This window comes from Nycticebus coucang, chromosome 21 (genome assembly GCF_027406575.1).
Source record: "Nycticebus coucang isolate mNycCou1 chromosome 21, mNycCou1.pri, whole genome shotgun sequence".
NCBI lineage: Eukaryota > Metazoa > Chordata > Mammalia > Primates > Lorisidae > Nycticebus > Nycticebus coucang.
The window spans coordinates 1,204,842-1,349,020 of NC_069800.1; the positions used below are offsets into that span (position 1 = coordinate 1,204,842).

The 144,179-nt window shown below is 38.8% G+C and overlaps 1 protein-coding gene and 2 pseudogenes across 1 annotated transcript; 2 read left to right on the forward strand and 1 right to left on the reverse strand.

Moving 5' to 3' along the window:
• The first annotated feature begins 988 nt into the window (after positions 1–988).
• LOC128574166 (N-acetylated-alpha-linked acidic dipeptidase 2-like) lies at positions 989–58,597 on the forward strand. Its single transcript, XM_053574832.1, has 13 exons — positions 989–1,032; positions 12,190–12,288; positions 13,835–13,920; positions 14,476–14,595; positions 19,475–19,557; positions 30,827–30,890; positions 31,975–32,042; positions 36,442–36,533; positions 37,849–37,939; positions 39,695–39,959; positions 44,653–44,734; positions 46,743–46,835; positions 58,238–58,597. The coding sequence occupies exons 1-13, from the start codon at positions 989–991 to the stop codon at positions 58,425–58,427; spliced, it is 1,377 nt and encodes a 458-aa protein (XP_053430807.1). The 3' UTR covers positions 58,428–58,597.
• A 6,590-nt stretch (positions 58,598–65,187) lies between these two features.
• Positions 65,188–81,902, reverse strand: LOC128574167 (cysteine and histidine-rich domain-containing protein 1-like; annotated as a pseudogene).
• A 13,431-nt stretch (positions 81,903–95,333) lies between these two features.
• On the forward strand, positions 95,334–96,898 carry LOC128574052 (poly(A) polymerase alpha-like; annotated as a pseudogene).
• The last annotated feature ends 47,281 nt before the right edge of the window (positions 96,899–144,179 follow it).

Consider the following 144,179-nt stretch of genomic DNA (forward strand, 5'->3'; position numbering starts at 1 on the left):
TGGGTTTGAACCCACCACCTCTGGTATATGGGACCGGCACTCTACTCCTGTGAGCCAAGTTTGAACCCACCACCCTCTGTATATGGGGACGGCGCCCTACTCACGGAGCCACAGGTGCCGCCCCAGCTGTCACTATCTTAAGGGATTTAAAAATGGTTTTATTTCGAGCAATATTGAGTCAGCACTTTCCACGAATATGGGCAGCCCTGCAAAGAACTGCTCTTCATTTAGATAAATACTGTGGAAAGCTCCCTGTGTGGCAGGCACTGTGCTGAGAACCTGGTGCCCGGGGAGTGGGGGAAAAGCCAGGCCTGGATGAATAACATAGGAGAAAATGAAAGAACATCCTCAGGGCGGCGCCTGTGGCTCAGTCGGTAAGGCGCTGGCCCCATTTCAAACCCAGCCCCGGCCAAACTGCAACCAAAAAATAGCCGGGCGTTGTGGCGGGCGCCTGTAGTCCCAGCTACTCGGGAGGCTGAGGCAGGAGAATCGCTGAAGCCCAGGAGTTGGAGGTTGCTGTGAGCTGTGTGAGGCCACGGCACTCTACCGAGGGCCATAAAGTGAGACTCTGTCTCTACAAAAAAAAAATAAAAAAAAGAACATCCTCAAATAAAACTGTTTTAGCCAGCTCAAAGTCACATTACATATCAGAATTTTAATGTTTTCTGCATTTAATATGAACATATTTTTTATTAAACTCACGGTGATCTACTTGTTGGGTAATGGCTTTTAGGGGTGGGGAGCTACAGTTTTTTTTTTTTTGGCCGGGGCAGGGTTTGAACCCGCCACCTCCAGCATATGGGACCGGCGCCCTACTGCTTGAGCCACAGGCACCGCTCAGGGGAGCTATAGTTTTATAAAAAGTCAAAAGTGATTATGTGTCTATATATGTATATTTTTTCCGTCAGGCTGGTTTAGTAAGCCTCTCAGAGAAACAGCCACGTCAGCGCGCTATCATCAAAGCATACGGTGGAAATTGGTATCTGAAATGAAAGCTGAAATGAAAGCTGAAAACACTAAATCATTTCTTCGGTAAGTTGATTTTGTCTATTTGATCTTTAAAAATAGTGTTTAAAAGATTGCAGAGTGAAAAGTGTATTATAACTGCTTTTTCTTTATGTGAAAGTATGTATTATTAATTGGTGATGGTTTAAAATGTCTATTCCAATATTACAGAAGGAGGTCTGTCTTTCTTAACTTCACCTACCAGAAAAGTATCTTGTTGGCTTATTGAGAGATGTTTCAATTTCACATAACTCTGGGGCTGCAACTGAATGTTATTCTTTGTTCCTCATCCCTGGGTTTAATCAGCAGTTTTATATAGACATCATATTATCTCAGGAAGAGTTAGATGCTTGGTAACTCAATGGTTTTAGGGGAAAAGAGATTGAAGTTACAGTTTCTGTCTGCCCAAAGTTAAACTTTTATTCCATATTGCAAATGTAAATCTATTGTTTACAAATAGGACAAAATGAAAGCAAAAAGATCAGTTTTACAGATCCTTCAGCTTCTAAGCATGAAAAAAGAGTGAATTCAGGGGAATGACTGAACTTCTTAAGGTCAATGACCATAGCATTTATTTCTTTGTTTAGACTCTTTCAAAAGGTAGCTAAAAAAATCAGCTTGTGGAAACATTATTTACATAAAGTAAGTTGCATCCCTATAGAGCCTACAATTGATAGTATTGAGTACATGTGATATTTTTTCTTTTTTTTTTTTTTTTTTTGTAGAGACAGAGTTTCACTCCATGGCCCTCGGTAGAGTGCCGTGGCCTCACACAGCTCACAGCAATCTCCAGCTCCTGGGCTTAAGCGATTCTCCTGCCTCAGCCTCCCGAGTAGCCGGGACTACAGGCACCCGCCACAACGCCCGGCTATTTTTTGGTTGCAGTTTGGCCGGGGCCGGGTTCGAACCCACCACCCTCAGTATACGGGGCCGGCGCCCTACCGACTGAGCCACAGGCACCGCCCCTACATGTGATATATTTTTTTTTTTTGGTTGGGGCTGGGTTTGAACCCGCCACCGATGTGATATTTTTTCATTCTTGTGATATTTCACTTTGAAGAATGGTCTCCAGTACATGTGATATTTTTTCATTCTTGTGATATTTCACTTTGAAGAATGGTCTCCAGTCCCTTATAGGTTGTTTCAAAAGGTACACTAGATCACCATTTTTTTTTTCTGGCTGTGTAGTGCTCTGTGGTATACATGTATCCCATTTTATTAATCCATTTACATATTATAAACCCCTTTAAATGATTTTTGAAAACTAATGAAGGTGTATGCTATACCAAATAAATCTCCTCCTCAATCATGATACAAAAAAATTCCATAATTTTCTTTATTTTCGAGACAGAGTCTCACTATGTCACCCTTGGTACGAGTGCTGTGGTGTCATAGTTCACAGCAACTTCAAACTCTTGGGCTCAAGCAGTTCTCTTGCCTCAGTCTCCCAAGTAGTTTGGGACTACAGGAGCCTGCCACAATGCCTGGCTATTTTTTGTTTTAGCTTGCCTGAGCCAGGTTCAAACCCAGCAGCCCCAGTGCATGTGGCATGTACCCTAACTACTGAACTATGGGTGTCGAGTCTCTATCATGCTCTTTGTGGTTTATTCCTTATTTCTCTCCTGGCCCTAGGCAATCACAGATTATTTTTATGTCACTTGAGATTCATTTGCATTTTTTGCAAATGAAATTATATAAAATGCAATTTTATATAAATGGAATAATATGCACTCTTTGTATCTGACTTTATGATTTTGAGATTCATACAATTCTCTGCATGTGTCAATTCATTACTTTTTAAAAATTATTTAAAGAGGTTTACAATACATGAGTAGATAAATAAAATGGGGTATATGTATACTATAGGATACTACTCAGCCATAAAAAAAAATGGTGATCTAGGCTTGACACTTGTGGCTTAAGCGGCTAAGGCGCCAGCCACATACACCTGAGCTGGTGGGTTTGAATCCAGCCCGGGCCCGCCAAACCACAATGATGGCTGCAACCAAAAAATAGCCAGTGTTGTGGCAGGCGCCTGTAGTCCCAGCTATTTGGGAGGCAGAGTCAGGAGAATCACTTGAGCCCAGGAGTTTGAGGTTGCTGTGAGCTGTGATGCTACAGCACTCTACCCAGGGTGACAGCTTGAGGCTCTGTCTCAAAAAAAAAAAAAAAAAAAAAACAGTGATCTAATATGTCTTTTGTTGTTACCTGTAAGGAACTAGAGACCATTCTTCTAAGTGAAATATCACAAGAATGAAAAAACACCACATGTACTCAATACTAAATTGGAACTAGTTGATAAATACTGTGTGCGCATACAGAAATAAAACTCAACGGAAACCAAGTAGCTGGAGGAAGGGGGTGTGTAAATTCACACCTAACTGGTATAGTGCACACTTTCTGGGGAAAGGGCACACTTGTAACTTTGTCTTAAAATGTATAAAAGCAAATTATTTAAGTAAAACATGTAACATCCTCAAGAAAACCCCAAAATATTGCAATAAAAAATAATAATAACTTTAAGAGGCTTATTCTGAGCTGAGTTTGTGTAACACGTGGTCCAGAAGACATGGCCTTAAGAGGTCCTGAGAAAATGTGCCCCATTAATTAATTTTTATTTTGAGTAGGATTCCATTGTATAGATATACTACAATACATAGTTGAGGCACATTTGAATTGTTGCCTGGTTTTTACTATTGTGAATAAAGCTGCTATGAGTCCATACAAGTCTTTGTATGGATAAATGTTTTTATTTCTCTGGAAATTGCTGGGTTGTATGATAAGCATACGTTTAACTGTTTAAGAAAACAACAAAGAAAATTCAGAAGTGGTGGGCGGCGCCTGTGGCTCAGTTGGTAGGGCGCCAGCCCCATATACCGAGGGTGGCGGGTTCAAACCCAGCCCCGGCTGAATTGCAACCAAAAAATAGCTCGGCATTGTGGCGGGCGCCTGTAGTCCCAGCTACTTGGGAGGCTGAGGCAAGAGAATCGCTTAAGCCCAGGAGTTGGAGGTTGCTGTGAGCTGTGTCATGCCATGGCACTCTACCGAGGGCCATAAAGTGAGACTCCATCTCTACAAAAAAAAAAATACAAAAGAAAATTCAGAAGTGGTTATACCATTTAGCATTCCTACCTGTCATGTGTGAGGGTTTCTCCTCACCTGTTTTGACATTATCACTATGTTTAATTTTACCCATTCCAATAGATATAGTGATATCTCTTTGTGGATTTATTTATTTATTTAAGAGGCAAGGTCTCGCTAGAGTGCAGTGGCATAATCACAGCTCGCTGCAAACTTGAGCTCTTGGGCTCAAGCCATCCCCCTGCTTTGGCCTCCCAAAGTGCAGGGATTACAGCATGAGCTGCCGTGCCTGGCCTCACTGTGTTTTAATTTGCATCCCCCCAGTGCTGATATTAACCGTCTTTTCTTCTGCTTATTCACCATCTATATACCTTCTTGTCATTTGCAACATGAGTGGAATTGTAGGACATTATGTTAAGTGAAATAATCCAGGAAAGACAGATAAATATTGCATATTCTCATTCGTATGTGACAGCTAAAAAAAAAAAATTGATCTCTTGGAGGTAAAGTAGAATGATGGCTACCAGGTTGGAAGAAGTAGTGATGGTGGAGATAAAGAGTGGTTGTTTAATACATACAAAAATACAGTTAGATATAAGAGATAAGCACAATTGGGTAACTATCACTAATGATTTATTACGTATTTCAAAATAATGATAGGAATGGATTTTGAATATTCCCAACCCAAAGAAATGATAAATGTTTGAGGCGTTGAACATCCTAGTTACTCAGATTTGGTCATTACACATTGTTTTCTCATATCAAAACATCATATGTATCCCATAAATGTGTATAACTAGTTTGTATCTATAAAAATTTTAAAATGACTTTAAAAAACACCATTGATGACTTTGGCCTATTTTCTATTTGGATATATATATATATATATTTTTTTTTTTGGAAGATCAAAGTTTATTTACTACCTGCATACAAAAAAACATATTGCACATCAAACAACCAAAAATCAAAAAAAAAAAAAAAAAGAAAGAAAAGAAAAAAGGGAGAGGAAGGGAAAGAAAGAAAAGAAAAAGATACTCTACCAAAGACTAACATGGAGTTTATACAGAACAAACCTTCTGGAAATTGATCTTTTCAGTAGTTCAGTGGATATATATTTTTAAATTAAGTTTTGAGAATACTTCGTATACAGTTAACCCTAAACAACATGGGAGTTAGGGGCACTGTTGCCCAGTGCAGTCGAAACTCCACGTATAACTTTACACTTCCCGAAAACTTAACTATAATAGCTTACTATTGACTGGAAGCCTTAACAATGACAATGTTGATTAACATACATTTTATACGCTCTATATATAATTCCTATATTATTACAATAAAGTAAGCTAGAGAAAAGAAAACATTATTAAGAAAATTATAAGGAAGAGGAAATACATTACTATTCATTCAGGAGAAGTGGACCATCGTAAAGGTGTTCATCCTTGTTGTCTTTGAGTAGGCTGAGGAGGAGGAAGAGGGGTGGTCTGCAGTTCTGATGGAAAATGCAGGTCTGATCTTAACCTCAACTGTATTTGCACAAAATAGTAGAGCTAGCACAGCCTTTCTTGCTTTAATCCTGAGGCTCACTTCTCTTCCTGACTAATATCTGTTGTGGCTTTTTTCCCCCCAAATAGGGCACTTTCATCTTCATTTAAAATCTTTAGGCTGATGTCCTTCTCCTCAGGTGGCAGAGGCAGAGCGTGTGGAAGGGGAGGCGGGAGAAGTGGAACACTTGGTCTAACTTTAAGAAAAACGTCATAATCTCTGTCTGAGGTTTTCCTTTTTCATTTCTCTAATAATGTTTCTATACCGTACCAATTCTCCCTCCATTTGCCTTAGTTTCCATGCTTGTATCAGATGTGTGAGGAGGTCTGTGTTGTAGAAGTCAAAGGCAGGCTTGAGCACTCAGAGCTCTCCCACCAGACAAGCTGATGCCCCTTTGTCTCCTGGCTCTGCCGCTTCCCATCCTGCCTCATTGTCTGGCACTGACTGAAAGGCGCTCAGCTCCATGACATCATCCTCTGTTAATCCCTCTACTGTAGTGTAGACTTAGCTCTGAAATTTCTTCAAGATCCATTTCTTCTTTCCTTTTTTTTGTCAGCACATTGTATTTTTTAAAATTTATTTATTTATTTATTTTTTATTCTTGGGGACTCATTGAGGGTTCGAGATCCATTTCTTGTAACACTTCAACTGCCACCTTTTCTGCCATGTCTACAATTCCCTTTGCTATTTTCTTTCTTTCTTTTTTTTTTTTTTTTTGCAGTTTCTGGCCGGGGCTGGTTTTGAACCCGCCATCTCCGGCATATGGGGCCAGTGCCCTACCCCTTTGAGCCAAAGGTGCCGCCCTCCTTTATGATTTTCTTTTCTTTTTCTTTCTTTTTTGAGACAGAGACTCACTGTGTCGCCCTCAGTTGAGAGCTGTTGCATCACAGCTCACAGCAACCTCAAACTCTTGGGCTTAAGTGATTGTCTTGCCTCAGCCTCCCAAGTAGCTCGGACTACAGGCGCCTGCCACAATGCCCGGCTACTTCTTGGTTGTAGTTGTCATTGTTGTTTGGTAGGCCCAGGCTGGATTCAAACCCCCCAGCTCTGGTGCATGTGGCTGGCATCCTAGCCGCTGAGCTACAGGTGCCAAGCCCCTTCACGATTCTCTTGATTGGCTCTGTTGTAAATCCTGTGGAGTCAGGCACAACATCTGGGCATAATTTTCTCAGGCAGGAATTCATATGTCAGGCTTGACGGCTTTCAGGCCCTTTTCTATAACAGCAATAGCATCCCAAGTTCCATCAGAGTTCTATAGCACTGACAGTCCTTTCCACAGAGTACTGTGTGTAATGAGCCTTAAAGGTTTTTACAGCCCCCGGCTGAATTAGAGACATTGTGTTTGGGGGCAAGGAGAACACTTTGATGCCTTCAGTATTGAACTCGCAGGGTTCTGGGTGACCAGGGGCATTGTCCAATATCAAAAGAATTTTTTTTTTCTTTTTTTTGTAGAGACAGAGTTTCACTTTATTGCCCTTGGTAGAGTGCCGTGGCGTCACACAGCTCACAGCAACCTCCAACTCCTGGGCTTAGGCAATTCTCCTGCTCCAGCCTCCCAAGTAGCTGGGACTAACAGGCGCCTGCCACAACGCCTGGCTATTTTTTTGTTGCAGTTTGGCCGGGGCTGGGCTTGAACCCGCCACCCTCAGTATGTGGGGCCGGCGCCCTGCTCACTGAGCTACAGGCACTGCCCATATCAAAAGAACTTTAAAAGGCCATCCCTTACTGGCAAGGCAGGGAGGGATGAAGCATCAATGGAACCAATCTAGAAAAAGAGTTCTTGTCTAGACATTCTTGCTGTATAACCAAAAGAGCAGCAGCTGGTGTTTATCTTTTCCCTTTTCAAGGCTTAAGAGTCACTAGCTTAGTAGGAAAATGCAGTTCTGATCTTAACCTCAACTGTATTTGCACAAAATAGAAGAGCTAGCACAGCTTTTCTTGCCTTAAATCCTTGGGCTCACTTCTCTTCTTGATTAATATCTGTTGTGGCTTTTTCCCCCCAAATAGGACACTTTCATCTTCATTAAAAACCTGTTAGGCTGATGTCCTTTCTCCTCAGTGATTTTCTTTTTTTTTTTTTTTTTTGTAGAGACAGAGTCTCACTTTATGGCCCTCGGTAAAGTGTTGTGGCATCACAGCTCACAGCAACCTCCAACTCTTGGGCTTAAGCGATTATCTTGCCTCAGCCTCCCGAGTAGCTGGGACTACAGGCGCCCGCCACAACGCCCGGCTATTTTTTGGTTGCAGTTTGGCCGGGGCCGGGTTTGAACCCGCCACCCTCGGTATATGGGGCCGGCGCCTTACCGACTGAGCCACAGGCGCCACCCATCAGTGATTTTCTTAATGGGTCTGGGGACTTGTCTGCTGCCTCTTGGTTGATAGAAGCTACTTTTTTTTTTTTCTTTTGAGACAGAGTCTAACTTGGTCACCCTTGATAGAGTGCTGTACCATCAAAGCTCACAGCAAACCTCAAACTCTTGGGCTCAAGTGATTCTCTTGTCTCGGCCTCCCAAGTAGCTGGGACTACAGGCGCCCACCACAACTCCCAGCTATTTTTTAGAGATGGGTTCTCACTCTGGCTCAGGCTGGTCTCCATCCTGTGAGCTCAGGCAATCCACCCACCTTGGCCTCCCAGAGTGCTAGGATTACAGGCATGAGCCCCTGAATCTAGCCTAGTAGCTACTTCTTCTGTTTTGATAGTTTTTAAGCCAAACCTTTCCAAAATTATCAAACTATTTTTTTATTTTATTTTTTATTTTTTTTGTAGAGACAGAGCGGTATACGGGGCCGGCGCCTTACCGACTGAGCCACAGGCGCCGCCCGAAACACTATTGTATTTCTACAGGAAATTCATTGATCTTGTATCCTGCAAGCTTGTTAGACTTAACAGTTAGTCCTGGTAGGTTTTTGTAGATTCTGAGAGTTTTTACATGGATGATCATGCCACTTACAAATAAGGACATTTTATTTCTTTGTTTCTAATCTGGATATGTTTTATTACCTTTTCTTGCCCTCTTGTATTGGCTAGAACTTCCCATACAATCTTGGACAGAAATTGTTAGAGCAGACATCTTTGCTTTTTTCCATTTTCAGAAAGCATCAACTCATTCTCTGTTAAATATTATGCTAGTTCTAGGTTTTTTACAGATTCTTTTCCTATCACTAAGAAAGATTACTTCTATCCTAAAGTGGTGAGAGTTCATCTAGAAAGTATATTGCATTTTGCTTTTTTGTGTGTATACTAAGAAAATCATGTTATTTTTTACTTTTGTTAAATAATGGTAATTTGAGTTTTAAACCAACCCTGCTATCCTGAGATAAAATTTACTTAGAATTTATTATGCTGTTGAATTTTTGGTGAATTTTTCTTAACATCTCTATGTTCATAAGGGATCTTGGTCTCTATTTATTTTCTTGTGTGGTGAATTTTTCTTAATATCTCTATGTTCATAAGGGATCTTGGTCTCTATATTTATTTTCTTGTGATATTTTTGATATCAGAGTAATGCTGGCCTCTTCGAATGAGTTGGAAACTATTCTTTTTCATCTTTCCGCCAGATTTTGTATGGGATGAGTTCAATTTTGTCTATATGTTTGGTAGAATTACCTTGGAATCCAGCTGAGCCTGAAATTGTGTTTGTAGGATTGTTTTTCGTGACAAATTGAATTTCTTTAATAGATATATGGCTTTGCAGATTACCTGTTTATTCTTGAGCGAGCTTTGATAGTTTCTGTGTTCTGAGGATTTTCTCCCCTTCATAGAAATTATTGACTTTATGGGCATAGAGGTGTTCATAATATTTTCTTATTCTTTGTTTTCAGACACTAAAGCAATATTCTCTCCTTTATTCCTAATATTGGAAATTTATGAGCTGTCTTACTAGAGACAAACATTTATTAGTTTTATTGATCTTTACAAAGAACCAGCTTTGGGTTTCATTGATTTTTCTCTGTTATTTATTTATGTTTCTTCCCATTTCTTAGATTTGTGTTTTGTTCTTTTTTATGTCCTTTCTCCTGCACATTTGGCCTTCATTCATTGTTTTTCTAATTTGAAGTTAGACTTCAAAGTCATTTGTTTGAAACCTTTCTCTTTTTTCCTAAGACAGGTGATTTAGTGCTATTATTCTTTCTCTAAGCACTGCCCTAACTGCTTCATACAACTTTTAATATATTGTATTTTATATTTTGTTAGCGCCAAATATTTTCTAATTTTCCTCTTCATTTCTACTTTTACCCATGGTTTATTTTTAAGTATATTATTTAGTTTTCAAATACTTGGAGATTTTCTAGTTGTCTTTCTAATATTGATTTCTGATTTAATTCTACTGTAGCCAAAGAACATACTTTGTATGATTTTTACATTTTTTTGGTCTCTTTATAAAGGTCCAAACAAAACCATTTACATTTATTAAGATGTGTTTTATGACCCAGAATATGGTCTATCTTACACATTCTATATACACCTGAAACAATGTGTATTCTGTTTTGAGGTGGAGCATTCTATAACTGGAAACATAAAGTAAATTAGGTCAAATTAATTTCTAATCATATTATTAAAATTTTTGTTACAACAGTCAATTATCTTATAAAATAATTTAAATAATAAATCTTATGGAAAAGGTATTGTTTTGTATATTTTGTCATTTTAAAATTGTTTCAAGTATGAATTTAAATTTAGTCCCTTTTACTTTATCTTGACTGAAATCCAAAGCTCCAGGGAAGTTATGAGTCTGGAAGTATCTTCAGACTTTCCTTACAGAGAATATTTATTACATTATTATTTGAATAAGATGTTTATCTTTTATTCCAAACATCTTATATATTCCTTTTGAGGTTTTTTTCCCCAATTATTTATAGTTTCAGAATCTTAGACACATTACCTAGCCATCTTATTAAGGAAACTTCTTTAAGAAGGATTCAAGATACCTCTGAGGAAATAAAATATTCTTGTAAAATTCAAGATAATTATACAAAATGTCAAAACAAATTTGGGAATCTATAATTTCTATGAGAAATTTAACTTTAAAATGTAAATGATTTAATTCTTTTTTTTTTTTTTACTTTTAGCAGTTTTTGGCAGGGGCTGGGTTTGAACCCGCCACCTCCGGCATATGAAGCTGGCACCCTACTCCTTTGAGCCACAGGCACCGCCCTAAATGATTTAATTCTTACTGTTGAATCAGCTAAGCCATATTCTATGATTGTTTGTCTTTTGGGGAATGTTTAATTTGGGTATAATTGTAAATGTATGTTAAACATGCAACAGTAATACAAAAAATTCTTTTATACCCCTTGTTCAGATTCTTTAATTATTTTCTTTTTATGCACTTGATTTTTGCAGAGTACACCTTTAGACTTAACATTGAAGAAGGAGTGGGAATCCCCAAAATACCTGTACAACCCATTGGATATAATGATGTGGAAATATTATTACGGTATTGTTTACTAGTTGGATATAAAATTAAGATATTAAGATATTTTGGATTGAGGTATCCATTTTCTGATCTAAAACCAACAATATCTGAAGGCTAATTATTTAAAAAGTGAAGTTTTATATCAATGTAATACCTGAAGTTGGAAAAACAAAACATACTGTCTTTTTATTATGTAAGAGAAAAGTAGTCTGTTTACTGCCTAAAATGTGGGAGTACATGGCTCACCTCCTGGGGGCGGGACACAACTATAACAGGGACTGTACCTAACAAATGCAAACACTGTAACCTAATTCTTTATATCCTCAAATTAACCTGAATTTAAAAAAATAAAAAATAATAGGAAAACATTGCTCTGTTTGCTACAAATGAAAATTCTCAAAATATGAAACTATGTCTGAAAATAAAAATGAATACAAATTTGAGATTTTTCAAGTAGTTGGATTTTCATAGATATTAATTCCATATTTATATTTGATATGAAGTTTAAAAATAATGCCCACCACATACTAGATGAATGGCCTTGGACCAGTTGCTTAATCTTTTTCTGATTCAGTTTCCTTGTCTATAAAATGAGAACAGTAATTTTTCCTCCATGGTAGCATTACTGTAAGATCATATATGTATTTTGCAGTGTCTAGAATATGATAAATTGTGTTTGCTTTTATTATATTTTTATATTTTAAATGTTTGCATTAGCACAACTTAATAATTGCTTGTGAGTGCCTATTATGTAATCAGCAGCTTCTTTACAAGTTTCTTATCCTTGGCAGTCATTGAGTGTCAGGATTTTTGGACCCAGTGCTTTCCCACATAAATAACTAGGTCAAAGGTGAGGAGGCAGATGCTTCCCATTTGCCCTCACTATTTTATTTTTTCTCCTTATCTCTTATCACTAACACATTACATATGTGGTATTTTACTTATTTATTTCCATTATGGCTATCTCACTGGAATGTAAGCTCTCCAACGGAAGTTTTCGATAGTACCTAAACCTAGCACTTAGTAAATATGCAATATTTCTTAGGTATATGAAAGAAATATTATTTTATCGTCAAATTTTATTATTTCTTCTTGAAAGTTGTCATACTCAACCTTTATCTGTCATTTTATTTTCTTTTGACAGCCATTTGGGAGGAACTGCTCCACCAGATGACAGCTGGAAGGGAAGTCTTAATGTGAGTTATAATATTGGGCCTGGCTTTACCGGGGGTGATTCTTTCAGGTAATTTTGCATTGCTTTCCTAGCCTGCAAAAGCTTTCAGAATCTGAGCAGAGAGCACATGTTTATTTTTATGTTTAGGTTAGCATCAATTTTTTTCCATCATTCTTCATTTGTTATGTTTTTCTTTTCTTCATTTTATTTAATGACATATGAGATCAACAAATTTGGGCTTCTTAACCTAAGATATTTTCAGGAAGACATGCTAAACAATATTTTGGTCTTTCTAATATTCTTATCTCTTGGAAGCAAAAATAAATTCCTCATTTAATGCCTTAAAATAAAAAAAGAAAAACACTCATATATCCTAACATAATTGATGCTATTAAAAAAAAAAAGATTAAAAAACTCTCATCCATTGATTAGTTTTCCTTTGAAGTACTGTTATTGAATATTGCGAGTGTATTAAATTTGCACTCAGAAGTGGTATACTTTTGTCTGGGGGCCAGAATCTCCTTTTAACAATATGCAGGTTTTGACAACATATTAGTTCTTCCATTTAAAAAAATAACCACAAACTAGAAACAAGTGGGGTACCCTCATTCCTAGGATAAATATTTAGTTTGTTCTTCTTTCAAAATATGGCAATTTTCTCATGTCATTTTGGATTAATTAAATGTTAATGTCACTTTTGTTCTGTCTTGCTGAGCTTGATTAAATTTTCCCTTGTTTTCTAATTTGGTTAACTGTAATTTATAAATGAATATTTACAAGTATAGCTCAGACCAGAATCAACATTGAAGGTCTGGAAATGTCTCATTATGTAGTTGTGTGTTGTAGCAGGAGCTTCCCAAATTCTCATTTAGCAATATATCATGTTTGTTATAAGTAGGACTCAGTCAGCTCTTTAACAATGAACTTATATGCCACTTCCATAGTCATTAAGAAAGTTACAAAATAGCAGGATTTAATATAAATACAAAGAAAAATATTCAAATAATGTTTATATTTTTGCCTTTATTGCATAATCAGATATCTTCCCTTTTTTTTGTAATTAAGGAAGGTGTATTGAGAATTTTTAGAATAAACTAAGACTTTTTTTTTTTAATTGCAGTTTGGCTGGGGTCGGGTTCGAACCTGCCACCCTTGGTATCTGGGGCCAGTGCCCTACTCACTGAGCCACCGGCGCTGCCCAAACTAAGACATTTTTAATAAAGGAATATTTTGAATTTTTAATAAATAATAGTATATCTATAAGTGACTTTAAGAGGCATGTTTAGGAACTTAGGAATAAATGACATGATGTCTGAAACTTACTTGCTGATGGTTCAACAGTAAGCCCAGGAGCTGGAGGTTGCTGTGAAGTGTGATGCCACAGCACTCTACCGAGGGCGATAAAATGAAACTCTGTCTCTAAAAAAAAAAAAAAATAAGAATAAAAAAAAAATTACTGAACTTAAGTGGTCAATATATGAGAACCCGATCTTCCATTTTACATTTTTTCATAATAAACTTTCGTTATGAAAACAGCTTTTCATAATAAAACAATGGAAGAAAACGTCAGCCATAATGCTCTATACTGACTAGTTTATTCTTTTTGAAATTCTAGGAAGGTTAGAATGCATGTGCATAACACCAATAAAATCACAAGGATTTACAATGTAATTGGAACTATCCGAGGATCTGTGGAACCTGGTGAGTCAGTGATTTTTTTTTTTTAGCATGTTGTTTTTACAAGGATTAAAAAGGGGGAGGCTGAGGCAGGTGGATTGCTTGAGCTTAGGAGTTCAAGACCAGCCTGAGCAAGAGCAAGACCCCGTCTCTACTAAAAATAGAAAAACTGGCCAAGCATTGTGGCAGGCACCTTTAGTCCCAGCTATTTGGAAACTGAGACAAGAAGATCACTTCAGCCCTAGAGTTTGTTGTTGCTGTGAGCTATTAGACCATGGCACTATGCCCAGGGCAACAGAGTGAGACTCTGTCTCAAAAAAAAAAAAAGATGATAAATTTCAAGTCAATGATTTTTTTTCTTGATTGATTTGAAACTACTAAATTTAGGAGAAAATTGTACAACTCTAAAAGAAAACATTATAGTGATTTTCTATGAAGGAAATTTAAACAAGAACTTCTTATGGAGATTTTTTTCTAGAGAGGAGACTTAAGCAAGAGAAAGTTGAATTTGAAAACATAAACTACAAACATTTATTATATATTTAAAGTTGTAGTTATTTTGAACATATTCCTTTCCAGACAGGTATGTTATTCTGGGAGGTCACAGGGACTCCTGGGTATTTGGAGCTATTGACCCAACCAGTGGGGCTGCTGTTTTGCAAGAAATTGCCCAGAGTTTTGGAAAACTGATGAGTAGAGGTAATTAACTTTTCTTTCCTAGGTGATAACAAAAAATATGACTTTCTTTTTTTTTTTTTTTTTTTATTGTTGGGGATTCATTGAGGGTACAATAAGCCAGTTACACTGATTGCAATTGTTAGGTAAAGTCCCTCTTGCAATCATGTCTTGCCCCCATAAAGTGTGACACACACTAAGGCCCCACCCTCCTCCCTCCATCCCTCTTTCTGCTTCCCCCCCCATAAACTTAATTGTCATTAATTGTCCTCATATCAAAATTGAGTACATAGGATTCATGCTTCTCCATTTTTGTGATGCTTTACTAAGAATAATGTCTTCCACTTCCATCCAGGTTAATACGAAGGATGTAAAGTCTCTATATTTTTTAATAGCTGAATAGTATTCCATGGTATACATATACCACAGCTTGTTAATCCATTCCTGTGTTGGTGGGCATTTAGGCTGTTTCCACATTTTGGCAATGGTAAATTGAGCTGCAATAAACAGTCTAGTACAAGTGTCCTTATGATAAAAGGATTTCTTTCCTTCTGGGTAGATGCCCAGTAATGGGATTGCAGGATCGAATGGGAGGTCTAGGTTGAGTGCTTTGAGGTTTCTCCATACTTCCTTCCAGAAAGGTTGTACTAGTTTGCAGTCCCACCATCAGTGTAAAAGTGTTCCCTTCTCTCCACATCCACACCAGCATCTGCAGTTTTGAGATTTTGTGATGTGGGCCATTCTCACTGGGGTTAGATGATATCTCGGGGTTGTTTTGATTTGCATTTCTCTAATATATAGAGATGATGAACATTTTTTCACGTGTTTGTTAGCCATTCGTCTGTCATCTTTAGAGAAAGTTCTATTCATGTCTCTTGCCCATTGATATAAGGGATTGTTGGCTTTTTTCATGTGGATTAATTTGAGTTCTCTATAGATCCTGGTTATCAAGCTTTTGTCTGATTGAAAATATGCAAATATCCTTTCCCATTGTGTAGGTTGTCTCTTTGCTTTGGTTATTGTCTCCTTAGCTGTACAGAAGCTTTTCAGTTTAATGAAGTCCCATTTGTTTATTTTTGTTGTTGTTGCAATTGCCATGGCAGTCTTCTTCATGAAGTCTTCCCCCAGGCCAAGATCTTCCAGTGTTTTTCCTATGCTTTCTTTGAGGATTTTTATTGTTTCATGCCTTAAATTTAAGACCTTTATCCATCTTGAATCAATTTTTGTGAGTGGGGAAAGGTGTGGGTCCAGTTTCAGTCTTTTACATGTAGACATCCAGTTCTCCCAACACCATTTATTGAATAGGGAGTCTTTCCCTCAAGGTATGTTCCTGTTTGGTTTATCAAAGATTAGGTGGTTGTAAGATGTTAGTTTCATTTCTTGGTGTTCAATTCGATTCCAAGTGTCTATGTCTCTGTTTTTGTGCCAGTACCATGCTGTCTTGACCACTATGGCTTTGTAGTACAGACTAAAATCTGGTATGCTGATGCCCCCAGCTTTATTTTTGTTACTAAGAACTGCCTTAGCTATACGGGGTTTTTTCCGGTTCCATACAAAACGCAGAATCATTTTTTCCAAATCTTGAAAGTACGATGTAGGTACTTTGATAGGAATGGCATTGAATAGGTAGATAGCTTTGGGAAGTATAGACATTTTAACAATGTTGATTCTTCCCATCCATGAGCATGGTATGTTCTTCCATTTGTTAATATCCTCTGCTATTTCCTTTCTGAGGATTTCATAGTTTTCTTTATAGAGGTCCTTCACCTCCTTCGTTAGGTATATTCCTAGGTAATTCATTTTCTTTGAAACTATGGTGAAGGGAGTTGTGTCCTTAATTAGCTTCTCATCTTGACTGTTATTGGTGTATACAAAGGCTACTGACTTGTGGACGTTGATTTTATATCCTGAAACATTACTGTATTTTTTGATGACTTCTAGGAGTCTTGTGGTTGAGTCTTTGGGGTTCTCTAAGTATAAGATCATGTCGTCAGCAAAGAGGGAGAGTTTGACCTCCTCTGCTCCCATTTGGATTCCCTTTATTTCCTTGTCTTGCCTAATTGTATTGGCTAGAACTTCCAGCACTACGTTGAATAGTAAAGGTGACAGAGGACAACCTTGTCTGGTTCCAGTTCTAAGATGAAAAGCTTTCAGTTTTACTCCATTCAGTAAAATATTGGCTGTGGGTTTGTCATAGATAGCTTCAATCAGTTTTAGAAATGTGCCACCTATGCCTATACTCTTCAGAGTTCTAATTGGAAAAGGATGCTGGATTTTATCAAATGCTTTTTCTGCATCATATTGAGAGGATCATGTGATCTTTATTTTTGCCTCTGTTAATATGGTGGATAACGTTTATAGACTTGCGTATGTTAAACCAGCCTTGCATCCCTGGGATGAAGCCTACTTGATCATGATGAATGACTTTTTTGATGATAAGCTGTAATCTATTGGCTAGGATTTTGTTGAGAATTTTTGCGTCTATGTTCATGAGTGAGATTGGTCTGAAATTCTCCTTTTTGCTTGGGTCTTTTCCTGGTTTTGGTATCAGGGTGATGTTTGCTTCATAGAATGTGTTGGGGAAGATTCCTTCTTCCTCAGTTTTTTGGAATAATTTCTGCAGTACAGGAATAAGCTCTTCCTTGAAGGTTTGATAGAATTCTGGAGTGAAGCCATCTGGACCAGGGCATTTTTTGGTTGGAAGCTTTTTTATTGTTTCTTTGATCTCAGTGCTTGAAATTGGTCTGTTCAGGAGGTCTATTTCATCCTGGCTAAGTCTAGGGAGAGGGTGTGATTAAAAATATTGATCCATTTCCTTCACATTGTCAAATTTCTGGGCATAGAGTTTCTGATAGTATTCAGAGATGATCTCTTGTATCTCTGTGGGATCAGTTGTTATTTCCCCTTTATCATTTCTGATTGAGGTTACTAGAGATTTTACTTTTCTATTCCTCGTTAGTCTGGCCAATGGTTTATCTATTTTATTTATTTTTTCAAAAAACCAACTCCTTGTTTCATTAATTTTCTGAATGATTCTTTTGTTTTCAATTTCATTGATCTCTGATTTGATTTTGGATATTTCTTTTCTTCTACTGAGTTTAGGCTTAGATTGTTCTTCTTTTTCCAATTCCATAAGATATCTTTTTTTTTTTTTTTTTTTTTTTTGTAGAGACAGAGTCTCACTTTATCACCCTTGGTAGAGTGCCGTGGCGTCACACAGCTCACAGCAACCTCCAACTCCTAGGCTTAGGTGATTCTCTTGCCTCAGCCTCCCAAGTAGCTGGGATTACAGGCGCCCGCCACAACGCCCGGCTATTTTTTTGTTGCAGTTTGGCCGGGGCCGGGTTTGAACCCACCACCCTCGGCATGTGGGGCCGGCGCCCTACCCGCTGAGCCACAGGCGCCGCCCTCCATAAGATATCTTGTGAGATTGTTGATGTGCTCTCTTTCTGTTTTTCAAATGTAGGCATCTAAAGCGATGAATTTTCCTCTCAAAACTGCTTTTGCAGTATCCCACAGGTTTTGGTAGCTTGTGTCTTCATTGTTGTTATGCTCAAGGAAGTTAATGATTTCCTGTTTTATTTCTTCCTTCACCCATCTGTTATTCAACAGAAGATTGTTTAATTTCCATGCCTTTGGGTGGGCTTGAGCATTTTTGTTAGAGTTGAGTTCCACCTTTAGTGCCTTATGGTCTGAAAAGATACAAGGTAAAATTTCAATTCTTTTGATTCTGTTGATATTTGTTTTGTGTCCCAGGATATGATCAATTTTGGAGAATGTTCCATGGGGTGATGAGAAGAATGTATATTCTTTAACTTTGGGGTGGAGTGTTCTATATGCGTCTATCAAGCATAGTTGTTCTAGGGTCTCATTTAAATCTCTTATATCTTTATTTAATTTCTGTTTAGAGGATCTGTCCAGCTCTGTAAGAGGTGTGTTAAAGTCCCCTGTTATGATGGTGTTATCAGATATCATATTGCTCAGACTGAGTAAGGTCTGCTTCAAGAATCTGGGAGCATTTAAATTGGGTGCATAAATATTTAGAATGGAAATGTCTTCTTGTTGTAGTTTTCCCTTGACCAATATAAAGTGACCATCTTTGTCTTTTTTGACTTTAGTTGCTTTAAATCCACATGTATCTGAAAATAAGATTGCAACTCCTCTTTTCTTCTGAATTCCATTTGCCTGAAAAATTGTCTTCCAACCCTTGACTCAGAGCTTTAATTTGTCTTTTGAAGCCAGGTGTGTTTCTTGCAGACAGCAAATAGATGGCCTGTGTTTTTTAATCCAGTCAGCCAATCTATGTCTCTTCAGTGGGGAATTCAAGCCATTAACATTTATTGAGATAATTGATAAGTGTGGTAGTATTCTATTCGTCTTATTTGGTGAGAGTCTGTTGCTTAGTTTTATCTTTTGCATCAGTTTGGAGGTTAGGTTCTGTCCTTTGATTTCTGAGTTCTTACTTTGCTGCTGATCCATTGTGGTGGTCAGTGTGCAGAACAGGTTGAAGTATTTCCTGTAGAGCTGGTCTTGTTGTGGCGAATTTCCTCAATGTTTGTATATCCGTAAATGATTTGATTTCTCCGTCAATTTTGAAGCTTAGCTTAGCAGGGTACAGAATTCTGGGCTGAAAATTGTTCTGTTTAAGTAGATTAAAGGTAGATTACCATTGTCTTCTTGCTTGGAAAGTTTCATTAGAGAAGTCTGCGGTAACTCTGATGGATTTGCCCCTGTAGGTCAACTGGCGCTTACTCCTGGCAGCTTGCAGAATCTTTTCTTTTGTCTTGACTTTGGACAGGTTCATCACAATGTGTCTTGGAGAAGCTCGGAAAATATGACTTTCTTAATATCTTTTTGTTTTTAGACAGTTGTACCTAACCATATATGTTAACAATGATTATAGGCTGGAGACCCAGAAGAACTATCATTTTTGCCAGCTGGGATGCAGATGAATTTGGACTTTTGGGTTCCACAGAGTGGGCTGAGGTAAATAAGACAGAGAAGGCTCTTGCTATTTTTGTGTCAACAGATAACAAATGAATATGGATCTCAGGATGATCACAAATAGATTCCATTACCTAATACGATTTTAATTTGGAAAATGACTCAAGAAAATTTAAGCAAGTTTGTTTTTATTTTCCTGCTAGTTTGGCATAAATGAATAATCTATTATTATTAGGCTACAAACAAATTTATTTGTTCTTGTCAAAGTGTTTTAGTTTCTCTCTGTATTTGTTTTGTGAAAAATTAGTAAAATCAGTAAGCTCACAAAATAATAAGATTAGCAAACTGTTTTTTACAAGTGATTTCATTTATCTAAAAACTGAACCAAATCTTTGAAGTGAATTTTTAAATTTTTGAACTTTCCTTGGAGTTCTTCCAACTGAGGAAGAGAAAACATACTGTGTTCTATTAACATAGCTATGCTTTGATTATAATTTCACATTTATAGATGGTATATTTTCCCATTCACAAGATAGATGCTTAATTGTTAAGTATAAGATGATAATTTTGTAAATTGAATTACTTTAGTGAATAGATCTGCTTTATACTTGGAGTTGATTTGTTTATTTTTATTTATTTTTTTCCTTTCATTAAGCCATATACACATAGATCATGAATACATTTATGCTTTTGTGGGGTACAATGTGTTGATTGTTTTATACAATTTGGAATGGTTACATCAACTAATTAAAATAACCTTCACCTCGTTTACTTAATTATTGCATTAAGACATTTATGTTCTATACTGCATAGATTTGACTTTTACCCTTACAATATGCTCAATAGGTGTGGTCCCACCGTTTACCCTCCCTCTATTAAACCTCCCCCCTTCCCTTCCATCCTCCTCTACTTCTCTCTTTCATCCTGGAAAAGTTCACATAGACCACAGCATCCTATAGTTGTGATCTATCTTTCATAAGAAAATGTAATTATAAATAATTACATTCATGGGTTGATGGGCACTTGGGCTTCTTCCATGACTGGCAATTATGAATTGAGCCACAGTGAACAATCTGGTGCAAATATCTTTGTTGCAAAGTGATTTTTGGTCTTTTGGATATGTACCGTAGTACAGGAATTGCAGGATCTACTTTTAGATCCCTGAGTGTTTTCCAAACTTCTTTTCAAAAGTAACGTTATTAGTTTGCATTCCCACCAGCAGTGCAGAAGTGTCCCTTTTTCTCTACATCCATGCCAACATCCATAGTTTGGGGATTTTGTTATGTGAGCCACTCTTACTGGAGTTAGATGATATCTCAAAGTGGTTTTGATTTGCATTTCTTTGATGATTAAAGGTGATGAGCATTTTTTCATGTATCTGTAGGCCATGCACCTATATTCTTCAGAGAAGCTTCTGTTCAAGTTTCTTGCCCACAATGAAATGGGATCACTGGTTCTTTTCTTAATAATAAATTTGAGTTCTCTGTGGATTCTGGTTATCAAACCTCTTTCAGAAACGTAACCTGCAAATGTCCTCTCCCATTCTGAGGGCCGTCTGTTTGCTTTACTCACTGTGTGTCCATGGTTGTGCAGAAGCTTTTTAGTTTGATCAGATCCCAGTAATGTATTTTTGGTGTTGCTTCAATTGCCCAGGGGTCCTCCTCATAAAATATTCTCCCAGGCCAATTTCTTCAAGTTTTTCCCCTGCAGTCTCTCCAAGAATGTTTATCGTTTCATGTCTTAAATTTAAGTCTTTTATCCAGTGAGAGTCAACTATTTTTTATTTATTTTTATTTATTTATTTATTTATTTTTTATTAAATCATAGCTGTGTACATTAATGCGATCATGGGGCACCATACACTGGTTTTATAGACTGTTTGATACATTTTCATCACACTGGTTAACATGGCCTTCCTGGAGAGTTAATTTTTGTTAGAGGTGAAAGGTGTGGGTCCAGTTTCAGTCTTCTACAAGTCGCCAGCCAGTTTAACCAGTACCATTTGTTAAATAGGGAATCTTTCCCCCAATTTATATTTTTGATGGGCTCAAATGGTGGTTAAGTGTCTAGGTTCATCTCTTGGTTCTCAATTCTGTTCCATACATCTGCCTCTCTATTTTTGTGCCAGTACCATGCTTTTTTTTCCACTATAGATTATAGTATAGTCTGAAGTCTCATAGTTTGATTCCTCCTGATTTGTTTTTATTTCTGAGTAATGTCTTGGCTACTAGAGGTTGTTTCTGTTTTCATATAAAATGAAGTACTAATTTTTCCAGATCTTTAAAGTATGGCAGAGATGCTTTAATAGGGATCACATTAAATCTGTAGATTGCTTTAGGTAGTATAGACATTTTAAAAATGTTGATTCTTCCCAGCCGTGAGCATGGTATGTTTTTCCATTTGTTGACATCTTCAGCTATTTCTTTTCTCAGAGTTTCATAGTTCTCTTTATAGAAATCTTTTATGTCCTTTGTTAAGTACACTCCCAGATATTTCATCTACTTTGGCACTATTGTAAAGGGAATAGGGTCCTTCCTTGATTATTTTTTCCCCTTGACTATTGTTAGTATATATAAATGCTACTGATTTGTGAGTATTGATTTTATATCCTGAGATGCTGCTGTATTCCTTGATCACTTCTAAGAGTTTTATAGTTGAGTCTCTGGGGTTTTCTAGGTATACAATCATGTCATCTGTGAAGAGTGAAAGTTTGATCTCCTCTCCCTATCCTATCCCTAGGATACCCTATATCACCTTTTCTTCCCTAATTTATATGGCTAAGACTTATATTACAATGCTAAAAAGCAGTGGAGACAATGGGCAGCCTTGCCTGGTTCCTGATCTGAGTGGAAATGTTTTCAATTTTACTCCATTCAATACGATATTGGCTGTGGGTTTGCTGTAGATGGCATCTATCAGTTTAAGAAATGTCCCTTCTATACTAAATTTCTTAAGTGTTCTGATCATGAAAGGATGCTGGATATTATCGAAAGCTTTTTCTGCATTAATTGAGAGAATCATGGCTTTTGTTTTTTATTTTGTTATGTGATTAATTATATTTATAGATTTATGTATATTGAACCAACCTTGAGACCCTGGGATAAAACCCACTTGGTCATAGTGTATAATTTGTTTGATATGTTGCTGGAATCTGTTTGCTAGGATCTTATTGAATATTTTTGCATCAATATTCATTAGAGATATTGGTCTATAATTTTCCTTTCTTGTTGGGTCTTTTTCTGGTTTGAGGATCAAGGTGATGTTTGCTTCATAGAATGTGTTGGGAAGTATTCCCTCTTTTTCTATGTTTTGGAAAAGGTTAAATAATATAGGTACTAGTTCCTCTTTAAAGGTTTCATAGAATTCTGTTGTGAAGCCATCTGGTCCCAGATTTTTCTTTTTGGGGAGATTTTGTATAGTTGATGCTATTTCAGAACTTGATACAGTCCTGTTCAGCATTTCCACTTCTTTCTGGCTAAGTCTAGGAAGGTGGTATGCTTCCAAGTATTGGCCTTTTTCCTTCAGATTTTCATATTAATGAGAATAGAGGTTTTTGTAATATTCATTAAGGGTTTTTTGAATTTCTGAGGAGTCTGTTGTTATTTCATCTTTGTCATTTCTGATTCATGAAATTAGAGATTTAACTCTTATTTCTGGTTAGATTAGCCAAAGGTTTATCTATTTTATTGATCTTTTCAAAAAACCAACTTTTTGATTTTTTGATCTGTTGTATAATTCTTTAATTTTCAATTTCATTTAATTCTCTAATTTTGGTTCTTTCTTTTTTCTGCTGGGTTTGGGGTTGGAATGTTCTTCCTTTTCCTGTTGCTTGAGATGTCCCATTAAGTTGTTAACTTCCTCTCTTTCCTTTCTCTTGAGGAAGGCTTGCAATGCTATACATTTTCCTCTTAGGACTGCCTTTGCAGTATCCCACAGGTTCTGGTAATTCATGTCTTTATTATTGTTTTATTCCCAAACTTTGGTAATTTCCTTTTTAATCTCCTCTATTATCCAGCTGTCATTCAGCATAAGGTTATTTATTTTCCATGTCTTTGTGTCAGTATGCTGATTTCTGTTGTTACTGAGTTCAACTTTTATTCCATGATGGTCTGAGAAGATACAAGGAATAATTTCTATTCTGAGGTTAGACTTGTGACCTAAGATGTGATCAATTTTGGAGGATGTTCCATAGGCTGATGAGAAGAATGTTTATTCAGTTTTGTAGGATGAAATGTTCTGTAGGTATTTGTTAAATCCAGTCTAAAAATTCTTTGTTTAGTTTCTTATTGGAGGATCTGTCCAACACTGCCAAAGGGGTGTTAAAATCTCTGACTATTATGGTGCTAAAGGAAATCAAGTTGCTCATGTCTGTTAGGGTCTCTCTTATAAATTGAGGAGCATTCTGGTTGGGTGCGTAAAGGTTAATAATTGAAATCTCATCATCTTGAGTGTTTCCTTAAGAAATAGGAAGTGACCATTCTTATCTTTCCTTACTTTTGTTGGTTTAAAGCCTGTTGTATCTGCGATTAAAATTGCAACACCTGCTTTTTCTGATTTCCATTTACCTGAATTATAGCTAACTGTCCATTCACCCTGAGTCTACATTTATCCTGTAAGGTAAGATGCAGGCCCCATTAGCAAAGGGTATGCCTGAGGTGATTCCTGCCCTGGCGGGGCCTGGAGGGGACTCAGACTAGAATACGCCTGCACAGAGGCTGCAAACTCCCAAGGCAGAGTTGATTTAGAATTGTTGCTTTTGTGAGTACAAGATGCACCTGATCCCCAGTGAAGCATAGCCGGGACAAGAGGGGTCAAGGCAGTGGCATCAGCCAGGGCGGTGCAGGAACTGAGAACCCTTTTTGATCTCTAATCACGTGGCCCAACAAAGAGTGCAGCGGAGACAGAGATGCCAGCTCCATGAGAATTTGCATGGCGGTGGTGGCACAGGGTGTGCCGAGACACAACTTCTGTGAACTCAAATCTCGCCTGGCCCATGGTAAAACACAGCCAGGACAGAAACACAAATTCTGCAAGATTATAAGTGGCAGCAGTATCAGCCCAGGGCAGTGCTGTAGGTGTTTGTTAAATCCAATTGCTGAGTGACACTCTCCAGCTTCCTTTGAGCACTTGAGGTAGTCAGGCTTCAGCTCCCCATGCTGGCTGGTGGCAGAGTGTGGCAGCCTGGCCGACGAGACATTGATCTACCTATGACACTGGCAGGCGCAAACCCCTGGTGCATTTGCGTGTGGAGTCAGCACAGACTTGTAGCAGCCCTCGCCTTGCCCGTACCTCTCTGGAAATTGCCCAAGAGTCTGGACTCCGGGGGACAGGCTTCCAGACTTTGGGGTGGTAGCAGAGGGGAGTGCTGGGAGATCAGAACTGCAGGCAGAGTATATGTTTAGTTGGAGAATGCCAAGGCACACAAGTGGGTTCTCTCTGGGGAAGGAGTTCCAGTTTTTAGCAGGTCTCTCCCATGGGATAAAATAGGAGGGCATCTGAACTCTGCTCTGCTTTCTACTTTGTAGAAAGTACATTGTGAGCTTTTCTCATGGGGGAGGGGTTTCCCATCCACTTGGAGATGTGTTTTGTAGCTATTGGTTATTTGCTTGGGGTCGCAGCTCACCTCAGCAGGGGTGATGTGCCCTCTTCAGTATCTCTCTTGGCTCAGCTCCAAACCATCAGCTTACTTGACAAGCTTCTGTCCGTCAACTCTCCTTCTGGACGGGAGCCTCTGTGGAAAGTTGGTTCCAGTCAGCCATCTTGCCTCTCCCTGAGGTGATTTTTCTTTTCCTTCAGATATGATTGATTGTCACTAGTTCTTCTTTAAATGTCTCTCCTAGGCCCTTTTTCTTTCATCTTTTGCCTTTAGCCTGTCTGTTGAGTAATTTCTAAGTTCTTAAACTTATAGGTAAACTCATACATTTTATACAGGTCAGTATACTATGTAACTACTTCCTTCCTCTCCACTGCCGTTACTTTTTATTACTGATAAATCCAGGTTTTATTGAGTTGTTTTAAAATATGGCATATTAGGCTCGGGGCCTATGGCTCAAGCGGCTAAGGCACCAGCCACATACACCTGAGCTGGCGGGTTCGAATCCAGCCTGGGCCCACCAAACAACAATGATGGCTGCAACCAAAAAATAGCCAGGTGTTGTGGCGGGCGCCTGTGGTCCCAGCTACTTGAGAGGCTGAGGCAAGACAATCACATAAGCCCAGGAGTTGGAGGTTGTTGTGAGCTGTGATGCTACGGCACTCTACACAGGGGGACAGCTTGAGGCTCTATCTCAAAAAGAAAAAGATATATATATATGGCATACTGACATGCCATTGTGTTTAATTTCAAAAATGCTTTTCATCCTAGCACTCTGAGAGGCCAAGGCAGGTGGATTGCCTGAGCTCAGGAGTTCCAGATTAGCCTTAGAAAGTGTGAGACCTCATCTCTAAAAACAGCCAAGCCTTGTGGCGGGTACCTGTAGACCCAGCTACTCTGAAGGCTGAGGCAAGAGAATCGCTTGAGCCCAAGAGTTTGAGGTTGCTGTGAGCTACGACGCCACTACCGAGGGCGACTGTGTCTCAAAAAAAAAAAGAAAAAAAACAAAGCTTCCTTCTGACTCAGTTCCTTTTTTTTTTTTTTTATAGAGACAGAGTCTCACTTTATGGCCCTCAGTAGAGTGCCGTGGCCTCACACAGCTCACAGCAACCTCCAACTCCTGGGCTTAAGCGATTCTCTTGCCTCAGCCTCCCGAGCAGCTGGGACTACAGGCGCCCGCCACAACGCCCAGCTATTTTTTGGTTTGCAGTTCAGCTGGGGCTGGGTTTGAACCCGTCACCCTCGGTATATGGGGCCGGCGCCCTACCGACTGAGCCACAGGCACCGCCCTATTTTTTTTTTTAATTTTAAATTTCAAGTGCATAAAAGATTAGGTTACATTGTTTGCGTTTCTTAGGTAGAGTCCCTATTGTAGTTGTGCCCCTGTGCTGCTTTTAATTTCAACAGATTTGAGGGATGCAAGTGGTTTTTTTGTTACGTGGATGAATTGTGAAGTCATGAAGTTAGAGCTTTTGGTGTACCCATCACCTGAGTAGTGTACCTTGTACCTGATGCCTCATCCTCCTCCCAGCCTTCCTGATCTCAAGTTTCAAAAATCTCTTGTGCTACACTCTGTGTGACCATATACATCTCATTCAACTCCCTTTCTTTTTTTTTCTTTTTTTTTTTTTTTTTGTAGAGACAGAGTCTCACTGTACCGCCCTCGGGTAGAGTGCCGTGGTGTCACACGGCTCACAGCAACCTCTAACTCTTGGGCTTATGTGATTCTCTTGCCTCAGCCTCCCAAGCAGCTGGGACCACAGGCACCCGCCACAACGCCCGGCTATTTTTTTTTTTGTTGCAGTTGGGCTGGGGCTGGGTTTGAACCCGCCACCCTCGGCATATGGGGCCAGCGCCCTACTCACTGAGCCACAGGCGCCGCCCTCAACTCCCTTTCATAAGTAAGTACAAGTGGTCTTTGTTTTTCCATTCCTGAGATACCTAATATTCCACTTAGGATAATGGTTTCCAATTCCATCCAAGTTGTTGCAAGAAATGTTATTTCATTCCTTTTTTATGGCTCACTTGTACTGAGTATGTAAATATACATCCATATGCATGCATCACATTTTCTTTTTTTTTTTTGTAGAGACAGAGTCTCACTTTATGGCCCTCGGTAGAGTGCCGTGACCTCACACAGCTCACAGCAACCTCCAACTCCTGGGCTTAAGCGATTCTCTTGCCTCAGCCTCCTGAGTAGCTGGGACTACAGGCGAGCATCACATTTTCTTTATCCACTTACCAGTTGGTGGACACTTAGATTGATTCCATATCTTTGTAATTGTGAATTGTGCTACAATAAACACACAAGTGCACGTGTCTTTTTGACACAATGACTTCTTTTCCTTTGGGTAGATACCCAGTACTGGGACTGCTGAATCAAATAGTAGGTCTACTTTCAGTTCTTTGAGAAATCTCCATTTCCAAATTTACATTTGCAACAACAGTGGATAAGCATTCCCTTTTCATCTCATATAAGCCAACATTTGCTGCTTTTTTTTTTGTGCCTTTTTCATTTTTTAATAGTAATTCTGACATGGATAAGGCAGTATCTCATTATTTTATTTTAATAATTTGTATTTCCATGATAATTAGTGATAATGAACATTTTTTTGTATTTTCATTGGCCATTTTTATATCATCTTTTAAAAAGTGTTTGTGTCTTTTGCCCACTTTTTCTGTTCAGGTTATTTGGTATTTCCTGCTGATTTGTTTGAGTTTCTTGTAGATTCTGACGTTAGTCCTTTGTTTGTTGCACAGTTTGTGAATATTTTCTCACATTTTGTAGATTGTGTTGATTTTTTTCATTTGCAGTATAGAATCTTTTTGGTTTAATTAAGTTTATTTACTTTTGTTTTTGTTGTATTGCTTTTGGAGCTCAGTCATAAATTCTTTGCCTTGGCCAATATCCAGAAGAGTTTTCCTGAAATTTTCTTCTAGAATTTCTATGGTATCAGGTCTTACATATAAGTCTTTAATCCATCTTGAGTTAAATTTTGTGTATGGCGAGAGATAGGGATCCAGTTTCATTCTTGTGCACATGGTTTTCCAGTTACTTTCTAATCAGTTGTTTGTAGGTATATGGTTTTATGTCTGGGTTCTCCATTCTGTTGCATTGATCTATGTATCTACTTTTATACCGGGACCATACTGTGTTGGTTACTATAGCCTTGTAGTATAATTTGAAGTCAGATAATGTGATGCCTTCAGATTTATTCTTTTTGCTTAGGTTTTCTTTGGCTAATTGGGCCTTTTTAAATGCCATATGAAATTTAGGATTTTTTCAAATTCTGTAAACAATGATCTTGGTATTTTTTTTCTTTTTTTTTTTTTTTTTGTGGTCAGGGCTAGGCTTGAACCCACCACCTCTGGCATATGGGGCTGGTGCCCTACCCTTTTGAGCCACAGGCACCACCCATGATGTTGGTATTTTGATGGGCATAATATTGAACCTGTAAATCATTTTGGACAATAAGAACATTTTTACATATTGATTCTTCCAATCCATGGGCATGAAATGTTTTTCCATCCATGTCAAACAATTTATGTCACCAGTGTTTTGTAGTTCTTTTTGTGGAGATGTTTTACCTCCTTGGTTAAGTGTATTACTGAGTATTTTATTTTATTTTATATAGCTATTTTAAATGGTATTGAGTTCTTGATTTGATTTTGAGTTTGGCTGTTATTAGTATATAGAAATGCTCCTGATTTGTGTACGTTAATTTTGATTCCATTTATATTGCAAATTTTTATTACTACAGTTATATTATGAATATGCATTTTAAAAGTAGAATATTAATTTAGTTGAATCAAATTTCACTTTTAGGTCACTTTTTTTTTCCTGCTTCTATATTCGTTGAAGGTCATTTACTTTAGAAATATATAATTTCTTGTGATACATAAATAGATGTGTCTTTTTTTAATTTCAGCAGGTTAAAGGTAAAAGAAATCTAAGATACAAAATGATAAATATACTTTGGTTTAACTTGTATACATGTGCCTTAAAAGACAATTTTAATATTCTTTCCAGTTTTGTACCAGATTCTTGGTCATATTCAGCAGCATACTTCTCTCCTTTAAATACACATAAGAAATAATTTTTATTTCTACTGTAAACCTATTATAATGGAAACTCTGGTTTTATATTTATAACGGAGGCAACTATCATCTGGACTGTGCAGGCAAGTGTAAAGAGTTGACAGTTTTTATTTGTGCCATAACTATACGCAGCTTTAAATAAGTTTACTATAAGATGTTCTCGTAAGGTAATTAGCTAGCAGGGGTCCTCAAACTTTTTAAACAGGGGGCCAGTTCATTGTCCCTCAGACTATTGGAGGGCCGGATTAAAGTTTAAGAAAAAAACAAAACTGAACAAATTCCTATGCACACTGCACATATCTTATTTTGAAGTAAAAAAACAAAACGGGAACAAATACAATCACACCGCCGCATGTGGCCCATGGGCCGTAGTTTGAGGACCCCTGAGAGAGGTGAAAGACTCCATCAGCACGTTCCCCTGTGTGTGACTACACTGGTCTCCCTCTATTTTATCTTTCTTGCCTCTGCGTAGTGTGTGCGCATGAGTGTGTGAGAGTCTTATTTTTGTCTTAACTATCCTTCCTTTTCTCCCTCTAACTTTTTCGGACTTCCTCTCCTTTTTTCATTCTTTTTTTTTTTTTTAAGATTTATTTATTTATTTTTTAATTGTTGGGGATTCTTTGAGGGTACAAATGTTACACTGATAGCATTTGCTAGGTAAAGTCCCTCTCTTTTACACTTGTGCCTTGCCCTCAAAAGGTGTGTCGTACACCAAGACCCCACCCCCTCCCTCCTTCCCTCTCTCTGCTCTTCCTTTCCCCACTTCCTTTCCCCACCCTTTTTTTATTCTTTAATTTCTCTACATATATATCTATATCCACATCTATATCTATATTTATAAATATAGAAAAAAGTGAAAAATATAACTTTTTCATATATGCATATTCACTCTCAGTGGATCTCAAAATTTAAGTATGTAATAATTAGTTGCCAGTGTTACTTATTAGGAAATAATTGACTTCTGGTCCTTACTTTGGGCAATTCTGATTCAGAAGATCTAGGGTAGAGTTCCAGAATCCTAGAGCCATAGCCCTGCATATTCTGATGCAGAGAATCAAGGAACCGTTCTTTTTTTTTTTTTTTTTTTTTTTTTTGTAGAGACAGAGTCTCACTTTACCGCCCTCGGTAGAGTGCCGTGGCCTCACACAGCTCACAGCAACCTCCAACTCCTGGGCCTAAGCGATTCTCTTGCCTCAGCCTCCCGAGTAGCTGGGACTACAGGCGCACGCCACAACGCCCGGCCATTTTTTGGTTGCAGTTTGGCCGGGGCCGGGTTTGAACCCGCCACCCTCGGTATATGGGGCCGGAGCCTTACCGACTGAGCCACAGGCGCCGCCCTAAGGAACCGTTCTTTAAAAATATTTTTTTCTTTAGGGATGTCTACTATTGCTATGAACAGTAGCTACTAATTCATAATGTTCTTCATTCTTGTTTTAATTGCATTAATGTTGTCAGTCAATCGATAATCAGTATTTTCTCAGAAATTATGCTCAGAGGCAGGCATAGGTGTTTAATTCGTAAAGGTATTTGTAAACTACTCTTTCATAAAATTAACTTGCTTATCTTATTTACATTTTCACAATTGTAAATATGAATTAAGTAACTTTGCTTCAAAAATAGGAGAATGCCAAAACACTCCAGGAGAGAAGCATTGCTTATATCAACTCAGATTCATCTATAGAAGGTAAGTTTTATTTCAGATAATTTTTATTTATTGCTGAGCAGTATATCACCCTTTAAGCCTAGAAATTTCAACTTGTTAATAACCTTCCCTAATTTGTGGTCTTACTTTTAGCAGGTGACAGAACATAGTTGACTCATGAATAACGAGTCAAAACAAAATCATTAATATATTATTTACTTGTATGAGAGCTTTTCTGAAGAGATAACCTTAATAACACCTTCATTTTCCATTTTTACCACAAAGAAAATAATTATTAATATGAATCCATCCGTAGGATTCATGACTAAGCTATTGGTCCTAATTTTCTTGGTGGATGTGGTATTTACCATTTTCCTTTATTAGACTACTACTTAAAACTCTAGTATTAACCACGTTTTTTTTTATGTAGATATTAAAGGAATTTGGCTGCACTATTTCTATACAAAATTTTATACAGAAATATTTCCTGTTATTTATCATAACAAATTTGTAGTAAACACAAATAAAAACTTCCTTTTGGATCCGACAGATAAGATTCACGTCTCTCGATTTTTATTGCATCGTCGTTACTTTAGATGCCTGTTGGAGCAGACTTGCTGGAGACTGACATGCTGTTGTCTAATGTCTTGATACACTACATATGTTATTGAGTTGAATTAAAAAAATAAGAAATGAATGCTGCAGCCTTACCATTTCCTTGGCCAAATCCCCCTAAGAAATGCTGCCACAAAGATGACTCCTATAATTTCTGTGGAAGGTGCTGCTTAACAACCAAAGTCCACCTAGACCTTCTTCTGTCCAAAATATGTGCTTCAGCCTGTCTTCCTCCTAAGGAATGATTTCCACTCTGTTTTATTCCATGAGAATACTGCCTGTGATTTGAGGACAATTATCTCTTGTTTAAATTTAGAAAATAGGGTGGTGCCTGTGGCTCAAAGGAGTAGGGCGCCGACCCCATATACCGGAGGTGGTGGGTTCAAACCCAGCCCTGGCCAAAAGCTGAAAAAAACAAACAAACACACTAAAATTAGAAAATAAAGTTAAGAGGTAAACATAGAGGGAATTGTATTGAGAAATATGAAATAATATTCTTTGTGTCTTTCAGGCAATTATACTCTAAGAGTTGACTGTACACCCCTTCTTCACCAATTGGTATATAAACTGACAAAAGAGGTACATACGGACATTTGTTGTCATGTGTTTGCTGATGAATGTATACATTTCTCCTAAATTTGTGGTGATTATTTGTAATGACATCACATGTAAATGACAAGTCAAAATGAAAATCTTTAATATACTATTTACTGTTTACTTACATGATGTAACTATGAAGATAGTATCATCAGTCTCTTTTTTCTTATATTCTTATTAATAATTGTATACATAGTTATGATATATCAGGTTTATAATATTTATCTGGCAGAGGCATTTTGATATACCAGAAAGAACACTGAGCTGGAAGGCAAAGCTGGGGGTTCAAAAACTGCCTTTGCTACTTGGATTTATTCATTCATTCAACAAATACTGAGTTGTTACTATGTGGCAGGCCTTATAAAATGAATTCCAGCATGAACAATGATAGAAGGACAGGGTCATTAAATTCAAAGACTTGGCAAGCTAGAGAGAACACAGACTTGTACATGAGGAATTCTAGTTCACCAGAAGATTTGATATGACATAGTAAGGGCAATGGAGAACAGTTATGGAATAAAGAAGGCTGGGGGGAGTTAGGAACCATGGAAGATGTTTTCAGAATAATGAATGCTTATAATAGTAATCAGCTACCTTTAAAGAAAGGCTGTAGAGGTAAGGGAGTCTCATTCTAAGCAGAGGACACAGTACTTCAGAAGATGTAGAGGGATGAAAAGAACATTTTCCCTGATCTGTAGGTAGCTAAGTACGGCCTATAGAAAAGGTGGTGATGGAAAGGTGGTAAGAAATAAGTCATAAGAAATAGGCCAAGAAGTTCAGAAATCTGGTCATGGAGAAATTATTAAAAAATTTCTAACAAGTTTGCTCATTATATATGTCCATGTAGTGAATAAGTAGCAAGCCTAAAGATATCATAGAAATAATTTTGCACACTTATTGATGACACATAAATTTCATAAATATTAAATTAATTTTAGAAATAAAAAAAATACTGTGAAAGCTAACACTCTGAATCTCTAAAAATTACATAATATCTGTATCCTTCATTTAAATACAGTAGAACCTCTGTAAGTTGACCACACAAGGGAGTGTAACAAACTGGTCAACATAAGGAGGTGGCCCACTTAAGGAAGTTGGCCTGCTGTACTGATATGTACATGTGGTGCATGTCTGGTCTGTGAAAATCAGGTCATCTTAAAGAGGTGGTCAGTATAGGGAGCTGGTCAAGTATGGAGGCTCTGCTGTAGTCCTCTGCCATAAAATTTACTTACAGAAATGTTTGCTTTGAGCTCAGCTTTAGGTGACATTGGGAAGTAGGTATCACTTTTCTCTAGATACTATCTCCTAATCTCTTTTAATCTTGCCCCTCCCTTTTTACTGTTGTTTTTGAAAACGAGAGTCCTTTCATTATCCTCATTCCCACTCTCTCACCATTGTGGGTAACTGATGTCCTTAGTCCTTTGATCAGAATGTCCCATAGAAACATCTCATCTACAAACAGGCTTAAATAAAATCCTTATTGGGACAGCCCTTTTCAGAATAGGAGCTTATGGTTTGTGCTGTGCTGGAGAGATGGCTCTTCTACCTTTGATATCAGAAACAATAGGAATTTGGGAGCTAATGAGGGAGTGGTTTATGTCTATGCCCCTTCTTACAAAGGTGAATGCCTACCTACTGCCATATCAAGACCACGTAGACGAAGAGGACATTTGTTTACCATCCTACGTACTGATCATTACAGTTTTGTCACCCTGTAGAGTGTGTTGGCACAAACAGTCAAACCATGCTGGTGACATGATGGTAGGGTAAGGGGAGGGAGAGGACTGAGCTAACAGAGAGGAGGGGCTGCCTGATGGAGCACGAAATGGGACAATGTGTTGATAAGTCAGAAGAGGGCTAGCAGTTCTGGCAATGCATGAGGTAAAGCAGGTGGGACTGATCAGGCCAGGGGCAGGAATGCACCTGCCATTGTAGCTACTTGGGAGGCTGATGCAGGAGGATAGCTTGAGCCCAGCAGTTCAAGGCATAGAGAGACACTCTCTCTTTTAACTGATCTAAATTGTGTGGGACAGAGTACTGATTAGCACTTCTTTAAGATAGTATGATTTCAGAAAAAGGAAAGGATTTTGATGGGAATTCAACCCCCAAAAGATGTCAGAAATGGCATAGAATTTCTCAGCAATTGCAATTTGACAGAAGCAGAGTAGCCCTCTCTGGCTGGCTGGAAATGAGCAGGACACGGCTATTGCTGCAACATGCTGGGGGAAATGGTTCTGTGGAGTACCATGGCTGTTATTTTTTTTTTTTTGTGATTTTTTTTTTTTTGGCCGGGGCTGGGTTTGAACCCGCCACCTCTGGCATATGGGACCGGCGCCCTACTCCTTGAGCCACAGGCGCCGCCCCTACCACGGCTGTTTTAAGCTGAGGACTTTGTATGCGGTGAGGAAGTACCCTCTCCTCCAGACTGAGCTAAGCACAAGTCACCACTCCCAGCCTCACCTTTAGTCTGTGAATCACCACTGTTACCTTCTACTGGATAGAATGGTAAGGGCCTGTGTCAACACAGAGCTTTTGTGCATCAAAGTAGAGATGGTATGAAATTGAAATAATTTCAATTCAATTGGGTAAATGTTCAAAAACACGTGACAGTACCTAACATCTTTATTAAAGTCTCTTAAATTTCATTGCCATTTTCTCAGGAAGGCTTTTTCTGTTGACACATCTATCTTACATCTCCTATCCACATTTCTTTACAACACTTTATTCTTTTTTTTTTTTAATTGCTTAGCATAACTCTGTATTAATATTTGTTTGGTAGATATATATATATATATATAGATATAGATATAGATATAGATATATCTCCAATTAGATTTGATTGTGAAGTCCAAGGGGTAGAAACTGTTTTTCATTTTTCCATTTATACTATTTCCCCATCTTTACTGAGTTCAGCACTAAGTAAATATCTGTAGAAAAAAAAATTGTTATGAATAGTGACACAGAAAAAGGAATAACAAAACTCTATCTAAAGACCAGAGAAGATATTAGAGGGGATTATATTTAGATTAAGGTAGATGTTAGTATTCTCATTTTTACAGATGAGAAAACTAAGGTCTAAAGAGGGGGAATGAGACACCAAGTTAGAATGTTTTCAGAGTTACATAAGTTGGGTCTGCCTTGGGTTTATTTTGGGACACAGAAGAGTTATAAACAAAAAGTATATAGCTGATAATGTAGTAATCTAGATCTAAAATAGGATTTAGACTCTGCAGTTCATGATGTTTCCAGCACATGACCCTGTTTCTTCTTAGAGTAGAGAAAGACAAGGCAAGTCTAAGTTTGTAAATGTAAATATGTTTTGCCTTCATTCAGAGTACATTTACATTGATACTAAGTACATTTACATTTATACAATGTGTATATTTATACATGTACAGGAGTGCTTAAAATTCACAGAAGAAATGTGAGGTTATGTAGAGGTGTTTTAAATCCATAAAATTCTAACTTTGTTTAAACATAATTAGACATTGTAAAATAGTAGTCCTTCCACCAACTCCCACTTGCCCTGCAAAACTAGGACTTACATTAATAATTTCAATTATTAATTTGAAATTATTTGAAAAATTTCCTTATTAAATTATGAATTTAAGCAGCTGAGCTTGAAATTGAATTAATTTCAAGCTCCGCTGCTTAATCTAGATTGCCTCTATTGCCCCGAGGCTTCTCTGTAGGTCTCTTTGGGCAAAATAATTTACTAAAATAGATATTACATGTTAAGTTTTCCCAATGTCTTCCCACTAAAAGAAATCCAAGCTGCCAAACATTAAAGTGATGACATTTGTAAAAAATTTGAAACTCTTATTAAAAATTTTACCTAAACAGCAAAAAAAACACATTTTTTTACCAAAATAAGCAGGAAATTACATCTTAGGTTTATGGCGAAGTTACTAACAGGTAGACATCACAAATTAACAAGAACTGGGGCTAGCCCATTGCAGTGGCACGCACCTGTAGTCCTAGCTACTCAGCAGGCTGAGACAGGAGGATTACTTGAGCCCAGGAGTTCAAGGTTAGCCTGTGTAACATGCAAGACTCTGTCTCTAAGAAATGAAAATAAAGAATTTGGGATAGATTCTTTCTTTCCATTTGCCAAAAATACTTTTTTTTTTTTTTTTTTTTTTGTAGAGACAGAGTCTCACTGTACCGCCCTCGGGTAGAGTACCCTGGCCTCACACAGCTCACAGCAACCTCTAACTCTTGGGCTTACGTGATCAAAAATACATTTTCTATAAATGAACATGATATATATATGCACATATAGAGAGAAATATAAGTTGATGGCAAATAATATATGATTTTATTTTGGTATGAATGTGGTTGCTTCTGCCTGTAATTCCCAGTATTCGGTTTATCTGTCTAGATCTCTAGCCCTGATGATGGCTTTGCGGGTAAATCACTTTATGAAAGCTGGTTAGAGAAAGACCCTTCACCTGAAAATAAAAATCTTCCTAGGTAAAGTATTCGTGTGCATCTTTTTTTACCAGGGAATAAATTATAACTTCTTCTCCCTTTGTTTCTCCAAATATGCAATTCTCAGGCATTGCCTCAATAACATGAGTAAATAAAAAAATAATAAAGGATTTCTCTGTCTAGCCTTTGTCTTGGTGACTGGCCAGCACAGCTAAATCTTTCAGCTTGTGATAGAACACAGATAGATGTAGTTTTCCAAGTTTTTTAATCAAAAATTTTGCTACGTTATTAACTATTATTTGATATATAGGAAATGTAAATGAATTTTGTGTATAGACTTGAGTCCTATCCCCAAGATATATCATTATGTGTATGCAAATATTCAAAATCTGAAAAAATTCTGAAATCTGAATCAGTTTTGGTCCTAAGCACTTTGAATGGGGGATACTCAAGCTGTACCAGCAGATGATGGTAGCAGCTTATAGCTTTATTCCATATTCCAAATCAGTCTCTTGAAAATTTGCATGTTTCTATTATAAAATGATAATTCAACAAAAATAGTAGTACAAAAAAGGATTTTAAGAACATCGAAGTTCTCACTCTGGGTGGCCAAGGAGGGTGGATTGGTTGAGCTCAGGAGTTTGAGACCCCCCTGAGCAAGAGCTAGACCCTGTCTTTACCATTAAAAAGAAAAAAAGAAAGAAAAACTTGCCAGGTATTATGGCTGGTACCTGTAGTTCCAGCTACTTGGAAGGCTGATGCAAGAGGATTGCTTAAGCCCAAAGGTTTGAGGTTGCTGTGAGCTGTGACACCACGGCACTGTACTGAGGGTGACAGAGTGAGACTCTGTCTCAAAAATAAACAACCCCCCCCATTGAAGTTCTCAATTTCTTTTCTTTTCTTTTTTTTTTTGAGACAGAGTCTCACTTTCTCACCCTTAGTAGAGTACTGTGGTGTCACAGCCCACAGCAACCTCAAACTCTTGGGCTTAAGCCATTCTCTTGCCTCAGCCTCCCAAGTAAGCTGGGATGACAGGTGCCCACCACAACGCCCGGCTGTTTTTTTTTTTTTTTTTTGTTCTAGTTGTCGTCGTTTGGCAGGCCCAGGCCGGGTTTGAACCCACCAGCTCCTGTGTATGTGGCCGGCGCCCTCGCCACTGAGCTACAGGCGCCAAGCCATTCAATTCAGATTTATGGGTTTATTGCAATTTTTTTCAGCAGATGATAGAAAGTGTCTCGAGGGTTGTTAAACTTAATTCTTAGAAGTGTACATATAATCCTGTGCTATTTTTCACATTTATTTAGCTTTGTATAATTTATTTCACTCTGTGTGTGTGTGTACTATATTTTACATCTAGAATCAATAAGCTGGGATCTGGAAGTGATTTTGAAGCTTATTTTCAGAGACTTGGAATTGCTTCAGGCAGAGCCCGTTACACTAAGAATAAGGTAAACCATTTTATTATTTTGGAAATACAGCATTTCATCCACATTCCTTTGGTGAGAACTCTGTCTCTGAATCATTTGGCTCCTGACATCTGGTGGACATGTGACCCGGGAAGAGTTCCAGGGATAGAGTTAGACCACATGTCTCTTCGAAGATAGACTAGGATATAATTTGAATTATTTTGTGAATATTTCCTTATCAGAGATATTCAATGAAATGACAGTTCACAGAGTAATGCCAGACACTTAGCTGGTTATCGGTACTAAGTAGTTCATATCCTTTTCCTGATGCAGGATTTGCCAGAAAAATCTCATTTCTCTAGACTAATCTTGCAGGCGATGAAGTAAGTGTTCTTCCTGAGGAAAAGTGCGATTGGAGGACATATTTCAGTCGAGGGGAACTAGACTAGGAGTCTTGATTGTAAGCACCTCGTCCATCTTCTAGTCCTGACTGTCATCTAAGGCAAGGCCTCTTTAGTTAGGCAATAAAGCAAGTTTCTTTTTTAAACTTGATCCTCTTTTGTGTTCTGCACTGACTGGTTTGTACTATTGTCGCACAAATATCCTGAGTGGATATGCAAGTACTTGTAATATAACCAACATACACGCTTGTCAATGTAATAAGTTGTTTCATAAACCAAACTGCAGATTACATTAGTAGAGACAGGTTTGTCATACATTTTAATCAATTTTTAAATCTCAGTTCCAATACACCAACATATTGCTTATTCATGTTAATATAAATGTAAGTAATGTGACATTATATATATATACACACACACACATATCACTAACAAATTTGACTATTCAGAATATAAAAAAGAAAGAAAATTAATTCCAAAGTAACCAAAATATGTGTATAAATGCTGTATAATAACATTCATTAAACTTAATACATAAAAGGTGTGTTTTAAATCATTTTCAAGGCCTGTTCACTTTTATACTTTGTTATCAATTTGAACAAAATTATCTGTTTTGAAAACCATTCCAGATTAGCAGCAGACAATTAGATGAAAGGAAAGGGATTGATACAGGGCATGCTTTTAGTGATACTAAAAAGCAAGAATAATGACTCTGTAACAAGGTAGTGGATGGTAAAAACTGAAATTAGAATAAGCAGACTTAAGAGTTTAGGGTGGCGCCTGTGGCTCAAGGGGTAGGGTGCCGGTCCCATATGCCAGAGGTGGCGGGTTCAAGCCCAGCCCTGGCCAAAAACCAAAAAAAAAAAGAGTTTAGAATGTATTTACATAGGATACTACTATGTAATAATTCACATTCATAATTTTAGCTCCTAATTATATAGTATAGGTTAAATGGCATTTGACTATACACTGTGTGGGAAGTAAGGTACTTAAATAAATTATCCTTTGACTACATAGTTAGCTGCCCAGATCTTTTATTACTATGCAACAAGTATCCATTAGCTGACAGATAATTTTGAATTGTTCTGAGGTACAGTTTGAATATGTATTTTCTAATCTGAGTTACTGAAAATACAATAAGAAAACTTTTCAAGGAGCAGCATTTTGAATGAACGTTACATGAATTATCAAATAATCGTAAAATTTTAAAGCAGTGAATATTTGGTTGTAGTATTTTAATTAGATTTTAATTTTTTGCTTCATTGTGATAAAACTCAGTGTGCTGTATGTTTGTATTTTTTCTATAGTTATTTTTGTGATTACATGAAATATTCTATTTTGAATATCTAATGTTTGTTTATGCTTGGCCCTCTCCATTTTTTTTTTTTTTTTTTAGAAAACAGATAAGTACAGCAGCTACCCAGTATACCACACCATTTATGAGACATTTGAACTGGTAGAGAATTTTTATGACCCCACATTTAAAAAACAGCTTTCTGTGGCTCAGTTACGAGGAGCATTGGTGTATGAACTTGCAGACTCTACGATCATTCCTTTCAATATTAAAGACTATGCAAAAGCTTTGCAGAACTATGCAACAAGTATCTACAACTTATCCAGGAAACATGACCAGCAAATGAGAGACTATGGCGTATCATTTGGTAAGAAATGGTTGGACAGGTATTTTACAGTCTTTAAGATAGAACTTTAAGATATTATCTGTTATTACAAACAATACATACTGCTTCATACTACAGTATATCTCTTTCTCACTAATTCTGACTTCTAGACAAAAACTTTTAAACAAACTCTTATTAAAGAATCTGATTTAATCTGATCTGTGTAAGATGAATGCATTATGACCATATGATTGCTACAAACATTGGGATGGTAAACATTTTTACCTATATTATTGTCTCCAAGAACATTTTTACTGTTATAGAAACAATAACAGAAGAATGCAGCATTATTACAAAAAGATTGAAAAGTAGAGAAAACCACCAATTCTATTACAGACGTGTTTTTAATTATTACCACTATCAGGGCGGCGCCTGTGGCTCAGTGAGTAGGGCACCGGCCCCATATACCGAGGGTGGTGGGTTCAAACCCAGCCCCGCCAAACTGCAACAAAAAAAAAAATAGCCGGGCGTTGTGGTGGTGGCCTGTAGTCCCAGCTGCTCAGGAGGCTGAGGCAAGAGAATCACATAAGCCCAAGAGCTGGAAGTTGCTGTGAGCAGTGTGACGCCACGGCACTCTACCAAGGGCAGTAAAGTGAGACTCTGTCTCTACAAAAAAAAAAAAAAAAAATTATTACCACTATCAGTATTATTACTGCATACATCTTCTGGCATTTTATCTGCATGAAGTATTTTCTACATAGTTATAAGCTTTCTTCCCCTTATAACTGGTCAGTGGTGGTTGTTCGACAGAGTAGAGATGAAATAATAATGTCTGTCGTACAGGAGCTCTGAACATTGTGCTTGGAAACAGTTTGCCTGGTTCAGATACTGGCTCAACCATATGGTCACTGTGTGAGCTTGGAAAAGTTACTTAATTTCTTTCTTTTTTTTTTTTTTTTTTTTGTAGAGACAGAGTCTCACTTTATGCCCCTCGGTAGAGTGCCGTGGCCTCACACAGCTCACAGCAACCTCCAACTCCCGGGCCCAAGTGATTCTCTTGCCTCAGCCTCCCGAGTAGCTGGGACTACAGGCGCCCGCCACAACGCCCGGCTTTTTTTGGTTGCAATTTGGCCGGGGCAGGGTTCGAACCCACCACCCTCGGTATGTGGGGCTGGCGCCCTACCGACTGAGCCACAGGCGCCGCCCTACTTAATTTCTTTATGTGTCAGTTTTCATATGAGTAAAATGGTGGAGAAAAGAAAGAATATAACACGTGCCAAAGATTATTCTGGAGATTAAGTGTGCAGTATATAGGAGTAGGGGTGGCTGGTACTTAGTGCTCCATACATGTTACCTGTTATTACTATTTTATTGTAACTCTTTTCTTTTATTCTGGGGGCACATATTCTTAGCATATATTGCAAATATCATATATGTGCTGAATGTCTACTGCGTACCAAATACTCTGTTTTTCCTGGGCAAAATAAGGATGTGTAAGGCATAGCCATAGTCCTGAAAAAACTTGAAGTCTTGGCTCGGCGCCTGTGGCTCAAGTGGCTAAGGCGCCAGCCACATACACCTGAGCTGGCAGGTTTGAATCCAGCCCAGGCCTGCCAAACAATAATGACGGCTGCAACCAAAAAATAGCCAGGCATTATGGCGGGTGCCTGGAATCCCAACTACTGGGGAAGCTGAGGCAGGAGAATTGCTTGAGCCCAGGAGTTGGAGTTTGCTGTGAGCTGTGATCCACAGCACTCTACCCAGGGTGACAGCTTGAGGCTCTGTCTAAAAAAAAAAAAAAAAACTTGAAGTCTCAGGTGGGGCAGGAGAAGAATGCAAAAGCCAGGCTATTAGGGGTACATAGAGGGCACTATCATAGGAGCCCAGAAAAGAGGTGTGGGGTGATGACCGTTGACTATTATCCATAAAGGGTTAGTAATCTTTAGGAAGTTATGAAGAACAGCAGGTACTACTATAATCTAGAAAATAAAACGAAGAAAGTAAAATATAGGATTGTGTTTACATAATCAGAGTATCTCTGCAAAGATTGGGGATATGGTGAAAGATGAAATGGGAGAAATAAGCACGACCTTTATAGATTTGTAGCTATCCGTCATCCAGACGTCATCCTGAACATCCCGACTTGTTTGGGGAATTACCTCTTACTAGTTTGTAGAGGTCAGGATGCACTCAACAGACTGAAACTACACAGTTATTGTAGAAGAGCTTTTTGATAAAAGTTGATTCCTCTAACCATTGTCTTCCCCTAAGGTTTGACCTGTTAATGCCTTTCTCTGCTATATTTTCAAAATCTCTGTTATCATTGGTAACTAATCACCAAATTATATATTCTCATATCTTTCCTATCTTTTATTTTTTCTTTCTTTAAGCAGTCATAGGAAGAAATCTTTTCTATCTGAACAACAGGATTTCTTCTACCTGATGTGTTCTGCTTCCTTCACAATCAAAGTTCTTCATTTAGTGCCAGGAAAAATTTGTTCCTGAGAGAATGTATGAATGTACGATTGGAGGAATGCAGGTATGATTGAAGCAGTGAATGAAGGGATACGTAATCTACACTACTGCTTTATCATTCTTTACTTCCTACCAACCAATCCACTGTGCTGTCTTTTTTTTTTTTTTGTCATCCTCAGTAGAGTGCTGTGGCGTCACAGCTCACAGCAACCTCCAGCTCTTAGGCTAGGGCGATTCTCTTGCCTCAGCCTCCTGAGTACCTGGGACTACAGGTGCCCGCCACAGTGCCTGGCTATTTTTGTTGCAGTTGCCACTGCTGTTTTAGCTGGCTGGGGCCCGGTTAGAAACCGTCACCCTTGGTATATGGGGCCGGCGCCCTACCCACTGAGCCACAGGTGCCACCCAAAAGGCAGTTAGTGGTTATTATTATTTTGCAGGGGCTTTTTTTGGCTGGGGCTGGGTTTGAACCCACCACCTCTGGTATATGGGTCCAGCACCCTACTTCTTTGAGCCAAAGGCGCCGCCTCCACTGTGCTGTCTTACGTCCCTACTTCTGTGGAGAAAATGCTCTTGCCATAGCTGTTATTGACCAGTGTCACTAAATCCCAGGGACAAATTTCAGTTCCTAGCTATCTTGATTTAAATTCAATCTTTAATTCTCTCCTCTTAGATTTTATTGTACTCATTATTAGATTATTTGATTTGAACAAGGTTTAAAAAATGACAGGTAATGTCAATAGCCGGGTGTTGTGGCGGGCGCCTGTGGTCCCAGCTGCTCGGGAGGCTGAGGCAAGAGAATCGCGTAAGCCCAAGAGTTAGAGGTTGCTGTGAGCCGTGTGACGCCACGGCACTCTACCCGAGGGCGGTACAGTGAGATTCTGTCTCTACAAAAAAAAAAAAAAAAAAAAAATGACAGGTGATGTCATTTAAAATGTCATTTTGGGGGGGGGGGCGGTGGCACCTGTGGCTCAATGGAGTAGGGTGCCGGCCCCATATGCTGGAGGTGGTGGGTTCAAACCCAGCCCTGGCCAAAAAATGCAAAAACAAACAAAAAAAAAGTCATTTTAAAAATGATTTAGGACTTCAGGAATATCTAGGACTAAAATACCCTGGTCTTTTGTACTGAATGTGCTTAGACTAAATGTTTCCTTCACTACCTGTGTCATGTAATAGAAATCCTATATCTGGAGCTTTAAGTGCTTTATCAGGAAATTGAATACTGTATCTTCTAGTTGCTTGCATCACAGGATTGATGCAAACAACAAAACAATAGTGTATGTTAAAGTTTTTTTAGAAAAAATATGGAAAACAGTAAGTAGGCCATTGTCATGAAAAATACAGTAGATTGTCGGCCCTCTGAATCTATGGGTTCTCCATCTGTATATTCAACCAGCTGTGGTTCAAAAAATTGGCAGGAATTCCACAATCTCAAAAAGCAAAACCTGAATTTGCCGTGTTTTGAGTACTATGTTAAATCCACACAAATGAAGTATGAGTGGGTATTGTATTGGATATTTATTATCAGTAACCTAGAGATGATTTAAAACATACGGGAGGATGTGCATAAGATATAGGCAAATATTAATGCTGCATGTTTAGGAACTCGGGCATCTGTGGATTTTGATACCTATTGGGGTGGGGGTCCTGGAACCAGTCCCCAAAAGATACCTAGAGACACTGAGCACCTAATTACCATCCTCAGAAACTTAGTCAACTAAAGGAAGGTTTGACCAGGCCAAAGCTTGTCTTCTTTCCCCGAGTTTGTCACATGTTGGATATATTGGTTTGTCACGTGTTTTCATTTGAACAAGACCTTAAATGCACTCTTTGAAAACAAAAATTGTTATTGTTTGATTCTGTAATAATTACAGAATCGTAGTTCATATTTATTCATAGTTGTATCCAGTATCCAGTATTAAGTATACAGTAGTTATCCCAATAAATATGTATTGAATAAATGTATAAATAAAGGCTTTCTGGTGAAGTATGAGTTAAGGAATTACTTATGTTCTAGATTTCTTAAAGATATTTTCTTAAGAGGAAATTTTACCCATTTTTAATTTTTATATAATATTTCTCTGTTGTAATATTTAAAAAAAAATTTTTTTCATGGATCTCCAAGAAAGCATAGTAGAGAAATACCATTTCAGCATCTATTCAGTCTTACAAACCCAGAGTGAGGAGAGCAAGAAAGTAAACCTCTGAAACATAAGCACTCGTGTGTACTAATTTCTCTTCTACTTTTCCATTTTTAAAAAAGACTCCTTATTTTCTGCTGTGAAAAACTTCTCAGAGGCTGCTTCAGATTTTCATAGAAGACTTACACAAGTTGATCTTAATAAGTAAGTTTCAAATGCCTACTGTTTGAAAAGCAATCTTGTGACTAGAATGAACTGTTTTCACTCAGATAAGCATTCACCTCTAAATCATTGCTATTCCATTGAAAGTCTGCAGACCACTAGCAGCAGCAGCACCTGGGATCTTGTTAGAAAAGCAGAATATCAGACCCCACCCAGACATATTGAATTAGAATTTTGCAGTTTAGCAACATTAAAGCTTGAGGAACGTGGCTCTGAATGGTGGACTAAAATCTCATCCCAAGACGAGGGCCAAAGAGACTGTCTTTAGAGACTGTTGGCTGATGAGAATTTTGTCTATAGCTGGTAATGTAAGTTTAAGTGTATTTGTAACACATTTCACTACAGCCCCTTGTCTGCAACGCATATGCATCATTTTAGAAATTATTCTTTTCGTTGTGGCATGGTGGCTCATGCCTATGATTCCAGGCATTGGGAAGCTGAGGTGGGAAGATCACTTGAGGCCAAGAGTTTGAGACCAGCCTGGGCAAAATACCAGGACTCTATCTCTACAAAATATTAAAAAATTAGCTGGGTCTGATGGCACGTGCCTGGGGTCTCACCTGTTTGGAGTTGGAGATTGCACTGAGCTTTGTGGCACACACTTAGCCTGGGCGATGGAGCAAGACCCTGTTGTCTTTTTTTTTTTTTTTTTTTTTTTAGTAAATCAATAATGTGATTTTTATTTTTATTTTTATTTTTTTTTAATTTTTTTATTAAATCATAACTGTATATAATGATATGATTATGGGGCATCATACACTCACTACATAAACCATTTGACACATTTTTATCACAGTGGTTAACATAGCCTTTCTGGCGTTATCTCAGTTACTGTGCCAAAACAAAATATATACTTTTTTTTTTTTTTTTTTTTGTGGTTTTTGGCCCGGGCTGGGTTTGAACCCGCCACCTCCGGCATATGGGACCAGCGCCCTACTCCTTGAGCCACAGGCGCCGCCCGACCCTGTTGTCTTAACACTGAAAAAAACAAAAGAGAAAACTTCTTTTTTCATTGATGCATTTTTGCATTTCACTTAATATCTTACCACTTTTAAGTTCAGAATAGTTTAAAAGGTATATTCAAAGTAAGACATTATGTAACAAGCATAAATTGTTTCAGTCCATGTCACATTTTTTCAGACTTAATCAGTATTATTGACATATTGCCAGAAGGCTGAATAAGTCAGCATTGAGGGGCTTCGTTCTCCCTGAGATGATAGCAGAGCCCAGGGAACTTGTTCAGCATCCCAAAAAGAAAGTCTGAGTGTGAAAGGAACTCCCTGTCGGCTGTGTGCAGCTGCCTCCCACCCTTCTGACCGACACCATTTACTCTTTACTGCCCAGCTTTATCTGCTCCATTCTTCCACAGAACTGAAAAGCTTATCAGGAACAACGCTCTGTCTCCCTTTCCAAGAGGTCTGGATATCCTCCTAGAAAGAAATAAAAAATGGCTTTCAGTTCTTTTTTATCAGTCTATGATCTAGAAAAATGAAACAAACTGTTTCCCAGTGGGTCTCTCTGTTTATTAAAAATATAGGCTGACCCTGCTGTTATTGGAGCTTATCATGTAAAGCTTAATTATGTTAACATATGTTTTGTTAAAAATCTATTAATCTATTGATTTTAGATGTTTATTTTCTCATGGCTTGTCTTTAATATTGTTTTAAAATGGTTTTCTTGGGGCTCGGCGCTTGTAGCTCAAGTGGTTAGGGTGCCAGCCACATACACTGGAGCTGGTGGGTTCAAATCCAGCCCGAGCCTGCCAAACAATGACAACTACAACCAAAAAATAGCTGGGCATTGTGGCAGGTGCCTATAGTCCCAGCTCCTTGGAAGGTTAAGGCAAGAGAATTGCTTAGGCCCAAGAGTTTGAGGTTGCTGTGAGCTGTGACGCCATAGCACTCTACCCAGGGTGACAGCTTGAGACTCTCTGAAAAAAAAAATGGGTTTCATGGTAAAGATTATAATTATGTACATCTTGTTCTCTAAGTCCCATTGCAGTGAGAGTCATGAACGACCAATTGATGCTGATGGAAAGAGCGTTCATTGATCCCCTTGGTTTACCCGGGAGGCAGTTCTACAGGTAAGGAGACAACAGATGTCCCACTAAAGCAGTGATTCTCAACAGGTGTGCTGTGAACAATTTTAAAGCTCATTAATTAATAATTTTTGAAAGAAGTTCAAATCACAGTAAGTATATTCTTTTTTTACTCTTTTTTTTTTTTTTAACCAACATAAGTATGCCACAGAAGTTTAACTATATGTTCAAGTGTGCTATGAGGTAAAAAAGGTTGAAAAGCTGTACTAAAGAGTACATGTCAGCTGGGGATGGTGGCTCACAACTGTAATCCTAGCACTTGGGGAGGCTGAGACTGGAGGATTGCTTGAGCTCAGGAGTTTAAGACGAGCCTGAACAAAAGTAAGACTCCACCTGCCCCGCCCCCCATCTCTACTAAAAATAGAAAAGCTAGCCAGGCATTGTGACGGGTGCCTGTAAGTCTCAGCTACGCTACTCGTGAGACTGAGGCAAGACGACTGCTTGAGCCCAAAGGTTTGAAGTTGCCGTGAGTGCCAGGGCACTCTACCAACAGTGGGGGGAGGAGGAGAAATATATATATATATACACACACACACACACATGTATATACATATACATGTATACACATCACTATGACCAAAAACAGCATTCCTAAAGTCATCTTTAAACTAATGTCACTAGATGACTGGAAGGTGAATGTGTTTACTGTAGGGAATATAAGTAAGATTATGCATCTAATAATAGTATAATGCATGAATTAGAAGAATAAATTTTGTAACCTGAGACTGCTGTATTCCTTGATCACTTCTAAGAGTTTTGTAGTAGAATCCCTTTATTGCAGCCCAATTCACAATTGCTAAGTCATGGAAAAAGCCCAAATGCCCATCGATCCACAAATGGATTAATAAATTGTGGTATATGTACACCATGGAATATTACACAGCTTTAAAGAAAGATGGAGACTTTACCTCTTTCCTGTTTACATGGATGGAGCTGGAACATATTCTTCTTAGTAAAGTATCTCAAGAATGGAAGAAAAGGTATCCAATGTACTCAGCCCTACTATGAAACTAATTTATGGCTTTCATAGGAAAGCTATAACCCAGTTATAACCTAAGAATATGGAGAAAGGGACGGGAGTGGGGGGAGGTTGGGCAGAAGGAGGGTGATTGCTGGGATTACACCTGCGGTGCATCTTACAAGGGTACATGTGAAACTTAGTGAATGCAGAATGTAAATGTCTTAACACAGTAACTAAGAAAATGCCAGGAATGCTATGTTAACCAGTGTGATGAAAATGTGTCGAACTGTTTATAAAACCAGTGCATGGTGCCTCATGATCGCATTAATGTACACAGCTATGATCTAATACTAATAAAAATAAATAAATAAATAAAAATAAATAAAAAGAAGAATAAATTTTATATTGTTTATTGCTTTGCTGTGGGTGAATATGGTAATCGATAGTTGAAAATGAATTCTTTCTAACAAAATCTTCAAGCTGTAGAATCTTAAAGGGGATCATACAGCTTATCTAGCTCAACCTTCCACATCAATCCCTTCTGTACATTCTCAGATAAGTAGCTATTCAGTCTCTGAATTTCCCGGTGATGGAAAGCTTGCTGCCTCCTGAGGAAGCCCCTTCCATTTTAGGGGAAGTCTAATTATTAGAACGTTTTCTTCACAAGGATCTGAAATCTATTTTCCTTTAATTTTCTCCCTTGGTTCTGCTCTTTGGGGTCAAACAGAATAAGTCTTGCTCTATTTCTATATAATCTTGTAGATTTTTGAAGGTGTATGTCCTATTTTACCTAAAGAAATATAAATGGTTCCTGACTTAAAAATGATTTGCCTTATAGCTCGGGCCAGCTAAACAACAATGACAACTACAACCAAAAAATAGCCAGGTGTTGTGGCAGGCACCTGTAGTCCCAGCTACTTGGGAGGCTGAGGCAAGAGAATCACTTAAGCTCAAGAGTTGGAGGTTGCTGTGAGATGTGACTCAACAGTACTCTACCCAGGGTGACATAGCGAGATTCCATGTCAAAAAAAGGAAAAAAAAATGGTTTGCCTTTCAACTTTTCAACTTCATGGTGATGCAAAAGTAACATGCATTAAGTAGAAATTGTACTTTGAGTATACAATTATTCTTTTTTTTTTCACTTTCAGTAAAGTATTCAATAAATTACAAGATAGTTAGCATTTTATTATAAAATAGGCTTTGTGTCTAATGATTTTGCCCAACTGTAGGCTAATGTGTTTTGAGCACATTTAAGGTAAGCTAGGCTAAGCAGTGATCTTCAGTAGGTTAGGTGTATAAAATGCATTTTTGGTTAATGATATTTTCAATTTATGTCAGAACATAACCTCCTTGTTAAAGTGAAAGGCATCTGTATCTTGTTTTATTTCTGTGTGTTGGCTGCATGCCTCTATTTTCTCAAGATCCTTCTTAAACTATGTTCTTTAAGGTAGAAGTTAGAAATATCCCAGCATTTAAAGTCAGAAAGTCTTTGTTTTAGTTCATTAACAAACGTATGATTTAGAGCAAGTCACTTCTTAGGTTATCCCATCTGAATTAAGATGATGATAATTTGCTACTTTACAAAGCTATCTATCATCAAATATCATGCAAAAAGTTCTCTATGTCATCTTTCTTATAAATGTTAGTGATCAGCATTAATGTTTAAATAATTATAAGCACAGGTTTTTAGACCCTAGCTCTGACACATCCTACGTGTGACCAGGGAAAATCACGTCTTTAAGCTTCAGATTCATTAGTTGTTAAGTGGAGATTATAATTGCTATTACCCCATAGGCTCAGAGATGGAAGATTTATCTCAGAAAGAAATGCTCTCAGAAAACAGCAACTATTTTTATACATTATAAGTAAGAACATAGACAGATCTTTCTTCATTGATACTATAGGGGTGAAGGGAAATGGGCCCTTTTCTCCAAAAGTTCATTGAAAGATCAACTAACAATTAAGGCAGGTTAATCAGAGAATGCATTTATTTACCATGCATATGGGGAGAAGTCACAGTGATAACCCAATTTTCCAATGGAGTTCAGATATCTTTATGCCTTTTAGAAGGGAGAGAGGAAATTGAGGGGTATAGGAGGATAAAAGGTTTCTAGGTAGGAAAAATGGATATGGGAAAAAAATTGACTTGTGAACCAACCTGGGAGGCAGCTATTTATGACTTAAATGATTTGGGCCAGGTCTGCTTACACTCTTGACCTTCATTCCTAAAATATAGGCAGGTAACAGAAAGAGGGAGTGGGAGTCAGTTGTCCACGTGGTTCTTCCCATCGGTCAGGTCAGGCCAGTGCGTGCAGATAGAAGGAAGGCCCCTCCAGGGATTCTTCAGCACCAATGGCCTTCAATTCAAAGTATTCCTTATACCAGGGAGTCATTTTTGGGGGTGAAATTTCCTGTGTTCTTTCAGTAGAAATGAAATAGCAACCATCAGTTCAGTATTAATATAAACCAGACAAAAAAGTGAAAGAAATACCTACAATGTTAGTCCTCTCTGAAGTGTTACTGTTTTATTTATAAATTTTATTCATAAACTATGATGTAATTATAAAAAATTCAGTCTATAGAAGCATCTGTAATAAAAAGGGACAGTGCCACTTCTACATCCCACACCTAGTTCTGTTACTCTCCTGAAAGAACATGAAGGTTTAGTGATTCAGGCCTGGCACAGTGGGGCATGCCTTTGGGAGGCAGAGGCAGGAGAACCTTTGAAGCCAACAAGATCAGGAACAGCCTGAGCAACATCTTGAGACCCCATCTCTTAAAAAAATTAGAGAAAGTTTAATATGAAATTTTTTTTTAATTTTTTTGTTGTTAAATCATAGCTGTGTACATTAGTGCAATCAAGGGGTACAATGTGCTGGTTTCATATACAATCTGAAGTATTCTCATCAAACTGTTCAACGTAGCCTTCATGGCATTTTCTTAGTTATTGTATGTAGACATTTATATTCTGCCTTTAGTAAGTTTCACCTGTACCCATTCTAAGATGCCCCGTAGATGTGGCCCCACCCATTACCCTCCCTCCACCCTAACCTCCCCCCTCCCTTCCCCTTCCTTGACCCTTTCCTCATAGTCCTGTGCTATAGTTGGGTTATAGCCTTCATGTGAAAGCTATAATTTAGCTTCATAGTAGGGCTGAGTACATTGGATACTTTTTCTTCCATTCCTGAGATACTTTGCTAAGAAGAATATGTTCCAGCTCCATCCATGTAAACATGAAAGAGGTAAAGTCTCCATCTTTCTTTAAGGCTGCATAGTATTCCATGGTATACATGTACCACAATTTGCTAGTCCATTCGTGGGTCGATGGGCACTTGGGCTTCTTCCATGACTTAGCAATTATGAATTGGGCTGCAATAAACATTCTGATACAGATGTCTTTGTTATATTGTTATTTTTGGTCTTGTGGATATAAACCTAGTTAAAGGAATTAAAGGATCAATTGGCAGGTCTATTTTTAGGTCTCTATTCTCCAAACATCCTTCTAGGAGGAACGTATTAGTGTGCATTCCCACCAGCAATTTAGAAGTGTGCCCTTTTCTCCACATCCACGCCAGCGTCTCTGGTTTTGGGATTTTATTAGGTGGGCTACTCTTCCTGGGGTTAGGTTGATATCTCAAAGTAGTTTTGATTTGCATTTCTTAGTATGAAAATTTTAATGCACTTATATGTGTGTGTATATACAAGGTCATACATTTAAGTTTGTGAACTCATTTTAGAAAAAGTGTTACACATCTCATTGCAGAATATCCATATGGTCATCTTTGAAGTACTCTCTGTTGGGTACAAGATAGAAATGGGGTGATAGACCACAGAAAGCAGTAGAGGCCGGTATGGGGACCAAAGTGGAGTTTATTAATGAAAAGAACAGAAGTGGGGACTAAACTAGAGTTGCCCCCACCCAGTTCCAGGCATTTTTATCAAGCTTATCAGTATAGCAACAATGTGGGTGTGGGGAACTCTTGGAGGGGCCACCCTTCGTAGAGGGGCCACGCCTCACAGGAGCCCGAGTACAAAGTCCTTGTTCCAACATTACAGGAACTCTTGTTTCAAAACATTCCCCAAACTCGGGGGTTGGCCATTGTTCTGCCCACTCCGCTGAATGGCTTACCTCATTAAAATGGGCATGCTAAGGGGTATCTAGGGTGTGAGGATCCCTCTGCCACATTCCCCTTGGCCATCTGGGGACAGTAGTCATATTCAGCAATGAGGTACGTAGCACTTATTCTAGGATGAGTTCACAAACTTAATTGTCAACCTCATATACACACATACATTTAATATGTATACACATTTATATAGTCGAGGATCACTTAAGGCCAAAAGTTCAAGATCAGTCTGGGCAACATAGCAAGACTCGTCTCCACAAAAAAGAAATATTAGCCAGACACAGTGGCTGACACCTGTATTCTCAGCTACTGAGAAGGCTGAGGCAGGAGAATTGCTTAAGCCCAGGGGTTAGAGATTGCATTGAGTTATGATCACACCACTGCACTCCTGCCTGGGCAACAGAGCAAGAACTTGTCTCTAAAAAAATAATTATGTAAATTAGAAAAAAATTTAAAGTATAAGAAGGATATGCATAGAATATATGCAAATGCTTATATAAGGGACTTGAGCATCTGTGGACTTCAGTATCCACAGAGATTCTTGGACCTAATCACTCACAGATACTGAGGGATGACTGTATGTATTTCTCTATGTGTATATGTTTATATATACACTTACATATGAAACATTTATATCATATATATTTGCATTTAAATGTACACATTTATACATTCATATATATTCACATTTTTTATATGTCTATAAGTACATTTATATATATATAAGTGGGACAGTATTTTACAATTTGCTTTTTTCCTTAAGAATGTATCTTAGAGATATTTCCATTATCAATATATAATATATGTACACGTTTATTTGTACAAGTAGTTTTACCTCTTTCTTCTAATCTGCTACATGGTGTTCCATTCCATGTTTTACATCTATAATTTTAACTACTCCTTACTGACTTTTTTTGTGTTTGTTTTTTTGCAGTTTTTGGCCGGGGCTGGGTTTGAACCCTCCACCTCCAGCATATGGGGCCGGCACCCTACTCCTTTGAGCCACAGGCCCCACCCTCTAAGAAGTTTACTGACTTTTTAATTAGTTTTATTCCCTCAGTTACTTACTGTTATAATAAGTACTGAAATAAAACATCCTTATGTCCTTCTTGAACATTTGTTAGTATCTGTATAGTCAGGACCTTGGGTCAGGATTTTGGCGTCAAAGGATAAGCACACTTAAGAATTTGAGTAGGTTACTGTCTAACTATTCTCCAAAAAGACTGTACCATAGTTTTTAGAATACATTTTGTACTGTTAGCTGAACATTAAGATTATATATTCATTTTTGAGACAAGCTCTTGCTCTGTGCTCAGTCTGGTGTAGAACTCCTAGGCTTAAGCATTCCTCCTGTCTCAGCCTTTTGAGTGGCTGGGAGGACAGATTACAGGCGTGAGCCACTGCAAAATGCAGTTCATATTGCTACGTTTCAGACTAGTGCAGTCAAATGAAATTAAATTTCCCTTCATGACTATAAGGATCACTTTATGACCTGAATATGTAACAGACTTCATACTTACTTTTTTCAATAACGTGTTAGAGAAATGTAGCCATATTATCAATAACCTCTAAGAGAAATGTAGCTATGATGTGTGGGTCATTACAAAATCTTGAGATACACAAAAATGAAGAAGTATAAAATCCAGACAGATGGAAACAAATGAAGCCTTCCCAGCAACACCAGCAAGCCCAAACAAGTTGAAACTTGCACCAGTGAATCAGAACGTATCCTTTTCACTGTGTTCTGTGAAGTGAAATAATGGACCATAACATAGTCTGTCTCAAAACGTTCATAATGACCCATATACCACCCAGAATTTCTCATTTGTTTTAAATAATAATTTCATTTTGAAGTTTTTTTCCTTATCGGTAATGTAGATCAGGTTAAAAGTAATCTTGTAAAATCTGAGTGAGAATCAAAAGCTTCACTATGTGTAATGAATCCATGCCACTTTTTAACACCTGGTATTTCATGAACCTCAAAGAGGTGATTACAAGGTTTATAGTAGCATAAAATTATAGATTAAGGGCAGCGCCTGTGGCTCAGAGGAGTGGGGCGCTGGCCCCATATACTAGAGGTGGAGGGTTCGAACCCAGCCCCAGCCAAAAACTGCAAAAAAATAAAAATTATACATTACACATCTCTTATATGTATTTCTTAAAATCACAGTTTTCTGAGATTCAGTAATGAATGAATCAGGAAAAATTGTACCTAAATTTAAGTGAAATGTTTTTAATGTGGAATATATGAAATATTCATCTTGAAATTCAGAACTGTAAGCTAAATGTTCCTGGGAGAATAAAGAGCATGTCTCTTAGTCCATTCTTGCTGCTGTAACAAAATACCAGAGACTGGGTAATTTATAAAGAACAAAAATTTATTTTCTCACAGTTCTAGAGACTGAGTTTAAGGTCATGGTACCAGCAAACTCACTGTTTGTTGAGGACTTCCCTCCCCTGTAGGCACCATCTTCTCAGAGGGTCCTCACTCTGCAGAAAATGTGTAAGGGCCAGCTGCCTTCAGACTGTTTCTCTCTCTCTATATATATAATTATATATATAGTTCATATATATATGTATACTATATATGTTATTATGTTACATAATCTTTTTTTTTTTTTTTTTGCAGTTTTGGCTGGGGCCAGGGTTGAACTCACCACCCCTGGTATATGGGGCCAGCGCCCTTGTCCTTGAGCCCACAGGCGCTGCCCTCTCTTGTCTTTTTTTCTCTGAGGAAATTTCATGTAAATTGTTCTGTATGGTAGGCATGCTGACCTCTCAAAGGTGTCTGTTGTCTAATTCTTGGAACCTGACTATGTGAGGTTACCTGGCAAAGAGGAATTCAGGTAGCAGATAGAATTAGCGTCACTAATTGGCTGACTTCAGAGACAGTTCTCTCGATTACACAGGTGTAACCCCTGTGTAACCACAAAGATTCTTAAGTCCTCCTGCAGCAGAGGAGAAAGTGATGCCAGGCGACTCAGACCAGCTGCTGTTTGTTTTGGAGATGTGGGAATGTGGGTGGCCTCTAGATGCTGGAAAAAGCAAGGACAGGGATTTGCTAGAGAGCCTCCAGGAGGGAAGTGGCGCTGCTAATACCTTGATTTTAGCTCAGTGAGACTTGAGTCAGACTCCTAACCTATAGAACTTTAAGATAATAAAATTGTGGGCTTTTTAAAAGTCACTGAGTTTGTGGTAATACATCACAGTAGCAACAAAAAACTAACAGTCTGGAATGTAGTCTTGAGAACATCAAAAGAAATAAAGTATGCAGAATTATTTAAAAACTGCAAAGCACTTTATTATGAAGTTTTAACATTTGCATTATTATAACTGATCAGTGAATAATTACTATGTATTGAGGGAAAAGTTGAGGAAAAGGAAGACTAAGAAATGTGGACTGTTGTCTGTATTCTGCTGTAGTATTTCTTGAACTAGTTAAAGATGCAGAAACGTTTATTGGAAGACTGATAAATTGTATCATGATCCACCTGAAACCTTGAGAGCTAGACCAGAGTCTGAATGGTGAAGGGGCTAGAATGTTTGAGTCCAGCATTCATGAAAAGGTATTTGAGTTGTGTAAGCATTACAGATTGGCTAACTGCCTGCTTCTTATCTGAGAGACCCAAGGAAAGGATTTAGCTTCAGAGGAATAGCTAGGAAGTATCAAACTATCTTGAATGATTTCCATCCATCATTCGACTCTCATGACAATTACAATTACTATTACTACCCTGTTTTTAATATGAAGAAACAGGTCCAGAGAGGTTAAATGATAAGTGCTGGAGGTTGCTGTGAGCTGTGATGCTACAGCACTCTACCCAGGGCAACAGCTTGAGACTCTGACAGTCTTCTGATTTAAAACATGGGCAGTCTCACTCTACAATCTCAGTTAGTTACTACTCCAGGCAGAAGCTATTTCAGTTCCTTAGACATCTGAGACAAGTTTTAAAAAAGAGGTAATTTGCCAAAAGCACCAGAGGGGTTAGATGCTAGGTTGATGATTCAGCTTGATTCTTTTTGTTAGTAACTTTTAAATTATATTCTCCCTTTACAATACTCCAGCAGAGGGTAAGTATGCTAAGGAATACCAATGACTTTTTTTCTGTAATCTCATTCATATCAGTGTTTGTAAACAGCTTAGCATAGATACTGATTTTTATAAGAAAGCTCCATTTGGGGTCAGTAAAATTTAAAAGGTGAGAGTAATAAACCCTTATGTGCCTCAGAGTATATAAGTGATTAGCATTATAAATTTCTTCAATCATTAACACAAAGAGCCCTATATTGTTTCATACAGATTTACATTTTGAATAAGCTCTAGGACTTGATTGGTTAATTCCTGATAAATGTTTAATAAAATATATTGCTTTCTTTTTTTTTTTTTTGTAGAGACAGAGTTTCACTTTATCGCCCTTGGTAGAGTGCCATGGCGTCACACAGCTCACAGTAACCTCCAACTCCTGGGCTTAGGCGATTCTCCTGCCTCAGCCTCCCGAGTAACTGGGACTACAGGTGCCCGCCACAACGCCCGGCTATTTTTTCGTTGCAGTTTGGCCGGGGCCGGGTTTGAACTGGCCACCCTTGGTATATGGGGCCGGCACCCTGTTCTTGAAAGCAAAATTCCACACATTTATTGCAGAAAGAAGGAGTTTGATCTCTTGAGCTACTTACGTGAAGTAGGAAAACAATTATAAAACTTTCCTTCTTGGATTGGCACCTGTCGCTCAAGCGGCGAGGGTGCCAGCCACATACACCAGAGCTGGTGGGTTCTAATACAGCCTGGGGCCCACCAAACAACAATGACAACTACAACCAAAAAATAGCCGGGCGTTGTGGCAGGTGCCTGTAATCCCAGCTACTTGTTTTTTTTTTTTGTTTGTTTGTTTTTGTTTGTTTTTTGAGGTTTTTGGCTGGGGCTGAGTTTGAACTGCCACCTCCAGTATATGGGGCCGGCACCCCACTCCTTTCAGCTACAAGTGCTGCCCCAATCCCAGCTACTTGGGAGATGGAGGCAAGAGAATCGCTTGAGCCCAGGAGTTTGAGGTTGCTATAAGCTGTGATGCCATAGCACTCTACCCAGAATGATGGCTTGAGGCTCTGTCTCAAAAAAAAAAAAAAAAATTGGGGTGTTTGCAGTGGCTCATACCTGTAATCTCAGCAACTCGGGAGGCTGAGGCAAGATAATCGCTTGAGCCCAAGAGTTTGAGGTAGCTGTGAGCCGTGACGCCATGGCACTCCACTGAGGGCAACATAGTGAGACTCTGTCTCAAAAATAAATAAGTAAATTTAGGGGCAGCGCCTGTGGCTGAGTAGGGCGCCGGCCCCATATACCGAGGGTGGTGGGTTTGAACCCCGCCCCCAGCCAAACTGCAACGGAAAAATAGCTGGGAGCCTGTAGTCCCAGCTACTTGGGAGGCTGAGGCAAGAGAATCTCCTAAACCCAAGAAGCTGGAGGTTGCTGTGAGCTGTGATGCCATGGCACTGTACCCAGGGCAACAGCTTGAGACTGTCTAAAATAACACTTTCCTTCTAGATCAGAAATTGAGTATGTCTTTGTGGGCAACTCATATACAACTGTTTTACCTTTGTGGAATGGACTTCGTTCTCCTTGCCATTTATGGAACTTTATAAAAGCTTCCTTAAATTATCTTTTTTTAATATGTGAAAATTATTGGGAAAATGTCACTCGTTTTGTCTACTTAAAAAAGACAACGTAATTTATCCCCTGAATCTTTCTTATTAAAAAATCCATAAAGCATACATAAAGCACCATGTTTACAGATGCTCAGATGCTTAGACAACACTATGAACAATTTACAAGAAAGAACTTACTTCCACAGAAGCATGGGTTAGCAACATGGTATGATTCCTGACAGTCTTAGCTAAATGTGCATGGTCAGCTTGTGGGTACGTGTACCTACGATCTTCCTATTGGAGTAACAAACGTAGATTTGAGGAGAAAACATAGTGATACAGGTGTCCGTAAAGCCCGAACACTCTGTATAAGATGTCTAACCAAAAATAAAAAGGATATACAGAGGACGCCAAAAAGATGTATGCATGTTTTAAGAGAAAAGGCTGTGCTAGTCATGCCTGTCGCATGGTAACACTAGCATTCATTTAATGCCATCTTTTGAGTGAACATCATACTACCCAATGCTACTGTAATTAAGTTCAACTTAGAAAAGGAATACATAGATAGCGTCTCTTAAAATTTGTAACATCTTTTTGGCACCCCCAGTATATACTCTGTAATTGAACTTGTGGTATTTCTTTTTTTTTTTTTTTAATTTTAGGCACATCATCTTTGCCCCAAGTAGCCACAACAAATACGCTGGAGAATCATTTCCAGGGATCTACGATGCCATGTTCGATATTGAAAATAAAGCAGACCCTCATTTGGCCTGGACGGAAGTAAAGAAACATATTTCAGTTGCAGCTTTTACAATTCAAGCAGCAGCAGGGACGCTGAAAGAAGTGTTATAGCCTTAGTCAAGGTCTTAACTAAGTTGTTATTAAAGGTGTTGCTGACAGTCTGAGGATAAAGCTGAAGGTTCTTTTTGATAATCCACAAAGCCAGAATGTCCTAAAATCTTGATTTCATGTCACGTTTTGATCACAGAGTTGTCTTGTTCATCTCCTCTTTAAAAATTCACAGCTACATAACCAAAGTGTTACTGTAACAAAATAAAAAAAAATCTGTCAGAAAGAAGCTAAGGGAAAATTCCCCAAGTGAAATCATGGCAAGAAACTTGAGTTCTCACACTTTGCTGGTGGTCATGAAAAATAATAAAACCACTTTGGAAATTAGTTTGGCAGTTTCTTTTCTTTTCTTTTTTTTTTTTTTATTGTTGGGGATTCATGGAGGGTACAATAACCCAGGTTACACTGATTGCATTTGTTAGGTAAAGTCCCTCTTGCAATCATGTCTTGCCCCCAGAAGGTGTGGCACACACCAAGGCCCTACCCCCCTCCCTCCATCCCTCTCTCTGCTTTTCCTCCCCCCTCCATAACCTTAATTGTCATTAATTGACCTCATATCAAAATTGAGTACATAGAATTCATGCTTCTCCATTCTTGTGATGCTTTACTAAGAATAATGTCTTCCACTTCCATCCAGGTTAATATGAAGGATGTAAAGTCTCCATTTTTTTTAATGGCTGAATAGTATTCCATGGTATACATATACCACAGCTTGTTAATCCATTCCTGGGTTGGTGGGCATTTAGGCTGTTTCCACATTTTGGCGATTGTAAATTGAGCTGCAATAAACAGTCTAGTACAAGTGTCCTTCTGATAAAAGGATTTTTTTTCCTTCTGGGTAGATGAGTTTGGCAGTTTCTTATTAAGCTAAACATATACTTACTTTATGACCCTAAAATTCTGCTATTCGGTTTTTACTCAAGAGAAACAAAAACATTCATCACAAGAAGACTCTTGTATGCGTGTTCATATTTATAGGACCTTAAGAGTGAAAACAACCCAAGTGCCAAACGAGATGAATGAAGTCTGGCATGTCCACCAAGGAATACTACTCAGTAACGTGTCGATGGGCAGACACCATTGAGGGAAAGCAGACAGACACAAGTAATGAATGATTCTACTTACACATAGAAGTCAGTGGCAAATTAATCTATGGTGCTAGAAATTAGATTACCGATTGCCAGGGCAAGTGGTAGGGGGAGATGACAACACAGCACCACGAGGAAACTTGGACGAGCATCTTCAGTATCTAATCTGGGTGGGGGTCCAGGTGTGTACGTATGAGGTCTAACGATTCAGTTTGTAAGCTCATCCTCATTACATGTAGAAAAAGTGCTGCGTATCTCACTGCTGAAGATTACTATGGCCACCTTCCGAGTCCTTCCCTTGGGTCTGTGTACACATGTGCACAACCCTTTAGAAATGTCTGCAAGGGGGCGGCTCCTGTGGCTCAGTGAGTAGGGCGCCGGCCCCATATACCGAGGGTGGCGGGTTCAAACCCAGCCCTGGCCAAACTGCAACAAAAAAAATAGCCGGGCGTTGTGGCGGGCGCCTGTAGTCCCAGCTGCTCGGGAGATGAGGCAAGAAAATCACGTAAGCCCAAGAGCTGGAGGTTGCTGTGAGCCGTGTGACGCTACGGCACTCTACCAAGGGCAGTAAAGTGAGACTCTGTCTCTACCAAAAAAAAAAAAAAAAAGAAATGTCTGCAAGGGACAAACTCATTGTCATGGGCATTTTACTGAGAATCACTGCTACAGCTGCACTAAGAAACAACCCATCTACAATTCTTGTCAACTTCCCTTTAGCTCTTTAACTTAATAAACTTAATAAATTCCTTGGTAAAGGAATAAACTCTAATAAGCAAATGAAAGTTTCAATGTTTGGTTTTGCATGGTGATTTGTTGTCGTCAATGGCACGGTTAATAGTTCAAGAACTTTGAAGGCAGTCTCAAATTTTAAAATCCAATCTGGCCGGTTGTTGCCTATGTGACCCACACAGTAATGCAGCTTTCCTTTGCCTCCATTTCTCCTTCGGTAAAATAAGCAGTAATACACTTGATGTAACCATAGAGATGTTCTGAAGAGTAAATGAAAGGTCATTATAAACTACTTGGCTAAGTAACACTCAATTTGTCCAAAAACAAAAAAGGTATCAATATATTCGTTACTTCTTGTAACTAGTTCTTTGTGAATTTTTGGAGTGTCCTAGAAGCATGGGAGTAAGATATGTCTTCAGGTTTTGGTTTTATCTTCTTGGCTTTCAGCTCCCTTAAATCTGTTCCCTCCTCTGCTTCCTACTTAGTCTTTTCCAGCTGATAAATTTAAGTAGCTTTACTGTGAAGACAGAGGAAGGAGGACTTAAAGTGAGGCATCAAAAACAGGCCAAATTGGCCGGGCACCGTGGCTCACGCCTGTAATCCCAGCACTGTGGGAGGCTAAGGAGGGAGAATTGCTTGAGCTCAGGAGTTCAAGACTCGCCTGAGTGAGAGACCCCAACTCATGAAAAAAATGGAAAAACCCAGCCAGGCGCCTGTGATCCCAGCGGCTTCCGGAGGCTGAGGCAGCGGGATGCCCACAGCCTGAGTCTGAGGTTGCAGTGAGTTATGATGCCCACTCCACTCTGCTCAGGGGCATAGGATCAGACTCTGTCTCAACAAAAAAAAAAAACAGGCCAAATTGGCCTCTAAAAAAAAGGAGGCTGTCTGGGTTTATCTGACACTATAATTCATCTTTCATTTTTGATAAAAAATGATTATAAAACTATAATTATACTGAACCCATTAATTCTGATCAGTGAAACCATGAAGACATTTAAAACTTATTTTTTCTTAAACCGTAAGAATATACCATGCCTAAAGTGTTTTGTTGTATTCATTTATTTCCATACTTGCATAGTACTCAAAAGGAGGGATTGTAATTTGTTTTTTTTTTTTGAGACAAGAGTTTCATTATGTCACCCTTGGTGGAGTGCCCACAGCTAACAGCAACCTAAACTCTTGAACTTAAGCGATTCTCTTGCCTCAGCCTCCCAAGTAGCTAGAACTACAGGCGCCTGCCACAATACCTGGCTATTTTTTTTTGTTCCAGTTGTCATTGTTCAGTAGGCCTGGCTGGGTTCAAACCCGCTAGCCTTGGTGCATGTGGCTGGCGCTATAACCACTGTGCTATGGGCACTGAGCCAGGGATTGTAATTCTTTTTTGAATGAAAGGAGGATGTCCACAAAGTTCAGAATGCAATCAATTTTGCATCCTTGAAGTTAGCTTTACTATAAAACTACCTTGTTTCAACTCTGGGTATATTACTTAAACAGTGCCATAAATTAGCTCGCCTTACCCTAAAATAATAATTGACACTATCATAGGGCTGTCATGAAGATTAAGTTGATTTTCATTAAAGTTCTGAGAACGGTAACCAGCCAGTGCTACAGGTGTGACAGTTACAAGCCAACCAGGTGCTGGGAAATGGGGATATCACGGTCAGTGAAAACAGTGTCAAGATCACAGGCAGTTTACGGGGAAGACAGATATTGACCAGTTAATCAGGCCAATAAAATATCTAACTGCAAACTCAAACATTATGAAGGAAAGAATTATGTTGTTTTAAAACATTAATACATCCCAACTAATTTTTCTTTTTTGGAAGGGGAAGTACAGATGTCCATAAAGTTTGTGTGCAATTTAAAATGGACAGTTTAAAACTGCATGTGAACTTTATGGACACCCTGAACCTCAAGTTCAGGGAGGTGACCTTTTTTCAGACTTATCACTAATATCACTTTAATATAAGCAAAGTCTTAAAAAAGGATAACAATTCAAATTAATTAAACAGCATCTCTGCTTAGTCCAAAAGGAATGGCAAACTAAATTATTTTGACATGCTGGGTGTGGTGGCTCACACCTGTAACCCTAACACTTTGGAAGGCCCAGGCAGAAGGATCACTTGAGGTCAGGAATTAGAGATCAGCCTGAGCAAAACAACAAAACTACACTTCTATAATAGAAAAATTAGCTGGGCATGTTGATGTGCACTTACAGTCCCAGTTACTTGGGAGTGTGAGGCAGGAGGATCACGAGCCCCGCTAAAGGTTGCAGTGAACAATGATCCCGCCACTGCACTCTAGCCTGGACCAGAGGGAAAATGTGTCTAAAAATGAAAAATAAAGTCTTTTTTTTTTTTTTTGTAGAGACAGAGTCTCACTTTACTGCCCTCGGTAGAGTGTGGTGGCGACACACAGCTCACAGCAACCTCCAGCTCTTGGGCTTACGTGATTCTCTTGCCTCAGTCTCCTGAGCAGCTGGGACTACAGGTGCCCGCCACAACGCCCGGTTATTTTTTTGTTCCAGTTTGGTCGGGGCTGGGTTTGAACCCGCCACCCTCGGTACATGGGGCCGGGGCCCTACTCACTGAGCCACAGGCACCACCCCACAACCAAGAATTTTATAAAAGTTTAGAATCAAACAGTAACCAGGCAGAAGAAAAACTTTGCGATTTTGGTGTTTTAGGGATAATGTGACGTGTGAAGTCACAGGCCTGCACAATTAACAGGCCTGCACAATTAACTACAAAGACAAGCCAAACAACACTGCTGGATGAATCTGTCAGATGCCTGGGCAGTCGGGAAGCAGTACAGAAAAAAACAAAACCACCTTCTACATATAAAGCAAAAGAAAGAAAACAGAAAAAAGCCTATCCACAAAACCTAAAAACAAGCTAGACTCAGCTTGCATTTCAGAACTGAGGCCATGAAATTATGACACTGGCAGAAGAGTGCAAAGTAAATAACAAATATAAATGCCAGGTCAAAATAATTTGCAATAGAACATCAACAACAGTAATTGAAGGTTCAAGAAGATAGAACTGTAAAAAAAAAAAAAAAAAGTTACAGAGTATATACTTAAATGCCTTAAAACAGACACCAGTCCTCCTAAATTGGTTTTTAAAAGTTTACTTATTGTAGCTGTATGTATGACATGAATTTTCAGCTTAGGAATGCCTGATTTTTTAAAAAGCAAGGGATTGGAAGGCAACAAATCCAAGTCCCCTTGATAGTGGAAGAATTTTCCAAAGAAAATTTTAAAAGTTTAAGAACAAAAATTCCTGACATGAAATATAGATATTAAATAAAATCATCAGTCTTTTATCAGTATGTGGTTACACCAAGAAGTTGCATCAATCTGTAAAGAAATGTTGATTCCACTTCATACTTTTAATTGTTTACAAATTAGTAACTCAAATCCTTACCAAAGAAAGTATTATTAAGTCTTAGGACATAACCCTCAGAGTTCCGCTAAAAATAGATGGTTACAAATTAAATGTTCCAAGTGTTCTAGTTTACTTGACAGTATTGTTCCAAGGTTAATTTTGTCTATGTTTTATAGTAATCTAAGATTTTAACATAAGGAGATTAATATAGGATGTAAAGAACTTTTGCATTATTGTTTTTACAGCTATTCTGTAAAATCTGCGATAGTGAATGTGGCAGGCAAGGAAAGTAACATCTTGAGTTTCTCACACTGAGTTAAGTTAGCAAGTTCATGGTACACCTGGTTACTAAGTGTGTAAGACACCTAGCTTTGACTGCTTTACTCCAGTAATTACTCAGAACTCTAAGAAAGACAAACCGTATTTCTAGAGAAACATATTTCTAGAGAAACGATTAAATGAAGGTAAACAATTTTTTTTTTATTAACTTGACAAACTGATAATAAAGCAAATTCTACCTAATAACTGTGTCCCTTTATACATCATCTAAGATAAATATCATTTATATTTTTGTCTGGGCAACAAATTCAAAACTCTTAGGAATAAGAAACAAAATAAGATGGTTACAAATGTAACCAAACTAAATACATAAACTGCATAAAAAAAAAAATCAGTGCTTTGTAACTAAATCCGAGGTTACAATAATCCACTTGCTTTAAATAACAGTTCAATCACATATAACAGATATTGTTCAGGGGAAAACAGCCTCAAAAAAGAAGCATTAAAAAGGTATTCTAAACATTACCTATAATCAAATTATCAACTTCCCCCAACAATAAACAAGGCTTCATGTCTCTGAAATGAACAATTACTAAATCATAGAAGATTTTCTTTTAAAATTTTAAATACATCTCTAATACTAGACATTTATGCGTTCTATTTGGGTACAAATTTTACTGCTAAAAATCTGTAATGACATTTTAATGTCATGTAAGTGTGGTTGCCAGATTTTTTCATCTTTATTTGTAAAAGCTAAACCTTTTAATAATTATATGACTACATCTAATTGTCATCTGCTAAGGGTAATAAAATGATACATACATTTTATTAACTAAGATAGCACTTATGTAAATTTTTTCTTTAGAAGAATTCCACTAATACCAAGAACTGGAAAACATTCAAGGAGTTTGAGAAACAAACTTTTTTCATTGTTAATATATATAAGCCCAATTAATCCCCAAATTTCTGCCATAGTCTGGCTTTCATAACATTTCTTAATTTTAGATTTTGTTTTTAGCTCTTGCTGGATCAAAAATGGATCAACTTAGTATAAACAATCTAATTTTGTCACATATTTAATATAAATAAAAACAACATATAATCAACATTGTATCACTAGAATTGTGAAGCTCTTCATGAAAACCTTAAAACAATTCCAAAAGAAGCTATTTAACACATAATAGTTGTCATTCAGTTAAGTTCCTACATTTAATTTTCTCACACCCTAATGTATTTCCACAAACCTTTTAAGTCTATGATTTTATAGATATAGTTTTCCATTAGAGAGGATTTTATATGTAACAAAGTTTTTAAGAGGGTTTAATCTGTAAATCAGGTACAGTTTAGTCATACCACCATACAGAGGTATCGTCAAAAAAGATTTTTAACATTATTGTTTTGTTTTACAAAATGGTGAATTTTAACCAAATTGATACCCCTGCAATTCCATTTGTTTCCTATACTCTTAAATCATGTTTGCCAAGTAATGTAAGTTTGATGTAATTTTGAAAGTCAGTTAGTTGTAAACAAATTCTTATTTGTTAACCAATACACATCTTCTCCTGTAGCTATACACCTCTTCCTCCTTAAAAAGTGATCAATGCCACATAAAAAAAGGTAGAGCTTCATCTCAAGTATCTTCAAGTATCAGAGGAACGTAAAATCCATGAGAAGACTGATTAAAAATATAACATTTCATCTTGCTTTACTAATTATGGTAGGACAGATATGAAAAAAAGTTGCTTAGTATTTCTCTGACGCTCTGTGTATGAGTCATATTCCAGCTTCTTCAAGTGCAGGACGCAACCATGGTACTGTAAATGAGAAATGAATAACCAATCTTATATAACTCAAAAGGAAGATGGGAGGCACAAAAAAGTAAACGGACTTTGGCTTTAAAAAAAACTAATCTTGACCCTGAAATGCCAGATTCAGAAATAACACACGACTAAAGACGACAGCAGCGGGCCACCGCTTCACACAGTGAGAATTCTGAAACAGGGAATGGCTTTTGTTTCCCCTCTTCCCTCAATCTGTTCTATCTTCTTGTTGTTTTTCCGGCTTCTTGGCTGCAGGCAGTTCAAGGCTTGCCCACTGCATAGGCTCAGCTTTTCTCATGGTGATCTCAATCTTCGTGGCAGTCATAGTTACATAACTTCGCTTTACATCAATCACCTATGACACATCAAAAAGGAATTACAGTAAACTTGGGTGGTTTTATTAGTTTCAGAGGAAAACAAAAGTCTCACTTATGCAAATAACCTCAAATCTATTCTTCTAAGGCCATTTTTACATCTAGAAAAATTTTTTGGTAAGACATAATGTTAAGTTATCTCTGTACTTTTTATAAATGCTTACTGCCTTTTTATTCTACAAATGGTATTTTAAATTATCATAAAAAAATTCTTATGATTTCATAATACTTACACCCCATAATTTAACATTTTGATGAAATTCCTTCTCTCCTTCAAATACAATGTGCACATTTAACTGAAAAAGATATAGAAAGTTAATTGATCAAATTCTAATTAAAGGTTTATAAATGCTGATTATAAAAATTATTAATACTAATAAAAAATAAATCTATTTTAAGAAACTGCTTTTTTTGAGACAGAGTCTCACTATGGCACCCTCGGTAGAGTGCTGTGGTTGCCACAGCTCATAGCAACCTCAAACACTTGGGCATAACTAATTCTCTTGCCCCAGTCTCTGGGACTACAGTTGCTCACCAAAACATTTGGCTATTTTTTGTTGCAGTTGTCATTGTTGTTTAGCTGGATCTGGCTGGGTTTGAACCCACCAACCTCATGTGGCTGGTGCTGTAACCACAGGGCTATGGGCACCGAGCCAAATATTTTATTTTTTATATGAAAAAAATCATTAGCAAAAAAGAAAAACTGAAGAAGTTTCATATTAAGAACTAAGTATCGTATTATTTTAATTTTTTTTTCTGTAGTTTTGAGATCTTAAATATCATGACTTCATACATCTTCTAAGCTACCACATCTCCATGTTTCATAAGTAACTATCATGCAGAAATTTTCATTCAAAATAGTTTTATGAATATAAATTACTTTTTCACAAGTAAGAGATTGTAAAATCTTCTTTTTTTTTTTGGCCGGGGCTGGGTTTGAACCCGCCACCTCCGACATATGGGACCAGAGCCCTACTCCTTGAGCCACAGGTGCCACCCATAAAATCTTTTCTTAAAATCAGCTGAAATGTCAACATTTTGTAACACACTAACATAAAGGACATTGTACAAAACAGAATTTTTATTCCAAGTCATTTTGCGGACTTACCGATGTACTATTTGCTTCTACTCGACTAAGGTCAGGAAGTGAATTTTTAGCATATACTGAAATCGTGACTTCACCCCCAGTCTGATGCCAGTCATGCCTACATGGAACAACTTTCTTCCCCTGTAATATAAAAACTTTCTAAGTTTAAAATGTACCACATAATTGATTTCTTAAAAAGAGAAATCTGACCCTTTCAATTGAAAAAAAAATTACCGTAACCAACTAAGCACTTACTGTTTTTATAGCAAATATCAAAACTTTTCACCAAGAGGTTTAAACAAAAACATGCGCCATGATGCAAACATTCTCCATAGTTTAATAATTTGAGAACAAAATTTACTCTTTTGTTTTCTTCTTTTTTAGGGCTGTAGTATTAATATGCATCAAAAAAGACAATTTAAGAACTCCTCCTACACTTTATCCAATTTTATGTTCTCTAATCCACCTCTAAGTATTGTCATCAATACATTCTCTGAAATAAAGACATCTGCTTAACACTTCAACCTCACGTACCTTCATCTTGTATTTTCTACAAATTAAAAATTTGTGGGAAAACTGATCACATAACTATCAGCTATTACTATTGAGTTATTTTCCTCTTATGTAAACGTTTTGATTACTATTACAGAAATAGTCATTACTATTAGAAATTTACTAATAGTAATTTCACATCAGTCCTTTTTCTTTTCTTTTTTTGCAGTTTTTGGCTGCGGCTGGGTTTGAACCTGCCTCCGGCATATGGGGCTGGCTCCCTACTCCTTTCAGCCACAGGCACCTCCCCTTTTCTTTTTTTTTAAAGGGGCAAATGGTGATTTGTTTTCTACATGAAAACAATTTATTCACATAATTAAGAACTATAAGCTGCTCCTCCTTGTGAAGGTACTGTTTATGTTTTGGTACAATTACACCAGCTGCATTTAAATTACATCTATCACTCACATTTTGCCCTTAGCTACCAGCTTAAATACTTAGTGCATATATGAAAAAAAATTTAAAAATACATCACTTCTTCAAGGGTTATATTCTAAAAATAGAAAATAACTTTTCAAACTATAATTTTTGAACTTTTGAACCTTGGAAAATATATACAGACAGCCCTCAATTTCTGGTCATAAAACATTCCTGAGATTTTGTGGTAGATACAGTATTATAACTTCAAGGGTATATTTATGATATCCAATCCATGTATTATTGAAAAGCAGCAACTACTGAATACTTGAATACTGAAAACATTTCTAAACTAATTTGAAAAATACGTTATAAAATACGTTAACCACAGATAACAGACAAAATTTATTTTGCAATAAACTGCTTGTCATATTTAATTACAATTTAATGGGCTTTGGAGAATTATTTTGTGTAGCCCTAAATATTTTATAAAAGTTGTAGGTAAGAACTGATGCTTTCTTTTTTCCCTTCATAAATTTCCCTGCAGCAAAGCAAAGGCATTCAAAAGAATTCCACAAAAACAAGCCTGCAATCTTCCCCTTTGGATACTAGATGGAGTGTTTGTGCATCTGTACAGTCGATGGTTAAATTTTTTTTTAAATTTTATTATTAAATCATAGCTGTGTACATTAATGCGATCATGGGGCTCCATACACTGGTTTTATAGACCATTTGACATATTTTCACCAGACTGGTTAACATAGCCTTCCTGGCATTTTTTTAGTTATTGTGTTAAGACATTTATATTCTACATTTACTAAATTTCGCATGTATCCTTGTAAGATGCACCGCAGGTGTAATCCCACCAATCACCCTCCCTCTGCCCATCCTCACCCCTCCCTCCCCACTCTCCCCCCTTCCCCATATTCTTAGGTTATAACTGGGTTATAACTTTCATATAACTTGGTTTCATAGTAGGGCTGAGTACATTGGATACTTTTTCTTCCATTCTTGAGATACTTAGTACTAAGAAGAATGTGTTCCAGCTCCATCCATGTAAACATGAAAGAGGTGAAGTCTCCATCTTTCTTTAAGGCTGCATAATATTCCAGGGTATACATATTTTTAAGTGACCAAAAAATAATCAGTGGTCTAAATATTCAGTATTAAATAACTAAAAAGTAATTTTTAAAACACTAAGAGTAGAAACAGACTACATAGTTAATTTTATTTAAAAAAGGAAAGGATATTTCAATTTGGGCAGGCTTAAGTATTTCACAAAAACCTACCTATCTGCATCAGTTTACACAATGGCTATTTAGCTTGTGCATTAGGTAAGAACTTGACTCTAATTTTACTTTGTAGGTATGTCAGAGCTTTACTGTGTGAGGAAGAGAGCTTTTATAAAAATCTAATGACAGAATAATCTCAAAACTTTTAAAAATGATTCGATGAGTATAACCCAGTCTGTTTATTTTGGAAGTTACTTACAGCATCCTTTTTTGTCCACATCTGTTTCCCTGTTGTACAGCCCTCTTGGGCTAAGAATGTATTAAAATCAGAAGTTTTTCTTCTACAACAGCTCCAGTATTTCATCCTTTAAATTATCATAAAGATATTCAGAAATAAAATCTCATAACCAATTCAGAATTATCATAGTGACAAGTGCGATTTAAAAAAAAAGTTAAGTGTACAACTTTAATATCGTGGAAGTGTTTATATTACTAAACAGCTAAAAATGGCTACACAGTATATCAGGAACATTAATAATTTTAAAATTAGAATGCCATTTATTATATTAATTTTGGAGATCCTTAGTAAAAATAATCAAATTCAATCAGCTTTTCATCAATAGCTCACACTCCCGATGTCTCCACGAAACTACCAAAAAGTGACAAAGAAACAAAGATTTATTGGTAAGGCTCACATTCAATATATCAGTAAAGCAAGAACTCCTAAGTATATTAAAAACTAGTATTACACAACTTGTGATGGTCAATCCCAAAGTACGTGAAATTCACTATTATTTATGTGAGAAAAATCCAATATAGGAAGTAAGAAGTTACAGTAAAACTTCAGGTTTGAGTCCTGAAGAATATAGAAACAGTGCGAGATTTCAACATGGAATTGTGCTTCTGTAAACTTAAGCATAATATAGAAGAAAGAATCTCAATTGAGGGCTACAGAAAAATATGGGTCTTCTTGGGTAATTAGCGCCTAACAGCTCAAAAACTAAATGGCTTTCGATGTTGAATTCAGTCAGTCTTTCAAAAAAAAACAAAAAACTGATTTAGCCCCCCAAAGAAGCATCATATTGAAATACAGAGCATAAAGAAAAACAATAGGGTTTCTGAAGCACAACCACTTAATAATAACCTTGTTTCTGTTTTCTCATATACAAAAAGAGGACAAATCCTAGATTTCTAGGTTACTGTAAAGATTAAATGGCAATGTAAGTAAAATGGTTTGGCAAATAATGTTTAAAGGCATTAAGGTTTAATTTTCCTAAACTCTACCACGAAGTATTTTAATAAGTCATGAATAAGTTACCCCTCATGAAAAATAGGTACTCCAGAATGATAAACACAGACTTCTTCTAGACTTTGTAGACCCTGTTATGTCTAGAAGAGAAAAAGAAAAAAATTAGCTGCATATCCTAGTTACATCTCCTACTGTATCTGTAGTACTGATATGTACTATATCTGTGGCACTGGTCACCACTATGAAAATAACTCAACCTTTTTTTTTTTTTTTGTAGAGACAGAGTCTCACTTTACTGCCCTCGGTAGAGTGCCGTGGCGTCACACGGCTCACAGCAACCTCCAGCTCTTGGGCTTATGTGATTCTCTTGCCTCAGCCTCCCGAGCAGCTGGGACTACAGGCGCCCGCCACAACACCCGGCTATTTTTTTTTGTTGCAGTTTGGCCGGGGCTGGGTTTGAACCCACCACCCTCGGCATATGGGGCCGGCGCCCTACTCACTGAGCCACAGGCACCGCCCAATAACTCAACCTTTTAAGTGTGAGGTCCCAACCAAATCATAGGTATTTAAACTTACGGTTGAAATCAGGGATTAGTACTCTTAATAGAAATACAGCTGCAGTATGACTTACATGTATATTACACTCCATGTGTGCACTATCAATTAATACGGAAAAATTAATAGGCAATTCTCCAAGTTCTAGAGTGATGGGAATTTTTTTATTATCATCAAAGGTAAAATGAGCTGCAGACGTATATGTATCTCCAAAGTTTATCTGCAAGTTTCCAGACCCTGTTGCTGCTGAAAGAGAAGGCTCCACAGACGAATTCACAAAAACTTATGGTAATAAAACATGGTGTGGCCAATGTGCCTTCTGTTATAGCAACCACCTACAAGAACAGAAAATCAAACTCTTGCATTTATTTTTTGTAAATCCAAAGCATAGTACTGGATATGTATATATCCTAAAGATAGCACACAAGCACATAAAGCTCTATATGTAAGATTCTAAATTTGTCAGTATTGCCCCCTAAAACTTCTTCATCCCGTATTATTCAATACATCCTATTCAGTCTCCCAAAGCAATTCTGTAAGTCCTCTTTGGTTTCTCCTCACTCCACACATTCAAATTCTTACTTAGTTGGCTTAAATGTTCTTTTACATGAGAAAATTCTCATGTAAAAGTAAACATTCCTTAAACAAGACATTATCAATAGTCACCAAGGAAAAGATAGACAAATTGGATTTTATTAAAATTAAAGAGCCTATTTATCAAAACCATCATCAAAGACATCTTTCAGACAATGAAAAGGCATCAGTATCTCTGACAAAGGACTCAACTAACATATATATTATGTTAATTATATATATATATATAAAATTCCTACAAATCAGTTAAGAAAAAGATAATTAGAAAAACAGTGACATTTTCTGTAAGAAGACATACAAATGGCTAATAAACATTCTCACCCTCACCATCAGGGAAGTACAAATCAAAACTGCAATGAACAATACACACACCAGAATAACTAAAATATAAAAAACTATGTAACAAAGTGTTGCTAAAGTGTAAGACAGATGGAACTAGCCTCATTACTAGTAGGGCAAAGTAATATAACTATTTTGGAAAACTACAGGGAATTATCTGTTTAAAGCCAAAATACAGAAAATAAACATCCCATATCTAAAAATTCTGAAATCTGAAATGCTTCAAGATATGAATACTCACTAGACCATTTTAGATTTAGATTAGGGATGCTGAACCAGTTAAGTATAAACAAATACTAAAAAAAAAAAAAATCCCAAATACCTCTGACCCCCAAAATTAAAGGAACATTTAAGCTTGTCTGTTTGTCCCTGAAGTCATGAAGAACGTTCACAGTAGTATAAATCAAAGAAAAAATTTTAAAGGATAACAGAAAAAATAAATTGTGGCACATTTAAACAATGGCATGCCTTAAAGCAACGTAAGAGAATAAAACTATAGCTATATTGCAAGAAAGGCTACCGATAACAAATACATCACTAAGCAAAAGAACACAAATATGAAAGTGTACACTTTTGACATTAAACTAAAAAATAGGCAAAACAAATTTATGTTAATAGAAAAATGTAGGTTACCTTTGGAGAAGGACATAATGAGTAAGAGGCAAACCCAGAGTACACTGCAATGCTGGAGTGTTTACAAAAATCTTCTGAGCCATAAACTTCAATTTGTATACCTTTTAACAAATTTTAATGTTGTATTTCAATAAAAAAAATTAAGAATTTCTTTAATGGCCTTTGTAACCTAAGATGAGGTCTACCTTCCCTGCACTAGTAACACCTTCCTGGATTTGGCCTCTACGTATCTTATATCTCAACTCCACAGCAGCAAATTCTGTATTATCACTATTGACTACTGCTTTCTGCTATTGCCTATGCTTGAAATGTCCTTTCTTTGTTTTTCTATTTACAAAACTGTCATTTGATTTTCATTATTTCTGATAACCTCCTCTTTGACTTACACTGCCTTCCTCAGTCCAAGAATTACTCCCTCCTTTGCATCTATAACCTGTACCTGGCTTCACAAACCTTACACCAACCAGGGTGGAGGTAAAGATTTAGATGGATCTTAAGAAAAATAAATATGCAAAATGAATAATCTAAGGTAAAAAGGGACATAAAGAAAAAAAGGAGAAGAGAGAAAATATTGAAGGGTGAGCAATTTTTATAATAAGTAAGCAGGAGAAGGCCTCACTGAGAGGTTTAATTACATCCCCCATTTAAGCACTTCTAAAACTTTCTACTCTCTAATTGTACTGATTGGTTCTCCCTAGCTGGTTTTTCTTCCAATTCCACTCTTGCACCACTACCCAATAATCTTTTAAAAATCCCTCCCTAAAACAAAACAAGCAATGGCTTCCCAGCATACTGAGAATAAACCCAAATCTCTGACCATGGCTTGTGAGAAACTCTATAACCCTGCCTCCCTCTCTTACCCGATACTGTCACACCCTTGCCCAGACTCCACAGTCACATTCTAAAGCCTCTTTACTCTCGCTGCTCCCACTATCTATAGCACTCTTTTCCCTCCAGGTTCATATAACTTATCTGCTATATTTATTCAGTGGCATCGCATAAAAAAATACTTCACTGAGAACCTCAAAAATATTAGGCTCCCAAGTCTAACCACTGCAGTTCATATAACTTATCTGCTATATTACTCAATGTCACCAGTTCAAAAAAATACTTCACTGACAAATGTACATATTTAGCTGTCAACTCCAGAACTTCCAGCTTTTTGCTCTGCTTTATTTTCTTCCTATCTACTCGAAATACTAATACTTACCTATTTATTGTCCTTCTCCCCACAGGAGACAATCAGCTCCATAAGAACACAGATTTTTGCTTTAGTTTATACTGTACATCCTATCCTTAAAATAACATATGGTACACAGGGAGTGCTCAACAAATGTTGACTCAATTGAAATTGAAATTTATTTCCATGATTCTATCAGTTACTGTTTTGTATCTGATACTTCTTAGAAACAAGTTATCCATGTTAACAGCCCTAGTCCACAGCATAATGTCCAACATATAACAGGCATGCAAATGTTTGCTGAACTTTTTGCTGAAATATACTTTTTTCAAAATTAAAATAGTACTTCATAACACATCAAAAATTTTGTAATATATACCTTTGAACATCCTCCATTTTTACATGAGGTTCCAATCTTAATTTCATCACTATCTTCTTCTGAAAACAAAAAAATGAAATTAAAAAGTTAAAATTGAACTTCATTGCAGCATCATTCTTAAAAAGCAAGCTTTTCCATTAAACAATGCTTTATTCTCAAAATAATATATAATGCTTTTCTATTTTGTAATAAAATGCTTTATCTTAATTTTGTAAAAGATAAATTATGAAAGGGTGTTTTCCTCCTATAGTATCAGGTATAGGACAGAGAATACCAAATATGCAAGAAACCTTTCAATAGGTTTTTATTTTTAGTAAGACATAATAAAATGAGCCATACATTAATTCTGTAGTATTATTGATATTTTACTACAATATGCGCTTCCATATGTTCATTCAGTAAACTACTGAGGTCTCTTTTGGATGACTGCTTAAATTGTACAGAAAATAATTAAAATAAAATCTTACCTTTCTTATCTTCTTCATTCCCTGATGACAGCTTAAGTTTATCAAGTGCTTGTTTTAGGGAAGCAGATATTTTTAATTCCAAATTTGTTATTGGTTCATCTGGGTTAGAGAATTTTGAAAACTTATTACCATTAATATGTACCAAAATATTTCTTATACTCAAAATTATTAGCCTTAAAAGCTTTTTTTAAAGAAGCCAAAGGCTTTGTGAATCAAGTGATTCTCGTTAAAAAGTATTTTACAAATAATTGTTATGAGGTAACTATCTTCTAAGTTTTAACAGAAAACATTCTCATATTAAAATAATTCTCAAGTAATCATGTTATTGCCAACACATTTAATTATAAATTAGATGCACTAATGGGAAGGGACTTAAGACTAGAAATCCAAGTTTGTCAAAATGAGTAACTCTAAGGAAAGGACTTCTATATTCCATGTCCAACAAAGTGCTGAGCACGTAATAAATAGGCAACAAGTAAGTACTAAGTGAATCCATACTCCACATACTTCCACATAATTTACTTTATGTGGACGCTTGTATATGACCAAATTCAGACACAACAGTATCTCAAGGCAATTTCAGCAGGGTTAGAAAAAAACATCCTCTAACATTTCATAATATTTAAGTTTCCTATATACAATTTGGGTTAAAGCCTATTTAATAAGTATTAATAATTTAACAAATGCAGCAATAAAAATAGATTGTTTATTTCATATTCACAATGGAAAAACTTGACATAGGAGGAACTTAAAAAGTACATAAAAAACATTATATTCATACTATTTATAGTACCACCAAATGAATTCAGGATTAAGTATGGAATTTCTCTGACCCTTAAGTAAAATTATTAGTAGTCCATCATTTAAAAAAAAATAATTCATATTATTCTATGAGATTCTACTTTACTATTAAAGAAAATGAGAGGGAGCAGTAATAGAAGTTTTGACTTTTTCTAATAGTTTATTTAACTACCAAATGAACTATCAAGTCTTTTGACAGTCTCTCATAACTATGAATAAGTCAGAGATGGAATAAAATCATTCTGAGTAGCTTTTTTAACAATGATGTGTATCCAGAATGTTGATGAACACCCCTAACCTCAAGCCCTTCAGGGCTCTTATCTTGGTCCTACATTATCCAATACTATGTAAGTAGGATCAATAGAAAAAAAGTTGGGAATACCATGAGTTTATAGTAAGAATAAACATTTCAACAGGGGGGCTGGGTGTAGTGTCTCACACCTGTAATCCTTACATTCTAGCACTCTAGGAGTCCAAGACTAGCCTGAGCAAAGTGATACCTCGTCTCTACGAAAAACAGAAAAGTTAGCCAGGTGTTGCAGTGGGCACCTGTAGTCCCAGCTACTTGGAGGCTGAGGCAGGAGGATTACTTGAACCCAGTTTGAGGTTGGTGTGAACCAGGCTGCTACCACAGCACGGTAGCCTGAGGAACAGGGAGAGATTCTGCCCCCCAAATAAATAAACAAATAAATATTTTAACAGGGGCTATATTTGAACCCTATAATCATGTTTTGTTTTTTTTTGAGACAGAGCCTCAAGCTGTTGCCCTGGGTAGAGTGTGTGACGTCATAGCTCACAGCAACCTCCAACTCCTGGGCTTAAGTGATTCTCTTGTCTCAGCCTCCCAAGTATCTGGGACGACAGGCGCCCGCCACAATGCCCGGCTATTTTTTGGTTGCTGCTGTCATTGTTGTTTGGCGGGCCTGGGCTGGATTCGAACCCACCAGCTCAGGTGTATGTGGCTGGCGCCTTAGCCGCTTGAGCCACAGGTGCCGAGCCCTATAATCATGTTTTTAAAGATCTCTAACTAGTATAATACGAAGAACAGCTGATGTAACAGAGGGACTCAATACAGATGTGTGGGAATATAAAGGAGAGTTTGGTTCTCCCAAAGCAAGGACAGAGAATCTGTGTGATTTTACTGCAAAATGAGCAGAAGCTATCCTAAGACCACCTCAACAGACACATCATCTAAATCAAATACATCAAAAATTCACCAGCACTAATGAGATTAACAGTTTTTTCAGAGATTTGAAAGTAAACATGAATGTTAAAGCTTCTGTGTTTCTTTTTCAATTCTAACTGATTTCATAAGGACAACACCTTCAAAGAATTTCACCATGCCCCAGTGAAAAAGATACACGCCAAGAGAGAAGGAAGAGGTGTGACTCTACCCACCTGAGGTGACACGTTACCTGTTATCACGATAATACAGTAAGCAAATCTGCAATGAAGTTTTACTGAGCACATGATTCTCAGTTGAAGGCAGATTCAGGGAAGAACTAAATGGTTTAAAACTTGGTGGCCTACACGGTAGCTACAATGAATGGTATGCTAAATCATAAAAGAAAATGCCATGAACAAATGCTATTATTCAAGGGTAACAAAATAATGCCAATTGTATAAAGCATACCTGGGCCTTTTTATTGCTTCTACTGGTTTTGGGGCTTGAATGATGTGCTCCTGAAATTTAGGTTTCAACTCGGAGAGCTCCTTCTTCTCTGAAGTCTTGACTTCGGGTTTGACAGGCTCTGGGGGCTTCTCACTGCTGTGTCTGCCTTTTGTACAGCCCTGTTAGGCGAAGACACCCGTGAAGAGTCACGTGCCAAGAGAGAAATATTTTTATTTCTTTACTGATAAATCGTATTTTACATTTTCTACAGTTTTATGATGATTTGAGAAACTAAAAAACAGGACTCCAAATTTGCTATATTTTTAAATGAATTTTAAAATCTGAATAGATTATCTTTTTCTTTAAAAAAAAAGCTTTAGAATTACACTTCACAAATATCTATTTATTCCATTAAACATACAGCATGAACTTGTATATAGAAATGGCTTCTGGAGAAACAAAGAGAATTCTAAAAATTATTTACATAACAAAAATCTGTTATTTATAAAAGTCTCAATTTGACCCCCATTCTCTTATTTACTGGCTATGACTTTGAGCAAGATAATCTTTCCAACCTACAGTTTCCTTATCTGTAAAATAGAGATAATGGCACGTAAAATATTTAAGAAGATTAAGTAAAATAGAACGCCTGTCACATCTGGCAGAGGAAAATGCTTAAATGAGGTATTACACCACATTCCATTAAGTCACACACACATTCTAACACTCTGAAATCATACAGCGCCATGTCAGTTTACTAGCAGCTTCAGTTTTGTTTCTTAGGATACACAAATTAATGGTGCACCTTACAGCATCTTAGATTTGGTAAAAATTTACTGTTCCTAATGGAAAATGCCTTCAATTACTACCTACCAGACACCTTCCTATTTTTTTTTCAACACTGACATCAAGAATAAACCTTTGTCCTTAAGATTCTCTAAAAAAAAAAAACCCATAAAATGACCATTGGGTAATTAATATCTTACAATGTTAATGTCTAAAATAGATAAATTCTTTAGAGACACTGGAAAATGAACTCTATTTTAGAAATAAGGTGCTACCTGCAGACTCCTCGAATCTGAAGCTTCTTGTATGTACTATTAGGAAGAAAATCTAGAAAAACAAATAGTACTTACTACAATGCTTAAGAAATCAGAAAAATCAGTTGTTCTTCTCTTACAGCAAGACCAACCCTATGAAAAATAAGACAAAAACACTTAAAACTCTATTTCCATGAGAACCCTAACCCACTAAAACAGACTACTTGTATTAGCTCCTTGAATCTAACTCAAATAACTTTCATACATACATGGATTTCAGCTTTAGTGTTCCATATAATTCACCTAATTAAGTAAAATAATTTTTAGTCTTTCTTTAAAAAAACCAAACAGTCAGCCATTGTGAAGGTGATCTATGCTGTGACCTACCCTCAAAAGGAAGCACCTAAAGCAACTTCTGTTTTCAAGAACAGTACCTGATTTTAAGAAAAATATTTCATTCTTCCTAAAAAAATCACATATTTAAAGCAGAGGTCCCCAACCTTTCTGGCACCAGAGACTGTTTCATGGAAGAGGAGGCAGAGCTCAGCTGGTGAAGCTGTGAGGCCACGTGCCTGACAGGCCCAGAACTTGGGGACTACAGATTTGAAGGACCTGGGGAGTAAATGAAAGTGCTTTACCTTAAAAAATCTCGTAAGAATAATAACTGTAACAATTTAGGCTGTCAACAAAATCCTTTGTAGTTCAGCAATAAGCTCTCTATTTTCTGGGTAACAGATTAACATAGCACCTAAGCACTGTTAAATGCTGGAAGGTGATCTTTATAGTGAGAAGCATAGAAGTGTAAAAACTGTACCACTATTTGTGATTTTTGAACGAAATACAAATAGCTTACCAAAAAAATGAATTTAAGTTATCATCTCTAATTCCAATGTACAGTAGAGAAAAAAGAAATAAAAATTTTGTAGTCTCCAGACTTGGGAAGTCCCAAATTTAAGTGCTGAGTTTGCACATATCCACCTGAACTTCGCTGTTTGTCAATATACTGCAGGAAGAACTGGTAGTGATTTTTCCCCACAATATGCCCTGTCAGGTTTCTTTTCCTTAAAGGAAGCTTTTAATACCCAAATATCCAGATTTTCCTTTATTTTGAAATTCAACTCTCTTTTACTCTGTATTGAGATTTAGATGAACCAATTATCACAACCAGTGTTTAAACAGCACCAATAATACAGTTATCAGGAAAGTTAATGTGTAAGGAAAAAGCTTTCCTGTCTTAATCATATATAAAGAATTATATGTCAGATACTGGGATACACACACCTAAACCATGATATAGGCCAGCTATTCCCAAATACCAGTCTTGATTCTATGCTAGTCCTTTGTAAAATGAGAAAAAGAAGGAAAAATTTAAGCATGTGACTATAAGATGGCTTGCTGTCTCTTCTTGAGCAGGACAGGAGTGTCCTTTTCTCTAAATATGCCCCTAATGTTAAAATGCTCTTTCTTTTGTTATTGACTTCTTACTTGGTCAAGTGGAAAAGTAGTGACCCAATACACATATTCATTTTCTCTAAAATACACTGGGATACTAGGATAGGAAATACAACTCTCTTCAAGAAATATTTATATAATAGAGATGACAACAGACACAGAGCTGAAGAAGAGAAAAAAACAAAAATACTACAAAGTGAAATCACTTATGACTAATTGACAGGTAAGAATAACCAAAAACAAGAGCAATGGACAGAAAGACTAAAAAGTAGTCCGTGGTACCATCACCAGAAACAGACAAGTTGAGAAGCAGGGTATTTTTAGAGTAAGTGTAAACTGTCAGATACTGGCTTAAGGTTGCTAATGACACACATGAATGGAAATACGCTGTAGAGTCACGAGCACCAAGGCAACACATTTAAGGACACGAACAAGAGAAAATAGGAAGCCGAAGACCATCGTTAGGAGACAGGAGAAAAGCAGTACAGAGAAGAGAAAAAGGCTGAATAAGAAAAATAAATCAGAAAGATAAAATAACCAAAAAAGAAAAGTTATTCTTCCCACAAAACTAGATTTCTAGTGTGATTTTATCTGTAGACCAGCAAGATAAAAAGTGCCACTTGGGAGGTCACTAAAGGTCTTCTCATCCTTTAGCTAAGAGCACACTAAGAACCAGGAACAAGGTCTATAGCCTACTTTTCCCAGGTAGTTTTTTTTTTTTTTTTTTTTAATCCTAAGACCACCTTTCCTATGCTTCTCCGACCACAACAGAGACTGGACTTATCGTCATCCTCAGCTGTGGTTCAGCGATCCTTCCCCAGGTAGTAGCAAATATCTCTATCCACATCTAGGATGATCACAGCCACTATTGTCAAATCCTTGAGTCTCTAGATCTTAGGCTCTAATCCAGAGGGGATGTAACCTGGAGAGGCAGAGCTCTCCTTCTGATGAGCAGGAGAGTGTGGTTCTGAGGAAGTGCTGTTTTTCGTTGAGTCCACTCATATAGTCTCACAGCTGCTGCTCAGGAAAGACACTTCTATAGATGGTCTACCAGGCATGAAGTCCTAGAATAAGAGCACAGGAGCCACGACAGGAAGGATACTAAAATTTTTTCGATGAGGAGATCCAAGTAACAGGAACATTGAGAGAACATTTCACTTACATTTTTTTTTCCTGTGAACTGTTTCGGTGTTCTTGGACTTGGCACTCAGTTGAACTGCCTTGGGGAGAGCTTGAGCAGGAGTGTGGAGAACTTTGGGCATTGTCTGGGGTCCCCAGACTGAGCCACTGAGCTGGACGCAGGAAGCCATTGTGAAAGAACTCCACACTTATTTCTTAATTAAACACCTGCCTGCCTGAATCTCTATTTTTATGGGTGTGGGAGGGTGTATATGTGTGTGAGTGTGTGTAACTTTATTTTGCCACTTTTGTTTGTGTCTGCAATTGATAGATTTTTATACTGGGTTTCACACTATCATAAAACAATGGGTAGAAAATAAAACCTACTGGAGCTTAGAATAACATATTCCTCGTCCGCATCTGTCACTGTGGAAATGGTTGCTGTAGCACAGGGCACAGTAATACTCAGCTTCGTCCTCAGGCTCGGCCCACGTGACGGTGAGGGCTGCCTCATCTCTGAGCAGGGAGCCTGAGAAGCAGGCAGGGATCCCTGGTTCTGCTGGCATCAAATATCAGACCCCCAGGTGACTGGTAGGGCCTCTGTTGGACCCAGTGGGCATAGTTGCTTTTGGTCACGGCCCCAGTGCTGGAGCCACAGGTGAGTGTGACTGTCTCTCTAGGATTTGTGGACAGGGAAGTTTCCTGAGTCACCACAGCCTTGGGAAGTGGCTCCTGAGAACAGGTGAGAGACCAAATGTTCAGGAGAAAAGGCAGCAGGAAGGTTCAGAGTCGTCCTCACCATGCCCAGCCCAGAAAGTCTCCCCCGACCTGTGCAGTGAGCCAGAAGTGTGAGCAGGAGAGGAGCCCAGGCCACGGTGTAGACGGCCCAGGGCTGAACTGTGCAGGACTGTTCCACTCAGAGTCAGACCCACACTCTCATTATAACTCCTAACACCATGGTGGGGGCAAGGCTGTCATACAAATGACCTCCCAAGTGGCACTTGGTCTCTTGGCCAGGAGACAGTTACTGAGTTTTTGCCCATCTGTGACTGCACGTTAATGGGACCGGGGCCAGCAGGACCATTTCCCAGGAGATCTTCCTGCTCTTCCAGGTTACGGCCCGCAGCGCCCTCTAGTGTCCGAAGTGAGACCATCACTGACTGGGGTCGTCCTGCTGCGGGCTTCACCTTCTGGCTCTGTCCTCGCCACTGATGGAGGTTTTACGTCTGTCACTAGGTCATAATGGTGCCTGAGAGACGTCAGAAGGGAAGTCATCAGAAGGAATTTGGGGAGGTGGAGGCTGAGTGCGCCCCAGCCTCCCTTTCTTTCTTACTCTGCTGAGTGGAAGAGCTGGGATCTCGGGCTCTCCTGGCCTCCTAACTTCTTATCCCAGAAACCCGCCCAGTAATGAGCACGCATAGCAAAATGGCCAGCTGGCTATCCCAAAGTCAGGGAGTTGGTCTCTACGAGACCAAAACACTGCAGAATGCACTGTTGAATGGAGTGATGGCTATTGCTCTAGAACTCCAGGGGCCACATTCTGGTTTTTCTTCCAATGTTTGCAAAATTCTCCACATCGGAGTTTTGTTTGTTTTTATGTCCTCATGACAGTCACCTCTGCTAGTGCAGCCTTAATGAGCAGTGCGATATCCCTGACAGAGTATGAGGTGTGTGCACGGAGCTCTCGTGGGAATGAAGGTTGTCAGAGAGTGAGGAAGAGAGGAGCCCAGGACACGGTGGAGACACTGCAGTGCTGTGTCCCTCAGGCCCTCAGCTGAGCTGGGTCCCCCAAACCTCCTACCCTCGCAGCACAGGCCTGGGCAGGGCCTCACCCTCCCTGCAAATCCACTCTCTGCCAAGGCTGGTGTTGCCAAGGGTGGGCTCAGGGTTGGAGTCAGTCCTGCTGGTTCACAGAGTTCATCCCCTGGCCTTGTCCAGACACTGACTCACCCTCAGGACTCAGGCTGCTGCCTTTCTGGTGTGGCTGCAGTGAGACACATTCACTATGTCACTTTACCATGGAGCTTGTCCAACGCATCTGTTTTGACTTGCATCTGGCACAGAGCAGAGAGACAGTGAAGACAGGAGATGCAGAGGGGAACCACAGTGACATAATCTAATTTATATCTTGAAATTATTTCTTTCCACTGGCCAGGAAAGTGAAAGCAGTCAAAGTAGACAGGAAATAAGAAACCAGTTGCAGGAAGAGGTGCTGGTGGCCTACCCTAAGGTTAACAATTAGGATGGGAAGAAGAGAGGAGCTTTACACACCTCATTTCTCAAATGTGGATAATACTGTACAGACTGTTTGGAAATTAAATAATATCTTCTTCATTATAGTGCTAAGACCTCAGTCTGTGAGGACCTGCAGCATTCTTTTTATCAGCTTGTTTTAGATGGTTTTTGAAACCCAGGGTGAAGATTTAAAATGTAATTTCAAAGAAGTTACAACATTTTGTGAAGGATTTAGGGGAGTGGGGAATAAAATGAAGGAATAGGGATTATTACCAAATTATTATCTTTTGTGGTAAGTATAATGTGCTTCCAGCTAGTAGCATTAATACCAGAATAAAAAATATAAAAGTAGAGGGGCGGAGCAAGATGGCGACTGAGTAACAGCTTCCTTGCATCTGGGCACCGTGAGTCTGGGGAGATAGGACTCCAGCATCTCTGGCTGGTGGGATCTGCCTATCATCACTCCTATGAGGATACAGGGAGTCAGTGAGAGACTTCTGGACCCCAAGAGGAGAACTAAAACAGTGGAAAAATGGCAAGTGGTCACGTGTGTTCAATCCAGCTAAACCCGCCCGCAACAGTAAGTTCAGTAGCAGCGAGACTGCAAACCAGAAAGGCCTTACCTGTGAACTGTTTTGGTGTCCTTGGACTTGGCACTGAGTTGAACTGCCTTGGGGAGGGCCTGAGCGGGAGTGTGGAGAACTTTGGCCATTGTCTAGGGCCCCAGTCTGAGCCGCTGAGCCAGATGGAGCTAATGATGTTTGGTGGTGGGTCACACGGAGCCATTGTGAGTGATCTGCCCCAGCAAGCTCTGCCCTCAGGGTTGCAGAGCTAGAATCGGGTGGGAGCTGGTAACCCAGCAACCAAGTAGCCTAAGGGTGGGGTCTGAGCTGCCTTGCAGCCCTAACCCTCAGGGGCAGAGTAAGACCGGTTTTGGCACACTGGGTAAGTGGATAGCCACTTCAGCAGTGATTCCAGCGAGAAGCACTTTACTGGGAAAGCTTCTGCTCAGCAAGTTTACAAGTTCAAAGAGCTTTTTAAGTGGGCTGAAGAGAGATTTAGGGTGTCTACCTGCTGGGGTTTGAGAAATCAGCAGCCTCCAATCGTATCAGAACTGTGATTAACATCTCATACCCCAGAAGAACACGTGTTGCCCAGACAATATTCAATAACATATACAAACTGCTTTGATTTGGTTGTGTTTTTTTTTCTTTTTTTCATTTTTTTTTGTTTGGTTGTTTTTTTGGTTTGTTTATTTTGATGTTGTTGATGTTCTTTTGTTTTTTAATTTCAATCTTTTCCATACAGATCCTTTTTCTTTCTCAATTTTTCTAGTTCAATTATAATTTCCCATTGTTGCCTTTTTTAATAACTAGAACTTCATTTTTGCTAGTGTTTCTACTGCTATCATTTGGTTTTTCACCCAATTTTATCCCCGTAAAGTTTTGTGTTTGCTTGTTTTGGTTTGATTTATAGCATTTTTGTCTTTCCTCTCTACTTGGTGGAGGTGGGGTACTGTGTCTGATCAGGTTAGCAAAGAGCTGTTGACCTCAAGGGAACCACCCAACTGGGCACCCCCAGAAGGTGGGTTTTTTTTTTTAAGGTTGTGTCAAAGTACCCTACTGTACACATATATTGCTCTGTCTCCCTCTTTCTGTGCCTCTCTTCTTTTTGTCAATATTCCTTATACCCACCCCCTCTCCTTTCTCTATTTTTCTTTTTTTTCTTATCACTCGGTCCTCCTTTCTTTCATCACTTTTTTGCTCTTCAACCTTTTCACACTTCTGGTCCTGTAACCCTTAGTCCACAGGCACAAGAACTTAAAGAGCAAGAGGAAGTGAAAGGAAAATTAGGACAAGGAAACAGATAAAAGAAATCACTCATGAGGAAGAATCAGCAGAAAACTCCAGGCAACATGAAGAACCAGTCTAGAACAACCCCGACAAGGGACCATGAGGTAGCTACTGCAGATGATTCCACCTATAAAGAAATGTTAGGAATGACAGAAAGGGAATTTAGAATACACATGTTGAAAACAATGAAAGAAATGATGGAAACAATTAAGGAAATTGCTAATAAAGTGGAAAATAACCAAAAGGAAATCCAAAAACAGAATAAAATAAGAGATGAATGATATGAAGAATATAAAAAGGATATAGCAGAGCTGAAGGAAATGAAACAGTCAATTAGGGAACTTAAAGATGCAATGGAAAGTATCAGCAACAGGTTAGACCATGCAGAAGAAAGAATTTCAGAGGTAGAAGACAAAGTTCTTGAGATAACTCAGACAGTAAAAGAGGCAGAAAAGAAGAGAGAGAAAGCAGAACGTTCACTGTCAGAATTATGGGACTTTATGAAGCGTTCCAACATACGAGTTATAGGAATTCCAGAAGGGGAAGAAGAATGCCCCAGAGGAATGGAAGCCATACTAGAGAATATTATAAAAGAAAATTTCCCAAATATCACCAAAGATTCTGACACACTGCTTTCAGAGTGATATCGGACCCCAGGTCGCCTCAACTCTAACCGAGCTTCTCCAAGAAACATTGTGATGAACCTGTCCAAAGTCAAGACAAAAGAAAAGATTCTGCAAGCTGCCAGGAGTAAGCACCAGTTGACCTACAGGGGGAAATCGATCAGAGTGACCGCAGACTTCTCTAATGAAACTTTCCAAACAAGAAGACAATGGTAATCTACCTTTAATCTACTTAAACAGAACAATTTTCAGCCCAGAATTCTGTACCCTGCTAAGCTAAGCTTAAAAATTGACGGAGAAATCAAATCATTTATGGATATACAAACATTGAGGAAATTCGCCACAACAAGACCAGCTCTACAGAAAATACTTCAACCTGTTCTGCACACTGACCACCACAATGGATCAGCAGCAAAGTAAGAACTCAGAAATCAAAGGACAGAACCTAACCTCCACACTGATGCAAAAGATAAAACTAAGCAATGGACTCTCACCAAATAAGATGAATAGAATACTACCACACTTATCAAATATCTCAATAAATGTTAATGGCTTGAATTCCCCACTGAAGAGACATAGATTGGCTGACTGGATTAAAAAACACAAGCCATCCATTTGCTGTCTGCAAGAAACACACCTGCCTTCAAAAGACAAATTAAAGCTCCAAGTCAAGGGTTGGAAGACAATTTTTCAGGCAAATGGAATTCAGAAGAAAAGAGGAGTTGCCATCTTATTTTCAGATACATGTGGTTTTAAAGCAACTAAAGTCAAAACAGACAAAGATGGTCACTTTATATTGGTCAAGGGAAAACTACAAAAAGAAGACATTTCAATTCTAAATATTTATGCACCCAATTTAAATTCTCCCAGATTCTTGAAGCAGACCTTACTCAGTCTGAGCAATATGATATCTGATAATACCATCATAACAGGGGACTTTAACACTCCTCTTATAGAGCTGGACAGATCCTCTAAACAGAAATTAAACAAAGATATAAGAGATTTAAATGAGACCCTAGAACAACTGTGCTTAATAGACGCATATAGAACACTCCATCCCAAAGATAAAGAATATACATTCTTCTCATCACCCCGTGGAACATTCTCCAAAATTGATCATATCCTGGGACATGAAACAAATATCAACAGAATCAAAAGAATTGAAATTTTACCTTGTATCTTCTCAGACCATAAGGCACTAAAGGTGGAACTCAACTCTAACAAAAAAGCTCAACCCCACCCAAAGGCATGGAAATTAAACAATCTTCTGTTGAATAACAGATGGGTGCAGGAAGAAATAAAACAGGAAATCATTAACTTCCTTGAGCATAACAACAATGAAGACACAAGCTACCAAAACATGTGGGATACTGCAAAAGCAGTTTTGAGAGGAAAATTCATCGCTTTAGATGCCCACATTCAAAAAACAGAAACAGCACATCAACAATCTCACAAGAGAGCTTATGGAATTGGAAAAAGAAGAACAATCTAAGCCTAAACTCACTAGAAGAAAAGAAATCTCCAAAATCAAATCAGAGATCAATGAAATTGAAAACAAAAGAATCATTCAGAAAATTAATGAAACAAGGAGTTGGTTTTTTGAACAAATAAATAAAATAGATAAACCATTGGCCAGACTAACAAGGAAGAGAAAAGTAAAATCTCTAGTAACCTCAATCAGAAATGATAAAGGGGAAATAACAACTGATCCCACAGAGATACAAGAGATCATCTCTGAATACTACCAGAAACTCCATGCCCAGAAATTTGACAATGTGAAGGAAATGGATCAATATTTTTAATCACACCCTCTCCCTAGACTTAGCCAGGAAGAAATAGAGCTCCTGAACAGACCAATTTCAAGCACTGAGATCAAAGAAACAATAAAAAAGCTTCCAACCAAAAAATGCCCTGGTGCAGATGGCTTCACTCCCGAATTCTATCAAACCTTCAAGGAAGAGCTTATTTCTGTTCTGCAGAAATTATTCCAAAAAATTGAGGAAGAAGGAATCTTCCCCAACACATTCTATGAAGCAAACATCACCCTGATACCAAAACCAGGAAAAGACCCAAACAAAAAGGAGAATTTCAGACCAATCTCACTCATGAACATAGACGCAAAAATTCTCAACAAAATCCTAGCCAATAGATTACAGCTTATCATCAAAAAAGTCATTCATCATGATCAAGTAGGCTTCATCCCAGGGATGCAAGGCTGGTTGAACATATGCAAGTCCATAAACGTTATCCACCATATTAACAGAGGCAAAAATAAAGATCACATGATCCTCTCAATAGATGCAGAAAAAGCATTTGATAAAATCCAGCATCCTTTTCTAATTAGAACACTGAAGAGTATAGGCATAGGTGGCACATTTCTAAAACTGATTGAAGCTATCTATGACAAACCCACAGCCAATATTTTACTGAGTGGAGTAAAACTGAAAGCTTTTCCTCTTAGAACTGGAACCAGACAAGGTTGTCCTCTGTCACCTTTACTATTCAACATAGTGCTGGAAGTTCTAGCCAATACATTAGGCAAGACAAGGAAATAAAGGGAATCCAAACGGGAGCAGAGGAGGTCAAACTCTCCCTCTTTGCTGATGATATGATCTTATACTTAGAGAACTCCAAAGACTCAACCACAAGACTCCTAGAAGTCATCAAAAAATACAGTAATGTTTCAGGATATAAAATCAATGTCCACAAGAAAGTAGCCTTTGTATACACCAATAACAGTCAAGATGAGAAGCTAATTAAGGACACAACTCCCTTCACCATAGTTTCAAAGAAAATGAAATACCTAGGAATATACCTAATGAAGGAGGTGAAGGACCTCTATAAAGAAAACTATGAAATCCTCAGAAAGGAAATAGCAGAGGATATTAACAAATGGAAGAACATACCATGCTCATGGATGGGAAGAATCAACATTGTTAAAATGTCTATACTTCCCAAAGCTATCTACCTATTCAATGCCATTCCTATCAAAGTACCTACATCATACTTTCAAGATTTGGAAAAAATGATTCTGCGTTTTGTATGGAACCAGAAAAAACCCCATATAGCTAAGGCAGTTCTTAGTAATAAAAATAAAGCTGGGGGCATCAGCATACCAGATTTTAGTCTGTACTACAAAGCATAGTTGTCAAGACAGCATGGTACTGGCACAAAAACAGAGACATAGATACTTGGAATCAAATTGAAAACCAAGAAATGAAACTAACATCTTACAACCACCTAATCTTCGATAAACCAAACAGGAACATACCTTGGGGGAAAGACTCCCTATTCAATAAATGGTGTTGGGAGAACTGGATGTCTACATGTAAAAGACTGAAACTGGACCCACACCTTTCCCCACTCACAAAAATTGATTCAAGATGAATAAAGGACTTAAATTTAAGGCATGAAACAATAAAAATCCTCAAAGAAAGCATAGGAAAAACACTGGAAGATATTGGCTGGGGGAAGACTTCATGAAGAAGACTGCCATGGCAATTGCAACAACAACAAAAATAAGCAAATTGGACTTCATGAAACAGATAAGCTTCTGTACAGCTAAGGAGACAATAACCAAAGCAAAGAGACAACCTACACAATGGGAAAGGATATTTGCATATTTTCAATCAGACAAAAGCTTGATAACTAGGATCTATAGAGAACTCAAATTAATCCACATGAAAAAAGCCAACAATCCCATATATCAATGGGCAAGAGACACGAATAGAACTTTCTCTAAAGATGACAGACGAATGAAACACATGAAAAAATGTTCATCATCTCTATATATTAGAGAAATGCAAATCAAAACAACCCTGAGATATCATCTAACCCCAGTGAGAATGGCCCACATCACAAAATCTCAAAACTGCAGATGCTGGCGTGGATGTGGAGAGAAGGGAACACTTTTACACTGCTGGTGGGACTGCAAACTAGTACAACCTTTCTGGAAGGAAGTATGGAGAAACCTCAAAGCACTCAAGCTAGACCTCCCATTTGATCCTGCAATCCCATTACTGGGCATCTACCCAGAAGGAAAGAACTCCTTTTATCATAAGGACACTTGTACTAGACTGTTTATTGCAGCTCAATTTACAATTTCCAAAATGTGGAAACAGCCTAAATGCCCACCAATGCAGGAATGGATTAACAAGCTGTGGTATATGTATACCATGGAATACTATTCAGCCATTAAAAAAAATGGAGACTTTACATCCTTCGTATTAACCTGGATGGAAGTGGAAGACATTATTCTTAGTAAAGCATCACAAGAATGGAGAAGCATGAATCCTATGTACTCAATTTTGATATGAGGACAATTAATGACAATTAAGGTTATGGGGGGGGAAGCAGAAAAAGGGATGGGGGGTGGGGCCTTAGTGTGTGTCACACTTTATGGGGTCAAGACATGATTGCAAGAGGGGCTTTTCCTAACAACTGCAATCAGTGTAACTGGCTTATTGTACCCTGAATGAATCCCCAACAATAAAAATATATATATATAAAAGTAGAGGGCAGTGCCTGTGGCTCAAAGGAGTAGGGCGCCAGCCCCGTATGCCGGAGGTGGCAGGTTCAAACCAGCCCCGTCCAATAACTGCAAAAAACAAACAAACAAACAAACAAACAATAATAACAGTCATACAAAAGTAGAAAAGAACAGATAATAGAATGTAGACCAGTCTCCAAAGTCAATAGATATATTTTTCCACAACATCTGCAAATTGCAGTACCTTATACGTAGTAGATAACTATTTTTTAGTGAACAAAGATAGGGATGCTCTCTGAGGAGCTTACACATGTTAATAGGTAAAGTGGATACATATAAAGTTAGTATTTATTAAGATCTTATAATATGCCAGTATCTTTAATTTATTACAAAACTGTATGACGTACCAATAAAACTTCTAAGGAAATTGAAGAATGCCAAGCTATCTACCAAATGAATTGTAATGTGCAATAATTACTATCATCAAGGTATTAATAAATTATTATCTTTGAGAGCACAAAGAAGAGAATTATGAATTTTGACTGGGAAATGACAGGCAGTTGGACATCTGAGCGTTTAAGATAACATGAGTTTTTCAATAAAGGAGAAAAAAGGGTGTTTCCAGAAAAAGGAATTTTCTCTTAAATAGAAAGAGTGCCATCATTAGATTTCTGTTTTGAAGATCATATTCTGGCTTAACGTCTATTTCTATTATGATATTAAATGATATTTAAGTAATTTTTGATTTAATTTCTGACTTTTTTTTTTTCTTGAGACAGAGTCTCACTTTGTCACCCTTGGTACAGTGTCGTGGCATCATTGCTCACAGCAACCTCAAACTCTTGGACTCAAGTGATCCTCTTGCCTCAGCCTCCTGAGTAGCTGGGACTAGGTGCCTACCACTATCTCCGGCTATTTTTAGAGACAGGATCTTTTTTTTTTTTTTAAAGCTCTAATTTTTTTTTTTTTTTTTTTAATTTGGCCGGGGCTGGGTTTGAACCTGCCACCTCCGGCATATGGGACCGGCGCCCTACCCGCTGAGCCACAGGCGCCGCCCTAGAGACAGGATCTTGCTCTTGCTTGGGCCGATGGCAAACCCATGAGCTCAGGCAATCCACCCACCTTGACCTCCTAGAGTGCTAGAATTACAGGCATGAGACACCACTAAGCCTGGCCTTAATTTTCTGCCTTTTACTTTGTAAGTACCTGGAATTCACCTGAGTTGCACAACACGTGAAATAGGCAGAATCAAGTCAGCACTTAACTGAACGTGGTAGTGAATGAGTAGAGAATAAATGAATAAGTGAAGAAATGTACAAATTAATCAATAAATCAACTGTGGTGAATATACTTTAGTTGCAATAAACTGTGGATGGAGAAGTGGAATACAGCACAGAAGGTAAGAATGTGAGGTCAGGTAATTAGGTGCCTGAATTCATCCTAGAAAAAGTACTACATACCTCCCTGCTAAATATCACTGTGGTCACCTTCAAAGTACTCACCTTGGTCATGTGGTGACCATAGGATATTCAGCAATCAGATGTGCAGTACCTTTCTATAGTAGTATAGAAAGTATTCTAGTATTCTATAATGGGCATTCCAGAAAAAGAGTTTCAAAATTGCTTTGAAGGGTGGACTAGGTGCTGGTGTCAGTGCATAGCTTTCTGAGGGGAGTACCTTGAAGGTGACCATACTGATATTCAGCAATAAGGTATGTAGTACTCTTTCTAGGATGAGTTCACAAACTTAATTGTCAAGCCTTATAGATACCTGGCAGAAGACTCTCTTGTGCAAATAGCTGTCCCACTTTTAAATTATGAGAAAAGTTGTAAAAGTTACTAAACTCTCTGAACTTCCTTCAAAAATAAACTGGTAGTTGGGCGGCACCTGTGGCTCAGTGCGTAGGGTCCAACCCCATATATCAGAGGTGGTGGGTTTGAACCCGGCCCTGCCCCAAAACTGAAAAATAAATAAATAAACTGGTAGTCATGATAGTATTCTATTCCTTGGATTATGTTGAGGATTAAATGAAACAAGCCATTTAAATAATAAGTATAATATATAGTATCTGTAAATACTAGGTATCTCATACGTTTAACAGATAAAGGGCATAGGTTATCTAAATTTGGGTGACTAAATAAATTAGTAAACATTGTGGCAAAGTCAATGAGATGATAAAGAGAAGATGGACATAGGCGGTTTCCTCTAGATATGATCATAAAACTGGAGTTTTGACCAGAAATAGGGTACAAGGCTGTCATGAGAACTAAATACTCCAGCTAGGAGCCCTGAATAGACAGACGTGTACTAGTCACTGAGATTGGGAATATAGGTGGATAAGTATGTTTTGTTTTTTCGGGAAAAAGAATTCTGTTTGGAATGTGCTAAACTTGAGATCACCATGCAATTTATAAGCCAAACCTACTGGGCATTCACTATGAGCCGGGTACTCTGCTACCCACTTGTAGTGGTATTTAACAGTTTGTATAAAAGGAAGACCTAAGGGTAGATGGAAGAACCATGCTTTGCATGAGTTTCACTCTGGCAGAAGAAAGAAATGCACACAATTTAATATCAAAATGGCAGATTTAGAATTCACATTGAAGCTTATCTTTTTGTGTTCTCTAACCTATTTCTAAATGGTTTTAAATAGTAGTCCTCATAGGTCATCTGCCAGCTGCCCAAATGTGTGTTTCCTAGGCTAAAATACTTCGGTGGCTCCCTTTCTGGTTAAGCCCTAAATCCTGACCTGCCTGCTGGACCCTGTGTGGATGATCACTAATCACCTCTCTTGGCTCTCTCAGCATCACTTTCTATTTCACTTCCCCAACCCCATCAATCCCTGAGTTCATAAACAATGTTCCTTTTGTAGTTTCTTACACAAGTGGTCCTCAAACACTGTTTACCCTGCATGCTTAACAATAAAAACTTGGAGACGTGCATTCTTAACAAATTACATGTTTATTTATAACATACCGTGTATGCAAATGACACTGAATGAATATACAATAGTATGTGTCTTATAAGACTATACAAAATTAACATTTTAAAGGTTTAAACAAGTGTATACAAATAGAAGTCCTAATATTTGCCTTCCACACACAATGAATATGCCACTGTCAAGAGTACTCTTGACTACACTGCACTCCTCCCTGTCTCCCTCAAAGCTATACACGCTGTTTTCTTAGACCTCTAATGCTCTTGCTCTGTGGGTAGGACTAATTCTACCTCCTTCCTTCAACTCAAATGTGATTTCATTCTGTCCCAACCATCCCAATTTACATTCAATGACTAATTCTGTGTTCTTCCAGCACTTAGTAGCCTCCCTCCCCAAGGCATTTATCATAATTATAATTTAATATATATAATATTTGGTTAATGTCTGCTTCCTCGCTGGATTTCAAGATCTATTTGATTAGGGTAGTTTTCTCACAATTAGATCCCCTACCTCTTTGGTTAATAAGTCTAACTCATTCTTTCATGAGTGTGAACTATTGAAACTAATCTCATGCCCTTTACAACATCATTCCTCTCTATTCAATATCATCTCCTGTTCTCTTATGAGAACATCATCAAAGTTTCTGCAATGCAAGGAAATCATATACCATAAGGCATTCTTGCAGGGTGTTCGCATACCGAGACTTTGAGTTAGAAAGTACTAAAATAATAATTGTTTCCAAATATTCCTATGATAATAATTTCTTGTATTGGGGTATTAAATCCAGGGCAGTATACCACAATAGACTCTGAAGTTCTGATTGCCTGGGTCAAAATCCCAGTTCCAGAACTTATGAACTGTGTGATTTTATATAAGTCGCTTAACTTCTTCTCCCTGCTCAGTTTCCTCATTTCTTTTTTTTTTTTTTTTTTTGTAGAGACAGAGTCTCACTGTACCGCCCTTGGGTAGAGTGCCGTGGCCTCACACGGCTCACAGCAACTCTAACTCTTGGGCTTACGCGATTCTCCTGCCTCAGCCTCCCGAGCAGCTGGGAATACAGGCGCCCGCCACAACGCCCGGCTATTTTTTTTGTTGTTGCAGTTTGGCCGGGGCTGGGTTTGAACCCGCCACCCTCGGTATATGGGGCCGGTGCCCTACTCACTGAGCCACAGGTGCCGCCCAGTTTCCTCATTTCTAATACTTGGTTATTGATAGTTTTGGATACATTAACATGTCTACAATACTCAGAGGCCTTAGAAAGTACTCAATAAATGTGAACTGTTATTATTAACACATACTAAAAAGACTATTCAATAAGTATCAAGAGGTTCAGTTTGTGTGGATAATCACCATCTAAATCTTCTGCTCCTGGATATGTAAAGTAAGTACTTTAAAAGGTATTCATAAATTAATTTAAAGAAGTCACAGTATTTACATGTAAAAATTTGAGAAGACCATATCTGAGCTCATTGTGAATACAAGGCATTTCCTGGTCTTGTGACACAGGGACATTTTATTTAAAGAAGCAAGCACTTTATTTATTACTCATTTCTCTTCATGGTTCACAGCTTGTAATGATTTGAATCAATAGAGTATCAATTATCAGCTTGTATGCATACGTATATAGTAAGTATGAAAGTTATATATTCTAGTAGTAAAGTCTCCCTTTTCTTTCTTGCTCATAATTGATGTACTCTTCCTGAAGAGGAGTTTTCAAGGTCTGAACAAAGATCATGATATAAAAATAAATTATGCTATGTATCCACTGGTGTCTCATAAATTATTTATCTCCATTGATGCTCTTTTATATTCAGTGGTAGATTTAAAATTTTCTTCCTGGATATTACTCATTCCGGGATTGTACTTAGGGAGCTTGCCTTTTTTAGTTGGCATGCTGGTCCAGTCCAGGCTTCAGGTGAGGAAGGAGGAAATGCAAATAAGGACCATCTCTTCTTCCCTTTCCTATTTACTGCCACTCATTAGAAAGTAGAAGAAAAATGGATGAAGATACCATGGGGTTGTTCTTCCTCTGCCTTTAAACACAGGGAATCCAATTGTGCTTCATGATTAAACCTGTTTCATTTTTCACTTTGAATCAATTGTTCTCAGCAGAGGTAGCATATTATAATCATTCAGAGAACTTCTTTTAAAAGGGTTAATGTCTGAATCTACAAAGAACACAAACAAATTAGCAAGAAAACAAACAAACAAACAAACAATCCCATTAAGAAGTTTTCAAAAGAAGCTAGACAAATGGAGCGCTTGGGGTCCAAGTTAGGACGAAGGGGAAGGAGGAGAAGCGCTTAAAGCGGCGGGAGCAGGTGCGGGAGGGGTTGGACCCAGGGCTGAGGCAGGGCCCCCCTCCCTCCCGCCTCAGTGGATCATGCCCAGGGTGGCAGCGGCGGCGGTAGGAAAGTGACTGGGCGGTGCCCGGGTAGAAAACGACAATGCCCTTTCCTGTTACAACACAGGGATCACAACAAACACAGGGGCCACAGAAGCACTATGGCATTACTTCTCCTATCGGCTGAGCAGCCCCCAAGGAGACTGACTGCATACTTACACAGAAACTTAGTGAGACTCTGAAGCCTTTGGGGGTTTCTGAAGAAGAGGAACTGAAGCGCAGGATTTTAATTTTGGGAAAATTAAATAACCTGGTAAAAGAGTGGAATCGAGAAATCAGTGACAGCAAGAATCTTCCACAGTCTGTAATTGAAAATGTTGGAGGAAAAATTTTTACTTTTGGATCTTACAGGTTAGGAGTACATACAAAAGGTGCTGACATTGGTGCATTGTGTGTTGCACCAAGACACGTTGATCGAAGTGAATTTTCAATCTCATTCTATGATAAGTTGAAATTACAGGAAGAAGTAAAAGATTTAAGAGCTGTGGAAGAGGCATTTGTACCAGTTATCAAACTCTGTTTTGATGGATAGAGATTGATATTTTTGTTTGCAAGATTAGCATTGCAGACTATTCTAGAAGATTTGGATCTAGGAGATGATAGTCTATTTAAAAATTTAGATATAAGATGCATAAGAAGTCTTAACAGTGCAGGGTAACCAATGAAATTTTACATCTAGTACCAAACTGACAACTTCAGGTTAACTCTGAGAGCTATCAAACTATGGGCTAAACGCCACAATATCTATTCCTCGGTGGGTTTCCTAGGCTATGCTAGTACCAAGAACTTGCCAGCTTTATCCAAATGCAATAGCATCAACTCTTGTACATAAATTTTTCTTGGTATTTTCTAAATAGGAATGGCCAAATCCAGTGCTATTGAAACAGCCTGAAGAATGCAATCTTAATTTGCCTGTATGGGACCCAAGGGTAAACTCAGTGATAGGTACCATCTTATGCCTATAATTACACCAGCATACCCACGACAGAACTCCATGTACAATGTGTCCGTTTCAACAGGGATGGTCATGGTTGAGGAGTTTAACAAGGTCTTGCTATCACAGATGAAATTTTGCTGAGTAAGGCAGAGTGGTCCAAACTTTTTGAAGCACCAAACTTCTTTCAAAAGTACAAGCATTATATTGTACTTCTAGCAAGTGCACCAACAGAAAAACAACGGCTAGAATGGGTGGGCTTGGTGGAATCTAAAATTTGAATCCTACTTGGAAGCTTGGAAAAAAAATGAATTTATTACACTGGCTCATGTCAATCCCCAGTCATTTCGGGCACCTAAAGAAAATCCTGATAAGGAAGAATTTCGCACAATGAGGGTGATTGGGTTAGTGTTTAAAAAACCAGAAAACTCTGAAAACCTGAGTGTTGATCTCACCTATGATATTCAGTCTTTCACAGACACAGTTTATAGGCAAGCAATAAACAGCAAGATGTTTGAGGTGGATATGAAAATTGCTGCAATGCATGTAAAAAGAAAGCACCTCCATTAACTACTACCTAATCATGTACTTCAGAAAAAAAAAAGCATTCAACAGAAGGTGTCAGATTGACAGCTCTGAATGACAGCAGCCTTGACTTGTCTATGGACAGTGATAACAGCACGTCTGTGCCTTCACCTACTAGTGCTGTGAAGACCAGTCCATTGAATAGCTCTGGCAGCTCTCAGGGCAGAAACGGTTCTGCTCTGGCTGTAATAGCAGCATCTGTGACCAACAGGCAGGCTAATGAAGTTTTGTGCCACAAGTAAATTCCAGGGAAAGCTCAGGGGGTACATAGAGTGAAAACATTCCTCAAATTGCCACACAACCAGCCATTTCTCCACCACCAAATCCTACAGTCTCCAGAGTTGTTTGTTCAACACGTCTGGTAAATCCACCACCACCTAGACCTTCAGGAAATGCAGCAACAAAAGTACTTAATCCTATAGTGGAAGTCAAGAAGACATCTTCACCTCATAAAGAAGAGAGTCCCAAGAAAACCAAAACAGAAGAGGATGAAACAAGTGAAGATGCTGTCTTCCTTTGAGTGGACATGATAAAACAGAAATTCACAAATTTTATTGTCAGACCTCGTATAAGAGTGGCAAAGTAAAAAAATACCAAATATTTTAAAAGGATGAGTTCACTTTAAACAATTTTTAAGATCTCCATTATTAAATGAAAATGATTATAAAAGAAATATTGAAACAGTAATAAAAAATACTGGTAAATAATTCTACCCTTCTGGAGGCAACAATAAAGCACACTTTGGTATTTTATGGGTTTTGATTTAATTTTATCAAATAATGCATCTCATGGCAATGGCAGACACTACAGTCTCCTCTTCATACTCCTCCTTTCCCAGGCCCTTCCCAATTGTAGCACCCCCACCTCTCAGCCTTACTACTAGGTCTCAGAAGTTGACCCACTCCTAGAACAATAAAATCAAGATTGGTCCGGACCAATGTTTTTCAACCTTTTTATCTCACGGCACAGTTGAACCTGTAGTTAAACTTTTGTGACACACTTAAATTACGTTGTTCAAAAAAAGAATAAAGAAAATAATATACTTACTGCCCTTTGAACTTTGTTAGAAAGTAATTTAATTAATGATATTTATAAATTTTCATGGCACATCAGTTGAAAATCACTGGTCTAGACCAATCATGGTGTTCGTGACCATTTGCGACCCCTTCAACTGATGCAGCTGTGTCACTAGGAGACACGGGATAAAGGCAGCAGATGAAGGAATGAAGAGCCGAGAGAACCACAAAGAATATGAAGTTGAGCTTAGCTTGAAAATAATGCCCCTGGAGTTTCCACAGATCTAGGGGCTTTGTTCCATAAGCTGACAAATATTAAGGTTACAAATGTGATATAAAGAATTAAGTATCACTGTGAAATAATTTAATAGGCAAAATGATCTGTATCACAATCACTGAAGACTCACCATTTAAAGATGGCTCTCTATGATCTATTGTGGATGGTCTATAAATATACGTATGGTTAAATTCACAAGCTTTGTCATGTTTTTGGAAACCAACGATCTACGTAGTGGAGCTGATGAATTCACACTGTGCCATGTGTTGGCCTCTTACTGGAGTGTTCAGTAAGAGTCTAAAAACAACAGACTGACCTAGATTGAAGATGAACCTTCTGAAAACAGAAAGGGAAAATCATTAAACTGTCAACAGAGAAAGAGAAAACTTTGTTCCTCCGCACCTTCACCAAAATAAGTCCCCAAATAGTCTGATAATGTGACCATTTAGAGTTAAAAAGGGCAGAATTGTCTACTTCAAGGTAAATTCAGTGCAGAGATAAGTAATTAGTAGAAAATGGTTAAATTAATTAAGGAAGAGGCCTGTTCTTTGACATTCAAAATTTCACAAGGCTTATTCAAGACAAAAAGAAACAAGTTGCAAGAAATTATGATGAACACAAAAGTGGACATATACAAATATAGAAGTAATTTAAAACCCCCATGGCCAAGATACAGGATATATGACAGACATGACATATTGGTAACACTATCTTTATAAACTTAGATGAAATGAATGATTGAAAACATACGTCCCTTTAAAAAGCTCAGAAATATACAAATCATAAATTGATCAATAATGGACTTAAAAAACGAAGGGACACAGTAATAGCTTCTTCTAAAAATAATGTCATATCTAAAAACATCTAAAAGATATTAAAGAAAAAATTTAAATTCCCATGAAAACTGTTTAGACTAGACGTGAAGATTTGTGATGCTCTCAATTTTGTTTTAGAGAAATGAAATAAAGAAAAGAATCGCCTATAGACAAAACTAAGCCAGGGTAGCAGAAAAAATAAACACATAGACCACTCTCATTAATAGACACAAATGTAAATATTCTAATTATGATATTAGCAATAAATTCCATCTAGCCTGAAAAGGTTAACATATTAACAAAAAGTGTATTCTGTGTAAGCAATGCAGGGTTAGTTCAGCATTAGAAAATTTGTCAAGTGAACTTACTATTTTAAATAATTACAGGCAAAAATAAAAATCATACTTAGAAGCTATTTTATAAAATATTTTACCAAAACCTGATTTAAAAAAAAATTAATGAGCAAAACTCTTAGCATGTTAGAAATGAAATGGAACTTCCTTGATACCTACCAGAAAACTATAGAGCAAACATTATTTAGTAAAGAACTATGATGTTTAAAGTGGGTCATTCAAGTCATGTGAGGCAGGAAGAGCTTCAGAGCGAAATTATTTAACAGAGAAAGAAGGGAAAGATACCTGGGCACAAGGAAGCTCCATTCTGTTTCCTTTATTTAAAAAGAAAAACCTTCACTGGCCGTATATTTCTGTCCTTTAATTCACTATTGTTAGAACTTTTTTTTTCCCCTTCATTTAGCTGGTTAACTTCACATTGTTGAATTTCTAGCAAGTCTATTTTAAGAGGCCTCTTTCAAAGCCTCTCTCCTACCCTATCCCAAGTAAGAGTTTTATATCTTCAGCAATACGGGGTGTTAGAGGCTTCAGTTGGTTCTGAGAAACTCTGTGACATCTTCTCAGCCTTAATTTGAAAGGATAGATTCTTTTCCTCCTTCACCTTTAGTCTTCCTTGATGAGGAAAAGTTAGACAAAAAATGAACGCTCAAGATCTCTTGATTCTTATAAGTAGAGGCTCAAATTGAAGAGCTTGAGTGATTAATACAGTATGTCTTTACATGTAGCTTTTTGTATTAATTCTCTAAATGAAAAGAGGGGAAACAAAGACGTGTTTTCAAGCTGTTGAAACTTCCTTCCTCTTCCACATTCACCACTATTGTTAAAATCACAATTCTGTGGAAGCGCTTTCAAGAGTAGGTTTGAATATTTTATTAGGTGACTTTTGAAAGTTATGTTTAATTAAGATGCTTAATCCTCTTGTTCATCATTGGAAGGGAAAGGTTCTGACAAATTAAATGATTGCAGTCCCTTCTCATATAAACTGAACTTGAAACTTGTCCAGTGATGAAATTTTGTGAGTTAAATTACTCATAATTTCAATAAAAATTTTGTTCATCAATGTTAAACAAAAAGAACTATTAGAAGTATTCTCCTTAAAATCTGTAACAAGAAAAACTTTTTAGTATTATATTGCTAATCAACATTGTAAAAGAGGCCCTAGACAATTCACTGAGCCAGGAAATCAAGAAATAGAATATAGAAATATTAGACTGTAATATTGAGAAATAAATTACATACATATTGGAAAAGAGATCAAATAATGCCATTACTTTTAGAAACCAGCAAAAAAGAAATTTTCTATAGTTTTATTGTATGCTAGTAATGACAGAACATATAATAGATGATAGGATCTGGTTCACAGTGGCCACAAACCATAAAATGAATAAAGATAACCCTAATAAAAATAAGTGTAAGACCTATATGAACAAAACTATAAAATTTACTGAGGGACATAAATGAATATTTGAATAAAGTATGAGCTAAGCCATATTCTGAAGGAAATGCCTCAATATTGTAAAGATAAGATTATTCCCCAAAATTAATCTATAAATACACCACACTATCATAAAATTTTGATTAGCATTATTCATGAAACTTCAAATGCACCTTATATATTTCAGTTGGAAGGGGAGCTATGCCAAGAGAAACTGCAAAATATAAATGGGGTAAGAAGACAGAGATTTGCCTACTGTATTTCAACACTTATTTTAAAAATAGAATTAAAAAGTAGTTGAGAAAATATAAGAATGGAAATAAAAAGATCATGGTCTAGAAACAAGAGAATTTAGTGCATGGAAGTGTAGAACTTTGAATTGTTGAGAAAAGGCAATTGGTGCTGTGTAAATTGCAATTAAAAGATAAGGAAATTAGATTCTTCTGTAATTCACAAAAATAAGTTCAGGTATATAAATTTCAAAATGTAAGAAACAAAGTTATGAATATATGAGAAGAAAATACAGTTTATGATTTCATGTTAAAAGAGTAAATTTCTCAAATGAAATACACACATATATGTTAAAATATACAATACAAATATCATTTGAAATGAATCAATAGATTTAACTATGTGGCATTTAAATCATTTTTATAATAAAAGACATTAAGCTATGCGAAAGTCAAACAGCAGTAGAAGAAATAATATTTATTTTGTGTAAATAATCAAATATTTATATTTACCTAAATATTCTTGTGTGGTTTTGATTGCATGTGTGTGTATATATACATATACAGCATGTACTTGTTTACTATGAAAATATAGATAATTTGTATTCTTCCTATAAGTGGGTGTGTATATATATATATATATATATACACACACATGTGCATACATAGCAATAAAAACTACATAAAAATCCAAGAGAATAATGGGCAAAAGATCTGAGCACACACCTAAAGAATCACAAAAGCAAACCAAAATACACATAACTTCACTAATAATAAAAAATGCAAATTAGAATAAGAAAAATATGCTGTACTCACTATTTTACATAAAATAAAAACTTAAAAATTTTGCTTCATAGTTTTGCCACAGGAATCAGGAAATTTTTATTTCAGGGACCTCCTTTAGCAATGTATTAGAACTTTAAACGTATGCTTCTGGATGCTGCAATTTCTTTTTTTATGCAGTAATACAGACCCACATTTACATGTGTGAACATGGAGGTATATACATGTTAATAAAAGCAGTGTTTTCAAGAGAGAAACGATGATTATAAAATAATACTACAGTTTTATAGAAAGGAAAGTACCCCAAACATGCTATATCAAAAAGTAGATTTATGGAACAATATGTACAGAAATTTCCATTTTTATGGAAATAGGCATATAATGTATGTATATATGTATATATTTATATTTACCTAAATATACAACCATGTAATGTAACCACCTTCTTAATCATTTTTAGCAATTTAACCTGAAATACATTCTTCGTGACATTTTGCTTTGAGATTTGGATCTTTTTACTTTTTTTACTTATCTTATGACTGTTTTGACCAGGATATAGTTCAATGAGAGAATTCATATCAATTTTATCACTGGTATGCCCTAAGTGATTCTGCTACCTCTAACAGCAGTTGACTCATAGAAACCTCAGCAAGTATTTTTCGAATAAACAGAAGAATTATATGGCATTAGTACACTAATTGATTACACAGCAGGTGGGTAATTAGATTTGGTAACACTATAATGAGATGTTTGCTTATGCTCAATATAACCACAATATCTATTAACATGCCCTTATACTCTTTACCAGATGTTTATATATCAGATTATATGAACATAAATCACATGCTCATTGGGAACTGGAACTTCTATTAACCTTCAGAAATAAAGAATAATGTATCGGGGTGGCATCTGGCTTAGTGGGTAGGGCCCCGGCCCCATACACCAAGGTGGTGGGTTTGAACCCCGCCCCGGCCAAACTGCAAAAAAAAAAATAGCCGGTTGTTGTGGCAGGTGCCTGCAGTCCCAGCTACTAGGGAGGCTGAGACAAGAGAATCCCCTAAGCCCAGGGGTTGGAGGATTGCTGTGAGCTGTGACACCACAGCACTCTACCGAGGGCAATAAAGTGAGACACTATCTCTAAAATAATAATAATAATAATAATAATAATGTATCTATCTATGCTTGATAAGTGAATTTTTTTCAAAACTATGTGCCCTTTTAAGGGAAAGGGCACAACTGAAACAAATGTGTACAATTATCAAAACACAGAAAGCTGATTATTCTTCTTCCTAGAGAAACAAATTTAAATTTTTAACACAAAAAAAACAAAAGGTGATTATTCTTCTTCCTAAAGAAACAAATTTTAATTTTTTTTAAAAAATCACAATTTTATTCTATATGCTAATAAATTATACTTTTTGAAAGTTTTCAGGAACAAAAGAGTTGATATCAAATTAAGATCAAATTCATCCTTGGTCCCTACAGAAGAAATGCAGTATGTATTGATGACAGCTACATTATAACATTGAACAGATTGTGGGGGTTGGAGGCGGATTTCCAAAAAGTATTCAAAGAATTAACGGATTTCATATGATTCCAAGATAAGACTTTGCACGTCTTTCTCATTGCTATAGATGTGAATTTTGCTGATCTAAAATAAGCCACACCTATACCTTTGTTGGAATATTTTCTGTTTTTCCTCTGTGTACATTGATTACTGTCAAGAAAAAGTGATAGTTTGTCCTTTCGCATTTCTTGTGGACTCTCCAGAAAGGTTGTATCTCAGGTTTCACAAGTATTTTAGAGCCTCGCTTTAGGAAAAAGTATTGCATTCTTCATTTCAGTTTCTTAGAAATGCTCTTGGATAATACATAGCAGTTACTATCAGAATTATGACCATTTGATTATTTTTAAGGCCAAGCATTCAAAACAGGACACCATATACACCATGCACTCTTTCTTTTATCAAAATGTATTTACAGAAATTTTAACTTTTTTCACTTTTGAAATTATAACTACAGTAGAATCTCTCTATTGCATAAAATTCATTATTTGTTCTACAAATCCTGAAAGGCATTGATGTCAGAGAAAACATATAATGGCAAATCTTGCTTGATGATCACTCTTCTTATTCTTCAAATAATATTTAAGTACTTAGTACATAACTATTTAAGGGATAGTGTTGGGTTATATCTATGTCCTTTAATAAACAGTGCCTTTTGTTCATGCTTTCTGAAAGAAATAAATAGATGTGCCTTATTTTAGTCTCATTACCATGGCCCAACAAAACAATTTTTTAGAGACTGAGGAGAAGTAATCAGAAAAAAAATGTAATGTTTTCTAAACCTTAGACTATCTTGAATTGATGTTAATAATTATAGTTAAAATTTATTGTACAGTTACTATGTATAAGGCATTGTGATAAAAGCCTTGTATTTATTATCTTATATTTACAGCAATCCTATGAGGTAAGCATTATGAAGCATTGTTACCTCTATTTTGTAGATGAGAAAAATGAGGTACAGAGAGGTTAACTGATTATCTTATGGAATCAGTCCTCAAGAGCTGGAATTGAAATGTTATTCAAGTGCTGACCCGAAAGCGCAGGCCAGCTTTTAAAGTCTATGTTTTGGAAAGTGAGTGTGTCACTAATAGTATTACTCGAAGAGTTATATTATGACACATTAGCTTGAAAAATGTACTGGAATTTCTATGGCTGGATGGAGGTTTGAGGAGATTGTAAATTTTTAAAACTATGGAGGAACTGATCTGTTCACAATGATCTCCACCAACCTCTTTGTATCATCAGCCATGAGTTTTGCCTTCTCTAGCATCAACACAAACAGCAATTCCCAAATATTGAGTAATCCTTTATATTTATAAGTAATTTCTCTTGCCACTTCACCCTCTAGATAAGCTATAGAAAATATTGTCATAATTGCTTACCACTTAAAAATATACAAGAAAGCATTTTTATTTCACTTCATGTATTTGAATTTTGAGCTGATAAAGCACAAACAGTTTGACAAATGCAAGGTACCTTGAGATACAAGTTATAGCCCCTGCCCTCAAAGTAGCTTATGATCAAGTGAAAAAGACCTGTGTACAAATAATGCAGGAGAATAAATAAGGTGAAGGTAACTTTGAGTCAAGTGGGGAGAGAGAGAGAGTGTGGCGGGTAGAACCAGCAAATAGCCGACTAGTATGACATTAGTCCGGATTCGTCACTATCCAGCTTTCAAATAGGAATAACAGGAATTTGTATGGAGAAGGAGGGGGCACTAATCCAGTTCTGAATTCTCTAAGGTTAGAGCACAGACTCTTGGCATGAGTTAGGCTTCTGTCTATGAATTTATAACTTCTGATTTAGAACATCCTTTACTGTATGAACACATTGTAAAAGCTACATGAAGGAGTCACATGTAAATCACATTCTACTATAAAAACAGTCTATGAAAGCTATTTTTGAGGCAATTTTCTAAATAGTGTTACATTGATATTTCATAGTGGACTGAGAAGTGCAATGAATGTTTGAGGGTCTGGTGTGGGAAAATATTCGAAGATGAATCTAACATGTGTTTGTTTTGATGTCTTAATCCATTTGCCACTATGCATCTGTAATTTAACATAATAAAAGTAATAAAGCTTCTATCTGAACCACATCTGTCCAGAACATGATAGAAGATTTAAAATGTAAGAACTTATCCTATGGAAAAATGAGAACGCCCACAAGAACTTGGAATACACTTTTAAATGAAGAGAAAGTATTTTATTGGCACAAAAATCATAGATTAGATCATAGTGATACTTGGAGACAGGGCCTGAAATTCTGACTGAATAGGCTATTCATCTCTATCCCAGCCATTTGTTTGATTTGTATTTTGCTCATTGAAATAACAAGTGCACTAAACTGACCATTATAACTACTGATTTGGGCATTCTGTATAGATGTGAGTATTTATGGGAAGAAACTTCTATATCTTCTCTAGAATATTATTATTAGTGGTGATCTCAGTCAAAAGAAATAACCATGGGTTGAACATAAAACTTTGTGTAGTAGATATTCCTGATGTACGTGTGAAAATGCAGCATTTAAAATCATGTCGGTGGGGGGCGGTGCCTGTGGCTCAGTCCGTAAGGCGCCGGCCCCATATACCGAGGGTGGCGGGTTCATACCCAGCCCCGGCCAAACTGCAATGAAAAAATAGCCGGGCGTTGTGGCGGGCGCCTGTAGTCCCAGCTACTCGGGAGGCTGAGGCAAGAGAATTGCTTAAGCCCAGGAGTTGGAGGTTGCTGTGAGCTGTGTGAGGCCCATACTGAGGCCCCTCTACTGAGGGCCATAAAGTGAGACTCTGTCTCTACAAAAAAAAAAAAAAAAAAGAAAAAAAAATCATGTCGGTGGGATTACACCTGCGGTGCATCTAACAAGAGTATATGTGAAAATTTGTAAATGTGGAAGGTAAATGTCTTAGCACAATAACTAAGAAAATGCCAGGAAGGCTATGTTAACCAGTGTGATGAAAATGTGTCAAACGGTCTATGAAACAAGTGTATGGTGCCCCATGATCACATTAATGTACACAGCTATGATTTAATAAAAAAATAAAAAAATAAAATCATGTCTGTGAATAAAGCACCAGCTTTGTAAAAATCAATGCCAAATGATAGGGAAAAAAGCATCATATTTGGCAGGCAGATGGGGAGTGAACCGCTATGTCTCATCCATCTCCAATTCCTATGATTATATGATTAAATATTAGTGTCCAGAGACAAGCATGAGAAATGTCAGCTCTTGAAATATCAAGTGTAGGCCAGAAAAGAGTATGAATAAATACTTCATTGAGACAAATCCAGAAGATTAATAATGTGGCCAAAAAATGGGGTGGGAGCAAGCTATTTCCCACGTAGCTAATTAGAAATTTCGTAGGACCTGGAATTGGAATGAATGGAATAAGGAAAGAAATCTTATTGAGAAAAAAATAATTTTGAAATACAATTCAATAGCTCAAAATAATTTTGTGAACAAATATTATTTCCTGTCACTTATATTTTATTTATTGCTATGCTCAGACAATGTAGACTGAAGAATAATAGATGGATAAACAAAAAGTCTCCTTCTGAGGGACTTTATAAAGAGTATTCATAGACTCCATCCTATCCTTTAATAAAACACTACTCACAGCAATAATTCTCAAGGGAAGGGACAGAAAGAGGACAAAAATCGTTAAAAACTTTGTCAAACTACATGTATCTTCTACCCACAATGTTAACATACATCTTAGTGGCAGGGAGATTTTTCCCTTCTCTCCTTCCTTTTGAGAACCTGTATTGTAAGGATATCAGCATGCTGTAGCCCTTAACAACTGCAAACTATTGCTCAGCATCTATTCTAGGAAGGGACTTTGTGTGGCATTTTATGCATAACGCTAATTGTAGTAGCACAAGAAGTAGGTAATGTTCTTAAGTCAATTTTATAGATAGAATAATTGATGCTGAAACAGCTTAACTAATCTGACCAAAACAACAGATTTAGGAGGTTTTGGCAAAACTAGGAATTGTCATTCTGTCTGTGAATACCCCATCTAAGTGACCTAGAAGTATTCAAACACAGCAATACAATTCCTTCATGCTTCTTTGCATGTGTACTCCCCCTGACCTCCATAAAAGCACTTGGCATCTGGTCCTCAGTCTTCTCGGGATACCCGCCTGCTTGGGTGAGCTCATTGCTTGGGAACTGCTCTTATATGGCCGTTTGCTACATCTCCTCTTCCCAGGAACTGTGAGTCTGATAAATCCTTTAATTTGCTTTGTCTCCAAGTGTGACTTCCAGAGATGTGTTTAAATGATCCTTAAAGAGCCCAAAATGGGGACATATGTAAGTAACTTTATGTATTTTATATATTTATATAGAATTTATATAATATTCATAATTATAATTTATAATTAAATTATATTTACATATAATTTATGTATTAAATGTAATAAATACGTGTATACTAAATATAATATGTAATAAATATGAATAGATATGCAATGAGTAGATTTTTGAATTATGTTTAGAAAACATGCTCTAATTATTGATAAGTGTGTATTATGCAACTTTGAAACAATACTCCCAGAAAAATTGCATAGGTAAATGCAAAGGTTTTTATCAGATTTGAATTCCAATAATCTACTTTGAAGCAAGACCTGGATAAAAGGACATTAGTTACATCATAAGGGGCAAGATTTTAACTATCTTAAACTTTGTAGAAACAATTTTTAAAAGTTTATAACATCACAGAAAAAATGACAATTATCCTATTTCCTACTATTAACAGCAGATATATGTGTGTGTGCGTATATATATATATATATATATATTTTTTTTTTTTTTGGTAGAGACAGCGTCTCACTTTACGGTCTTCAGTAGAGTGCCATGATGTCACAGGACTCACAGCAACCTCCAGCTCTTGGGCTTCAGCAATTCACCTGCCTCGGCCTCCCCAGAAGCTGGAACTACAGGCGCCCACCACAACGCCCGGCTAATTTTTTTTTGTTATTGTTGCAGTTCAGCTGGGGCTGGGTTTGAACCCGCGACCCTAGGTATATGGGGCGCGCGTCCCACTCACTGAGCCACAGGTGCCACCCCAACAGCAGATAATGAAAGTTAACAGCAGATAATTTTTAACTTCCTACAATATTTATTTAATATCCTATTGTAGGAATATTATTCAGCCATGAAAAGAATAAAATTCTGTCATTTGCAACACCATGGATGGAACTTGAGAACATCATGTGACCTCAAAACAAGCCAGCCACAGAAAGAAAAATCTTGCATGTGGGAGCTAAATATTAAAAGTATCAGTCTTGTGAAGACAGAGAGTAGAAGGATGGTTACCAGAGGCTGAAAAGTGTGGAGGGGATAAAATGGGGGTGGTTAATGGATACAAAAATATATTTTAATTGAGCAAACAGTATTTGATAGCACAACAATGTATCTATGATCAAAAGTATTGTTAAAATGGCTATATTTCCAAAGTGATTTACAGATTCAATTCAATTCCCATGAAAATACCATTTTTTTCTATATGAAATGTAGAACTATTTTTTTCTAGATCTGAAAGACTGCGCCGGAGAGCTCAGGGCGGAAGCACCTGCAGAGAGAGCGAGCCTGGTGCTGCCGCGGTCAGAGCGGAGAGGATGGGCAGACCGCACCAGGAGCCGGGAAGCTCTTCTGGAACCCAGAGGCTGGAAAGAGATGCCCGTTCCAGGCTTGGAGCTGCCTCTGCAAGGGGCTCAGCGGAGAGTCGCCCCCGGAGCCGGAGCCAGTGAGGAGGTGGGATGGAGGAGAGGGTACGGGGTGAGGGGGTAGGAAGGAGAAGGCGGGGGAGGAAGGGGGTGTGAAGGAGGAGAGGGAAGACACAGCGCGAGATGGAGAAGCGGGCGGAGGGGAGGAAGGGGCCTGAGATGGAGGAGGGGGATGCAGAGGGGTGGAGTGGAGGGGTTCTGGGATTGGGGGTGGGAGGCTGGTGGGGTGGAGGGGGCTGGGCTGGAGGAGGGAGGATGGAGGGGTGGGGGAGGGGAAAGGCGGGGGCGGGTGGGAGGCGGGCACGGAGTCGCGGGGCTGTGCGTGGGCGGCGGGGCGGCAGTGCCGGTCGCAGTGGACGGCGCAGGCGCCGGCAGCGCTCCAGACGCTGGGCGTGGGCAGAGCGGTGCTTCGTCTCCGGCTGGAGCTGCGGGCACCGGGCGGGTCTCGGCAAGGTGAGGAGCCGCTGCAGCGGGGCTTCCCTCTCCACGTGCCTCTGTCGCCGGTCTGCGTGCTGCCAGCGTCCTGCTCTGGGAGAAGCGGCGGGTGGGCACCCTGGTCCCTCCTGGCCTCCTGCCCGGTTTCCGTGGTGGCAAGGCACGTTGTCCAGGGCTTCCGGTCTGAGCGCTCTGTACCTGACGCTCCCGGTTTTCTCTCCCGCGGTTTGCTGCTGGCTGTGCTGTGCGTGTGCGCGGCCGCAGCCTGGGGCGGTCGGTGGCGGTTTTCTGGATGACAGACAGTGGCTCACTACCATCTCTCCGTTACCACAAGGAAGTTGGACTGTGGAACAAATTCTGAGAGGTAAGTGCCAAGCGCCTGGGTGCCCTGAGAGCACTCTGCTTGGAAACCTGGGGGTCGGGGGTCCGCGGGATGGAGAAATTCGGGGCGCATCCTCTCTGGCGCCTTGGTGCACCGGCGTCGGGTCTCCCAGGTTCCCACTGCTCCCCAGAGCGTGCGAGTGCGGGCTCTGCTTCCCAACTTCTCAATGGCATCTCTGGCCACAGTCAGCAGGCAGCTAGCTAGATGCGCCTGGGAAATGGGAGATGTATGGCCGCTGAAGTAAACAGGACCCATCTGGTTACTAATTGTCCATTAAGGAATTTGAGGGAGGAGGTAGGAAGATGCGAGATTTATTGATGCTGGCTCTCCCAGCTGGGGGGTTTGGCCACACCAGTGAGCAGGAGTTTAGCTGCCACCGGTTTTGTAAAATTACCCATCATATTTGTGCTTCCAGGTAAACTTTCATCCAGACATGTTTACAATGCACTGGATTGCATCATAATAGGAAAGGAATCACTACCCTAAAATCTGCAAGGTGGGGTCCTGCAGGTGACAGCGAATTAGACTGTAGACAGCCTACCCTGTGGAGTTTCCCAAAGGAGGGAGCCAGGGGCTGTGACATGTCGCCCCCAGTGGGTCTGAATGGGGCCTGGTGGAAGCTGTCAGGTGGGTTCTCCTGGAAGCCTTCAACTTGTCTGTGCCAGTGTGAAGGTGGCCCTAGTGCGTCTTTTCAAATTCAAAAGGCCAGAAAGGGTGTGAGAGTGATTCACTGAGGCTTTGTTGTCCCTTACTGTGACCTGTGAGAGGATTTCCTGTGGAGTCCTGCCCAGGAGAGGACTTCACTTCCTTCATCAGCTCATGCTGTTACACTTTGAGAAAATAAATGGGAGCTCCCTTTACTTTTCACTATGGCTCCCCTACCCCTTCCTCAGGAACTGATAAGTCCAATCAATCACCTGGATTCCTGAAAAAACACTATTTTTCACTTCAAAATTAGATTCAGCTAGTTGATACTGGGCTTGGGTATGTGGAGTGAAAAATAACCCTTAATAGTTACATGCTTTACGAACAAGCTTAATTTTATTGCTCAATGAATGCTCTGATAAAAGCAAACGCTTCGTACATTGGAGTTGAGTTTATACAAGCATTGGATATTACCAAGAGAGCAAGCAAATGGATGAGATATTTCTAAAGCTGGAGAGAATTTGTCAGGTCCTGATTTGGAAAAAAATAGCGAACCGTCGGCACAGTGCTTTCACATTATGACATTTCATTGTGTAATGGCTACTTTATCTTCTAAAAATAAACTTTTGGAAACCCTCTGAACAATGGGATATGTTGAGCAGATATACTGCTTGCGTGCTATTTTCTATATTGTTTAGCTGTGTTGGGCAATGATAAGTCCTAGAGGCCCCTGAGGGAGAATTGGGAAAGTGCCACCACCTTCTCTCAGAGCTGGGCTGGGTTTGGGGGTAAAAGCTTCTTCTCCGAAATACATTTTAAAATCTTGAATGTCTTGGAGTTCTCTGACTTTATTCAGAGTTCTTTATTGAATTGTTTAGAGTGATGGTTGGATAGTTTTGAATGTGTTTGATTTAAACTATTGAGACAGATGGTGTTGCCTGTATAGAACTAAATATTTTAGAATTCATGCAGCCAATTTCTATAGAGACTGTTTTACTGGTATATTATTTTCAGGTATTCTTACATGATATCAAGGAAAAAGTTCATCAAAATTGTATGTAAATTTAAATAGAGGATTTACTGAGATTTTTAAGCAGTATATGCTTTGAAGTATATGTCATACAAAAAATATAATGACTTATTTGAAAAACGTACATCAGATTTTAGCATTACCATTTTAGCAAGACAATTACATTTTTGAAAAGATGATTTCTGGTGGGCATGGAGAAGATGAAATAGTATTATTTTTTCCCTTTCAGCTACCTGTAGCTTATTAGCAACATGATAAAATGTAGCTGACAGTATGGCTTATCAAATAACTCAGAATGCATAATGTAGAATTTTTATTTAGATCACCCACTCCTCTGCCATCTACACATTGTCTTTTCCTTTTGGGAAATCATTAGCTTCATAATTTCCCCGCATCTTTCAGGATATTGTTTATTTTTAGTTCATTTTTACAGATGGAAGCACATTGCTTGAGTTAATGATATACTGCACCAATCTGTCTTTCAGTGAATCTCCATGATCACCCATACATTAAATTATGGATTTAGACTCTGGTACAAATATCTTTGTTATAATGTGATTTCTGTTCTTCTGGGTATATACCTAGTAGAGGAATTATAGGATTGAATGGCAGATCTATTTTTAGATCTCTAAGTGTTCTCCAAACATCTTTCCAAAAAGAATGTATTAATTTGAATTTGTACCAGAATGTTTATTGCAGCCCAATTCACAATTGCTAAGTCATAGAAAAAGCCCAAGTGCCCATCAATCCAGGAATGGATTAATAAATTGTGGTATATGTACACCATGGAATATTATGCAGCCTTAAAGAAAGATGGAGACTTGACCTCTTTCATGTTCACATGGATGAGCTGGAACATATTCTTCTTAGTAAAGTATCTCAAGAATGGAAGAAAAAGTATCCAGTGTACTCAGCCCTACTATGAAACTACTTTATGGCTTTCATATGAAAGCTATAACCCAGTTATAACCTAAGAATATGGAGAAGGGGGAGATGGAGGGGAGGGAGGGGGGATGATGGGCAGAGGGAGGGAGATTGGTGGGATTACACCTGCGGTGCATTTTACAAGGGTACATGTGAAACTTAGTAAATGCAGAATATAATTGTCTTAACACAATAAGAAAATGCCAAGAAAGCTATGTTAACAAGTGTGATGGAAATGTGTCAAACTGTTTATATAACCAGTGTATGGTGCCCCATGATTGCATTAATGTACACAGCTATGATTTAATATTAATAAAAAAATTAAATTCTATAGGGATACAACAGGAGATAATAATTTCATGGAAAATACATGTATCAAGTCTACTAGTAACCCCCAAAATGTAAAAAAAAAAAAAAATGAGAACAGCCTAATATTTCTTGGCCTTCAAGAGCATGGAAATAAATTATTCCTAAGGATCACTAAAAAAAAAAAAAACAAAAAAAACAACAAAAAAACCATGTATTTATATGTTCAGTTTATAGAAAGGCAGAAGGACAAAGAAATGTGAACTTCTTCTTTAAGAAATGATTTACATGAAGTCCTTCTGTTTAGTGGTTTTCTTCTATAAAAATATAATTTCATTTAGAAAGGAAAAAAAAAGAAACTTTGGGAAGCCACAGCATAATTATTACTAGAGGTAACCCTTACCTTCTTGTAAGTGACTATTTTGTATATTAACATTAATTTATGAGTAATTCCCTAATGAAAGTTTGAACTTTGCCTCCTTTTGAATGATATTTGACAATTATATGGAATAGTATTTAAAAATACATTTTGCATTAAATTGTAGTCAAATGATTTCAAAAATAAATACACTATTTATACATTTTAAATGCAATATAAATATGTAAAAACATTTTATTTGTGATAAAGCTTTAGGACTAAGAAGCATGGATAGGAAATGTTATGTGAGAGCAGATGAACATAGGATGGCTCATTTTCTCAATTTTCTTAGTGTAAATCACAGAGAAATAATGAAACCAAAGAAGAACTTACAATGAGCATTAACACAGAAGAAACTTCAATTTTGATTTCCCATAGTAGCAGCTGTCCATTGAATAGTTTTGTTACTTTTGTTGGTCTTCAAAGTGCGCAAAATGTGTGATTTTATGGACATAAATAGCTGTAACTATTTTGAAAATTATTAATATATTTGCTTATTAGTATAAAAATTCCAGTAGAAATTTTAATCCATATGGTTTAGGAAAAGAACAAAAGTTTACCTTAAAGACATAGGTAAGTCACCACACTCAGAAATAAGTACCAGAGATGAAACTAGCATGTTATACTCAGGTTACAAATTCTGTGATTTTAGTAATGGAAGTAGAAATCTATCTCAATAGTGGGATATTGAGAGGAATTGCATGCTGTTTTGTATTTTTTTGGCTCTGCTGGGTGGTGATAAAATCAAGCACATGAGGTCCCTAGCTGTGAGAATTGTGGGAGTACTAATTAGGTAAAGGGTTCCCTGACCTCACTCTTGCATATATATTAGGAGAATTGAAAAACTGGATCATTATGAGGACACTGAATTACTAACCCAAATGTTTCCTACATTGGATATCTCAAACATTTATGTTTTATAAATTCAATTAAAGCATACCTTTTACGTGCAATAAATGGCTTTAAGATTTGGAATCTAATTAAGTTATTTGCTATCATTTCTATATTTAAATAAATCCAGTACTATTTGGCATTTAGTGGACTCCAACCTGGGACAGTGGTCAGCAAGGGAGACAGCACTGTGGAAATCATGAGACTTTACACAAATCCTATAGCATAAAGCCTGGAAGCCTATAAGGGCATGCACTGTTCAATGCACCTGCTGGCAGCATGAAAACTCTGCAGCACCTGTCCTGTTTCCTGGAACCTTTTTATTGACCATATAACAGAGTATATGTCCAAGGATGCACAGCAATCAGGAGTCAGCAGTTCAGGTTAAGGATGAGGAGAGGATATTACAGCCTCTAGGAAGGTTGAGTAAAAGGTAAGAAAGGGCATAGAGTAAGGGAACATCTAAAGTGACCAGATAACAGTCTAACCAGAAAAGACAGACATCTTAGCTTCTGTAGTCTAAGCTACTAAATGATGGCCTCAGCTACCTGCACTGCTGATTTTCCCATGCAGGGATAGTCACATAGACATTCTGCTGACTGGGCACTTTAACCTGAATTGGGAGGTCTGTGAGGAATTCAGCCTGTCTGTCTCCCATACAATGATATGTGCAAACCCATTTACCATGGTGTCTTTATTGTTGAGATACTGTCTTGATTTACTCTCAGTTTATTGATTTTATTATCCAACTGGTTTATCTTTTTTCCAAAAAAAGAATACACTATTTACTGAATATGTTACATTTCAGAATTTCTGTGTATTGTCTTTACATTTGAATGACATTTTAGTTAGATAAAATATTCATAGTTAAGAGGTTCTTTTGTCAGAATTTCTTAGACATTATCCTTTTCTCAGGCTGGAATGAGGGATTGGAGGAGTGAATGGTCAGCCTACCTGTGGCTCAGTGTGATGCTGAGTGCACATAATGAACAAATTAATTATCCAGACTGCAAAATCAAATAAATCTCAGAGTGGTGACCTCTGTGTACTAGAATAATGAAAGGCATTATTAAGTTCATGTGGTAAGTTCGGTTGATGTAAAACCAAGCTTAAGTGGGGCCAAGTGTTCTCATAATTTATACCAAGTGGTATAGTCCAAGCTCACAAAAAGGTCTTGGCAGGGATAGGTTGATCTTAAGGGTATGATCAATAGCAAATTATTGGTTGCTGACCAAAAGGCTGTCTTCCCTATTTATGATCCAAAAAAGAACAACCCAGAGAAAAATAAAAACACTAATTTTTTGTCCTGTACAGATCATCTTCTGGTACTAAGTTAAGCCAAAGAACATGAGGCAATTAATCTTACTGCTCACTTTTGGTTATAGGTAAATACAGTTAAATAAATGTAAATAGAAAACTATTAAAAACACAAGTATATTTCATGGTACCTAGGACAAAAGTGAGCCAAACTCCAGAGGGAATAAAGACTCCTGGGGCTTTGTGTTGTTTCAGACAGGAAGTGATGCTTCAACTAAACTTATTGTTTTGGCCTAAACTAATCAAGTACCCCTAACTAATTGCATAATAAGGGTCTGGAAATTGCAGTCTCCCATATGCTCTGTTTCTTTGCTCAGATCCCTAAAAGCAGACTCTGAGATGGAGATTTTTATGTGGGTACAATAGGGAGCAGGTCACTCGGGTAAGGTAGCTAGCAGGTCCCTTGGTAACAATGCCTGCAAGTGAATGAAGGTGGAAGGATAAGCTGGACTGCGATTCATTTCTGAGTGAGGTTTCAGCTGGAGTTCTGGAACTCAATGCCGTTCATAGTGACTCTGACTCAAGGCAAGGGTCTGAGGTCTTTGTGTCCCTTCACCAACCAGACACTTACTGTGAACTAATCCCAGAGAGGGGATGTAGCTTTTGGCAAGGCATTTTCTTTAGGCTGAGGGTGATGCTTACAGAGGAACATATCACTGGGCAGATGCACCATCTATCCTGAGAAAGGACGTGGGCAGCCCACCACCCCAGGCACAGCAGTCTCTTCTCTATGCCACTAGGATGGGTTTACTTCTTGCAGGAAGCTTCCCCTCCAAGAAGAGCTTTTCCTTTATTCGGTGTCATCCTAGGGCAACATACCACCCTCTGCTCTACTTCTTCCCATTCCAGATTTCCTTCACATTCCCCTAGTTCCTCTGCTGTTCAGGTTGTCTTAGCTAAGGGAGTGACACAGAACTTCATCACTGAAGGGTCTGAGACCACAGTCTCACACTCTCAGGCTGTGGCTGCTGCCCTGGTCTGGTTGGCCTTAAAAATTGGCCAGCAGAAAACCAAGAGGCACTGGGGGGATAGACTGATTCTTGCTTTGCCCTCTTTTGTGTCCTACCAGCCCTGCTCTCTTTGATCAGGTCAGTTACACCCGGCAGTGTAGTGATTCCTTTCTTTCCCAGATAGTCTCCTGGCATAAGGAGCCTCCAAGGAACAGGTGGCAGACACAGCTAATACTTAAATAGGATTCCACACCTAGCCCTTGTAGACGAAACAGGACTCTCCCCAGGAGTTTGTCGGTCACATGTCCTACTTTACGGCCACGGAGTAGTGGGATCCAAGGACCCCATGGTCATGTGTTTGCTGCCATAGCCTCTTTTCTGTAAAATGAGATCACTGGTCTGAAAAAATATTAGGCAAGGTTCTTTGTTGATGGCTCCAGTACTCTACCACATAAGAGCTAAAATAGTGACTCAGCTTCCATTCCTGTAGGCAGCAAAGGCAAATCCGTATCCTCAAAGTCTGTCATTCACTGTCAAAACTAATTGACACTTCTTCTACCATAGAGGGTTTCAATGCAATCAACTTGCTACTAAGCCATTTGTGAGACCCCTGCAGAGATAGTGACATATCAGGGATGCACATAATTAATTTCTGTTGCTAACAGGTTGAAAATTCAGCTTCAATAATACTGTAGGTAGAATATCTTTATTGTGAAGAAGCTCATAATGTTAGATCCATACAGAGCCTCCAGCTGTGCTTAGCCTAAGCATTCCTTTCAGAAACTCATTGTACCAGCACTGAGGTGGTCCATGACAGAGCCTTCCAAGGTCATCTGGCCACATCTTCAGTCTAACTGGTTCTTAACTACAGGAGATGCTGGTACTGAACCGAGTTGTGTCGTCACTATGAGGCTTATGGAAATTTAGACTGTGGTGGTAAGATGGAAATAATCAATTTATTGAGTGACAGGGTCAGTGAGTGTCAGAGTGACTGCTCTGTAAAGAGCAATACACACAATTGACAGAACACAGTGTTCCTAAGGGTGTTGCATTGTGTGTGCAACCAAAACAAATTCAACATGTATGGTGAAAGGCTCATATCGACTGCCTCGATATGTGCTCAATCCATTTGCCCATCTGTCCCTCAAACCTTACTATCTGCAGACATTCCATCTTTTTTCTTTCAAGATTAAACAGATGAGCCAATAGCCATTGTCCATATATTCTAATTTTAAACCATATCTTTTCTTACATAAAATGAATAATCAGAATACATCGGGTGACCAGCCTAATACTCAGTCTGCTGAGAACCTTGCTCTCAATGTGATTTTTCAAGGCCATTGCCAAGCGGGACAATTGAACAGTGGCAGATCCTCAGCAGAAAAGGAAGAGTGCTACAGTGAATGGGCCAAGAGAAGGAAAGGAGGAGGTGGTCCTCCTCAAACCTGCCTACTGGAGAAAGCAGTAGGTGGAAGGCCTGAAATGGGGAGGAATTAGGGCAGCAGAGAGCAGGAAGAGCGCTTTGGGGACCAGCCCTTGGGACTGGTGGAGAGCTGCAGCCAGAGACTGCACCTAGGGCATTAAGAGGGGTTCAGGTAGCAGTCCCCAGTCAGGGGAGGAAGAAGGGCAGCAAAGGTCAGAAAGAGAGCTGCCGGGGGTGGCCTGGGGCAAGGAAGGAGTGCAAAAAAGGGCATCCAGTGACTAGGGGAGCTGCAGAAGGGCGCCTGAGGTGGGGAGTGAGGGGGGCTCCTGGAGGAGGCTAGGAGAGTGGAGGATGATGAGGCAGTAGGTAATTGTTGGGCCAGGAACTAAAAGGCGGGTTGATACGGGGGTCAGCCCGGAGTAGGAGAATAAATGCATGGGGCAGCATAAGGGAAAAAGTAGTAGGACTACATGGGGCTGGAGAGCTTCAGGGAGCCACCCACAGGTTGAAAGCTGCAGAGAGGACCTTGAGGAAGGATGAGAGTAGAACTGAGGACAATCTGCAGCAGTGTGAAAAGAATACTGCCAGAGGGATGTCTGCTGAAGAAAGAGTGAACAACTATAAGAAGACTGCCCTGGGTGGTACAGGAGGCAGCCTGCCAGAAGCCATCAGTGACAGAGAGGGATGATGAATTCAAGGACCTCTGCATGGCAGTGAGGAAGAGTCAGTGCTTCAGGGTGTGCCCCAGAGCAGAAAAAGTGAAGATCTGTGTGGAGATGGAAGGAGGACAGCAGGGGGCATCTGATGGTGGAACAGGTGGAGGGCTTCAGTGGGAAGCCTGGAGGGAGGCAGGAGGAGGGCTGCAGGTGGTGGCCAAAATTGGGGCCTGAAGACAGCAACAGGGAAGGAAGAAAGCCTCTTGAGTTCAGGATCCAGGGTGGGGAGGGAGTTTGGCAGCAGATGGCTGGAGGAAAGCTTCATGGATTTGGTGGGGCAGAAAGATGGCTGCAGGGGGAAGAAAAAGAGATGCAGGTAGTCATCCATGCTGGGGAGTGAGGAGGGATAAAGGAGGAAACGCAGAGTGAGACACTGAAGGGCTACCTTGTGAGTTTCTTTGTACTTGTCCACACACTCTGATGTTTTTGATGGGAAAATATTACCACCTATTTTTAACCCAGGCTTCAGTGAATTCCTATTGGTTCCTATCTCCTCCATCTGCCACACAATTAGCCAGAAGTGACCCTTTGTTTTCGTTATCTCTTACTCCTCTTCATCCTCCTCCACACCAGTGTGTGGAGAAACTTCCAGCGCTAACTTGGTGGGGGCATGGCTCCTCTACTGGGGGCAATGTAGATCCTACCCCCTTGTCTCTGGGACAGCCCCTCCCAGACTTGGAGCAAGACATTTAGAGACCTTCGTCAGTCTCATTAACCACAGTGGGTATGGTACTGATGCATATGTTCATTTACAAAAGGAGATTATAAAGTAACGCAGTGGATTTTCTTGTGTAGCTTGTGAAAAACCTATAGATACTGGGAATATATGGGAATGGGAATATATGTGAAACTCATATATGATTAGAAAAATGTCACTCTCTTTTTTTTTTTTTTGGCTAGGTGAGATATTGATAAGCAGTCTGTAGAAACACCTTAAGTTTTATGTGTTATTCGATATTGTTTCAACTAGTCAAAAATGGCACTTTTTACGCCTAAAGATTCCAACCCACAAATGACTTGTTTTCTGCTGTACTGCATCCAATAGGGGATTCACATCAAACCTTAACAGTAGATAATAATAAAAGGACTCATTGCATCTGTAATTCCCTTAAGTGCCTTTAAGAAGAAATCAAGTTTCAAAGGGAGGTGAATAACGGAGGTCATTTCATCTTTGCATTTGGGTGATGGGAGCTGTACAGAAACCGTAAGAAGAGACAGGGCCTGGATCATTGTACTGAGAAGCAGTAATAATGAAAATGATTCTTTAATTTTCTGAAGTCTTAGCCTTCCAGAAAGAGATCTAGAGTTTGCAAAGTGCTCTTCCAAACGCTGTATCATTTTACCAGATATGATATGCAGCAGGTAGAGGGGATGGCAGGATCCCCATCTCCCAGAGCCCTTCACCCGATGTTTCGCAGCTCATAAATTAGGGGGCACAGCCTCTTTGCGACTTGCCTGGTGGTCGGTCCATTTACTACCTATGGGAAATCTTGCTTTGTAACCCTATAGCTTGCCCTAACTCTGTAAACCTATCTTACTCTTTTTCAATAAACATTGTTTCAAACTTGTCTTGAAAAAATAATAAATAACAGACACAAGTAACCTGAATGTTGGCTAAAACCTTGGGAAATGGCTACCTCGTCCCTGAATAGCAGCAGCACTGACCTGACAAGTGAAGTTCCCCCAGGCGATTCAGATCAAAAGTAATCTAAAGCGATTTTTAATAAAGATGATTCTGATGGAGTTTGGTCTGCAATTTACATGGCTGGCAGGGATTGTATGCAGACAATGATATTGTGTCACCCGCGCTTTCAGTGAATATTGACTAAGCTTCTCCCAGGTGCCAGCCACTGCGTCAGGTTAGGGATCTGACCTGAGCTAAACAGGCATTTGCCTTCCTCACCCAGTTCACTCTCCAGTAGGTAGGGAGTGGAGTAAGCCAGATGTATACTGTGCTTTTTTTCCCTTAATCTGAAAGCGATATGCTTGCAAACTCTGAAGACACTCAGAGTACTCTACCCCCCCCCCCATGAAAGGGGGATCTGAAGGCTGAGCTTCTTTGTGGCAGGGAAGGAGAAGCCCAGAACGTCCTGGGGAGTTTAACATTGTCTCCGCCCCCCCCACCCCCCCCACTTTCTATGGCTGACTTAGTTTCCATTTCCAGCGCTCTATGGAAGTGCCTGAGTGAAGGTTTTCTGTTTTGGTCCTGGTGCCCCCGCCAGGGCACCTGCGCTCTTCCTGGGCGCTTCCTCTGGGCTCCGCAATGACCCTTCCTCTTCCAGTGCCGGACAGGAGAGCCCTGCCTCTGCCCTGACCCGAACCCCAGGTGCCTTGGGCCCTGTCTGCCTCTTGGACGTTCAGCCTGGCTCATACCCCGGGCACCTAGGTCCCCCTGCAGCGTGGACCTCGGGACGTGACCACTGGTCGCTTTTATGGAGGGGGATGAGGTTGAGTATCTGTTTGGAACGAACCATACAAATGGGGAAGAAAACAGTGGCAGGAACTGACTGAGGACCTGGGGGGGGAGGGGGCGGGGTCCACAGGGGCGGGGTGGCCTGTGGCTGCGGGCAGCGGTCAGTGGCAGTTGGGATGTGGAAAGGTCAAGTTAAAGCTGCCCCAACACGTGGTAAACAGCACACTCTGCCCCACGCCGCCCACCGAGGTAAGCTTCTGCAGGTGTGGTTGATCCCGGGTCCAGTGAGAGACTACAGGGCAGGAGAAGTGGGAGGGATGGGGACATGGGGGTGGCCGCCTGGGGATGCCCAGATAATGGAGAGGAGCCCCGGGGTTGTAGTGAAAACAGTTGTCATCTTTCACACTGGCTTTCCCAGGGGAGCCAGTGAGGAGGACAAGGGGCCCTACCACTGGTCTGGACGGCACCAGCCAGCGATCTTACCTAGGACGTTGTACAGGGACCTGTGTGGCCTCACTGTGACCGGAGGTGCTACCCAGCAAAGGGGCTCGCTGCCCGCTGTGCATGGAAGCCAGTGCTTTTGACAAAGGAAAAGCTTTTTTTTTTGGCCAAGGCTGGGTTTGAACCCGCCACCTCTGGCACATGGGGCCGGTGCCCTACTCCTTTGAGCCACAGGTGCTGCCCAAGGATAAGCTTTTATTGTTAGTCAGCCAGCAAAGGGACAGCAGTGTATCCCAAACCTGGCTCCCTGTGTCAGCCCCAAGGAAGAACTTCTGTTAGAAAAGGTTTAAGGCTGGTGTTGAGGGTTGCGGTGATGGGTGGGAGGCCTTGGGCAGGGTAGCTATCTGGTTACGCCTCTTCAGGGGGGTTGCACGTGCAAATGCAGGAGGAGGTTCATATAAAACTTGTGGGGGGGGCGGCGCCTGTGGCTCAGTCGGTAAGGTGCCGGCCCCATATACTGAGGGTGGCGGGTTCAAACCCGGCCCCGGCCAAACTGCAACCAAAAAATAGCCGGGCGTTGTGGCGGGCACCTGTAGTCCCAGCTACTCGGGAGGCTGAGGCAAGAGAATCGCTTAAGCCCAGGAGTTTGAGGTTGCTGTGAGCTGTGTGAGGCCATGGCACTCTACCGAGGGCCATAAAGTGAGACTCTGTCTCTACAAAAAAAAAAAGAAAAAGTCGTGGGGAAGCTGGCTGGGATGTCAGCGAGCTCCTGCACAGATGCCAGTGGACTGTGTAATTTCTTTTTTTTTTTTTTTTTTTGTGGTAGCTCTGTTTTTATTTTTTTTTATTTTTTTTTTATTAAATCATAACTGTATACATTGATATGATCATGGGGCATCATACACTCGCTTCATAAACCATTTGACACATTTTTATCACAGTGGTTAACATAGCCTTTCCGGTGTTATCTCAGTTACTGTGCCAAAACATTTACATTCTACTGTGTAATTTCTAGCTGACTTCAGCCAAATGTGTTGTCTCATAGCAGAGGGGCTGTTAGCATTTCAGCAGGTTGTTCTTAACTACCATCCTGTGAGCTGGAGGATTTCAGTCAGACTCTGGTTTTCTTTAACTCCTCAGGGCATGGTTTCAGGGTCTAGGCCCTGTCTTTTCTTCTGAGACTCAGGAAGGTAGGCTAGGAGGTTGTGGGCAGTGAAGGGAAGCCCAGGTTTGTGCTCCTTTGATGAGGCCAGTTGGGAAGCTCAGGAACTGAGTTCCCCCCAACCATCTAATGTGGAGTTGGGAGCAGGCGTTTTCTCTTCTGCATTTGAGGGTGTCAGGGACACTCTTTATTCTCCTGCTTCAGAGAGCATGGCAGAAGGGGTGAAGTTCAAAGGGCCTTCCTTCAACCTTGAGACTGGTTACAAGGGTGTTTAATCGTCTCCCAAAGGCCACACCTATTTTGGTGTTGGGAATTAAGTTTCAACATGAATTTTGGAGAGGACATGCATTCAAACCACAACAACCATAAAGCTAGAAAAAAATTTTCACCCACTATCATGTTCAAATTACATAATGCTAAAAAATTTGTCCTTTTAGCAATATTCGTGCATTTGTCAAGTTGAATGAAAAACAGCTAATTTTATTTATCTTATGAGTTGGTCTTATATCTTACTAGGCTAATGTTGAACACATTAGATTGAAAAATGGTACCTGAGTCCTATTTTTCCTGTCAATTTTACCCAACATTTTAAAGAAAATAACTCCGCTGCAATCTTTTGCTAATCTCTCAGCAATTACAAGTGGTTTTTAATCTTACCAACATGAAGCAATTCTATGTGAAGCCTCCAAAACTTTCATGTTTACATGTGAAATCCTAAAAGTATGCTTCTTGTTAGCCTTTTCACCCAAAACTCTCTTTCACAAAAATTGTTTTTGTTTTGAATTTGGTAAGTAAATATGTTCACATACATACCATTTGCATTTGCGGTTTTATTAGTCATTACTTTTTCATAATCACGCTATGATTTTACCACTTTACACAAATAGTAAACTACTTTCCTAGTGCAGATTCCATTTACATGGGTGTGTATATATATAATTATGTTAAAAATCAGAATGATTATAAAATATAAATGAATCATAACTGCATAGAGATCATGCAATGTTGGATTACAGTTGTTACACCTTTAAATATTACACATTGTAAGGAGGTCGTCCTGGGTTTGGCAAATACACAGCCCTAGCCACATGGCTTGTGCCACACCAATGTGACTGCACTCAATCACTAAACTGTCTATCCCTTGCTCAATGAGACAAACTTATATTGATCACGTGCTGGGGCTTCAGGCTAATGTCAGTCACTCATATAATTTCCCACATTTTCCTCTCATTCTTTCTGCTTAGCTGGTCTTGGACCAGTCATAGTTTGTCACCTGGCACTAGACCACAGACCACACTTTGAGCAACGATGTTTTAGATCTCAAGATTGGTACCCATCCAAAATATAAGCCTGTGCCAAGTACCAAATGCTTACCTGGCAGTGGAGAAAATGCTATGCCTGTCCTTGCTCTGGTGTGGTTTATCCCAGCTGATTGCACATGTCTTATTTAAAAGCACCCCTTCATCTTAACAGATGTGGAAGCTGAGGGTCAGAGGAGGAGAGTGACTTGCTGGTGGGGTTGATGCTAGGTCCAAAGGAAGAGCTGGAGCCGGGTCACTCACACTGCAGCCTGCCAGCTGACCTGGCCTGTGCCTCTCCTAACCTGGGCCAGCCTGGGCCCTGCAGGGCTCACCCCTGACTCAGGTCTGTCCTTGTGTCTTTTAGTCAATGAAAGTTTCAGGGTCTGATCAAAGGTAAATGTTACCTCAAATTTCTACCTTCTCTGTGAGTGACGTTCCCCTGGGGATCAGCAGTGGACTACAAATTGCAAATGGCAAGGTAGGTGATTTAATTCCAGGACTTTTTTTTACTCAGCAGTGTCATTGGAGAGTAGTTAGGAAACATTGAACATACTTAGGACCAGCTCCCAATTCTCTGGTCTAATGGTATGGGAAAGGTACAATTTGTATTAAGGAGCTGGTGATGAAACACCTGCTCGTTAGTTTGACAGCTCTGGCACGGTGCCCTTCCCCTGCTCCTGTCTTGGTAGCTCAGACCCTGACAGGGTGAGGGCGGAAGGAATAAATGTCTGTCTCTTGTTTGAGACAGTGACAGCAAGATGGGCATTAAATCCATGAGGCTTCCAGACACCGGTGTTACTTATTTTAATCTAAGACAGAAATTATTTTTCTCCTTTCGAGTTTCGTAGATTGATCTGTAAGACCTGCCCTGCATCTGATAGCATCTGGGGTTTTCCTTGTCATAGCTCTTCACAGGCCTTTTGTGAAAAATCCTTTGCAAATGATAATTCATTTCTTTCATCTTTAGCCTTTCATGAAACACTGGATAAAATTATCAGCCTTGAGATGTGATGTACCAGCACAATGGTGAGGGCACTTAACTGAGGCAGATTTAAGTTTCTTTGTTTTTATCTTCAAAGCTTATAAACTTTTCCTTTTAAAAAAATACAACCATAGAAATGAAAGAGGCCTGGCGTGGTGGCTCACGCCTATAGTTCCAGCACTTTGGGAGACTGAAGTGGGCAGATCATCTGAGGTCACGGGTTGGAGACCAGCCTGAGCCACAGTGAGCCCCCACCTCTAAAACTAGCCAGGTGTTGTGGCGGGCACCTATAGTCCCGGCTACTTGGGAGGCTGAGGCAAGAGAATCACTTGAGCCCAGCAATCTGAGGTTGCTGTGAGCGGTGATGCCACAGCACTCGACTGGGGGCAACAAAGTGAGATTCTGTCTCCAAAATAAATGAGAGAAAAAAGTAATTTATAGGTGTATTCCATATCTGCTTCCATGATGGCAGCAGACATGAGACACTCACCAGAGATGACGTGTCATCTAGTTCTGTGGTTCTCAAACAGGGACGTCTTTCTGGAAGTATTTTGATTATCACCACTGGGGTGTGTATGTCACTACTGACCTCTAGTGGGTCGAGGCCAGGGATGCTGCGACACACCCTCCCATGCACAGAATAGCCCCCCAAACAAAGCATTCTCTGGCCCAACATGATAATATTGTCAAGTTGAGAAATCATGATTTAGTTACATCTTTTAGCTCTCTCCTAATGTCAACATTTTTCTGGGTTTATTTATATAAATTGTCAATCTGTGATATTTTTATCCCTTGGGATTTGGCTATTTATAAGTATTTACTAAAATCAAGAAATTTTTTTCTGATTTTCTATTTAGAATATATTTGTAAGGCCAGGCACGGTGGCTGACTAATCCTAGCACTCTGGGAGGCTGAAGCAGGCAGATTGCTTGAGTTCAGGAGTTCAAGACCAACTTAAGCAAGAGTGAAACCTCCATCTCTAAAAAAAATTAGCTGGGGAAACCTCCATCTCTAAAAAAAATTAATACTCCCAGCTACTTGGGAGGCTGAGGCAAGCAGATGCCTTGAGTCCAGTAGTTTGAGGTTGCTATGGGCTGTGACACTATGGCACCCTACACGGGTGACAAAAGTGAGACTCTGTCTCAAAAAAAAAAAAAATATATATATATATATTTGTAAACTGTACAATTAAAAAATGGAAAATACATAGGACTACCAGGATCTCTAACAGTGTTTAGAGAAGTGCATTTTAGTGTTAGTCTTGCAGTCTTCAGGGGAACCGTCTTCTAAAGGAAGACTGCTTAGGACAACAAAAACACTTTTCAATTAAGAAGACACTGTACACCTCTCTGTGAGCGCAGCCTGACGCATAATGTTCCTGTTGAGTCCTTCGGGTTCCTGGCCTCGCTTTCCTCCTGGCCTGGGCTCCGTCCACATTCTCAGCTTCTCAGACATGGAAGAACCTTCACTAACTTCACATCTCCTGAGGAACCTTTGCAGTAGTGCTCGTGTCTGAGGAGCCGCCTCTTTGGCAGATCACATGACCTTATCCACAGAGCAACGTTGAGGTGCTTGGAGAACTTTGTCTTCACTACACTAAGTCAGGTTCAGTTGTTGAACTGGGCCTTCAGTTCTCTGCATAGGGAATTTTACTGAATTGGTATCATTGTCCTTCAGAGATATCAATGACAGTTTATTCACAGCAGGGGATAAGCTCCATGTACCTGACCCAGGATGGAAAGAGTTGAGTTAACAACAGAGTTTGTGGCAGATGACCTGTCGAGTCAGAAAGCGAATTTGCTGAACTTGTGGGTTTTCTAAGAGCCCTTGCTCTGTAGTCCTGCCGTTTTGTGATCCAAATAACTCTTGGTGTACATACTGAAGAAGCATTGTGAAGGTGGCACGCTTCTCCTGTCATACCAGCTTTGAAGTCGTTAGCTGGAACAATCTTGGAGATCCTCCAGAGAGATCCAGGTCCTTTCCTGAATTTTTCCACTGGAAATTGTCATTTTGCACATTCTGAGTGTCCTTCTCAATAGTCTGCATACCTTAATGCTTTCCCCATGACCACCTTCCTGATGTTTGGTTTTCAAGCAATGGCTGTAGTCAGAGAATGATTCTCTCCGCAGGTCCCCATGGGCATGGGAGTCAGGGTACTGCCACCAAATATCAAAGTCCAAGCACAGACCCCAAAATTCAGTTGTGAGGTTTTTCTAAAAACAGCTTTATCGAAGTAGAATTGACATACAATAAGCTTTGCATATTTAAAGTGTGCACTTTGATAAGTTTGGGCATTATATATACACTACTGCAACCATCAAACCACAGTCGAGGTAGAGGACATTCCCTTTGCTCTCAAAATTTCCTCATGCTCCTTGGCAGCCCCTTGGCAGCCTATTTCTTCTACCTATCAAAAATTTAATGTACTTTTTCCAAAAAGACAAAAATTCAGAAAGCTACCCTGCCTATCTAAACACAGCTGGCTGATATAACTTTGATTCAAAAAAAAAAAAACAAGGAAATCACAAGACAATTTTATGTGACTTTTGCTCTTGGGCTTTGATGTGATAATCCTCAATAAAGTAAAAAGTAACCAATTAGCTAGTTACTCAATTATGCTGAACACATGGCCAATTACAATTGAGCCCAATAGACTGCCCTTTTTGTGGTCTAATACGTTGTATTTTTCACTAAATCTCTGTTCATCTTGCCACTTTCCTTTCCATTTCCCTGTAGTTTTAACTTTGGTTGATGTATTTGAATATTTGACCTTTCAAACCTCCTGTTGAAACTTAATCCCCAGGGTTGGAGATGGGGCCTGGTGGGAGGCATTTGGGTCCTGAGGGTGGATCCCTCCTGAGTGGCTTGATACTATTCTCAGGTAATGAATGAGTTCTTTGTTTGTTTCTTGGAGAGGTGGCTGTTAAAAGAAGCCTAGCACCACCTCTCTGTCGCTTCCTATCTTGCTGTGCAGTCTGTGCACACGCTGGCTCCCCTTCCCCTCCCACCAGGAGTGGCAGCATCACCAGAAGCAGATGATGGTACCCTGTTTCCTGTGTAGCCGGCAGAACCATGAACCAAACTTCTTTATAAGTTACCCAGCCTCAGGTATTCCTTTGTAGTAACACAGGTGGACAAACACATGTGATATTCTCATGTTATCCCGACATTGCAAGCAGGCTGGCTGTCTTCTCATAGGCTCCTCCAGTGGAACTGTGTGCTGGATGAAATGAGGGTACTAATGAGAGCCCCTCCCCCACTTTTTTTTTTTTTTTTAGAGACAGAGTCTCACTCCATCACCCTCGGTAGCGTGCCATGGCGTCATAGCTTACAGCAACCTGTAGCTCCTGAGCTTAAGCGGTTTGCTTGCCTCAGCCTCCCGAGTAGCTGGGACTACAGGCGCCTGCAAGAATGCCCGGCTATTTTTTTGTTGCAGTTTTGCTGGGATGGGTTTGAACCCACCACCCTCGGTATATGGGGCTGGCGCCCTACTCCCTGAGCCACAAGTGTCACCTCCCTGCCCCACATTCTTAAAGGAAAGGGGCAGAACAACAACAAAAAGAAGTTGTATTTAATTAATTTAATTGTATTTATTTTTTTAGGCCCTCCCATTGTGTGTCAACCATTTGAATAGGTCCAGAGAAATACCACAGGAGGGCCTGGTGTATCTGTATTTCATTTCAAAGCTCCTGAAAACAAAGACTCCGGACTTGGAGCATAGGGCCCAACAAATGGGTCTTCTACAGTAAGGCATTCATTTTCCATTTGGTCTCCCTAACATGATACATGGTCTTTAGGAATGATGCATGACTAGATGTTGAGGTGACAATGGAAAACACACCTTATAAAAATTGCTACGGTTGGCTCAGTGATTGCGGCTCAAATGGCTAAGGCATCAGCCACATACTCCTGAGCTGGCGGGTTCGAATGCAGCCGGGGCTGCCATAAACAATGACGGCTCAACCAAAAAATGAATAAACAAATAAATAAAATAGCCGGGCATTGTGGCAGCTGCCTTTAGTTCCAGCTACTTGGGAGGTAGAGACAGGAGAATTGCTTGAGCCCAGGAGTTGGAGGTTGCTGTGAGCTGTGATGCCACGGCACTCTACCCAGAGGGACAGCTTGAAGCTCTGTCTGAAAAAAAAAAAAAAAAAAAGAAATTGCTAGAGTCCACAGGCATATGTGTTTTTACCTTAAAACATTATAAAATTAAGGGCTAACATGGGTTACAGTGGAGGAGAGTGGTATGGACTGATGTTAAGAAGGCCGCTGGACAACTTGGATGGGTCTAGACCATTACCTTAAGAGAAGTAACTTAGGAATAGAAAAAAAGTGTGTATGTCCTCACAAGTGGGAGCTAAACTATTGCTATGCAAGGACACCCAGAGGTTGTGATGAATGCTGGAGACTTAAATGGGGAGAGGTTGGGAAGGGTGATGGATGAACAATTACCTATGGGGTCCAGTGTAGACTATTGAGCTGATGTGTACACCAAATCCCAGACCTCACCACAGTGTAGTAAATATATCCATGTAGCAGAGTTAAATTTATACCCCAAAATATGTTGAAATAATTTTTAAAAAGAAGGCTGTCATGACCATGCTCTGCAGAATGTGTAATGGCGGCACTCGTGGAATAAAACTGGCCCAGGGGGCACAGTGCTGGCATGTGGGGAGAGCACTCTGGGCGATGGAGATTGAGCTGGGCACATTGCAGATCTGACCCGCCTGGCTGAGGCACAAGACCCTGCTGTGGTGTGATGGGAGAGGGAAGGGAACAGATGGCTGGGTCTGACCAGGGGGCCCTGTGGGGTCACTGCCTGCCACACTTAGTCCCTTCTCCAAGGGGCCCAACTGTCTGATGTCTGTCTCCACGGATTAGTTTTGAATTTCATATAGGTGGTAGCATTTTTAAAGAAAAATTCATGACACTTTCTGCAGATAGTAAGGCAGACTTTCAGCAGGGGGACTACTGTACTAGGCTTTGCAGAAGGGGAGAAAGACGGAACTCAACTCCAAAAACAAGGGCAAATGAAGATTTATAGCCACTAAGCAAGGCGGGGCTCAGTGGATGGAAAGTCACTATGGCAGAACGTCAGGCTGGGGAGACTCTTGTTAGAGGGCCCCCAGGATTATTGCTGATGGCAGGCCAGGTGGTATGACCTGGAGGGTAAGCCATGAGGAATTTGATCAGATACCAGTGGTGGGGGATTTTTGTTAAACTGACCTAGCAGAATTCTTGCTAAAATTGGACCAAATGGGCCAGCAACATAGTCTGAAATTGGGGGCATTAGGGCTTAGAAGAGCTTCACTAGAGTCAGGTTAAGATGAGACTTTGTCAGTATGGACTGTTTCATGTTTGACTTTTTTCATGCAGCATGTTTTTGAAATTCATATTGTTGCATGTATTTTTTTATTTTTTTATTTATATGTGTATATATATATATTTTTTTTGAGACAGAGTCTCTTTATGTCACATTCAGTAGGGTGCTGTGGCATCATAGCTCACAGCAACCTCAAACTCCTAGGCTTAAGCAATTCTCTTGCCTCAGTCTCCCAGTAGCTGGGACTACAAGTGCCTGCCACAATGCCTGGCAATTTATTTTGTTGTTGCATTTGGCCCCGGCTGGGTTCAATCCCACAAGCCTGGATGTATGTGGCTGGCGCCATAACCACTGGGCTGTGGGTGCCAAGCCAGTTGCATGTATTTCAAATTCATTCCTTTATATTGTTGAGTAGTACTCAATCATATGAATTAACTACGTGTTTAAATCTTCTCCAAGTTTTGTCTATTATGGATAAAACTGCCATGAACATTCTTGTGCAAGTATTTGTGTAGGTATGTGTTTTAATTTCTCTTGGGTAACACCCTAGAAGTTGAATTTCTAGGTTGTAGGATGGGTATATATACCTTGTATTGCCTATATTGCCAGTTTTCCAAAGTGGTTCTACTATGTTACACTCCCACCAGCAGTGTATGAGACTGCCAGCTGCTCCAAATCCTTGCCAAAACTTAGCATTGTATTTCTTTTCAATGTTGAGTATTCTTGCTATTATGTAGTGTTTAATTCATTTTTCCCTGATTACTGACAGCTTTCAAGTACCTTTTTATCTATGTTGATTACTTTTGCACTTTTACAAAATGTTAGTTCAAGTCTTTTGCCCATTAAAAAAAAAAAGAGTCATCTTTTTAATCATTGAGTTGTTAGAGTTCTTTAAATATTCTGAGTTTATACACACACACACAAAGACTTTTCTCCCAATCTTTCCTTTCTCTTAATAGCGTTCCTTTCTCTTAACAATTTTATTTGCTGAGTGTAAGGCTTAAATTGTATAGATCCAATTTATAAATTACTATATTTCCTGTGGTGACAAAGATTTTTGTTGTCCTTTTGAAGTGTGACACAGTGAGGGCTATGTGGCAGAGAAAACTGTTTCCAATCTGCTATCTAAGGGAATGGACCTAAGGACAACAGCAAAGTCCACTGCTCTGCAGTGATGAAAATTTTATGCAAATGCAAGAGCAACTACTGAGAATGCACTATATATGTTGTATGTTATAACAAAAAAAAAAATTCACAAATAATAACAGTATCTGTGAAAGCATGCAATGAAGTGATCGTTAGTTAATAAAATTCATACGCTCCTTTCCAGAGTGTCCTCTCCCTGAACACCCCATCCCAACTTCTGCCTGATGGTTAGGGAAGGTGAGATTTACTGCTGGGAAGAAGAGAGAAGGTGTCTTATCTGCTGTGGGCTGTGCTGTCAAACCACAGTTTGCAGAGGTCTTTGGAATTGAGATAATGCCTGCCTTGCTTTGTTTGGTACAGTGAAAAGGGTTCCAGGTTGATCCAGTGGAAGAGACTGCAATCCAGCTCAGGGTCAGAACCTTCCAGTATGGTCAGAAGGGGACAGCAGGCATTTCCTGTTCAAAAACCCAGGAACAGACAAGTATGCCCTTGAAGCTGTTAACTGGGCACCTGGGAATGACAGTTTCTCTAGCCATGAAACAGAAAAAATACCATATTGCAACAGAGCAGGAAAGTGTGTCAGGGGGTGACAATTTCTATGACCCGCCAAACCTAGTAATTGGATCCACCAAGAAAGAGAAAGGATGAGGGCGGGGTACCAGCTTAATTATCATTCAGCGTCCATTCTCTGTGCCAAAGCCAGGAAGTAAATTAACAGTATGAGAGTCATTTTTGTGGGGGCGGGGGGAGGTGTGAACAAAATTTCTCTGCAAAGGAATTTGGAGGAAAGTGACATTATTCCAGTGAACAGTTTTCAAATGGGGAGACACACCCTTGAAGGTGTGTTCCAAAGAACACATTTATAGTCACAGTGCCAGCCCAGTTTCCCAGTCAGGTCTGCTCACCCAATTGAGTGATTCAAACTCTGTTTGATTGGTTCAGGTGAGTTCTAAAAGTCCCAAAGTTGACAGAGGTGTGGCGTCCCTGGGAACTCCGATTCCATGGTGGCCTCTATCGTGACACAAATGGCTGTGTGCCTACATTAAAATGGAGGCCGTTAGCCTCTTGGGATCTGTCTCGAAGCACTGATTCTATCAGGCTCTCCTTTGTGTGTCGGTGCAAGAAAGGAAGAGACCCAAAAAGAGATGTCCTGCCCAGCTCACCTTGGTGAAGACTTGGGCTGCAAAAGACACATGTGCCCCAGATGAGCTCAGCGCCCACATTTAGGACCGAGTCTAGGCAGTGAGGACTCAGAGACTGTGCCCACCCCACGGGCTCCCAGCCACCAGGGAGGCGAAAGCAGCCCCCTGGGGGTGCCCCAGGTGCGGGGGAAGGAAGCCCTGGGCGCGGGTGCCTCAACTTTGCGTGGTCCCCAGCACAGGGCCTCCTACCCCCACCCAGGTAGGGGGACGATCTGAAGCACTTCTTCCACCTCTGTCCGCCAGAGAGTTCCAACAACAAAACTGCAGCGGTGATGCGGGATAACACACCACCCCCACCAGGCCTCTGCGCAGCTCAGACTGTTTTAATCAAAGGCTTTAGAATTGAGTCAAAATCCTCTGCTGCCTTCTAGTGACAAACACTGAGAAAGCCAATAAAGTTTTCTCATAATTAAAGGCAAACTGTTAAAGAGGGGAAAAGCGACAGAGCCTAAACGTTTTAAAGTGCAGGCCGAAGAACCGCTCTGTACCTGCGCTCTCTGTGAGTGAGTCTGGACTTCCCAGTGGGCTGGGTGTGTATGTGTGTGTGTGTGCCTTGTGCCCCTGTGCTCTCTGTGCGTCCAGACTTCCCAGTGGGCTCTGTGTGTGTGTGTGCCTTGTGCCCCTGCGCCCTCTGTGAGTGTGCGTCCAGACTTCCCAGTGGGCTGTGTGTGTGTGTGTGTGTGCCGTGTGCCCCTGCGCCCTCTGTGAGTGGGCGTCCAGACTTCCCAGTGGGCTGTGTGTGTGTGCCGTGTGCCCCTGCGCCCTCTGCGCCCTCTGTGAGTGGGCGTCCAGACTTCCCAGTGGGCTGTGTGTGTGTGTGTGCCGTGTGCCCCTGCGCCCTCTGTGAGTGGGCATCCAGACTTCCCAGTGGGCTGCGGGTGGTGTGTGTGCCTTGTGCCCCTGCGCCCTCTTTGAGTGGGCGTCCAGACTTCCCAGTGGGCTGCAGGTGGTGTGTGCCTTGGGCGCCTGCGCTCTCTGTGAGTGTGCGTCCAGACTTCCCAGTGGGTTGGGTGTGTGTGTGTGTGTGTGTCTGTGTGTAGTGTGTGTCTGCGCTGTCTGTGAGTGTGCGTCCAGACTTCCCAGAGGGCTGGGGTGGTGGTGTGTGTGTGTGGGGAAGCAAGTCAAAGTTGTCAAGGGGACTCCAAAATTGTTGACTTGAGGAACTAAAAAGACAAAGTTGCTATTAACTGAGATTTTATTTTAAAATATGGATGGAATGGGTTTTGGCATAAGACTTTAAAATCCAGTTTGAAACATACTAAGTTTGGGATGTTTAAAATAGGACAGACACCCGGGTAACCCGTTTATTGATTCCCACGTACATTTATATCAAAACATATAATGCGAGGATTCTTACAATAATAAAAATTGGACACTGTGATTGTAATCTGTGGTTCTTTCTTTATCAGAGAGAGAGTTCAGGAAGTCAAAAGGCGTGACGTTTTTTAAGATTTTGACCCATGCTGCTATTTTGCAAAAAGATCTTTCATAATGAATTATTTACACTCTCAAAAAAAAAAAAAAACCCAAAAAACAGAAGGGTTTTATATTTTTTTTAGTGGAAGTAAACAAACTAGCAAGTGCCAGGTGACAAGTCTGGAGATGGAATGGCAAGTGAGGCCTACGGTAAGTTACATTATATTGTATTTAGCAGTTCTGCCAAATGACTAGATTATAGCCGCTCTTGCAATGGGAAAGGAATATGTGAGATGGTGGATATGTTAATTTGTTCCACTACTGTAACTATTTTATTATATATATGTATTTCAACATCATGTCGTACACCTTATATATACACTATAAAATTAATTTTTTAATTTTTATTTTTTGAGACAGAATCTCCCTTGGTTATCCTTGGTAGAGTGCTGTGGAGTCTTAGCTCACAGCAACCTCAAACTTGGGTTCAGGTGATCCTCTTGCCTCAGCCTCCCAAGTAGATGGGACTATAGGCACTGCCACAAGGCCCAGCTATTTTTAGAGGTAGGGTCTCACTCTGGTTCAGGCTGGTCTAGAACCTGTGAGTTCAGGCAATCCACTCGCCTCCACCTCCCAATTGCTGAGATTACAGGCATGAGCCATTGTGCCCTGCCTTAAAATTTATTTATTTTTTTAAAAAATAAATGGAGCATGACTTGAAAGTCATGAGGGAGCATAAAAAATTATGCTGTACTATGACGTGATGTGTTAAACATTGTGTACTATTATTTGGTGTGAATATGTCTGTAACTTCCAAGATAAAAATATTAGAGTCTGCTTTGTAACAAGTCTTAAAACAAGTAATGTTAAGTCCTCCCACTTTATTGTTAGTTCTCGAGTGCTTGATTATACAATCTTTTGAATTTATATACAAATTTTAAATCAGCTTCGCAATTTCTACAAAAGAAAAAAGACTTCTAGTATTTCATTGTATCTATAGGTTCATTTGAGGAGAAATCTCATCTTACCAATGTTGAGTCTTCCAGTCCATGAACATGAACTGTTCATTCATTTAGTCCTTATTTAATTTCTCTTGGAAATGTTTATAGTTTTTAGTAATTAGGCCCTACACATCTTTCATTAAATTTATTTTTAGATATTTTATATTTGTTGTTGTATTGTGACAGGTGTTGCTTTTTACAATTTTATTTCCCAATTGTCCTCAGTTGATACGCAGAATTAAATTGATTTTTGTGATTGACCGATCCTCTAATCTTGTTAAATGTCCTTATTAAGTCTAGTAATTTTAACTTTAGATTCCTTAGGATTTGCTTTACATCATTATGTAGTTAGCGTGCCTGCAAAAATTTAAGAGCTTTACTTCTTCCTTTCAACATTATTTTGCCTTTTCTTTTTCTTGACTGGCTACAATAGCTAGGATACCCTGTACAGTGTTGAATAGAAATAGAAAAGGCAGCCACTCTTGCTGTTTGTGATTTTATGGCAAAGTTTATTGACGTTGGCACTACAGACGTTTCGGGCACGACGGTTCTCTGCTGTGTGGTGGTCCCTGTCACAGCTTGTTTAGTGGCATCTGCGCTTTCCGCCCACTAGATACGGGTAGTGTCCTCTTGTCCCCCAGTGACAGAAACTCTTTAAGAACAAGAATATCTGGAGAAAATATCCGTTTGTAGGAATTTCCAAGTATCTCCGTGGGGCAAAATCATCCTTACTTGAGGACCATTGTCTTAGGAAGAAAATGTTTACTACATTATGATTAAGTATAATATTCATTGTAAGGATTCTATTTTAAAAATTCTATTATGAAAAATTTCAAGGATAGAGAATATTACATTGAACATTACTATACCCACAGCCATTCTACAATAAATATTTTACTATATTTGATCTGGTACATATCTGTCCATCTATCTATCCTTCTGCCATTCATCAAAGTATCTTATTTTTAAACACATTTGAAATTAAGTTCCAGGCACCAGGATTTAAATACTTTAAAATACTGCAGCATGCATATTATTCCATAAAGTTCAATATTTATATAGTATTTGCAGGTTTTTTTTTTTTTTTCTTTTTAGGTAACATTTACATATAGTGAAATGCATAAATCTTAAGTGAATATTCTCATTTCTTTTTTAAAAAAATTGATACATAATAGTTGTGCATACTTGTGGGGTGTATTTTTTTTTTTTTTGTAGTTTTTGGCCGGGGCAAGTTTTGAACCCGCCACCTCTGGTATATGGGGCCAGCGCCCTACTCCTTTGAGCCACAGGCGCCACCCGGGTGTATATGTTTTTATGTTTTTTATACATGTATACAATTTATAATGATCAAAGCAGGGTAATTGGGATATCCATCACCACAAACATTTATAATTTCTATTTGTTGGAAATATTCCAAATCATCTCCTTTAGTTACTTTGAAATATACTATGAATTGTTGTTAACTATGGTCCCACTACTGTACTACTGAACACTAGAATATATTCCTTCTATCTATTTTTGTGACCATTAACCAAACTCTTAATATCCACCCCACTCTCTACCCTCTGGTAACCTCCAGCCTCTGGTAACTCTCGTTCTACTCTCTACCATGAGGTCAATCATTTTTTAGCTTCCACATGTGAGTGAAACATGCAATATTTGTCTTTCTGTGTTGGCTTATTTCACTTAACATAATGGCCTGCAGTTCCATCTATGTGGCTGCAAATGACAGGATTCCGTTTTTTTTATGGCTGAGTATTATTCCATTGTGGATGTATTCATTTCCTCTGCATCCACACTAGCATCTATTATTTTTTGTCTTTTTTTTTTTTTTTTGACAGTGTCTCACTATATTGCCCTTGTTAGAATGATGTGGCATCACAGCTCACAGCAACCTCACACTCTTGGGCTTAAGTGATTCTTTTTTTTTTTTTATTGTTGGGAATTCATTTAGGGTACAATAAGCCAGGTTACACTGATTGCAATTGTTAGGTAAAGTCCCTCTTGCAATCATGTCTTGCTCCCATAAAGTGTGACACACACCAAGGCCCCATCCCCCTCCCTCCACCCCTCTTTCTGCTTTTCCTCCTCCCCATAACCTTAATTGTCAATTATCCTTATATCAAAATTGAGTACATAGGATTCATGCTTCTCCATTCTTGTGATGCTTTACTAAGAATAATGTCTTCCACTTCCATCCAGGTTAATACGAAGGATGTAAAGTCTCCATGTTTTTTAATAGCTGAATAGTATTCCATGGTATACATATACCACAGCTTGTAAATCCATTCCTGGGTTGGTGGGCATTTAGGCTGTTTCCACATTTTGGCGATTGTAAATTGAGCTGCAATAAACAGTCTAGTACAAGTGTCCTTCTGATAAAAGGATTTTTTTTCCTTCTGGGTAGATGCCCAGTAATGGGATTGCAGGATCAAATGGGAGGTCTAGCTTGAGTGCTTTGAGGTTTCTCCATACTTCTTTCCAGAAAAGTTGTACTAGTTTGTAGTCCCACCAGCAGTGTAAAAGTGTTCCCTTCTCTCCACATCCACGCCAGCATCTGCAGTTTTGAGATTTTGTGATGTGGGCCATTCTCACTGGGGTTAGATGATATCTCAGGGTTGTTTTGATTTGCATTTCTCTAATATATAGAGATGATGAACATTTTTTCATGTGTTTGTTAGCCATTCGTCTGTCATCTTTAGAGAAGGTTCTATTCATGTCTCTTATCCATTGATGTATGGGATTGTTGGCTTTTTCTTTTTTCTTTTTTATTGTTGGGGATTCATTGAGGGTACAATAAGCCAGGTTACACTGGTTGCAATTGTTAGGTAAAGTCCCTCTTGCAATCATGTCTTGCCCCCATAAAGTGTGACACATACCAAGGCCCCCCCATCCCTATTTCTGCTCCCCCCCATAACCTTAATTGTCATTAATTGTCCTCATATCAAAATTGAGTACATAGGATTCATGCTTCTCCATTCTTGTGATGCTTTACTAAGAATAATGTCTTCCACGTCCATCCAGGTTAATACGAAAGATGTAAAGTCTCCATTTTTTTAATGGCTGAACAGTATTCCATGGTATACATATACCACAGCTTGTTAATCCATTCCTGGGTTGGTGGGCATTTAGGCTGTTTCCACATTTTGGAGATTGTAAATTGAGCTGTGATAAACAGTCTAGTACAAGTGTCCTTATGCTAAAAGTATTTTTTTCCTTCTGGGTAGACGCCCAGTAATGGGATTGCAGGATCAAATGGGAGGTCTAGCTTGAGTGCTTTGAGGTTTCTCCATACTTCCTTCCAGAAACGTTGTACTAGTTTGCAGTCCCACCAGCAGTGTAAAAGTGTTCCCTTCTCTCCACATCCATGCCAGCATCTGCAGTTTTGAGATTTTGTGATGTGGGCCATTCTCACTGGGGTTAGATGATATCTCAGGGTTGTTTTGATTTGCATTTCTCTAATATATAGAGATGATGAACATTTTTTCATATGTTTGTTAGCCATTCGTCTGTCATCTTTAGAGAAGGTTCTATTCATGTCTCTTACCCAATGATGTATGGGATTGCTGGTTTTTTTTCATGTGGATTAATTTGAGTTCTCTATAGATCCTAGTTATCAAGCTTTTGTCTGATTGAAAATATGCAAATATCCTTTCCCATTGTGTAGGTTGTCTCTTTGCTTTGGTTGTTGTCTCCTTAGCTGTACAGAAGCTTTTCAGTTTAATGAAGTCCCATTTGTTTATTTTTGTTGTTGTTGCAATTGCCATGGCAGTCTTCTTCATGAAGTCTTTCCCCAGGCCAATATCTTCCAGTGTTTTTCCTCTGCTTTCTTTGAGGATTTTTATTGTTTCATACCTTAAATTTAAGTCCTTTATCCATCTTGAATCAATTTTTGTGAGTGGGGAAAGGTGTGGGTCCAGTTTCAGTCTTTTACATGTAGACATCCAGTTCTCCCAACACCATTTATTGAATAGGGAGTCTTTCCTCCAAGGTATGTTCTTGTTTGGTTTATCGAAGATTAGGTGGTTGTAAGATGTTAGTTTCATTTCTTGGTTTTCAATTTGATTCCAAGTGTCTATGTCTCTGTTTTTGTGTCAGTACCATGCTGTCTGGACCACTATGGCTTTATAGTACAGACTTTATGTACTTTATGTACTTTAAGTACTTATGTACTTTATGCCCCCAGCTTTATTTTTATTACTAAGAACTGCCTTAGCTATACGGGTTTTTTAATGTCTTTTCTTTTTTTTTCCAGTTTTTTTTTTTGCCCGGGGCTGGTTTTGAACCCGCCACCTCCGGCATATGGGGCTGGCGCCCTACCCCTTTGAGCCACAGACGCTGCCCGCTATACAGGTTTTTTTTCCAGTTCCATATAAAAACGCAGAATAATTTTCTCCAAATCTTGAAAGTACGATGTTGGTATTTTGATAGGAATGGCATTGAATAGGTAGATTGCTTTGGGAAGTATAGACATTTTAACAGTGTTAATTCTTCCCATCCATGAGAATGGTATGTTCTTCCATTTGTTAATATCCTCTGCTATTTCCTTTCTGAGGATTTCATAATTTTCTTTATAGAGGTCCTTCACCTCCTTCATTAGGTATATTCCTAGGTATTTCATTTTCTTTGAAACTATGGTGAAGGGAGTTGTGTCCTTAATTAGCTTCTCTTCTTGGCTGTTATTGGTGTATACAAAGGCTACTGACTTGTGGACATTGATTTTGTATCCTGAAACATTACTGTATTTTTTGATGACTTCTAGGAGTCTTGTGGTTGAGACTTTGGGGTTCTCTAAGTATAAGATAATGTCGTCAGCAAAGAGGGAGAGTTTGACCTCCTCTGCTCCCATTTGGATTCCCTTTATTTCCTTGTCTTGCCTAATTTTATTGGCTAGAACTTCCAGCACTATGTTGAATAGTAAAGGTGACAGAGGATAACCTTGTCTGGTTCCAGTTCTAAGAGGAAAAGCTTTCAGTTTTACTCCATTCAGTAAAATATTAGCTGTGGGTTTGTCATAGATAGCTTCAATCAGTTTTAGAAATGTGCCACCTATGCCTATACTCTTCAGAGTTCTAATTAGAAAAGGATGCTGGATTTTATCTAATGCTTTTTCTGCATCTATTGAGAGGATCATGTGATCTTTATTTTTGCCTCTGTTAATATGGTGGATAACGTTTATGGACTTGCGTATGTTAAACCAGCCTTGCATCCCTGGGATGAAGCCTACTTGATCATGATGTATGACTTTTTTGATGATAAGCTGTAAACTCCTGGCTAGGATTTTGTTGAGAATTTTTGCATCTATATTCATGAGTGAGATCGGTCTGAAATTCTCCTTTTTGTTTGGGTCTTTTCCTGGTTTTGGTATCAGGGTGATGTTTACTTAATAGAATGTGTTGGGGAGGATTCATTCTTCCTCAATTTTTTTGAATAACTTCTGCAGTACAGGAATAAGCTCTTCCTTGAAGGTTTGATAGAATTCTGGTGTGAAGCCATCTGGACCAGGGCATTTTTTGGTTGAAAGATTTTTTATTGTTTCTTTGATCTCAGTGCTTGAAATTGGTCTGTTCAGGAGGTCTATTTCTTCCTGGCTAAGTCTGGGAGAGGGTGTGATTCCAAATATTGATCCATTTCCTTCAAATTGTCAAATTTCTGGGCATAGAGTTTCTGGTAGTATTCAGAGATGATCTCTTGTATCTCTGTGGGATATTGTTATTTCCCTTTTATCATTTCTGATTGAGGTTACTAGAAATTTTACTTTTCTATTCCTCGTTAGTCTGGCCAATGGTTTATCTATTTTATTTATTTTTTCAAAAAACCAACTTCTTGTTTCATTAATTTTCTGAATGATTCTATTGTTTTCAATTTCATTGATCTCTGATTTGATTTTGGATATTTCTTTTCTTCTACTGAGTTTAGGCTTAGATTGTTCTTCTTTTTCCAATTCCATAAGATGGCCTGTGAGATTGTTGATGCGCTGTCTTTCTGTTTTTTGAATGTAGGCATCTAAAGTGATGAATTTTCCTCTCAAAACTGCTTTTGCAGTATCCCACAGGTTTTGGTAGCTTGTGTCTTCATTGTTTTTATGCTCAAGGAAGTTAATGATTTCCTGTTTTATTTCTTCCTGCACCCATCTGTTATTCAACAAAAGATTGTTTAATTTCCATGCCTTTGGGTGGGGTTGAGCATTCTTGTTAGAGTTGAGTTCCACCTTTAGTGCCTTATGGTCTGAGATGATACAAGGTAAAATTTCAATTCTTTTGATTCTGTTGATATTTGTTTTGTGTCCCAGGATATGATCAATTTTGGAGAATGTTCCATGGGGTGATGAGAAGAATGTATATTCTTTATCTTTGGGATGGAGTGTTCTATATGCGTCTATTAAGCACAGTTGTTCTAGGGTCTCATTTAAATCTCTTATATCTTTGTTTAATTACTGTTTAGAGGATCTGTCCAGCTCTGTAAGAGGAGTGTTGTCCCCTGTTATTATGGTATTATGAGATACCATATTGCTCAGACTGAGTAAGGTCTGTTTCAAGAATCTGGGAGCATTTAAATTGGATGCATAAATATTTAGAATTGAAACATCTTCTTGTTGTATTTTTCCCTTGACCAATATAAAGTGAACATCTTTGTCTTTTTTGACTTTAGTTGCTTTAAATCCACATGTATCTGAAAATAAGATTGCAACTCCTCTTTTCTTCTGAAATCCATTTGCCTGAAAAATTGTCTTCCAACCCTTGACTCGGAGCTTTAATTTGTCTTTTGAAGCCAGGTGTGTTTCTTGCAGACAGCAAATGGATGGCTTGTGTTTTTTAATCCAGTCAGCCAATCTATGTCTCTTCAGTGGGGAATTCAAGCCATTAACATTTATGGAGATAATTGATAAGTGTGGTAGTATTCTATTCGTCTTATTTGGTGAGAGTCCATTGCTTAGTTTTATCTTTTGCATCAGTGTGGAGGTTAGGTTCTGTCCTTTAATTTCTGAGTTCTTACTTTGTTGCTGATCCATTGCGGTGGTCAGTGTGCAGAACAGGTTGAAGTGTTTTCTGTGGAGCTGGTCTTGTTGTGGCGCATTTTCTCAATGTTTGTATATCCTATCCATAAATGATTTGATTTCTCTGTCAATTTTGAAGCTTAGCTTAGCAGGGTACAGAATTCTGGGCTGGAAATTGTTCTGTTTAAGTAGATTAAAGGTAGATGACCATTGTCTTCTTGCTTGGAAAGTTTCATTAGAGAATTCTGCGGTCACTCTGATGGATTTACCCCTGTTGGTCAACTGGCGCTTACTCCTGGCAGCTTGCAGAATCTTTTCTTTTGTCTTGACTTTGGACAGGTTCATCACAATGTGTCTGGGAGAAGCTCGGTTAGAGTTGAGGCGACCTTGGGTCCGATAGCCCTCTGAAAGCAGTGTGTCAGAATCTTTGGTGATATTTGGGAAATTTTCTTTTATAATATTCTCTAGTATGGCTTCCATTCCTCTGGGGCATTCTTCTTCCCCTTCTGGAATTCCTATAACTCGTATGTTGGAACGCTTCATAAAGTCCCATAATTCTGACAGTGAACGTTCTGCTTTATCTCTCTTCTTTTCTGCCTCTTTTGCTATCTGAGTTATCTCAAGAACTTTGTCTTCTACCTCTGAAATTCTTTCTTCTGCGTGGTCTAACCTGTTGCTGATACTTTCCATTGCATCTTTAAGTTCCCTAATTGACTGTTTCAGTTCCTTCAGCTCTGCTATATCCTTTAAATATTCTTCATATCGTTCATCTCTTATTTGATTCTGTTTTTGGATTTCTTTTTGGTTATTTTCCACTTTATTATCAATTTCCTTCATTGTTTCCATCATTTCTTTCATTGTTTTCATCATGTGTATTCTAAATTCCCTTTCTGTCATTCCTAACATTTCTTTATAGGTGGAATCCTCTGCAGTAGCTACCTCACGGTCCCTTGGTGGGGTTGTTCTGGACTGGTTCTTCATGTTGCGTGGGGTTTTCTGCTGATTCTTCCTCATGAGTGATTTCTTTTATCTGTTTCCTTGCCCTAATTTTCCTTTCACTTCCTCTTGCTCTTAAAGTTCTCGTGCCTGTGGACTAAGGGTTAGATGAGTCCTTTTGGTAGAGGACCAGAAGGGTGAGAAGGTTGAAGAGAAAGAAAGCGATGAAAGAAAGGAGGACCGAGTGAAAAGAAAAAAAAAATAGAGGAAGGAGAGGACGTGTATAAAAGGAATATTGACAAAAAGAAGGGAGGCACAGAAAGAGGGAGAAAGAGCAATATAGGTGTACAGTAGCGTACTTTGACACAACCTTAAAAAAACCACCGTCTGGGGGTGCCCAGTTGGGTGGTTCCCTTGAGCTCAGCAGCTCTTTGCTAACTTGATCAGACACAGTACCCCGCCTCCACCAAGTAGAGAGGAAAGACAAAAATGCTATAAATCAAACCAAAACAAGCAAACAGAAAACTTTACAGGATAATATTGGGTGAAAAAACAAATAATATTGGTAGAAACAGTAGCAAAAATGAAGTTCTAGTTATTAAAAAAGGCAGCAACGGGAAATTATAATTAAACTAGAAAAATTGAGAAAGAAAGAAGATCTGTACGGAAAAGGTTGAAATTAAAAAACAGAAAACCATCAACAACATCAAAATAAACAAAAAACAACCAAACCAAAAAAAAAAAAAAAAAAACACAACCAAAAACAAAGCAGTATGTTTATGTTGTTGAATATTGTCTGGGCAATACGTGGTCTTCTGGGGTATGAGATGTTAATCACAGTTCTGATACGACTGGAGGCTGCTGATTTCTCAAACCCCAGCAGGTAGACACCCTAAATCTCTCTTCAGCCTACTTAAAAGGCACTTTGAACTTGTAAACTTGCTGAGCAGAAGCTTTCCCAGGAGAGTGCTTGTCGCTGGATTCACTGCTGAAATGGTTGACTATCCACTTACCCAGTGTGCCAAAACCAGTCTCCCTCTGCCCCTGAGGGTTAGGGCTGCAAGGTGGCTCAGACCCCACCCACACCCTTAGGCTACTTGGTCGCTGGGTTACCAGCTCCCACCTGATTCTAGCTCTGCGACCCTGAGGGCGGAGCCTGCTGGGGCAGATTGCTCACAATGGCTATCTGTTGCCCACAGCCAAACACTATTAGCTCCATCTGGCTCAGAGGCTCTGCCTGGGGCCGTAGACAACAGCCAACATTCTCTGCATTCCCGCTCAGTCTCTCCCCAAGGCAGTTCATCTGAGTGCCAAGTCCAAAGACACCAAAACAGTTCACAGGTAAGGCCTTTCCGGTTTGCAGTCTCGCTGCTACTGAACTTACAGTTGCGGGCGGGTTTAGACCGATTGAACA

Bases quoted from the DNA above. Each gene is read 5' to 3' on its own strand.
- LOC128574166 (XM_053574832.1), top strand. From the start codon at position 989: ATGAAAGCTGAAATGAAAGCTGAAAACACTAAATCATTTCTTCG. The intron at 14,596-19,474 runs GTAATTAACTTT...CAATGATTATAG, and splicing joins TGGAAAACTGATGAGTAGAG to GCTGGAGACCCAGAAGAACT. The intron at 30,891-31,974 runs GTAAGTTTTATT...TGTGTCTTTCAG, and splicing joins CTCAGATTCATCTATAGAAG to GCAATTATACTCTAAGAGTT.